We start from the raw sequence: 140417 nt of genomic DNA on the forward strand, positions 1-140417 counted from the left end.
GTCTTGTTTCTCAGTCTATATTTGGTCGGTCTCGTAAGAGGTTGAATGTAACGAATGGGTGGGAAAGAGCAAGGGGCAGCGGCTGTGTAGAACGAAAACACAAATCCTCAGGGGTGTGAGCGTTTCGAGATGAGTCGTATACATGATACAGTTGGTCGTCAGTGGCCATGTGGCCTAATGGATAAGGCGTCGGACTTCGGATCTGATGATTACAGGGTCGAATGTTGTCACGCTCGTTTTTTTTCCAGTTCTGAAAAAGAAACATACCGTTTTAATGTAGCAATTGAGCATACGAAACCCTCTGAATGTTGCTGTTGACCATTTTTTGCTTGGAAATGCTCTTGAGCTTGAAACACACACAACAAGACCGGTGTTAAATAGCGAAATGGTCGGCAGAGTGCCGACACCGCGAGTTTTGACTGGCACTTGCACATCTAAAACAGCGTCGGAAAGTAACTCGTTCGGCTTTTGAGTCACATAAAGTATGTGTGTTAATTTTGACGCCACTAGCTCTGCATGCTGTCATGCAATTTCTTTACCTCTCAGAAATGATTATGACATAAAAGTGAAGTACGTGACGAGTGTGACGTTAGGAAAACATTAGGCAGCATGGAGAGATTCTGTATGGGACCACCCAACCCAAACGAGTACTGTGTGACGTGCTATCCGGCAGGTATTCACCGAGGTAGCCGGCTAGCTCAGTCGGTAGAGCGTCAGACTCTTAATCCTAGGGTCGTGGGTTCGAGCCACACGCTGGGCGGAACGGAATTTTGTTCCGCTGCAGATGTAAATTACCGTTTTTCTGATTAACGAGATCTAATGGAAATAGCAACTTTAAACTTTGCCTACGTCTCTGTCAGTCACAAGGAAACTGTATTTGAATGTGGAGGTGATTTTGTAGACATGTGTGGAAGACATGTTCTGAAATGCAAGTGTTGTAGTTTGGAGATCACATCGGTTACGTGTCAGATGTGTAGCCAAGCAGTAATGTGTCACCATAGCTGCAAATATTAGCCGGTAATATGAAGTGTTGTCAGCTGAAGTCTGATGATGCAGACGACCGTAAGGACGAAGTACCCAAGAGTACCGCTAGGCCGCGCCTCTTTAGCTCAGTGGTAGAGCACTGCTCTAATAAACCAGGCATCGGATGTTCCATTCTCACAGGAGAAAGATGAATTTTGGAAATCAGTTGCGCGTCGTGGCCGTATAGCAAACAGTATCTGTGATGACGAACAATTAGCGACAGGCGTTTTTTTTAAGAATTACTCTCAGATGTGATTAAAGCGAATGGCGCAGATAAAGCATTTGCCAAAGCGATACAGCATAAAGTGGCACGATACAGTCTGAATTACATTTTACAGATGTATTTCTCACATATCTCAGAGCCTCTCGCGGTCGTCGTCGTCGTCGTCGTCTTCGTCGTCGCCGCCGCCGCCGCTTCTGCAGAAGTAGCAAATGGCCATCGTAGCAAATGCGGCGAGGTACGCCCTGCCTTCGATTCCGAATGCACAAAGTGTGTGGTCTTGCTTCTCAGTCTATATTTGGTCGGTCTCGTAAGAGGTTGAATGTAACGAATGGGTGGGAAAGAGCAAGGGGCAGCGGCTGTGTAGAGCGAAAACACTAATCCTCAGGGCTGTGAGCGTTTCGAGATGAGTCGTATACATGATATAGTTGGTCGTCAGTGACCATGTGGCCTAATGGATAAGGCGTCGGACTTCGGATCTGATGATTACAGGTTCGAATGTTGTCACGCTCGTTTTTTTCCAGTTCTGAAAAAGAAACATATCGTTTTAATGTAGCAATTGAGCAGTACGAAACGGTCTGAATGTTGCTGTTGACCATTTTTTGCTTGGAAATGCTCTTGAGCTTGAAACACACACAACAAGACCGGTGTTAACTAGCGAAATGGTCGGCAGAGTGCCGACACCGCGAGTTTTGACTGGCACTTGCACATCTAAAACAACGTCGGAAAGTAACTCGTTCGGCTTTTGAGTCACATAAAGTATGTGTGTTAATTTTGACGCCACTAGCTCTGCATGCTGTCATGCAATTTCTTTACCTCTCAGAAATGATTATGACATTAAAGTGAAGTACGTGACGAGTGTGACGTTAGGAAAACATTAGGCAGCATGGAGAGATTCTGTATGGGACCACCCAACCCAAACGAGTACTGTGTGACGTGCTATCCGGCATGTATTCACTGAGGTAGCCGGCTAGCTCAGTCGGTAGAGCGTCAGACTCTTAATCCTAGGGTCGTGGGTTCGAGCCACACGGAATTTGTTCCGCTGCAGATGTAAATTACCGTTTTTCTGATTAACGAGATGTAATGGAAAGAGCAACTTTAAACTTTGCCTACGTCTCTGTCAGTCACAAGGAAACTGTATTTGAATGTGAAGGTGATTTTGTAGACATGTGTGGAAGACATGTTTTGAAATGCATGTGTTGTAGTTTGGAGAGCACATCGGTTACGTGTCAGATGTGTAGCCAAGCAGTAACGGGTCGCCATAGCTGCAAATATTAGCCGGTAATATGAAGTGTTGTCAGCTGAAGTCTGATGATGCAGACGACCGTAAGGACGAAGTACCCAAGAGTACCGCTAGGCCGCGCCTCTTTAGCTCAGTGGTAGAGCACTGCTCTAATAAACCAGGCATCGGAAGTTCCATCCTCACAGGAGAAAGATGAATTTTGGAAATCAGTTGCGCGTCGTGGCCGTATAGCAAACAGTATCTGTGATGACGAACAATTAGCGACAGGCGTTTTTTTTAAGAATTACTCTCAGATGTGATTAAGTCGAATGGCGCAGATAAAGCATTTGCCAAAGCAGTACAGCATAAAGTGGGACGAGGCAGTCTGAATTATATTTTATAGATGTATTTCTCACATATCTCAGAGCCTCTCGCGGTCGTCGTCGTCGTCGTCGTCGTCTTCGTCGTCGCCGCCGCCGCCGCTTCTGCAGAAGTAGCAAATGGTCATCGTAGCAAATGCGGCGAGGGACGCCCTGCCTTCGATTCCGAATGCACAAAGTGTGTGGTCTTGTTTCTCAGTCTATATTTGGTCGGTCTCGTAAGAGGTTGAATGTAACGAATGGGTGGGAAAGAGCAAGGGGCAGCGGCTGTGTAGAACGAAAACACAAATCCTCAGGGGTGTGAGCATTTCGAGATGAGTCGTATACATGATATAGTTGGTCGTCAGTGACCATGTGGCCTAATGGATAAGGCGTCGGACTTCGGATCTGATGATTACAGGTTCGAATGTTGTCACGCTCTTTTTTTTTCCAGTTCTGAAAAAGAAACATACCGTTTTAATGTAGCAATTGAGCATACGAAACCGTCTGAATGTTGCTGTTGACCATTTTTTGCTTGGAAATGCTCTTGAGCTTGAAACACACACAACAAGACCGGTGTTAACTAGCGAAATGGTCGGCAGAGTGCCGACACCGCGAGTTTTGACTGGCACTTGCACATCTAAAACAACGTCGGAAAGTAACTCGTTCGGCTTTTGAGTCACATAAAGTATGTGTGTTAATTTTGACGCCACTAGCTCTGCATGCTGTCATGCAATTTCTTTACCTCTCAGAAATGATTATGACATAAAAGTGAAGTACGTGACGAGTGTGACGTTAGGAAAACATTAGGCAGCATGGAGAGATTCTGCATGGGACCACCCAACCAAACGAGTACTGTGTGACGTGCTATCCGGCAGGTATTCACCGAGGTAGCTGGCTAGCTCTCAGTTGCGAGTCAGCCGCCGAGCGGGACGGACGTGTGGCGGAGCTGGACGTCTGGCTGTAGTAAACACAGGCTGAGTCGCTGCGTTTGAGGTTAGTGGTGCTGCTAAGCCGCTATTCGTGTTGCACTTGTATTCATTAAGTTCTAGAATGAATAGGTCGAATTATTTGAGGAAAGACACAATCAAGTTTACTTTCGATCGAAATTTCGTTCGACCTAAAGCATTTGAAATTAAAGCATGGTTTATCGAAAAAGTATTGATTAAGGGTGATGATGTTGTCGGAGTTTATCTCTCGTTTGTGACAAATGCTGTGTATCTGAAGATGAAAAGTCCAGAATTATGTAGTTCCATTGTGGATCGTTGCGGAGGTAGCGTGAAGTTTAATCATTCTGATGGGAATGTGAGTGACGTTGCTGTTAGTCATGCTGGGTACGGGATTCGTACGATCAGAGTGTTTGAGCTCCCTTTTGAAATTCCGCCCGAAGAACTTAATGTTGCCCTTCGGCCTTATGGCAGAATTATTTCCAATGTGGCAGAAAGGTGGTCTGAAGCTCATATGTTTCCTGTCTTGAACGGCGTAAGGCAAATTAAGATTGAATTACAGAAGCATGTCCCCTCTTATCTTAATATTTGTGGGTATCGTGCTTTGATTATCTATGATGGGCAACCGCGGACTTGCGCTTTATGCAATTCCACGGAACACATTCGTGCAGAATGTTCACGGAGGCGTGTCCCGCAGTTACCGCGTGACGAGATGCCGAGTTCCGGCCCTGTTGTTGGTATGAAGTTGTCATACGCTGCCGCTGCTGACTTCCGCAGCCGAGGCGAGTCGGTGCCGCCTGTGCGCGGGGAGCCTGCTGCCTCGCGGGCGGTTGTCGATGATACTCCGGCTTCAAGCTCTAGATTTGCGGATGGTCTGCCGATCAGCTCCGCGCCCCTCGAATCTATGCCGACGCCAACTTTTTCCAACTCTCCCACTGTGGTTGCTCGTTCTTCCGCGGACTCGGCCGAAGATCCCCAAATACCCGCAACGGAGGTTTCCTTGCGTCGTCAGGATTCCCACCAACGTGAGGATATTGCCACTAGCTTCCGAGGAGTGGACGCTCCAGGCATCCACTCTGCGGAAACTATGAACGAAGATAGCAATCTGGACATTGGTTTCACGTTGGCGCCCACAGAAGACACTTGCGTCAAGGAAACCACAACGAGCGATAGTGTAGAATTGGAGACTGGGTTGCTACCAGTGGGAGCCATGGAAAAAGATGCGCCTCCTTCTGCCGTTGTGGAATGCGATACGCGGCATTTTGTCCGAAAAAAGGAACAGGCGACGTCAGACGTATCATCCGGTACTTCTCCTGACAGGTCGCAAACTTCATCTCCTGCTAGATCGCCGAAGAGATCTTCGAAGAAAGGCAAGAAGAGGAGATTGGCACACAAAGCAGCAGAGAGTTTAGCTCCTGCATTGCGGGAAAAGTTAAAACATTTAAGGGATAATGAACGACTACGAGAACAATGCCCAGTAGCACGAGTTAACGAGTGTACTGAAGCGGAGATGAGTCGTGCCGATGCAGATGATCTTCAACAACAACCTCGCGCACCGCTTGGCGTCGCAGGTTTGCAGACCGGCACTACTATGGATTTAGACCGAACTGTCTCAGGAAAAGGACTTGATTGGGCCGATGCCCAAGAAGATCGCACCGACCACGGAATGGAGATGGACCTGACACATGCTAGTGGCATTTAATTTTTTTTTTTTTAATGTCTATTTTTCTTTCTGACAGACAGAATGGAATGGTACAGACGTGACTCTGCATGGGGTATACTTCATTAGCCAATTTCTTTTACCTGCACCTATGCCAACGGAACTGACATATAATGTGACCACGATCAATATAAATCGGATTCGCAGTGAAACGAAAGTCGCTTCTTTAAAAGATTTCCTTTACCAGTCGGATACTGATATAGCCCTCCTACAGGAATTTAATGTCCACAACTTTTATGTCCCAGGTTTTCAAGAGATTTTAAATATTGCACCGGAAGCCACATGTGGGACTGCGATCCTTGTCAAAGATGGTATTGATGTGAAGGATATCTGTCTGTTAGAAAATGGGAGGGGCATCAGTTGTAAAATTTTTACTACTACTGTTTTAAATGTATATGTCCCCTCTGGTAACAACGCTAGAGATGATAGGGCTAATTTTTTTAAGAACAATATGGTCTATTTACTTAAGGGGAATCCGGCGGAAGCTTTAATCGGTGGTGACTTTAATTGTGTACTTCACAAAAAGGATCAGCGACCAAATTTTAACTTCTCCAGGGAACTGGCGGCTTTGGTGACAAACATGAAGTGGACAGACGTGTGGGAAAGCAAATACCCCACGTTAGTCAAATTTACGTACATCAGTAGTCGCTCGCAAAGCAGAATAGACAGAATATACGTCACAGCAAACCTGGAAAATAAAATCAGTAGTATCGAAGTAATTCCCACTACCTTTTCGGACCATCTCGCAGTGAAATGCAGCATTCGGTTTCAGAAGCAAGGAACGTATTGGGGTCGCCCCTTATGGAAGCTGAATACCCATATGTTGTTCGAGGGTGCCCTATCAAGAACAGTAGCGGAGGTATGGCAGGCTGCTCTACGTATGCGCCATAAATACAGCTCTCGCCTTGCGTGGTGGACCTCATGTGCTAAAAAGAAATTGAGATCATCCCTAATAGCTTACGGGAGGGAGCGAGCGATGTGGTCTCGCAATACCGTTGAATTTTACTATACATGCTTAAGGGAACTATCAGCTCAGCAGATGACTGATGAGGTTTTCATTGAAATAAAGAAGATCAAGGCTCACCTCATAAGTCTCAAGCGACAACAGCTGGAGGGTTTAAAAATTAAATCTCGTGTCCCGACAACGGTGGAGGACGAAAACGCATAGCTGTACCACTTACTCCAACATGAAAGAAATAGAAGACGAGCGTTTATTGCTTGTCTTAGAGTGGGCGATAACCGGGTGCTGACGGAACACTCTGACATTTTAAATGCAGTTTATGGATTTTATCGTACGTTATATACTGATACCCGGTATAATCTAGACTGTGCGAACGATTTGCTACGAACTACAGGTATCGACAACGTTATCAATGACGAGGACAATGTGTCCCTTACCACTGCGATCACATGTGAGGAGGTGTTTGATATACTTAAATATTCGCCTACCCGTAAGTCCCCAGGGCCTGATGGCTTGCCTGTAGAGTTTTATTGTAAATTTTGGCCTCTCATCGGTAATCAATTCACAGAAGTGATAAATGAAGTGTTGCAAGGTGTTACTGTTCCACGCGAGTTCAAAGAAAGCGTAACTGTGCTAATACCAAAGGGAAGGAACGCGACAGTTAAAGATCTCAATCAATTGAGACCAATATGTTTGATGAACTCGGATTATAAAATAATTGCACGTGTACTGAAGGAAAGACTGAGACCTCTAATGGAGAAGATCATAGGTGACCACCAAACCTGTCTCTCGGGGCGGAATATTTTTAAAACTGTTTGTGAATATAGGGATGTCTCTGCAATTTTTGCAACGTCATCCTCACCAGGAGGCCTTGCCTTTATCGACTTCTCAAAGGCTTTTGACAGGGTCAACCACTTATTTTTGTTCAGAACGTTGACCTATGTGGGTTTTAGTCAACATTTTGTGCAAGTTTTAATTAACATTGTTGAAGGCATCCAAACACAAGTGTCTGTAAATGGGCATTTCACTCCACCCATTGAAATTCGCAACGGCGTCCCGCAGGGAAGTCCTTTGTCAATGCTCCTGTATGTTGTTGCACTGGAGCCTTTACTAAGGAGACTCGATGTCGATCTTGAGGGCATCACGATATCTGGCGTTAACAACGTCACCAATGCATATGCTGATGACGTTGGAGTGGTTATTCGTAGTAACGAAGATTTAGAGAAATTAACTACGAATATTCAGATCTTTTGTGAAGCTACAGGCGCTAGGGTTAACGAGGTGAAGAGTTCGTTTTTAAATCTTAAAGGTCTTCAAGATGTCCGTTTGGAATGGGCACGCTCCGTCGATCGTCACACCGCTCTGGGTGTCACCTTTTACCGATGTCCGCTTCAGACCATGACCTACAATTGGAAGAAAGTACTGGATACAATCAGAGGAGCCACAATACTCAATCAGACCAGACATCTGAACATTAAACAACGAATCAGAATAATTAATTGGTCCATTTTATCAAAAGCTATATATATAGGTCAAATATTGCCAGTTTCGAAACCCATTGCCAAACGTATAATGAGTATCATTTGCCGATTTATATGGACAGGGAATATTTTTAGAGTAGCAGTCGGTACAGTTACGTTACCTTCCGCTGAAGGTGGCCTAGGTTTAACAGATATATGGCGGAAGACTACGGCGTTATATATAAAGAGGACCCTACAAATTATAGAAAAACATCCACATAGTATTACAGCCAAGCTGTATAGACTCCTACAGCCAGAAAATTTACGTCCACCCATAAATATAGGCGGAATTAATTATAAATTGAAATATATTCGCCAGTTCTTTTTAGAGATTAGCTACATGGACAGTATTGTCACGAATCCACAATCAAGGAATTGCAGGAAATTAATGGAACTCTTAACAACGAAAGAACATGTCAACAAAATGGAGTGCAGATATCCCGACAAAGACTGGAAAAGAATTTGGAAAAATATTAGTAATCGTGAACTGTCTTCCGACATTCAGGCAACCTGGTACCGAGTTGTTAATAACGTAGTTTCCACTAACGAAAAGTTGCACTCCATTGGTCTTAGTGACACGATTGTGTGCACCCGATGTGACGCAGTTGACACATTGATCCACCGCTTTCTCTGTGGCGGATACGCCGAAATATGGAGGGGACTCCAACGGCGGGTAGCCTTTATAACCAGAACTGTTAGTACTGAGATCAATGTTGAAAAATTACTCTTCCCCGATGGTGTTTTCTTCCCTGTCCAGAAAACCAATGCTGTGTTGTGGTTGTTTGGCAATTATGTACATTACGTTATATCTGAACACGGCAATGACCGTGTTTTAGAATACGAATTATACGAACGAGCAAAATATTATCAGATATGTACGCGCAGGGACCACAAAAAAACTTTTGGTAACATGCTACACATTCTGTTTCAGAGACAAGGGATTGGATAAACATCTTAATAGCCCTCGTCTACGAAAAATGTAGTCACAGGCCAAAGTAGGGGATCGCTGTTGAGGGTGAAGTACGGTGGGGACTTCGTGTGCCCCAGGGCCGCTACGGTAGCCGTGAAGGCCTCGGACAGAACCCCGAAACGGCACTGCGGCTTCACACTTACTGCTGGATAAACCCCATATCTCCAGCAACTACTTTCATCTATGATGATTTTCCAGGATCTCGGTAATATCAGAAGGTGGTTTCGTTGCACACAATGCAGTGGAAGCTTCTTGCACGTGTTCCTCAGTTACAATCTTTCTATTTTTGTTTAATTTTTTTCAGTATGAAGCAAGAGTGACAATTTATTAATTCCCAAGAAGCCTTAATTTTTCAATTTTCAGTTCTACGGAGGAGAAGCCTCACATGGCGAAGAAGCCAAACATCATTTCATTTCCCTAACTGTCACAGTAAATTTGAAAAAAAAATCAGTCGATATAGCATAGAAGCTCGCCGAAGAAGGCATAAAAGGAGAGCGAATGGATGGGCTGTGTGGGGAGAAGGGAGGCCCAAAAAAAGAAAAAACAAAAAAGAAAAAAAACAAAAAAAAAAAAAAGTCGGTAGAGCGTCAGACTCTTAATCCTAGGGTCGTGGGTTCGAGCCACACCCTGGGCGGAACGGAATTTGTTCCGCTGCAGATGTAAATTACCGTTTTTCTGATTAACGAGATGTAATGGAAATAGCAACTTTAAACTTTGCCTACGTCTCTGTCAGTCACAAGGAAAATGTATTTGAATGTGAAGGTGATTTTGTAGACATGTGTGGAAGACATGTTTTGAAGTGCATGTGTTGTAGTTTTGAGAGCACATCGGTTACGTGTTAGATGTGTAGCCAAGCAGTAATGGGTCGCCATAGCTGCAAATATTAGCCGGTAATATGAAGTGTTGTCAGCTGAAGTCTGATGATGCAGACGACCGTAAGGACGAAGTACCCAAGAGTACCGCTAGGCCGCGCCTCTTTAGCTCAGTGATAGAGCACTGCTCTAATAAACCAGGCATCGGAAGTTCCATCCTCACAGGAGAAAGATGAATTTTGGAAATCAGTTGCGCGTCGTGGCCGTATAGCAAACAGTATCTGTGATGACGAACAATTAGCGACAGGCGTTTTTTTTAAGAATTACTCTCAGATGTGATTAAGGCGAATGGCGCAGATAAAGCATTTGCCAAAGCAGTACAGCATAAAGTGGGACGAGGCAGTCTGAATTATATTTTATAGATGTATTTCTCACATATCTCAGAGCCTCTCGCGGTCGTCGTCGTCGTCGTCGTCGTCTTCGTCGTCGCCGCCGCCGCCGCCGATTCTGCAGAAGTAGCAAATGGCCATCGTAGCAAATGAGGCGAGGGACGCCCTGCCTTCGATTCCGAATGCACAAAGTGTGTGGTCTTGTTTCTCAGTCTATATTTGGTCGGTCTCGTAAGAGGTTGAATGTAACGAATGGGTGGGAAAGAGCAAGGGGCAGCGGCTGTGTAGAACGAAAACACAAATCCTCAGGGGTGTGAGCATTTCGAGATGAGTCGTATACATGATATAGTTGGTCGTCAGTGACCATGTGGCCTAATGGATAAGGCGTCGGACTTCGGATCTGATGATTACAGGTTCGAACGTTGTCACGCTCGTTTTTTTTTCCAGTTCTGAAAAAGAAACATACCGTTTTAATGTAGCAATTGAGCATACGAAACCGTCTGAATGTTGCTGTTGACCATTTTTTGCTTTGAAATGCTCTTGAGCTTGAAACACACACAACAAGACCGGTGTTAACTAGCGAAATGGTCGGCAGAGTGCCGACACCGCGAGTTTTGACTGGCACTTGCACATCTAAAACAACGTCGGAAAGTAACTCGTTCGGCTTTTGAGTCACATAAAGTATGTGTGTTAATTTTGACGCCACTAGCTCTGCATGCTGTCATGCAATTTCTTTACCTCTCAGAAATGATTATGACATAAAAGTGAAGTAGGTGACGAGTGTGACGTTAGGAAAACATTAGGCAGCATGGAGAGATTCTGTATGGGACCACCCAACCCAAACGAGTACTGTGTGACGTGCTATCCGGCAGGTATTCACCGAGGTAGCCGGCTAGCTCAGTCGGTAGAGCGTCAGACTCTTAATCCTAGGGTCGTTGGTTTTGAGCCACACGCTGGGCGGAACGGAATTTGTTCCGCTGCAGATGTTAATTACTGTTTTTCTGATTAACGAGATGTAATGGAAATAGCAACTTTAAACTTTGCCTACGTCTCTGTCAGTCACAAGGAAACTGTATTTGAATGTGAAGGTGATTTTGTAGACATGTGTGGAAGACATGTTTTGAAATGCATGTGTTGTAGTTTGGAGAGCACATCGGTTACGTGTCAGATGTGTAGCCAAGCAGTAATGGGTCGCCATAGCTGCAAATATTAGCCGGTAATATGAAGTGTTGTCAGCTGAAGTCTGATGATGCAGACGATCGTAAGGACGAAGTACCCAAGAATACCGCTAGGCCGCGCCTCTTTAGCTCAGTGGTAGAGCACTGCTCTAATAAACCAGGCATCGGAAGTTCCATCCTCACAGGAGAAAGATGAATTTTGGAAATCAGTTGCGCGTCGTGGCCGTATAGCAAACAGTATCTGTGATGACGAACAATTAGCGACAGGCGTTTTTTTAAGAATTACTCTCAGATGTGATTAAGGCGAATGGCGCAGATAAAGCATTTGCCAAAGCAGTACAGCATAAAGTGGGACGAGGCAGTCTGAATTATATTTTATAGATGTATTTCTCACATATCTCAGAGCCTCTCGCGGTCGTCGTCGTCGTCGTCGTCTTCGTCGTCGCCGCCGCCGCCGCTTCTGCAGAAGTAGCAAATGGTCATCGTAGCAAATGCGGCGAGGGACGCCCTGCCTTCGATTCCGAATGCACAAAGTGTGTGGTATAGTTTCTTAGTCTATATTTGGTCGGTCTCGTAAGAGGTTGAATGTAACGAATGGGTGGGAAAGAGCAAGGGGCAGCGGCTGTGTAGAACGAAAACACAAATCCTCAGGGGTGTGAGCGTTTCGAGATGAGTCGTATACATGATATAGTTGGTCGTCAGTGACCATGTGGCCTAATGGATAAGGCGTCGGACTTCGGATTTGATGATTACAGGTTCGAATGTTGTCACGCTCGTTTTTTTTCCAGTTCTGAAAAAGAAACATACCGTTTTAATGTAGCAATTGAGCTTACGAAACCGTCTGAATGTTGCTGTTGACCATTTTTTGCTTGGAAATGCTCTTGAGCTTGAAACACACACAACAAGACCGGTGTTAACTAGCGAAATGGTCGGCAGAGTGCCGACACCGCGAGTTTTGACTGGCACTTGCACATCTAAAACAACGTCGGAAAGTAACTCGTTCGGCTTTTGAGTCACATAAAGTATGTGTGTTAATTTTGACGCCACTAGCTCTGCATGCTGTCATGCAATTTCTTTACCTCTCAGAAATGATTATGACATAAAAGTGAAGTACGTGACGAGTGTGACGTTGGGAAAACATTAGGCAGCATGGAGAGATTCTGTATGGGACCACCCAACCCAAACGAGTACTGTGTGACGTGCTATCCGGCAGGTATTCACCGAGGTAGCCGGCTAGCTCAGTCGGTAGAGCGTCAGACTCTTAATCCTAGGGTCGTGGGTTCTAGCCACACGCTGGGCGGAACGGAATTTTGTTCCGCTGCAGATGTAAATTACCGTTTTTCTGATTAACGAGATGTAATGGAAATAGCAACTTTAAACTTTGCCTACGTCTCTGTCAGTCACAAGGAAACTGTATTTGAATGTGAAGGTGATTTTGTAGACATGTGTGGAAGACATGTTCTGAAATGCAAGTGTTGTAGTTTGGAGAGCACATCGGTTACGTGTCAGATGTGTAGCCAAGCAGTAATGGGTCGCCATAGCTGCAAATATTAGCCGGTAATATGAAGTGTTGTCAGCTGAAGTCTGATGATGCAGACGACCGTAAGGACGAAGTACCCAAGAGTACCGCTAGGCCGCGCCTCTTTAGCTCAGTGGTAGAGCACTGCTCTAATAAACCAGGCATCGGAAGTTCCATCCTCACAGGAGAAAGATGAATTTTGGAAATCAGTTGCACGTCGTGGCCGTATAGCAAACAGTATCTGTGATGACGAACAATTAGCGACAGGCGTTTTTTTAAAGAATTACTCTCAGATGTGATTAAGGCGAATGGCGCAGATAAAGCATTTGCCAAAGCAGTACAGCATCCACCATCCTCTACACCTACAAGTCCCTCATCCGTCCTATCCTTTGCTATGCTCATCCCGCCTGGATCTCTGCCCCTCCTACCTTCTACAAGTCCATTCAGATCCTAGAACGCCATGCGCTCCGCCTCGCCTATCGCATCCGTCTCCCTTCCCCCACGCGGATCCTCTATGACCTGATTCCCTTCCCGCACCTCCTCCTTTTCCTCGAACGGTTACGGATCCTCTACACCTCCCGCAAGCTTGATCCTCCACACCCTCTTGTCTCTCCCATCCTCTCCCACCCCAACCCGCTGCCGCGCCTGCATTCCTATATCCCACCTGCTCTCCATCTTTACACCCTCCACACCCTCTCCCTCGGTGGCTTCCGTCAACTCCCCCTCCCTGATGATGCCCTCCTCCCCTCCATCTACCCCTCCTACCAACTTTGAGCCTTACCTTCCCTCTCCTCTCCTTTTCCTGTGGGCACCCTCTCTCCCTTCTCTCCCTCCCTCCCCTCCCCTTTCTCCTTGGGCTTCCACTCCCCCTACCCTCCCCCTTCTCCTCCATCCCTCTCCTCCACTGGCATCTTCCCCTCCCCCTCTCTCTCCTCTTCCCCACACCTTTTCCCCTTGGCAGGCCACGACTCTGCTGTCTTCCATCTGTTACTTTCATCGTCCTACGCCGAAGACCATCGCATGTGTTTGTGCCTCGACTCTCCTGCAGTGTGTTTGTGTTTCGTCGTTTGTGCTCCGCTGGTTCACGTGTGGCCATCTGCCATCTGCGTTTGTGCACCGTGTTTCTCCGCTTTTATCCATTGTGCTACGCACGTGACCGACTCCGTTTTAACTCTGTTTTGTCTACTGTTTGTACCCCGCCGTCTTGATTGTTTTTATATCTCACTCATCTCTGTTCTGTGTATACTCTGAGGCCGAAGAGCGGCATACCTGGTCCGCTGCCGGCCTACCTGTTTGTCACAGGTATTAAAATCACAATAAAGGAAAAAAAAAAAAAAACAGTACAGCATAAAGTGAGACGAGGCAGTCTGAATTATATTTTATAGAAGTATTTCTCACATATCTCAGAGCCTCTCGCGGTCGTCGTCGTCGTCGTCTTCGTCGTCGCCGCCGCCGCCGCTTCTGCAGAAGTAGCAAATGGTCATCGTTGCAAATGCGGCGAGGGACGCCCTGCCTTCGATTCCGAATGCACAAAGTGTGTGGTCTTGTTTCTCAGTCTATATTTGGTCGGTCTCGTAAGAGGTTGAATGTAACGAATGGGTGGGAAAGAGCAAGGGGCAGCGGCTGTGTAGAACGAAAACACAAATCCTCAGGGGTGTGAGCATTTCGAGATGAGTCGTATACATGATATAGTTGGTCGTCAGTGACCATGTGGCCTAATGGATAAGGCGTCGGACTTCGGATCTGATGATTACAGGTTCGAACGTTGTCACGCTCGTTTTTTTTTCCAGTTCTGAAAAAGAAACATACCGTTTTAATGTAGCAATTGAGCATACGAAACCGTCTGAATGTTGCTGTTGACCATTTTTTGCTTTGAAATGCTCTTGAGCTTGAAACACACACAACAAGACCGGTGTTAACTAGCGAAATGGTCGGCAGAGTGCCGACACCGCGAGTTTTGACTGGCACTTGCACATCTAAAACAACGTCGGAAAGTAACTCGTTCGGCTTTTGAGTCACATAAAGTATGTGTGTTAATTTTGACGCCACTAGCTCTGCATGCTGTCATGCAATTTCTTTACCTCTCAGAAATGATTATGACATAAAAGTGAAGTACGTGACGAGTGTGACGTTAGGAAAACATTAGGCAGCATGGAGAGATTCTGTATGGGACCACCCAACCCAAACGAGTACTGTGTGACGTGCTATCCGGCAGGTATTCACCGAGGTAGCCGGCTAGCTCAGTCGGTAGAGCGTCAGACTCTTAATCCTAGGGTCGTTGGTTTTGAGCCACACGCTGGGCGGAACGGAATTTGTTCCGCTGCAGATGTTAATTACTGTTTTTCTGATTAACGAGATTTAATGGAAATAGCAACTTTAAACTTTGCCTACGTCTCTGTCAGTCACAAGGAAACTGTATTTGAATGTGAAGGTGATTTTGTAGACATGTGTGGAAGACATGTTTTGAAATGCATGTGTTGTAGTTTGGAGAGCACATCGGTTACGTGTCAGATGTGTAGCCAAGCAGTAATGGGTCGCCATAGCTGCAAATATTAGCCGGTAATATGAAGTGTTGTCAGCTGAAGTCTGATGATGCAGACGACCGTAAGGACGAAGTACCCAAGAATACCGCTAGGCCGCGCCTCTTTAGCTCAGTGGTAGAGCACTGCTCTAATAAACCAGGCATCGGAAGTTCCATCCTCACAGGAGAAAGATGAATTTTGGAAATCAGTTGCGCGTCGTGGCCGTATAGCAAACAGTATCTGTGATGACGAACAATTAGCGACAGGCGTTTTTTTAAGAATTACTCTCAGATGTGATTAAGGCGAATGGCGCAGATAAAGCATTTGCCAAAGCAGTACAGCATAAAGTGGGACGAGGCAGTCTGAATTATATTTTATAGATGTATTTCTCACATATCTCAGAGCCTCTCGCGCTCGTCGTCGTCGTCGTCGTCTTCGTCGTCGCCGCCGCCGCCGCTTCTGCAGAAGTAGCAAATGGTCATCGTAGCAAATGCGGCGAGGGACGCCCTGCCTTCGATTCCGAATGCACAAAGTGTGTGGTCTTGTTTCTCAGTGTATATTTGGTCGGTCTCGTAAGAGGTTGAATGTAACGAATGGGTGGGAAAGAGCAAGGGGCAGCGGCTGTGTAGAACGAAAACACAAATCCTCAGGGGTGTGAGCATTTCGAGATGAGTCGTATACATGATATAGTTGGTCGTCAGTGACCATGTGGCCTAATGGATAAGGCGTCGGACTTCGGATCTGATGATTACAGGTTCGAATGTTGTCACGCTCGTTTTTTTTCCAGTTCTGAAAAAGAAACATACCGTTTTAATGTAGCAATTGAGCATACGAAACCGTCTGAATGTTGCTGTTGACCATTTTTTGCTTGGAAATGCTCTTGAGCTTGAAACACACACAACAAGACCGGTGTTAACTAGCGAAATGGTCGGCAGAGTGCCGACACCGCGAGTTTTGACTGGCACTTGCACATCTAAAACAACGTCGGAAAGTAACTCGTTCGGCTTTTGAGTCACATAAAGTATGTGTGTTAATTTTGACGCCACTAGCTCTCCATGCTGTCATGCAATTTCTTTACCTCTCAGAAATGATTATGACATATAAGTGAAGTACGTGACGAGTGTGACGTTAGGAAAACATTAGGCAGCATGGAGAGATTCTGTATGGGACCACCCAACCCAAACGAGTACTGTGTGACGTGCTATCCGGCAGGCATTCAACGTGGTAGCCGGCTAGCTCAGTCGGTAGAGCGTCAGACTCTTAATCCTAGGGTCGTGGGTTCGAGCCACACGCTGGGCGGAACGGAATTTGTTCCGCTGCAGATGTAAATTACCGTTTTTCTGATTAACGAGATGTAATGGAAATAGCAACTTTAAACTTTGCCTACGTCTCTGTCAGTCACAAGGAAACTGTATTTGAATGTGAAGGTGATTTTGTAGACATGTGTGGAAGACATGTTCTGAAATGCAAGTGTTGTAGTTTGGAGAGCACATCGGTTACGTGTCAGATGTGTAGCCAAGCAGTAATGGGTCGCCATAGCTGCAAATATTAGCCGGTAATATGAAGTGTTGTCAGCTGAAGTCTGATGATGCAGACGACCGTAAGGACGAAGTACCTAAGAGTACCGCTAGGCCGCGCCTGTTTAGCTCAGTGGTAGAGCACTGCTCTAATAAACCAGGCATCGGAAGTTCCATCCTCACAGGAGAAAGATGAATTTTGGAAATCAGTTGCACGTCGTGGCCGTATAGCAAACAGTATCTGTGATGACGAACAATTAGCGACAGGCGTTTTTTTTAAGAATTACTCTCAGATGTGATTAAGGCAGTGGCGCAGATAAAGCATTTGCCAAAGCGGTACAGCACAAAGTGGCACGAGGCAGTCTGAATTACATTTTACAGATGTATTTCTCACATATCTCAGAGCCTCTCGCGGTCGTCGTCGTCGTCGTCGTCGTCGCCGCCGCCGCCGCTTCTGCAGAAGTAGCAAATGGCCATCGTAGCAAATGCGGCGAGGGACGCCCTGCCTTCGATTCCGAATGCACAAAGTGTGTGGTATAGTTTCTTAGTCTATATTTGGTCGGTCTCGTAAGAGGTTGAATGTAACGAATGGGTGGGAAAGAGCAAGGGGCAGCGGCTGTGTAGAACGAAAACACAAATCCTCAGGGGTGTGAGCGTTTCGAGATGAGTCGTATACATGATATAGTTGGTCGTCAGTGACCATGTGGCCTAATGGATAAGGCGTCGGACTTCGGATCTGATGATTACAGGTTCGAATGTTGTCACGCTCGTTTTTTTTCCAGTTCTGAAAAAGAAACATACCGTTTTAATGTAGCAATTGAGCATACGAAACCGTCTGAATGTTGCTGTTGACCATTTTTTGCTTGGAAATGCTCTTGAGCTTGAAACACACACAACAAGACCGGTGTTAACTAGCGAAATGGTCGGCAGAGTGCCGACACCGCGAGTTTTGACTGGCACTTGCACATCTAAAACAACGTCGGAAAGTAACTCGTTCGGCTTTTGAGTCACATAAAGTATGTGTGTTAATTTTGACGCCACTAGCTCTGCATGCTGTCATGCAATTTCTTTACCTCTCAGAAATGATTATGACATAAAAGTGAAGTACGTGACGAGTGTGACGTTAGGAAAACATTAGGCAGCATGGAGAGATTCTGTATGGGACCACCCAACCCAAACGAGTACTGTGTGACGTGCTATCCGGCAGGTATTCACCGAGGTAGCCGGCTAGCTCAGTCGGTAGAGCGTCAGACTCTTAATCCTAGGGTCGTGTGTTCTAGCCACACGCTGGGCGGAACGGAATTTTGTTCCGCTGCAGATGTAAATTACCGTTTTTCTGATTAACGAGATGTAATGGAAATAGCAACTTTAAACTTTGCCTACGTCTCTGTCAGTCGCAAGGAAACTGTATTTGAATGTGAAGGTGATTTTGTAGACATGTGTGGAAGACATGTTCTGAAATGCAAGTGTTGTAGTTTGGAGAGCACATCGGTTACGTGTCAGATGTGTAGCCAAGCAGTAATGGGTCGCCATAGCTGCAAATATTAGCCGGTAATATGAAGTGTTGTCAGCTGAAGTCTGATGATGCAGACGACCGTAAGGACGAAGTACCCAAGAGTACCGCTAGGCCGCGCCTCTTTAGCTCAGTGGTAGAGCACTGCTCTAATAAACCAGGCATCGGAAGTTCCATCCTCACAGGAGATAGATGAATTTTGGAAATCAGTTGCACGTCGTGGCCGTATAGCAAACAGTATCTGTGATGACGAACAATTAGCGACAGGCGTTTTTTTAAAGAATTACTCTCAGATGTGATTAAGGCGAATGGCGCAGATAAAGCATTTGCCAAAGCAGTACAGCATAAAGTGAGACGAGGCAGTCTGAATTATATTTTATAGAAGTATTTCTCACATATCTCAGAGCCTCTCGCGGTCGTCGTCGTCGTCGTCTTCGTCGTCGCCGCCGCCGCCGCTTCTGCAGAAGTAGCAAATGGTCATCGTTGCAAATGCGGCGAGGGACGCCCTGCCTTCGATTCCGAATGCACAAAGTGTGTGGTCTTGTTTCTCAGTGTATATTTGGTCGGTCTCGTAAGAGGTTGAATGTAACGAATGGGTGGGAAAGAGCAAGGGGCAGCGGCTGTGTAGAACGAAAACACAAATCCTCAGGGGTGTGAGCGTTTCGAGATGAGTCGTATACATGATCTAGTTGGTCGTCAGTGACGATGTGGCCTAATGGATAAGGCGTCGGACTTCGGATCTGATGATTACAGGTTCGAATGTTGTCACGCTCGTTTTTTTTCCAGTTCTGAAAAAGAAACATACCGTTTTAATGTAGCAATTGAGCATACGAAATCGTCTGAATGTTGCTGTTGACCATTTTTTGCTTGGAAATGCTCTTGAGCTTGAAACACACACAACAAGACCGGTGTTAACTAGCGAAATGGTCGGCAGAGTGCCGACACCGCGAGTTTTGACTGGCACTTGCACATCTAAAACAACGTCGGAAAGTAACTCGTTCGGCTTTTGAGTCACATAAAGTATGTGTGTTAATTTTGACGCCACTAGCTCTGCATGCTGTCATGCAATTTCTTTACCTCTCAGAAATGATTTTGACATAAAAGTGAAGTACGTGACGAGTGTGACGTTAGGAAAACATTAGGCAGCATGGAGAGATTCTGTATGGGACCACCCAACCCAAACGAGTACTGTGTGACGTGCTATCCGGCAGGTATTCACTGAGGTAGCCGGCTAGCTCAGTCGGTAGAGCGTCAGACTCTTAATCCTAGGGTCGTGGGTTCGAGCCACACGCTGGGCGGAACGGAATTTGTTCCGCTGCAGATGTAAATTACCGTTTTTCTGATTAACGAGATGTAATGGAAATAGCAACTTTAAACTTTGCCTACGTCTCTGTCAGTCACAAGGAAACTGTATTTGAATGTGAAGGTGATTTTGTAGACATGTGTGGAAGACATGTTTTGAAATGCATGTGTTGTAGTTTGGAGAGCACATCGGTTACGTGTCAGATGTGTAGCCAAGCAGTAACGGGTCGCCATAGCTGCAAATATTAGCCGGTAATATGAAGTGTTGTCAGCTGAAGTCTGATGATGCAGACGACCGTAAGGACGAAGTACCCAAGAGTACCGCTAGGCCGCGCCTCTTTAGCTCAGTGGTAGAGCACTGCTCTAATAAACCAGGCATCGGAAGTTCCATCCTCACAGGAGAAAGATGAATTTTGGAAATCAGTTGCGCGTCGTGGCCGTATAGCAAACAGTATCTGTGATGACGAACAATTAGCGACAGGCGTATTTTTTAAGAATTACTCTCAGATGTGATTAAGGCGAATGGCGCAGATAAAGCATTTGCCAAAGCAGTACAGCATAAAGTGGGACGAGGCAGTCTGAATTATATTTTATAGATGTATTTCTCACATATCTCAGAGCCTCTCGCGGTCGTCGTCGTCGTCGTCGTCTTCGTCGTCGCCGCCGCCGCCGCTTCTGCAGAAGTAGCAAATGGTCATCGTAGCAAATGCGGCGAGGGACGCCCTGCCTTCGATTCCGAATGCACAAAGTGTGTGGTCTTGTTTCTCAGTCTATATTTGGTCGGTCTCGTAAGAGGTTGAATGTAACGAATGGGTGGGAAAGAGCAAGGGGCAGCGGCTGTGTAGAACGAAAACACAAATCCTCAGGGGTGTGAGCATTTCGAGATGAGTCGTATACATGATATAGTTGGTCGTCAGTGACCATGTGACCTAATGGATAAGGCGTCGGACTTCGGATCTCATGATTACAGGTTCGAATGTTGTCACGCTCGTTTTTTTTCCAGTTCTGAAAAAGAAACATACCGTTTTAATGTAGCAATTGAGCATACGAAACCGTCTGAATGTTGCTGTTGACCATTTTTTGCTTGGAAATGCTCTTGAGCTTGAAACACACACAACAAGACCGGTGTTAACTAGCGAAATGGTCGGCAGAGTGCCGACACCGCGAGTTTTGACTGGCACTTGCACATCTAAAACAACGTCGGAAAGTAACTCGTTCGGCTTTTGAGTCACATAAAGTATGTGTGTTAATTTTGACGCCACTAGCTCTCCATGCTGTCATGCAATTTCTTTACCTCTCAGAAATGATTATGACATAAAAGTGAAGTACGTGACGAGTGTGACGTTAGGAAAACATTAGGCAGCATGGAGAGATTCTGTATGGGACCACCCAACCCAAACGAGTACTGTGTGACGTGCTATCCGGCAGGTATTCACCGAGGTAGCCGGCTAGCTCAGTCGGTAGAGCGTCAGACTCTTAATCCTAGGGTCGTGGGTTCGAGCCACACGCTGGGCGGAACGGAATTTGTTCGCTGCAGATGTAAATTACCGTTTTTCTGATTAACGAGATGTAATGGAAATAGCAACTTTAAACTTTGCCTACGTCTCTGTCAGTCACAAGGAAACTGTATTTGAATGTGAAGGTGATTTTGTAGACATGTGTGGAAGACATGTTCTGAAATGCAAGTGTTTTAGTTTGGAGAGCACATCGGTTACGTGTCAGATGTGTAGCCAAGCAGTAATGGGTCGCCATAGCTGCAAATATTAGCCGGTAATATGAAGTGTTGTCAGCTGAAGTCTGATGATGCAGACGACCGTAAGGACGAAGTACCCAAGAATACCGCTAGGCCGCGCCTGTTTAGCTCAGTGGTAGAGCACTGCTCTAATAAACCAGGCATCGGAAGTTCCATCCTCACAGGAGAAAGATGAATTTTGGAAATCAGTTGCACGTCGTGGCCGTATAGCAAACAGTATCTGTGATGACGAACAATTAGCGACAGGCGTATTTTTTAAGAATTACTCTCAGATGTGATTAAGGCGAATGGCGCAGATAAAGCATTTGCCAAAGCGGTACAGCACAAAGTGGCACGAGGCAGTCTGAATTACATTTTACAGATGTATTTCTCACATATCTCAGAGCCTCTCGCGGTCGTCGTCGTCGTCGTCGTCGTCGTCGTCGTCGTCGTCGCCGCCGCCGCTTCTGCAGAAGTAGCAAATGGCCATCGTAGCAAATGCGGCGAGGGACGCCCTGCCTTCGATTCCGAATGCACAAAGTGTGTGGTCTTGTTTCTCAGTGTATATTTGGTCGGTCTCGTAAGAGGTTGAATGTAACGAATGGTTGGGAAAGAGCAAGGGGCAGCGGCTGTGTAGAACGAAAACACAAATCCTCAGGGGTGTGAGCGTTTCGAGATGAGTCGTATACATGGTATAGTTGGTCGTCAGTGACCATGTGGCCTAATGGATAAGGCGTCGGTCTTCGGATCTGATGATTACAGGTTCGAATGTTGTCACGCTCGTTTTTTTTTCCAGATCTGAAAAAGAAACATACCGTTTTAATGTAGCAATTGAGCATACGAAACCGTTTGAATGTTGCTGTTGACCATTTTTTGCTTGGAAATGCTCTTGAGCTTGAAACACACACAACAAGACCGGTGTTAACTAGCGAAATGGTCGGCAGAGTGCCGACACCGCGAGTTTTGACTGGCACTTGCACATCTAAAACAACGTCGGAAAGTAACTCGTTCGGCTTTTGAGTCACATAAAGTATGTGTGTTAATTTTGACGCCACTAGCTCTGCATGCTGTCATGCAATTTCTTTACCTCTCAGAAATGATTATGACATAAAAGTGACGTATGTGACGAGTGTGACGTTAGGAAAACATTAGGCAGCATGGAGAGATTCTGTATGGGACCACCCAACCCAAACGAGTACTGTGTGACGTGCTATCCGGCAGGTATTCACCGAGGTAGCCGGCTAGCTCAGTCGGTAGAGCGTCAGACTCTTAATCCTAGGGTCGTGGGTTCGAGCCACACGCTGGGCGGAACGGAATTTGTTCCGCTGCAGATGTAAATTACCGTTTTTCTGATTAACGAGATGTAATGGAAATAGCAACTTTAAACTTTGCCTACGTCTCTGTCAGTCACAAGGAAACTGTATTTGAATGTGAAGGTGATTTTGTAGACATGTGTGGAAGACATGTTTTGAAATGCATGTGTTGTAGTTTGGAGAGCACATCGGTTACGTGTCAGATGTGTAGCCAAGCAGTAATGGGTCGCCATAGCTGCAAATATTAGCCGGTAATATGAAGTGTTGTCAGCTGAAGTCTGATGATGCAGACGACCGTAAGGACGAAGTACCCAAGAGTACCGCTAGGCCGCGCCTCTTTAGCTCAGTGGTAGAGCACTGCTCTAATAAACCAGGCATCGGAAGTTCCATCCTCACAGGAGAAAGATGAATTTTGGAAATCAGTTGCGCGTCGTGGCCGTATAGCAAACATTATCTGTGATGACGAACAATTAGCGACAGGCGTTTTTTTTAAGAATTACTCTCAGATGTGATTAAGGCGAATGGCGCAGATAAAGCATTTGCCAAAGCAGTACAGCATAAAGTGGGACGAGGCAGTCTGAATTATATTTTATAGATGTATTTCTCACATATCTCAGAGCCTCTCGCGGTCGTCGTCGTCGTCGTCGTCGTCTTCGTCGTCGCCGCCGCCGCCGCTTCTGCAGAAGTAGCAAATGGTCATCGTAGCAAATGCGGCGAGGGACGCCCTGCCTTCGATTCCGAATGCACAAAGTGTGTGGTCTTGTTTCTCAGTCTATATTTGGTCGGTCTCGTAAGAGGTTGAATGTAACGAATGGGTGGGAAAGAGCAAGGGGCAGCGGCTGTGTAGAACGAAAACACAAATCCTCAGGGGTGTGAGCATTTCGAGATGAGTCGTATACATGATATAGTTGGTCGTCAGTGACCATGTGGCCTAATGGATAAGGCGTCGAACTTCGGATCTCATGATTACAGGTTCGAATGTTGTCACGCTCGTTTTTTTTCCAGTTCTGAAAAAGAAACATACCGTTTTAATGTAGCAATTGAGCATACGAAACCGTCTGAATGTTGCTGTTGACCATTTTTTGCTTGGAAATGCTCTTGAGCTTGAAACACACACAACAAGACCGGTGTTAACTAGCGAAATGGTCGGCAGAGTGCCGACACCGCGAGTTTTGACTGGCACTTGCACATCTAAAACAACGTCGGAAAGTAACTCGTTCGGCTTTTGAGTCACATAAAGTATGTGTGTTAATTTTGACGCCACTAGCTCTGCATGCTGTCATGCAATTTCTTTACCTCTCAGAAATGATTATGACATAAAAGTGAAGTACGTGACGAGTGTGACGTTAGGAAAACATTAGGCAGCATGGAGAGATTCTGTATGGGACCACCCAACCCAAACGAGTACTGTGTGACGTGCTATCCGGCAGGTATTCACCGAGGTAGCCGGCTAGCTCAGTCGGTAGAGCGTCAGACTCTTAATCCTAGGGGCGTTGGTTTTGAGCCACACGCTGCTCGGAACGGAATTTGTTCCGCTGCAGATGTAAATTACTGTTTTTCTGATTAACGAGATGTAATGGAAATAGCAACTTTAAACTTTGCCTACGTCTCTGTCAGTCACAAGGAAACTGTATTTGAATGTGAAGGTGATTTTGTAGACATGTGTGGAAGACATGTTTTGAAATGCATGTGTTGTAGTTTGGAGAGCACATCGGTTACGTGTCAGATGTGTAGGCAAGCAGTAATGGGTCGCCATAGCTGCAAATATTAGCCGGTAATATGAAGTCTTGTCAGCTGAAGTCTGATGATGCAGACGACCGTAAGGACGAAGTACCCAAGAATACCGCTAGGCCGCGCCTCTTTAGCTCAGTGGTAGAGCACTGCTCTAATAAACCAGGCATCGGAAGTTCCATCCTCACAGGAGAAAGATGAATTTTGGAAATCAGTTGCGCGTCGTGGCCGTATAGCAAACAGTATCTGTGATGACGAACAATTAGCGACAGGCGTTTTTTTTAAGAATTTCTCTCAGATGTGATTAAGGCGAATGGCGCAGATAAAGCATTTGCCAAAGCAGTACAGCATAAAGTGGGACGAGGCAGTCTGAATTATATTTTATAGATGTATTTCTCACATATCTCAGAGCCTCTCGCGGTCGTCGTCGTCGTCGTCTTCGTCGTCGCCGCCGCCGCCGCTTCTGCAGAAGTAGCAAATGGTCATCGTAGCAAATGCGGCGAGGGACGCCCTGCCTTCGATTCCGAATGCACAAAGTGTGTGGTCTTGTTTCTCAGTGTATATTTGGTCGGTCTCGTAAGAGGTTGAATGTAACGAATGGGTGGGAAAGAGCAAGGGGCAGCGGCTGTGTAGAACGAAAACACAAATCCTCAGGGGTGTGAGCATTTCGAGATGAGTCGTATACATGATACAGTTGGTCGTCAGTGACCATGTGGCCTAATGGATAAGGCGTCGGTCTTCGGATCTGATGATTACAGGTTCGAATGTTGTCACGCTCGTTTTTTTTCCAGATCTGAAAAAGAAACATACCGTTTTAATGTAGCAATTGAGCATACGAAACCGTTTGAATGTTGCTGTTGACCATTTTTTACTTGGAAATGCTCTTGAGCTTGAAACACACACAACAAGACCGGTGTTAACTAGCGAAATGGTCGGCAGAGTGCCGACACCGCGAGTTTTGACTGGCACTTGCACATCTAAAACAACGTCGGAAAGTAACTCGTTCGGCTTTTGAGTCACATAAAGTATGTGTGTTAATTTTGACGCCACTAGCTCTGCATGCTGTCATGCAATTTCTTTACCTCTCAGAAATGATTATGACATAAAAGTGACGTATGTGACGAGTGTGACGTTAGGAAAACATTAGGCAGCATGGAGAGATTCTGTATGGGACCAAACAACCCAAACGAGTACTGTGTGACGTGCTATCCGGCAGGTATTCACCGAGGTAGCCGGCTAGCTCAGTCGGTAGAGCGTCAGACTCTTAATCCTAGGGTCGTGGGTTCGAGCCACACGCTGGGCGGAACGGAATTTGTTCCGCTGCAGATGTAAAGTACCGTTTTTCTGATTAACGAGATGTAATGGAAATAGCAACTTTAAACTTTGCCTACGTCTCTGTCAGTCACAAGGAAACTGTATTTGAATGTGAAGGTGATTTTGTAGACATGTGTGGAAGACATGTTTTGAAATGCATGTGTTGTAGTTTGGAGAGCACATCGGTTACGTGTCAGATGTGTAGCCAAGCAGTAATGGGTTGCCATAGCTGCAAATATTAGCCGGTAATATGAAGTGTTGTCAGCTGAAGTCTGATGATGCAGACGACCGTAAGGACGAAGTACCCAAGAGTACCGCTAGGCCGCGCCTCTTTAGCTCAGTGGTAGAGCACTGCTCTAATAAACCAGGCATCGGAAGTTCCATCCTCACAGGAGAAAGATGAATTTTGGGAATCAGTTGCGCGTCGTGGCCGTATAGCAAACAGTATCTGTGATGACGAACAATTAGCGACAGGCGTTTTTTTTAAGAATTACTCTCAGATGTGATTAAGGCGAATGGCGCAGATAAAGCATTTGCCAAAGCAGTACAGCATAAAGTGGGACGAGGCAGTCTGAATTATATTTTATAGATGTATTTCTCACATATCTCAGAGCCTCTCGCGGTCGTCGTCGTCGTCGTCGTCGTCTTCGTCGTCGCCGCCGCCGCCGCTTCTGCAGAAGTAGCAAATGGTCATCGTAGCAAATGCGGCGAGGGACGCCCTGCCTTCGATTCCGAATGCACAAAGTGTGTGGTCTTGTTTCTCAGTCTATATTTGGTCGGTCTCGTAAGAGGTTGAATGTAACGAATGGGTGGGAAAGAGCAAGGGGCAGCGGCTGTGTAGAACGAAAACACAAATCCTCAGGGGTGTGAGCATTTCGAGATGAGTCGTATACATGATCTAGTTGGTCGTCAGTGACGATGTGGCCTAATGGATAAGGCGTCGGACTTCGGATCTGATGATTACAGGTTCGAATGTTGTCACGCTCGTTTTTTTTCCAGTTCTGAAAAAGAAACATACCGTTTTAATGTAGCAATTGAGCATACGAAACCGTCTGAATGTTGCTGTTGACCATTTTTTGCTTGGAAATGCTCTTGAGCTTGAAACACACACAACAAGACCGGTGTTAACTAGCGAAATGGTCGGCAGAGTGCCGACACCGCGAGTTTTGACTGGCACTTGCACATCTAAAACAACGTCGGAAAGTAACTCGTTCGGCTTTTGAGTCACATAAAGTATGTGTGTTAATTTTGACGCCACTAGCTCTGCATGCTGTCATGCAATTTCTTTACCTCTCAGAAATGATTATGACATAAAAGTGAAGTACGTGACGAGTGTGACGTTAGGAAAACATTAGGCAGCATGGAGAGATTCTGTATGGGACCACCCAACCCAAACGAGTACTGTGTGACGTGCTATCCGGCAGGTATTCACCGAGGTAGCCGGCTAGCTCAGTCGGTAGAGCGTCAGACTCTTAATCCTAGGGGCGTTGGTTTTGAGCCACACGCTGCTCGGAACGGAATTTGTTCCGCTGCAGATGTAAATTACTGTTTTTCTGATTAACGAGATGTAATGGAAATAGCAACTTTAAACTTTGCCTACGTCTCTGTCAGTCACAAGGAAACTGTATTTGAATGTGAAGGTGATTTTGTAGACATGTGTGGAAGACATGTTTTGAAATGCATGTGTTGTAGTTTGGAGAGCACATCGGTTACGTGTCAGATGTGTAGGCAAGCAGTAATGGGTCGCCATAGCTGCAAATATTAGCCGGTAATATGAAGTCTTGTCAGCTGAAGTCTGATGATGCAGACGACCGTAAGGACGAAGTACCCAAGAATACCGCTAGGCCGCGCCTCTTTAGCTCAGTGGTAGAGCACTGCTCTAATAAACCAGGCATCGGAAGTTCCATCCTCACAGGAGAAAGATGAATTTTGGAAATCAGTTGCGCGTCGTGGCCGTATAGCAAACAGTATCTGTGATGACGAACAATTAGCGACAGGCGTTTTTTTTAAGAATTTCTCTCAGATGTGATTAAGGCGAATGGCGCAGATAAAGCATTTGCCAAAGCAGTACAGCATAAAGTGGGACGAGGCAGTCTGAATTATATTTTATAGATGTATTTCTCACATATCTCAGAGCCTCTCGCGGTCGTCGTCGTCGTCGTCTTCGTCGTCGCCGCCGCCGCCGCTTCTGCAGAAGTAGCAAATGGTCATCGTAGCAAATGCGGCGAGGGACGCCCTGCCTTCGATTCCGAATGCACAAAGTGTGTGGTCTTGTTTCTCAGTGTATATTTGGTCGGTCTCGTAAGAGGTTGAATGTAACGAATGGGTGGGAAAGAGCAAGGGGCAGCGGCTGTGTAGAACGAAAACACAAATCCTCAGGGGTGTGAGCATTTCGAGATGAGTCGTATACATGATATAGTTGATCGTCAGTGACCATGTGGCCTAATGGATAAGGCGTCGGACTTCGGATCTGATGATTACAGGTTCGAATGTTGTCACGCTCGTTTTTTTTTTCCAGTTCTGAAAAAGAAACATACCGTTTTAATGTAGCAATTGAGCATACGAAACCGTCTGAATGTTGCTGTTGACCATTTTTTGCTTGGAAATGCTCTTGAGCTTGAAACACACACAACAAGACCGGTGTTAACTAGCGAAATGGTCGGCAGAGTGCCGACACCGCGAGTTTTGACTGGCACTTGCACATCTAAAACAACGTCGGAAAGTAACTCGTTCGGCTTTTGAGTGACATAAAGTATGTTTGTTAATTTTGACGCCACTAGCTCTCCATGCTGTCATGCAATTTCTTTACCTCTCAGAAATGATTATGACATAAAAGTGAAGTACGTGACGAGTGTGACGTTAGGAAAACATTAGGCAGCATGGAGAGATTCTGTATGGGACCACCCAACCCAAACGAGTACTGTGTGACGTGCTATCCGGCAGGTATTCACCGAGGTAGCCGGCTAGCTCAGTCGGTAGAGCGTCAGACTCTTAATCCTAGGGTCGTGGGTTCGAGCCACACGCTGGGCGGAACGGAATTTGTTCCGCTGCAGATGTAAATTACCGTTTTTCTGATTAACGAGATGTAATGGAAATAGCAACTTTAAACTTTGCCTACGTCTCTGTCAGTCACTAGGAAACTGTATTTGAATGTGAAGGTGATTTTGTAGACATGTGTGGAAGACATGTTCTGAAATGCAAGTGTTGTAGTTTGGAGAGCACATCGGTTACGTGTCAGATGTGTAGCCAAGCAGTAATGGGTCGCCATAGCTGCAAATATTAGCCGGTAATATGAAGTGTTGTCAGCTGAAGTCTGATGATGCAGACGACCGTAAGGACGAAGTACCCAAGAATACCGCTAGGCCGCGCCTCTTTAGCTCAGTGGTAGAGCACTGCTCTAATAAACCAGGCATCGGAAGTTCCATCCTCACAGGAGAAAGATGAATTTTGGAAATCAGTTGCACGTCGTGGCCGTATAGCAAACAGTATCTGTGATGACGAACAATTAGCGACAGGCGTATTTTTTAAGAATTACTCTCAGATGTGATTAAGGCGAATGGCGCAGATAAAGCATTTGCCAAAGCGGTACAGCACAAAGTGGCACGAGGCAGTCTGAATTACATTTTACAGATGTATTTCTCACATATCTCAGAGCCTCTCGCGGTCGTCGTCGTCGTCGTCGTCGTCGTCGTCGTCGTCGCCGCCGCTGCTTCTGCAGAAGTAGCAAATGGCCATCGTAGCAAATGCGGCGAGGGACGCCCTGCCTTCGATTCCGAATGCACAAAGTGTGTGGTCTTGTTTCTCAGTGTATATTTGGTCGGTCTCGTAAGAGGTTGAATGTTACGAATGGGTGGGAAAGAGCAAGGGGCAGCGGCTGTGTAGAACGAAAACACAAATCCTCAGGGGTGTGAGCGTTTCGAGATGAGTCGTATACATGATATAGTTGGTCGTCAATGACCATGTGGCCTAATGGATAAGGCGTCGGACTTCGGATCTGATGATTACAGGTTCGAATGTTGTCACGCTCGTTTTTTTTCCAGTTCTGAAAAAGAAACATACCGTTTTAATGTAGCAATTGAGCATACGAAACCGTTTGAATGTTGCTGTTGACCATTTTTTGCTTGGAAATGCTCTTGAGCTTGAAACACACACAACAAGACCGGTGTTAACTAGCGAAATGGTCGGCAGAGTGCCGACACCGCGAGTTTTGACTGGCACTTGCACATCTAAAACAACGTCGGAAAGTAACTCGTTCGGATTTTGAGTCACATAAAGTATGTGTGTTAATTTTGACGCCACTAGCTCTGCATGCTGTCATGCAATTTCTTTACCTCTCAGAAATGATTATGACATAAAAGTGAAGTATTTGACGAGTGTGACGTTAGGAAAACATTAGGCAGCATGGAGAGATTCTGTATGGGACCACCCAACCCAAACGAGTACTGTGTGACGTGCTATCCGGCAGGTATTCACCGTGGTAGCCGGCTAGCTCAGTCGGTAGAGCCTCAGACTCTTAATCCTAGGGTCGTGGGTTCGAGCCACACGCAGGGCGGAACGGAATTTGTTCCGCTGCAGATGTAAATTACCGTTTTTCTGATTAACGAGATGTAATGGAAATAGCAACTTTAAACTTTGCCTACGTCTCTGTCAGTCACAAGGAAACTGTATTTGAATGTGAAGGTGATTTTGTAGACATGTGTGGAAGACATGTTCTGAAATGCAAGTGTTGTAGTTTGGAGAGCACATCGGTTACGTGTCAGATGTGTAGCCAAGCAGTAATGGGTCGCCATAGCTGCAAATATTAGCCGGTAATATGAAGTGTTGTCAGCTGAAGTCTGATGATGCAGGCGACCGTAAGGCCGAAGTACGCAAGATTACCGCTAGGCCGCGCCTCTTTAGCTCAGTGGTAGAGCATTGCTCTAATAAACGAGGTGTCGTAAGTTCCATCCTCACAGGAGAAAGATGAATTTTGGAAATCAGTTGCGGGTCGTGGCCGTATAGCAAACAGTATCTGTGATGACGAACAATTAGCGACAGGCGTTTTTTTTCAGAATTACTCTCAGATGTGATTAAGGCGAATGGCGCAGATAAAGCATTTGCCAAAGCGGTACAGCATAATGTGGCACGAGGCAGTCTGAATTACATTTTACAGATGTATTTCTCACATATCTCAGAACCTCTCGCGGTCGTCGTCGTCGTCGTCGTCGTCGTCGTCGTCGACGTCGTCGCCGCCGCCGCTTCTGCAGAAGTAGCAAATGGCCATCGTAGCAAATGCGGCGAGGGACGCCCTGCCTTCGATTCCGAATGCACAAAGTGTGTGGTCTTGTTTCTCAGTGTATATTTGGTCGGTCTCGTAAGAGGTTGAATGTAACGAATGGGAGGGAAAGAGCAAGGGGCAGCGGCTGTGTAGAACGAAAACACAAATCCTCAGGGGTGTGAGCGTTTCGAGATGAGTCGTATACATGACATATTTGGTCGTCAGTGACCATGTGGCCTAATGGATAAGGCGTTGGACTCCGGATCTGATGATTACAGGTTCGAATGTTGTCACGCTCGTTTTTTTCCAGTTCTGAAAAAGAAACATACCGTTTTAATGTAGCAATTGAGCAGTACGAAACCGTCTGAATGTTGCTGTTGACCATTTTTTGCTTGGAAATGCTCTTGAGCTTGAAACACACACAACAAGACCGGTGTTAACTAGCGAATTGGTCTGCAGAGTGCCGACACCGCGAGTTTTGACTGGCACTTGCACATCTAAAACAACGTCGGAAAGTAACTCGTTCGGCTTTTGAGTCACATAAAGTATGTGTGTTAATTTTGACGCCACTAGCTCTGCATGCTGTCATGCAATTTCTTTACCTCTCAGAAATGATTATGACATAAAAGTGAAGTATGTGACGAGTGTGACGTTAGGAAAACATTAGGCAGCATGGAGAGATTCTGTATGGGACCAAACAACCCAAACGAGTACTGTGTGACGTGCTATCCGGCAGGTATTCACCGAGGTAGCCGGCTAGCTCAGTCGGTAGAGCGTCAGACTCTTAATCCTAGGGTCGTGGGTTCGAGCCACACGCTGGGCGGAACGGAATTTGTTCCGCTGCAGATGTAAAGTACCGTTTTTCTGATTAACGAGATGTAATGGAAATAGCAACTTTAAACTTTGCCTACGTCTCTGTCAGTCACAAGGAAACTGTATTTGAATGTGAAGGTGATTTTGTAGACATGTGTGGAAGACATGTTTTGAAATGCATGTGTTGTAGTTTGGAGAGCACATCGGTTACGTGTCAGATGTGTAGCCAAGCAGTAATGGGTTGCCATAGCTGCAAATATTAGCCGGTAATATCAAGTGTTGTCAGCTGAAGTCTGATGATGCAGACGACCGTAAGGACGAAGTACCCAAGAGTACCGCTAGGCCGCGCCTCTTTAGCTCAGTGGTAGAGCACTGCTCTAATAAACCAGGCATCGGAAGTTCCATCCTCACAGGAGAAAGATGAATTTTGGGAATCAGTTGCGCGTCGTGGCCGTATAGCAAACAGTATCTTTGATGACGAACAATTAGCGACAGGCGTTTTTTTTAAGAATTACTCTCAGATGTGATTAAGGCGAATGGCGCAGATAAAGCATTTGCCAAAGCGGTACAGCATAAAGTGGCACGAGGCAGTATGAATTACACTTTACAGATGTATTTCTCACATATCTCAGAGCCTCTCGCGGTCGTCGTCGTCGTCGTCGTCGTCGTCGTCGTCGTCGCCGCCGCTGCTTCTGCAGAAGTAGCAAATGGCCATCGTAGCAAATGCGGCGAGGGACGCCCTGCCTTCGATTCCGAATGCACAAAGTGTGTGGTCTTGTTTCTCAGTGTATATTTGGTCGGTCTCGTAAGAGGTTGAATGTTACGAATGGGTGGGAAAGAGCAAGGGGCAGCGGCTGTGTAGAACGAAAACACAAATCCTCAGGGGTGTGAGCGTTTCGAGATGAGTCGTATACATGATATAGTTGGTCGTCAATGACCATGTGGCCTAATGGATAAGGCGTCGGACTTCGGATCTGATGATTACAGGTTCGAATGTTGTCACGCTCGTTTTTTTTCCAGTTCTGAAAAAGAAACATACCGTTTTAATGTAGCAATTGAGCATACGAAACCGTTTGAATGTTGCTGTTGACCATTTTTTGCTTGGAAATGCTCTTGAGCTTGAAACACACACAACAAGACCGGTGTTAACTAGCGAAATGGTCGGCAGAGTGCCGACACCGCGAGTTTTGACTGGCACTTGCACATCTAAAACAACGTCGGAAAGTAACTCGTTCGGATTTTGAGTCACATAAAGTATGTGTGTTAATTTTGACGCCACTAGCTCTGCATGCTGTCATGCAATTTCTTTACCTCTCAGAAATGATTATGACATAAAAGTGAAGTATTTGACGAGTGTGACGTTAGGAAAACATTAGGCAGCATGGAGAGATTCTGTATGGGACCACCCAACCCAAACGAGTACTGTGTGACGTGCTATCCGGCAGGTATTCACCGTGGTAGCCGGCTAGCTCAGTCGGTAGAGCCTCAGACTCTTAATCCTAGGGTCGTGGGTTCGAGCCACACGCAGGGCGGAACGGAATTTGTTCCGCTGCAGATGTAAATTACCGTTTTTCTGATTAACGAGATGTAATGGAAATAGCAACTTTAAACTTTGCCTACGTCTCTGTCAGTCACAAGGAAACTGTATTTGAATGTGAAGGTGATTTTGTAGACATGTGTGGAAGACATGTTCTGAAATGCAAGTGTTGTAGTTTGGAGAGCACATCGGTTACGTGTCAGATGTGTAGCCAAGCAGTAATGGGTCGCCATAGCTGCAAATATTAGCCGGTAATATGAAGTGTTGTCAGCTGAAGTCTGATGATGCAGGCGACCGTAAGGCCGAAGTACGCAAGATTACCGCTAGGCCGCGCCTCTTTAGCTCAGTGGTAGAGCATTGCTCTAATAAACGAGGTGTCGTAAGTTCCATCCTCACAGGAGAAAGATGAATTTTGGAAATCAGTTGCGGGTCGTGGCCGTATAGCAAACAGTATCTGTGATGACGAACAATTAGCGACAGGCGTTTTTTTTCAGAATTACTCTCAGATGTGATTAAGGCGAATGGCGCAGATAAAGCATTTGCCAAAGCGGTACAGCATAATGTGCCACGAGGCAGTCTGAATTACATTTTACAGATGTATTTCTCACATATCTCAGAACCTCTCGCGGTCGTCGTCGTCGTCGTCGTCGTCGTCGACGTCGTCGCCGCCGCCGCTTCTGCAGAAGTAGCAAATGGCCATCGTAGCAAATGCGGCGAGGGACGCCCTGCCTTCGATTCCGAATGCACAAAGTGTGTGGTCTTGTTTCTCAGTGTATATTTGGTCGGTCTCGTAAGAGGTTGAATGTAACGAATGGGAGGGAAAGAGCAAGGGGCAGCGGCTGTGTAGAACGAAAACACAAATCCTCAGGGGTGTGAGCGTTTCGAGATGAGTCGTATACATGACATATTTGGTCGTCAGTGACCATGTGGCCTAATGGATAAGGCGTTGGACTCCGGATCTGATGATTACAGGTTCGAATGTTGTCACGCTCGTTTTTTTCCAGTTCTGAAAAAGAAACATACCGTTTTAATGTAGCAATTGAGCAGTACGAAACCGTCTGAATGTTGCTGTTGACCATTTTTTGCTTGGAAATGCTCTTGAGCTTGAAACACACACAACAAGACCGGTGTTAACTAGCGAATTGGTCTGCAGAGTGCCGACACCGCGAGTTTTGACTGGCACTTGCACATCTAAAACAACGTCGGAAAGTAACTCGTTCGGCTTTTGAGTCACATAAAGTATGTGTGTTAATTTTGACGCCACTAGCTCTGCATGCTGTCATGCAATTTCTTTACCTCTCAGAAATGATTATGACATAAAAGTGAAGTATGTGACGAGTGTGACGTTAGGAAAACATTAGGCAGCATGGAGAGATTCTGTATGGGACCACCCAACCCAAACGAGTACTGTGTGACGTGCTATCCAGCAGGTATTCACCGAGGTAGCCGGCTAGCTCAGTCGGTAGAGCGTCAGACTTTTAATCCTAGGGTCGTGGGTTCGAGCCACACGCTGGGCGGAACGGAATTTGTTCCGCTGCAGATGTAAATTACCGTTTTTCTGATTAACGAGATGTAATGGAAATAGCAACTTTAAACTTTGCCTGCGTCTCTGTCAGTCACAAGGAAACTGTATTTGAATGTGAAGGTGATTTTGTAGACATGTGTGGAAGACATGTTTTGAAATGCATGTGTTGTAGTTTGGAGAGCACATCGGTTACGTGTCAGATGTGTAGCCAAGCAGTAATGGGTCGCCATAGCTGCAAATATTAGCTGGTAATATGAAGTGTTGTCAGCTGAAGTCTGATGATGCAGACGACCGTAAGGACGAAGTACCCAAGAGTACCGCTAGGCCGCGCCTCTTTAGCTCAGTGGTTGAGCACTGCTCTAATAAACCAGGCATCGGAAGTTCCATCCTCACAGGAGAAAGATGAATTTTGGAAATCAGTTGCGCGTCGTGGCCGTATAGCAAACAGTATCTGTGATGACGAACAATTAGCGACAGGCGTTTTTTTTTCAAAATTACTCTCAGATGTGATTAAGGCGAATGGCGCAGATAAAGCATTTGCCAAAGCGGTACAGCATAATGTGGCACGAGGCAGTCTGAATTACATTTTACAGATGTATTTCTCACATATCTCAGAGCCTCTCGCGGTCGTCGTCGTCGTCGTCGTCGTCGTCGTCTTCGTCGTCACCGCCGCCGCCGCTTCTGCAGAAGTAGCAAATGGCCATCGTAGCAAATGTTGCGAGGGAGGCCCTGCCTTCGATTCCGAATGCACAAAGTGTGTGGTCTTGTTTCTCAGTGTATTTTTGGTCAGTCTCGTAAGAGGTTGAATGTAACGAATGGGTGGGTAAGAGCAAGGGGCAGCGGCTGTGTAGAACGAAAACACAAATCCTCAGGGGTGTGAGCGTTTCGAGATGAGTCGTATACATGATATAGTTGGTCGTCAGTGACCATGTGGCCTAATGGATAAATCGTCGGACTCCGGATCTGATGATTACAGGTTCGAATGTTGTCACGCTCGTTTTTTTCCAGTTCTGAAAAAGAAACATACCGTTTTAATGTAGCAATTAAGCATACTAAACCGTCTGAATGTTGCTGTTGACCATTTTTTGCTTGGAAATGCTCTTGAGCTTGAAACACACACAACAAGACCGGTGTTAACTAGCGAAATGGTCGGCAGCGTGCCGACACCGCGAGTTTTGACTGGCACTTGCACATCTAAAACAACGTCGGAAAGTAACTCGTTCGGCTTTTGAGTCACATAAAGTATGTGTGTTAATTTTGACGCCACTAGCTCTGCATGCTGTCATGCAATTTCTTTACCTCTCAGAAATGATTATGACATAAAAGTGAAGTACGTGACGAGTGTGACGTTAGGAAAACATTAGGCAGCATGGAGAGATTCTGTATGGGACCACCCAACCCAAACGAGTACTGTGTGACGTGCTATCCGGCAGGTATTCACCGAGGTAGCCGGCTAGCTCAGTCGGTAGAGCGTCAGACTCTTAATCCTAGGGTCGTGGGTTCGAGCCACACGCTGGGCGGAACGGAATTTGTTCCGCTGCAGATGTAAATTACCGTTTTTCTGATTAACGAGATGTAATGGAAATAGAAACTTTAAACTTTGCCTACGTCTCTGTCAGTCACAAGGAAACTGTATTTGAATGTGAAGGTGAGTTTGTAGACATGTGTGGAAGACATGTTTTGAAATGCATGTGTTGTAGTTTGGAGAGCACATCGGTTACGTGTCAGATGTGTAGCCAAGCAGTAATGGGTCGCCATAGCTGCAAATATTAGCCGGTAATATGAAGTGTTGTCAGCTGAAGTCTGATGATGCAGACGACTGTAAGGACGAAGTACCCAAGAGTACCGCTAGGCCGCGCCTCTTTAGCTCAGTGGTAGAGCACTGCTCTAATAAACCAGGCATCGGAAGTTCCATCCTCACAGGAGAAAGATGAATTTTGGAAATCAGTTGCGCGTCGTGGCCGTGTAGCAAACAGTATCTGTGATGACGAACAATTAGCGACAGGCGTTTTTTTTAAGAATTACTCTCAGATGTGATTAAGGCGAATGGCGCAGATAAAGCATTTGCCAAAGCAGTGCAGCATAAAGTGGGACGAAACAGTCTGAATTATATTTTATAGATGTATTTCTCACATATCTCAGAGCCTCTCGCGGTCGTCGTCGTCGTCGTCGTCTTCGTCGTCGCCGCCGCCGCCGCTTCTGCAGAAGTAGCAAATGGCCATCGTAGCAAATGCGGCGAGGGACGCCCTGCCTTCGATTCCGAATGCACAAAGTGTGTGGTCTTGTTTCTCAGTGTATATTTGGTCGGTTTCGTAAGAGGTTGAATGTAACGAATGGGTGGGAAAGAGCAAGTGGCAGCGGCTGTGTAGAACGAAAATACAAATCCTCAGGGGTGTGAGCGTTTCGAGATGAGTCGTATACATGATATAGTTGGTCGTCAGTGACCATGTGGCCTAATGGATAAGGCGTCGGACTTCGGATCTGATGATTACAGGTTCGAATGTTGTCACGCTCGTTTTTTTTCCAGTTCTGAAAAAGAAACATACCGTTTTAATGTAGCAATTGAGCATACGAAACCGTCTGAATGTTGCTGTTGACCATTTTTTGCTTGGAAATGCTCTTGAGCTTGAAACACACACAACAAGACCGGTGTTAACTAGCGAAATGGTCGGCAGCGTGCCGACACCGCGAGTTTTGACTGGCACTTGCACATCTAAAACAACGTCGGAAAGTAACTCGTTCGGCTTTTGAGTCACATAAAGTATGTGTGTTAATTTTGACGCCACTAGCTCTGCATGCTGCCATGCAATTTCTTTACCTCTCAGAAATGATTATGTCATAAAAGTGAAGTACATGACGAGTGTGACGTTAGGAAAACATTAGGCAGCATGGAGAGATTCTGTATGGGACCACCCAACCCAAACGAGTACTGTGTGATGTGCTATCCGGCAGGTATTCACCGTGGTAGCCGGCTAGCTCAGTCGGTAGAGCGTCAGACTCTTAATCCTAGGGTCGTGGGTTCGAGCCACACGCTGGGCGGAACGGAATTTGTTCCGCTGCAGATCTAAATTACCGTTTTTCTGATTAACGAGATGTAATGGAAATAGCAACTTTAAACTTTGCCTACGTCTCTGTCAGTCACAAGGAAACTGTATTTGAATGTGAAGGTGATTTTGTAGACATGTGTGGAAGACATGTTTTGAAATGCATGTGTTGTAGTTTGGAGAGCACATCGGTTACGTGTCAGATGTGTAGCCAAGGAGTAATGGGTCGCCATAGCTGCAAATATTAGCCGGTAATATGAAGTGTTGTCAGCTGAAGACTGATGATGCAGATGACCGTAAGGACGAAGTACCCAAGAGTACCGCTAGGCCGCGCCTCTTTAGCTCAGTGGTAGAGCACTGCTCTAATAAACCAGGCATCGGAAGTTCCATCCTCACAGGAGAATGATGAATTTTGGAAATCAGTTGCGCGTCGTGGCCGTATAGCAAACAGTATCTGTGATGACGAACAATTAGCGACAGGCGTTTTTTTTAAGAATTACTCTCAGATGTGATTAAGGCGAATGGCGCAGATAAAGCATTTGCCAAAGCGGTACAGCATAAAGTGGCACGAGGCAGTCTGAATTACATTTTACAGATGTATTTCTCAAATATCTCAGAGCCTCCAGCGGTCGTCGTCGTCGTCGTCGTCGTCGCCGCCGATTCTGCAGAAGCAGCAAATGGCCATCGTAGCAAATGCGGCGAGGGACGCCCTGCCTTCGATTCCGAATGCACAAAGTGTGTGGTCTTGTTTCTCAGTGTATATTTGGTCGGTTTCGTAAGAGGTTGAATGTAACGAATGGGTGGGAAAGAGCAAGTGGCAGCGGCTGTGTAGAACGAAAACACAAATCCTCAGGGGTGTGAGCGTTTCGAGATGAGTCGTATACATGATATAGTTGGTCGTCAGTGACCATGTGGCCTAATGGATAAGGCGTCGGACTTCGGATCTGATGATTACAGGTTCGAATGTTGTCACGCTCGTTTTTTTTCCAGTTCTGAAAAAGAAACATACCGTTTTAATGTAGCAATTGAGCATACGAAACCGTCTGAATGTTGCTGTTGACCATTTTTTGCTTGGAAATGCTCTTGAGCTTGAAACACACACAACAAGACCGGTGTTAACTAGCGAAATGGTCGGCAGAGTGCCGACACCGCGAGTTTTGTCTGGCACTTGCACATCTAAAACAACGTCGGAAAGTAACTCGTTCGGCTTTTGAGTCACATAAAGTATGTGTGTTAATTTTGACGCCACTAGCTCTGCATGCTGCCATGCAATTTCTTTACCTCTCAGAAATGATTATGTCATAAAAGTGAAGTACATGACGAGTGTGACGTTAGGAAAACATTAGGCAGCATGGAGAGATTCTGTATGGGACCACCCAACCCAAACGAGTACTGTGTGATGTGCTATCCGGCAGGTATTCACCGTGGTAGCCGGCTAGCTCAGTCGGTAGAGCGTCAGACTCTTAATCCTAGGGTCGTGGGTTCGAGCCACACGCTGGGCGGAACGGAATTTGTTCCGCTGCAGATGTAAATTACCGTTTTTCTGATTAACGAGATGTAATGGAAATAGCAACTTTAAACTTTGCCTACGTCTCTGTCAGTCACAAGGAAACTGTATTTGAATGTGAAGGTGATTTTGTAGACATGTGTGGAAGACATGTTTTGAAATGCATGTGTTGTAGTTTGGAGAGCACATCGGTTACGTGTCAGATGTGTAGCCAAGCAGTAATGGGTCGCCATAGCTGCAAATATTAGCCGGTAATATGAAGTGTTGTCAGCTGAAGACTGATGATGCAGACGACCGTAAGGACGAAGTACCCAAGAGTACCGCTAGGCCGCGCCTCTTTAGCTCAGTGGTAGAGCACTGCTCTAATAAACCAGGCATCGGAAGTTCCATCCTCACAGGAAAAAGATGAATTTTGGAAATCAGTTGCGCGTCGTGGCCGTATAGCAAACAGTATCTGTGATGACGAACAATTAGCGACAGGCGTTTTTTTTAAGAATTACTCTCAGATGTGATTAAGGCGAATGGCGCAGATAAAGCATTTGCCAAAGCGGTACAGCATAAAGTGGCACGAGGCAGTCTGAATTACATTTTACAGATGTATTTCTCAAATATCTCAGAGCCTCCAGCGGTCGTCGTCGTCGTCGTCGTCGTCGTCGTCGCCGCTTCTGCAGAAGTAGCAAATGGCCATCGTAGCAAATGCGGCGAGGGACGCCCTGCCTTCGATTCCGAATGCACAAAGTGTGTGGTCTTGTTTCTCAGTGTATATTTGGTCGGTTTCGTAAGAGGTTGAATGTAACGAATGGGTGGGAAAGAGCAAGTGGCAGCAGCTGTGTAGAACGAAAACACAAATCCTCAGGGGTGTGAGCGTTTCGAGATGAGTCGTATACATGATATAGTTAGTCGTCAGTGACCATGTGGCCTAATGGATAAGGCGTCGGACTTCGGATCTGATGATTACAGGTTCGAATGTTGTCACGCTCGTTTTTTTTCCAGTTCTGAAAAAGAAACATACCGTTTTAATGTAGCAATTGAGCATACGAAACCGTCTGAATGTTGCTGTTGACCATTTTTTGCTTGGAAATGCTATTGAGCTTGAAACACATACAACAAGACCGGTGTTAACTAGCGAAACGGTCGGCAGAGTGCCGACACCGCGAGTTTTGACTGGCACTTGCACATCTAAAACAACGTCGGAAAGTAACTCGTTCGGCTTTTGAGTCACATAAAGTATGTGTGTTAATTTTGACGCCACTAGCTCTGCATGCTGCCATGCAATTTCTTTACCTCTCAGAAATGATTATGTCATAAAAGTGAAGTACATGACGAGTGTGACGTTAGGAAAACATTAGGCAGCATGGAGAGATTCTGTATGGGACCACCCAACCCAAACGAGTACTGTGTGATGTGCTATCCGGCAGGTATTCACCGTGGTAGCCGGCTAGCTCAGTCGGTAGAGCGTCAGACTCTTAATCCTAGGGTCGTGGGTTCGAGCCACACGCTGGGCGGAACGGAATTTGTTCCGCTGCAGATGTAAATTACCGTTTTTCTGATTAACGAGATGTAATGGAAATAGCAACTTTAAACTTTGCCTACGTCTCTGTCAGTCACAAGGAAACTGTATTTGAATGTGAAGGTGATTTTGTAGACATGTGTGGAAGACATGTTTTGAAATGCATGTGTTGTAGTTTGGAGAGCACATCGGTTACGTGTCAGATGTGTAGCCAAGCAGTAATGGGTCGCCATAGCTGCAAATATTAGCCGGTAATATGAAGTGTTGTCAGCTGAAGACTGATGATGCAGACGACCGTAAGGACGAAGTACCCAAGAGTACCGCTAGGCCGCGCCTCTTTAGCTCAGTGGTAGAGCACTGCTCTAATAAACCAGGCATCGGAAGTTCCATCCTCACAGGAAAAAGATGAATTTTGGAAATCAGTTGCGCGTCGTGGCCGTATAGCAAACAGTATCTGTGATGACGAACAATTAGCGACAGGCGTTTTTTTTAAGAATTACTCTCAGATGTGATTAAGGCGAATGGCGCAGATAAAGCATTTGCCAAAGCGGTACAGCATAAAGTGGCACGAGGCAGTCTGAATTACATTTTACAGATGTATTTCTCAAATATCTCAGAGCCTCCAGCGGTCGTCGTCGTCGTCGCCGCCGCTTCTGCAGAAGTAGCAAATGGCCATCGTAGCAAATGCGGCGAGGGACGCCCTGCCTTCGATTCCGAATGCACAAAGTGTGTGGTCTTGTTTCTCAGTGTATATTTGTTCGGTTTCGTAAGAGGTTGAATGTAACGAATGGGTGGGAAAGAGCAAGTGGCAGCGGCTGTGTAGAACGAAAACACAAATCCTCAGGGGTGTGAGCGTTTCGAGATGAGTCGTATACATGATATAGTTAGTCGTCAGTGACCATGTGGCCTAATGGATAAGGTGTCGGACTTCGGATCTGATGATTACAGGTTCGAATGTTGTCACGCTCGTTTTTTTTCCAGTTCTGAAAAAGAAACATACCGTTTTAATGTAGCAATTGAGCATACGAAACCGTCTGAATGTTGCTGTTGACCATTTTTTGCTTGGAAATGCTATTGAGCTTGAAACACATACAACAAGACCGGTGTTAACTAGCGAAACGGTCGGCAGAGTGCCGACACCGCGAGTTTTGACTGGCACTTGCACATCTAAAACAACGTCGGAAAGTAACTCGTTCGGCTTTTGAGTCACATAAAGTATGTGTGTTAATTTTGACGCCACTAGCTCTGCATGCTGCCATGCAATTTCTTTACCTCTCAGAAATGATTATGTCATAAAAGTGAAGTACATGACGAGTGTGACGTTAGGAAAACATTAGGCAGCATGGAGAGATTCTGTATGGGACCACCCAACCCAAACGAGTACTGTGTGATGTGCTATCCGGCAGGTATTCACCGTGGTAGCCGGCTAGCTCAGTCGGTAGAGCGTCAGACTCTTAATCCTAGGGTCGTGGGTTCGAGCCACACGCTGGGCGGAACGGAATTTGTTCCGCTGCAGATGTAAATTACCGTTTTTCTGATTAACGAGATGTAATGGAAATAGCAACTTTAAACTTTGCCTACGTCTCTGTCAGTCACAAGGAAACTGTATTTGAATGTGAAGGTGATTTTGTAGATATGTGTGGAAGACATGTTTTGAAATGCATGTGTTGTAGTTTGGAGAGCACATCGGTTACGTGTCAGATGTGTAGCCAAGCAGTAATGGGTCGCCATAGCTGCAAATATTAGCCGGTAATATGAAGTGTTGTCAGCTGAAGACTGATGATGCAGACGACCGTAAGGACGAAGTACCCAAGAGTACCGCTAGGCCGCGCCTCTTTAGCTCAGTGGTAGAGCACTGCTCTAATAAACCAGGCATCGGAAGTTCCATCCTCACAGGAGAAAGATGAATTTTGGAAATCAGTTGCGCGTCGTGGCCGTATAGCAAACAGTATCTGTGATGACGAACAATTAGCGACAGGCGTTTTTTTTAAGAATTACTCTCAGATGTGATTAAGGCGAATGGCGCAGATAAAGCATTTGCCAAAGCGGTACAGCATAAAGTGGCACGAGGCAGTCTGAATTACATTTTACAGATGTATTTCTCAAATATCTCAGAGCCTCCAGCGGTCGTCGTCGTCGTCGTCGTCGTCGTCGTCGCCGCCGCTTCTGCAGAAGTAGCAAATGGCCATCGTAGCAAATGCGGCGAGGGACGCCCTGCCTTCGATTCCGAATGCACAAAGTGTGTGGTCTTGTTTCTCAGTGTATATTTGGTCGGTTTCGTAAGAGGTTGAATGTAACGAATGGGTGGGAAAGAGCAAGTGGCAGCGGCTGTGTAGAACGAAAACACAAATCCTCAGGGGTGTGAGCGTTTCGAGATGAGTCGTATACATGATATAGTTGGTCGTCAGTGACCATGTGGCCTAATGGATAAGGCGTCGGACTTCGGATCTGATGATTACAGGTTCGAATGTTGTCACGCTCGTTTTTTTTCCAGTTCTGAAAAAGAAACATACCGTTTTAATGTAGCAAATTGAGCATACGAAACCGTCTGAATGTTGCTGTTGACCATTTTTTGCTTGGAAATGCTCTTGAGCTTGAAACACACACAACAAGACCGGTGTTAACTAGCGAAATGGTCGGCAGAGTGCCGACACCGCGAGTTTTGACTAGCACTTGCACATCTAAAACAACGTCGGAAAGTAACTCGTTCGGCTTTTGAGTCACATAAAGTATGAGTGTTAATTTTGACGCCACTAGCTCTGCATGCTGCCATGCAATTTCTTTACCTCTCAGAAATGATTATGACATAAAAGTGAAGTACGTGACGAGTGTGACGTTAGGAAAACATTAGGCAGCATGGAGAGATTCTGTATGGGACCACCCAACCCAAACGAGTACTGTGTGACGTGCTATCCGGCAGGTATTCACCGTGGTAGCCGGCTAGCGCAGTCGGTAGAGCGTCAGACTCTTAATCCTAGGGTCGTGGGTTCGAGCCACACGCTGGGCGGAACGGAATTTGTTCCGCTGCAGATGTAAATTACCGTTTTTCTGATTAACGAGATGTAATGGAAATAGCAACTTTAAACTTTGCCTACGTCTCTGTCAGTCACAAGGAAACTGTACTTGAATGTGAAGGTGATTTTGTAGACATGTGTGGAAGACATGTTTTGAAATGCATGTGTTGTAGTTTGGAGAGCACATCGGTTACGTGTCAGATGTGTAGCCAAGCAGTAATGGGTCGCCATAGCTGCAAATATTAGCCGGTAATATGAAGTGTTGTCAGCTGAAGACTGATGATGCAGACGACCGTAAGGACGAAGTACCCAAGAGTAATGCTAGGCCGCGCCTCTTTAGCTCAGTGGTAGAGCACTGCTCTAACAAACCAGGCATCGGAAGTTCCATCCTCACAGGAGAAAGATGAATTTTGGAAATCAGTTGCGCGTCGTGGCCGTATAGCAAACAGTATCTGTGATGACGAACAATTAGCGACAGGCGTTTTTTTTAAGAATTACTCTCAGATGTGATTAAGGCGAATGGCGCAGATAAAGCATTTGCCAAAGCGGTACAGCATAAAGTGGCACGAGGCAGTCTGAATTACATTTTACAGATGTATTTCTCAAATATCTCAGAGCCTCCCGCGGTCGTCGTCGTCGTCGTCGTCGTCGTCGTCGCCGCTTCTGCAGAAGTAGCAAATGGCCATCGTAGCAAATGCGGCGAGGGATGCCCTGCCTTCGATTCCGAATGCACAAAGTGTGTGGTCTTGTTTCTCAGTCTATATTTGGTCGGTCTCGTAAGAGGTTGAATGTAACGAATGGGTGGGAAAGAGCAAGGGGCAGCGGCTGTGTAGAACGAAAACACAAATCCTCAGGGGTGTGAGCGTTTCGAGATGAGTCGTATACATGATATAGTTGGTCGTCAGTGACCATGTGGCCTAATGGATAAGGCGTCGGACTTCGGATCTGATGATTACAGGTTCGAATGTTGTCACGCTCGTTTTTTTTCCAGTTCTGAAAAAGAAACATACCGTTTTAATGTAGCAGTTGAGCAAACGAAACCGTCTGAATGTTGCTGTTGACATTTTTTGCTTGGAAATGCTCTTGAGCTTGAAACACACACAACAAGACCGGTGTTAACTAGCGAAATGGTCGGCAGAGTGCCGACATCGCGAGTTTTGACTGGCACTTGCACATCTAAAACAACGTCGGAAAGTAACTCGTTCGGCTTTTGAGTCACATAAAGTATGTGTGTTAATTTTGACGCCACTAGCTCTGCATGCTGTCATGCAATTTCTTTACCTCTCAGAAATGATTATGACATAAAAGTGAAGTACGTGACGAGTGTGACGTTAGGAAAACATTAGGCAGCATGGAGAGATTCTGTATGGGACCACCCAACCCAAACGAGTACTGTGTGACGTGCTATCCGGCAGGTATTCACCGAGGTAGCCGGCTAGCTCAGTCGGTAGAGCGTCAGACTCTTAATCCTAGGGTCGTGGGTTCGAGCCACACGCTGGGCGGAACGGAATTTGTTCCGCTGCGGATGTAAATTACCGTTTTTCTGATTAACGAGATGTAATGGAAATAGCAACTTTAAACTTTGCCTACGTCTCTGTCAGTCACAAGGAAACTGTATTTGAATGTGAAGGTGATTTTGTAGACATGTGTGGAAGACATGTTTTGAAATGCATGTGTTGTAGTTTGGAGAGCACATCGGTTACGTGTCAGATGTGTAGCCAAGCAGTAATGGGTCGCCATAGCTGCAAATATTAGCCGGTAATATGAAGTGTTGTCAGCTGAAGTCTGATGATGCAGACGACCGTAAGGACGAAGTACCCAAGAGTACCGCTAGGCCGCGCCTCTTTAGCTCAGTGGTAGAGCACTGCTCTAATAAACCAGGCATCGGAAGTTCCATCCTCACAGGAGAAAGATGAATTTTGGAAATCAGTTGCGCGTCGTGGCCGTATAGCAAACAGTATCTGTGATGACAAACAATTAGTGACAGGCGTTTTTTTTTAAGAATTACTCTCAGATGTGATTAAGGCGAATGGCGCAGATAAAGCATTTGCCAAAGCGGTACAGCATAAAGTGGCACGAGGCAGTCTGAATTACATTTTACAGATGTATTTCTCACATATCTCAGAGCCTCTCGCGGTCGTCGTCGTCGTCGTCGTCGTCGTCGTCTTCGTCGTCGTCGTCGTCGTCGTCGCCGCCGCCGCTGCTTCTGCAGAAGTAGCAAATGGCCATCGTAGCAAATGCGGCGAGGGACGCCCTGCCTTCGATTCCGAATGCACAAAGTGTGTGGTCTTGTTTCTCAGTCTATATTTGGTCGGTCTCGTAAGAGGTTGAATGTAACGAATGGGTGGGAAAGAGCAAGGGGCAGCGGCTGTGTAGAACGAAAACACAAATCCTCAGGGGTGTGAGCGTTTCGAGATGAGTCGTATACATGATATAGTTGGTCGTCAGTGACCATGTGGCCTAATGTATAAGGCGTCGGACTTCGGATCTGATGATTACAGGTTCGAATGTTGTCACGCTCGTTTTTTTCCAGTTCTGAAAAAGAAACATACCGTTTTAATGTAGCAATTGAGCAGTACGAAACGGTCTGAATGTTGCTGTTGACCATTTTTTGCTTGGAAATGCTCTTGAGCTTGAAACACACACAACAAGACCGGTGTTAACTAGCGAAAAGGTCGGCAGAGTGCCGACACCGCGAGTTTTGACTGGCACTTGCACATCTAAAACAACGTCGGAAAGTAACTCGTTCGGCTTTTGAGTCACATAAAGTATGTGTGTTAATTTTGACGCCACTAGCTCTTCATGCTGTCATGCAATTTCTTTACCTCTCAGAAATGATTATGACATAAAAGTGAAGTACGTGACGAGTGTGACGTTAGGAAAACATTAGGCAGCATGGAGAGATTCTGTATGGGACCAGCCACCCCAAACGAGTACTGTGTGACGTGCTATCCGGCAGGTATTCACCGAGGTAGCCGGCTAGCTCAGTCGGTAGAGCGTCAGACTCTTAATCCTAGGGTCGTTGGTTCGAGCCACACGCTGGGCGGAACGGAATTTTGTTCCGCTGCAGATGTAAATTACCGTTTTTCTGATTAACGAGATGTAATGGAAATAGCAACTTTAAACTTTGCCTACGTCTCTGTCACTCACAAGGAAACTGTATTTGAATGTGAAGGTGATTTTGTAGACATGTGTGGAAGACATGTTCTGAAATGCAAGTGTTGTTGTTTGGAGAGCACATCGGTTACGTGTCAGATGTGTAGCCAAGCAGTAATGGGTCGCCATAGCTGCAAATATTAGCCGGTAATATGAAGTGTTGTCAGCTGAAGTCTGATGATGCAGACGACCGTAACTACGAAGTACCCAAGAGTACCGCTAGGCCGCGCCTCTTTAGCTCAGTGGTAGAGCACTGCTCTAATAAACCAGGCATCGGAAGTTCCATCCTCACAGGAGAAAGATGAATTTTGGAAATCAGTTGCGCGTCGTGGCCGTATAGCAAACAGTATCTGTGATGACGAACAATTAGCGACAGGCGTTTTTTTTAAGAATTACTCTCAGATGTGATTAAGGCGAATGGCGCAGATAAAGCATTTGCCAAAGTGGTACAGCATAAAGTGGGACGAGGCAGTCTGAATTACATCTTACAGATGTATTTCTCACATATCTCAGAGCCTCTCGCGGTCGTCGTCGTCGTCTTCGTCGTCGTCGTCGCCGCCGCCGCCGCTTCTGCAGAAGTAGCAAATGGCCATCGTAGCAAATGCGGCGAGGGACGCCCTGCCTTCGATTCCGAATGCACAAAGTGTGTGGTCTTGTTTCTCAGTCTATATTTGGTCGGTCTCGTAAGAGGTTGAATGTAACGAATGGGTAGGAAAGAGCAAGGGGCAGCGGCTGTGTAGAACGTAACACAAATCCTCAGGGCTGTGAGCGTTTCGAGATGAGTCGTATACATGATATAGTTGGTCGTCAGTGACCATGTGGCCTAATGGATAAGGCGTCGGACTTCGGATCTGCTGATTACAGGTTCGAATGTTGTTACGCTCGTTTTTTTCCAGTTCTGAAAAAGAAACATACCGTTTTAATGTAGCAATTGAGCATACGAAACCGTCTGAATGTTGCTGTTGACATTTTTTGCTTGGAAATGCTCTTGAGCTTGAAACACACACAACAAGACCGGTGTTAACTAGCGAAGACATCGCGAGTTTTGACTGGCACTTGCACATCTAAAACAACGTCGGAAAGTAACTCGTTCGGCTTTTGAGTCACATAAAGTATGTGTGTTAATTTTGACGCCACTAGCTCTGCATGCTGTCATGCAATTTCTTTACCTCTCAGAAATGATTATGACATAAAAGTGAAGTACGTGACGAGTGTGACGTTAGGAAAACATTAGGCAGCATGGAGAGATTCTGTATGGGACCACCCAACCCAAATGAGTACTGTGTGACGTGCTATCCGGCAGGTATTCATCGAGGTAGCCGGCTAGCTCAGTCGTAGAGCGTCAGACTCTTAATCCTAGGGTCGTGGGTTCAGGCCACACGCTGGGCGGAACGGAATTTGTTCCGCTGCGGATGTAAATTACCGTTTTTCTGATTAACGAGATGTAATGGAAATAGCAACTTTAAACTTTGCCTACGTCTCTGTCGGTCACAAGGAAACTGTATTTGAATGTGAGGGTGATTTTGTAGACATGTGTGGAAGACATGTTTTGAAATGCATGTGTTGTAGTTTGGAGAGCACATCGGTTACGTGTCAGATGTGTAGCCAAGCAGTAATGGGTCGCCATAGCTGCAAATATTAGCCGGTAATATGAAGTGTTGTCAGCTGAAGTCTGATGATGCAGACGACCGTAATGACGAAGTACCCAAGAGTACCTCTAGGCCGCGGCTCCTTACCTCAGTGGTAGAGCACTGCTCTAATAAACCAGGCATCGGAAGTTCCATCCTCACAGGAGAAAGATGAATTTTGGAAATCAGTTGCGCGTCGTGGCCGTATAGCAAACAGTATCTGTGATGACGAACAATTTGCGACAGGCGTTTTTTTTTTAAGAATTACTCTCAGATGTGATTAAGGCGAATGGCGCAGATAAAGCATTTGCCAAAGCGGTACAGCATAAAGTGGGACGAGGCAGTCTGAATTACATTTTACAGATGTATTTCTCACATATCTCAGAGCCTCTCGCGGTCGTCGTCGTCGTCGTCGTCGTCTTCGTCGTCGTCGCCGCCGCCGCTTCTGCAGAAGTAGCAAATGGCCATCGTAGCAAATGCGGCGAGGGACGCCCTGCCTTCGATTCCGAATGCACAAAGTGTGTGGTCTTGTTTCTCAGTCTATATTTGGTCGGTCTCGTAAGAGGTTGAATGTAACGAATGGGTGGGAAAGAGCAAGGGGCAGCGGCTGTGTAGAACGAAAACACAAATCCTCAGGGGTGTGAGCGTTTCGAGATGAGTCGTATACATGATATAGTTGGTCGTCAGTGACCATGTGGCCTAATGGATAAGGCGTCGGACTTCGGATCTGATGATTACAGGTTCGAATGTTGTCACGCTCGTTTTTTTCCAGTTCTGAAAAAGAAACATACCGTTTTAATGTAGCAATTGAGCAGTACGAAACGGTCTGAATGTTGCTGTTGACCATTTTTTGCTTGGAAATGCTCTTGAGCTTGAAACACACACAACAAGACCGGTGTTAACTAGCGAAATGGTCGGCAGAGTGCCGACACCGCGAGTTTTGACTGGCACTTGCACATCTAAAACAACGTCGGAAAGTAACTCGTTCGGCTTTTGAGTCACATAAAGTATGTGTGTTAATTTTGACGCCACTAGCTCTTCATGCTGTCATGCAATTTCTTTACCTCTCAGAAATGATTATGACATAAAAGTGAAGTACGTGACGAGTGTGACGTTAGGAAAACATTAGGCAGCATGGAGAGATTCTGTATGGGACCAGCCACCCCAAACGAGTACTGTGTGACGTGCTATCCGGCAGGTATTCGTCGAGGTAGCCGGCTAGCTCAGTCGGTAGAGCGTCAGACTCTTAATCCTAGGGTCGTTGGTTCGAGCCACACGCTGGGCGGAACGGAATTTTGTTCCGCTGCAGATGTAAATTACCGTTTTTCTGATTAACGAGATGTAATGGAAATAGCAACTTTAAACTTTGCCTACGTCTCTGTCACTCACAAGGAAACTGTATTTGAATGTGAAGGTGATTTTGTAGACATGTGTGGAAGACATGTTCTGAAATGCAAGTGTTGTTGTTTGGAGAGCACATCGGTTACGTGTCAGATGTGTAGCCAAGCAGTAATGGGTCGCCATAGCTGCAAATATTAGCCGGTAATATGAAGTGTTGTCAGCTGAAGTCTGATGATGCAGACGACCGTAACTACGAAGTACCCAAGAGTACCGCTAGGCCGCGCCTCTTTAGCTCAGTGGTAGAGCACTGCTCTAATAAACCAGGCATCGGAAGTTCCATCCTCACAGGAGAAAGATGAATTTTGGAAATCAGTTGCGCGTCGTGGCCGTATAGCAAACAGTATCTGTGATGACGAACAATTAGCGACAGGCGTTTTTTTTAAGAATTACTCTCAGATGTGATTAAGGCGAATGGCGCAGATAAAGCATTTGCCAAAGTGGTACAGCATAAAGTGGGACGAGGCAGTCTGAATTACATCTTACAGATGTATTTCTCACATATCTCAGGGCCTCTCGCGGTCGTCGTCGTCGTCGTCGTCGTCGTCGTCGTCGTCGTCGTCGTCGTCGTCGTCGTCGTCGTCGTCGTCGCCGCCGCCGCCGCTTCTGCAGAAGTAGCAAATGGCCATCGTAGCAAATGCGGCGAGGGACGCCCTGCCTTCGATTCCGAATGCACAAAGTGTGTGGTCTTGTTTCTCAGTCTATATTTGGTCGGTCTCGTAAGAGGTTGAATGTAACGAATGGGTAGGAAAGAGCAAGGGGCAGCGGCTGTGTAGAACGTAACACAAATCCTCAGGGCTGTGAGCGTTTCGAGATGAGTCGTATACATGATATAGTTGGTCGTCAGTGACCATGTGGCCTAATGGATAAGGCGTCGGACTTCGGATCTGCTGATTACAGGTTCGAATGTTGTTACGCTCGTTTTTTTCCAGTTCTGAAAAAGAAACATACCGTTTTAATGTAGCAATTGAGCATACGAAACCGTCTGAATGTTGCTGTTGACATTTTTTGCTTGGAAATGCTCTTGAGCTTGAAACACACACAACAAGACCGGTGTTAACTAGCGAAATGGTCGGCAGAGTGCCGACATCGCGAGTTTTGACTGGCACTTGCACATCTAAAACAACGTCGGAAAGTAACTCGTTCGGCTTTTGAGTCACATAAAGTATGTGTGTTAATTTTGACGCCACTAGCTCTGCATGCTGTCATGCAATTTCTTTACCTCTCAGAAATGATTATGACATAAAAGTGAAGTACGTGACGAGTGTGACGTTAGGAAAACATTAGGCAGCATGGAGAGATTCTGTATGGGACCACCCAACCCAAACGAGTACTGTGTGACGTGCTATCCGGCAGGTATTCATCGAGGTAGCCGGCTAGCTCAGTCGTAGAGCGTCAGACTCTTAATCCTAGGGTCGTGGGTTCGAGCCACACGCTGGGCGGAACGGAATTTGTTCCGCTGCGGATGTAAATTACCGTTTTTCTGATTAACGAGATGTAATGGAAATAGCAACTTTAAACTTTGCCTACGTCTCTGTCGGTCACAAGGAAACTGTATTTGAATGTGAGGGTGATTTTGTAGACATGTGTGGAAGACATGTTTTGAAATGCATGTGTTGTAGTTTGGAGAGCACATCGGTTACGTGTCAGATGTGTAGCCAAGCAGTAATGGGTCGCCATAGCTGCAAATATTAGCCGGTAATATGAAGTGTTGTCAGCTGAAGTCTGATGATGCAGGCGACCGTAAGGCCGAAGTACGCAAGATTACCGCTAGGCCGCGCCTCTTTAGCTCAGTGGCAGAGCATTGCTCTAATAAACGAGGTGTCGTAAGTTCCATCCTCACAGGAGAAAGATGAATTTTGGAAATCAGTTGCGCGTCGTGGCCGTATAGCAAACAGTATCTGTGATGACGAACAATTAGCGACAGGCGTTTTTTTTAAGAATTACTCTCAGATGTGATTAAGGCGAATGGCGCAGATAAAGCATTTGCCAAAGCGGTACAGCATAAAGTGGCACGAGGCAGTCTGAATTACATTTTATAGATGTATTTCTCACATATCTCAGAGCCTCTCGCGGTCGTCGTCGTCGTCGACTTCGTCGTCGTCGTCGTCGTCGTCGCCGCCGCCGCTTCAGCAGAAGTAGCCAATGGCCATCGTAGCAAATGCGGCGAGGGACGCCCTGCCTTCGATTCTGAATGCACAAAGTGTGTGGTCTTGTTTCTCAGTCTATATTTGGTCGGTCTCGTAAGAGGTTGAATGTAACGAATGGATGGGAAAGAGCAAGGGGCAGCGGCTGTGTAGAACGAAAACACAAATCCTCAGGGGTGTGAGCGTTTCGAGATGAGTCGTATACATGATATAGTTGATCGTCAGTGACCATGTGGCCTAATGGATAAGGCGTCGGACTTCGGACGTGATGATTACAGGTTCGAATGTTGTTATGCTCGTTTTTTTCCAGTTCTGAAAAAGAAACATACCGTTTTAATGTAGCAATTGAGCATACGAAACCGTCTGAATGTTGCTGTTGACCATTTTTTGCTTGAAAATGCTCTTGAGCTTGAAACACACACAACAAGACCGGTGTTAACTAGCGAAATGGTCGGCAGAGTGCCGACACCGCGAGTACTGACTGGCACTTGCACATCTAAAACAACGTCGGAAAGTAACTCGTTCGGCTTTTGAGTCACATAAAGTATGAGTGTTAATTTTGACGCCACTAGCTCTCCATGCTGTCATGCAATTTCTTTACCTCTCAGAAATGATTATGACATAAAAGTGAAGTACGTGACGAGTGTGACGTTAGGAAAACATTAGGCAGCATGGAGAGATTCTGTATGGGACCACCCAACCCAAACGAGTACTGTGTGACGTGCTATCCGGCAGGTATTCACCGACGTAGCCGTCTAGCTCAGTCGGTAGAGCGTCAGACTCTTAATCCCAGGGTCGTGGGTTCGAGCCACACGCTGGGCGGAACGGAATTTTGTTCCGCTGCAGATGTAAATTACCGTTTTTCTGATTAACGAGATGTAATGGAAATAGCAACTTTAAACTTTGCCTACGTCTCTGTCAGTAACAAGGAAACTGTATTTGAATGTGAAGGTGATTTTGTAGACATGTGTGGAAGACATGTTCTGAAATGCAAGTGTTGTAGTTTGGAGAGCACATCGGTTACGTGTCAGATGTGTAGCCAAGCAGTAATGGGTCGCCATAGCTGCAAAAATTAGCCGGTAATATGAAGTGTTGTCAGCTGAAGTCTGATGATGCAGGCGACCGTAAAGCCGAAGTACGCAAGATTACCGCTAGGCCGCGCCTCTTTAGTTCAGTGGTAGAGAATTGCTCTAATAAACGAGGTGTCGTAAGTTCCATCCTCACAGGAGAAAGATGAATTTTGGAAATCAGTTGCGCGTCGTGGCCGTATAGCAAACAGTATCTGTGATGACGAACAATTAGCGACAGGCGTTTTTTTTAAGAATTACTCTCAGATGTGATTAAGGCGAATGGCGCAGATAAAGCATTTGCCAAAGCGGTACAGCATAAAGTGGGACGAGGCAGTCTGAATTACATTTTATAGATGTATTTCTCACATATCTCAGAGCCTCTCGCGGTCGTCGTCGTCGTCGACGACGTCGTCGTCGTCGCCGCCGCCGTCGTCGTCGCCGCCGCCGCTTCTGCAGAAGTAGCCAATGGCCATCGTAGCAAATGCGGCGAGGGACGCCCTAAATTCGATTCCGAATGCACAAAGTGTGTGGTCTTGTTTCTCAGCCTATATTTGGTCGGTCTCGTAAGAGGTTGAATGTAACGAATGGGTGGGAAAGAGCAAGGGGCAGCGGCTGTGTAGAACGAAAACACAAATCCTCAGGGGTGTGAGCGTTTCGAGATGAGTCGTATACATGATATAGTTGGTCGTCAGTGACCATGTGGCCTAATGGATAAGGCGTCGGACTTCGGATCTGATGATTACACGTTCGAATGTTGTTACGCTCGTTTTTTTCCAGTTCTGAAAAAGAAACATACCGTTTTAATGTAGCAATTGAGCATACGAAACCGTCTGAATGTTGCTGTTGACCATTTTTTGCTTGGAAATGCTCTTGAGATTGAAACACACACAACAAGACCGGTGTTAACTAGCGAAATGGTCAGCAGAGTGCCGACACCGCGAGTTTTGACTGGCACTTGCACATCTAAAACAACGACGGAATGTAAGTCGTTCGGCTTTTGAGTCACATAAAGTATGTGTGTTAATTTTGACGCCACTAGCTCTGCATGCTGTCATGCAATTTCTTTACCTCTCAGAAATGATTATGACATAAAAGTGAAGTACGTGACGAGTGTGACGTTAGGAAAACATTAGGCAGCATGGAGAGATTCTGTATGGGACCACCCAATCCAAACGAGTACTGTGTGACGTGCTATCCGCCAGGTATTCACCGAGGAAGCCGGCTAGCTCAGTCGGTAGAGCGTCAGACTCTTAATCCTAGAGTCGTGGGTTCGTGCCACACGCTGGGCGGAACGGAATTTTGTTCCGCTGCAGATGTAGATTACCGTTTTTCTGATTAACGAGATGTAATGGAAATAGCAACTTTAAACTTTGCCTACGTCTCTGTCAGTCACAAGGAAACTGTATTTGAATGTGAAGGTGATTTTGTAGACATGTGTGGAAGACATGTTTTGAAATGCATGTGTTGTAGTTTGGAGAGCACATCGGTTACGTGTCAGATGTGTAGCCAAGCAGTAATGGGTCGCCATAGCTGCAAATATTAGCCGGTAATATGAAGTGTTGTCAGCTGAAGTCTGATGATGCAGGCGACCGTAAGGCCGAAGTACGCAAGATTACCGCTAGGCCGCGCCTCTTTAGCTCAGTGGTAGAGCATTGCTCTAATAAACGAGGTGTCGTAAGTTCCATCCTCACAGGAGAAACATGAATTTTGGAAATCAGTTGCGCGTCGTGGCCGTATAGCAAACAGTATCTGCGATGACGAACAATTAGCGACAGGCGTTTTTTTTAAGAATTACTCTCAGATGTGATTAAGGCGAATGGCGCAGATAAAGCATTTGCCAAAGCGGTACAGCATAAAGTGGGACGAGGCAGTCTGAATTACATTTTATAGATGTATTTCTCACATATCTCAGAGCCTCTCGCGGTCGTCGTCGTCGTCGCCGCCGCAGCCGCCGCCGCCGCCGCCGCCGCCGCCGCCGCTTCTGCAGAAGTAGCAAATGGCCATCGTAGCAAATGCGGCGAGGGACGCCCTGCCTTCGATTCCGAATGCACAAAGTGTGTGGACTTGTTTCTCAGTGTATATTTGGTCGGTCTCGTAAGAGGTTGAATGTAACGAATGGGTAGGAAAGAGCAAGGGGCAGCGGCTGTGTAGAACGAAAACACAAATCCTCAGGGCTGTGAGAGTTTCGAGATGAGTCGTATACATGATATAGTTGGTCGTCAGTGACCATGTGGCCTAATGGATAAGGCGTCGGACTTCGGATCTGATGATTACAGGTTCGAATGTTGTTACGCTCGTTTTTTTCCAGTTCTGAAAAAGAAACATACCGTTTTAATGTAGCAATTGAGCATACGAAACCGTCTGAATGTTGCTGTTGACCATTTTTTGCTTGGAAATGCTCTTGAGATTGAAACACACACAACAAGCCCGGTGTTAACTAGCGAAATGGTCAGCAGAGTGCCGACACCTCGAGTTTTGACTGGCACTTGCACATCTAAAACAACGACGGAAAGTAACTCGTTCGGCTTTTGAGTCACATAAAGTATGTGTGTTAATTTTGACGCCACTAGCTCTGCATGCTGTCATGCAATTTCTTTACCTCTCAGAAATGATTATGACATAAAAGTGAAGTACGTGACGAGTGTGACGTTAGGAAAACATTAGGCAGCATGGAGAGATTCTGTATGGGACCAGCCACCCCAAACGAGTACTGCGTGACGTGCTATCCGGCAGGTATTCGTCGAGGTAGCCGGCTAGCTCAGTCGGTAGAGCGTCAGACTATTAATCCTAGAGTCGTGGGTTCGAGCCACACGCTGTGCGGAACGGAATTTTGTTCCCCTGCAGATGTAAATTACCGTTTTTCTGATTAACGAGATGTAATGGAAATAGCAACTTTAAACTTTGCCTACGTCTCTGTCAGTCACAAGGAAACTGTATTTGAATGTGAAAGTGATTTTGTAGACATGTGTGGAAGACATGTTCTGAAATGCAAGTGTTGTAGTTTGGAGAGCACATCGGTTACGTGTCAGATGTGTAGCCAAGCAGTAATGGGTCGCCATAGCTGCAAATATTAGCCGGTAATATGAAGTGTTGTCAGCTGAAGTCTGATGATGCAGGCGACCGTAAGGCCGAAGTACGCAAGGTTACCGCTAGGCCGCGCCTCTTTAGCTCAGTGGTAGAGCATTGCTCTAATAAACGAGGTGTCGTAAGTTCCATCCTCACAGGAGAAAGATGAATTTTGGAAATCAGTTGCGCGTCGTGGCCGTATAGCAAACAGTATCTGCGATGACGAACAATTAGCGACAGGCGTCTTTTTTAAGAATTACTCTCAGATGTGATTAAGGCGAATGGCGCAGATAAAGCATTTGCCAAAGCGGTACAGCATAAAGTGGGACGAGGCAGTCTGAATTACATTTTATAGATGTATTTCTCACATATCTCAGAGCCTCTCGCGGTCGTCGTCGCCGCCGCCGCCGCTTCTGCAGAAGTAGCAAATGGCCATCGTAGCAAATGCGGCGAGGGACGCCCTGCCTTCGATTCCGAATGCACAAAGTGTGTGGTCTTGTTTCTCAGTCTATATTTGGTCGGTCTCGTAAGAGGTTGAATGTAACGAATGGGTGGGAAAGAGCAAGGGGCAGCGGCTGTGTAGAACGAAAACTTAAATCCACAGGGCTGTGAACGTTTCGAGATGAGTCGTATACATGATATAGTTGGTCGTCAGTGACCATGTGGCCTAATGGATAAGGCGTCGGACTTCGGATGTGATGATTACACGTTCGAATGTTGTTACGCTCGTTTTTTTCCAGTTCTGAAAAAGAAACATACCGTTTTAATGTAGAAATTGAGCATACGAAACCGTCTGAATGTTGCTGTTGACCATTTTTTGCTTGAAAATGCTCTTGAGCTTGAAACACACACAACAAGACCGGTGTTAACTAGCGAAATGGTCGGCAGAGTGCCGACACCGCGAGTATTGACTGGCACTTGCACATCTAAAACAACGTCGGAAAGTAACTCGTTCGGCTTTTGAGTCACATAAAGTATGTGTGTCAATTTTGACGCCACTAGCTCTCCATGCTGTCATGCAATTTCTTTACCTCTCAGAAATGATTATGACATAAAAGTGAAGTACGTGACAGGTGTGACGTTAGGAAAACATTAGGCAGCATGGAGAGATTCTGTATGGGACCACCCAATCCAAACGAGTACTGTGTGACGTGCTATCCGGCTGGTATTCATCGAGGTAGCCGGCTAGCTCAGTCGGTAGAGCGTCAGACTCTTAATCCTAGAGTCGTGGGTTCGTGCCACACGCTGGGCGGAACGGAATTTTGTTCCGCTGCAGATGTAGATTACCGTTTTTCTGATTAACGAGATGTAATGGAAATAGCAACTTTAAACTTTGCCTACGTCTCTGTCAGTCACAAGGAAACTGTATTTGAATGTGAAGGTGATTTTGTAGACATGTGTGGAAGACATGTTTTGAAATGCATGTGTTGTAGTTTGGAGAGCACATCGGTTACGTGTCAGATGTGTAGCCAAGCAGTAATGGGTCGCCATAGCTGCAAATATTAGCCGGTAATATGAAGTGTTGTCAGCTGAAGTCTGATGATGCAGGCGACCGTAAGGCCGAAGTACGCAAGATTACCGCTAGGCCGCGCCTCTTTAGCTCAGTGGTAGAGCATTGCTCTAATAAACGAGGTGTCGTAAGTTCCATCCTCACAGGAGAAACATGAATTTTGGAAATCAGTTGCGCGTCGTGGCCGTATAGCAAACAGTATCTGCGATGACGAACAATTAGCGACAGGCGTTTTTTTTAAGAATTACTCTCAGATGTGATTAAGGCGAATGGCGCAGATAAAGCATTTGCCAAAGCGGTACAGCATAAAGTGGGACGAGGCAGTCTGAATTACATTTTATAGATGTATTTCTCACATATCTCAGAGCCTCTCGCGGTCGTCGTCGTCGTCGCCGCCGCAGCCGCCGCCGCCGCCGCCGCCGCCGCCGCCGCTTCTGCAGAAGTAGCAAATGGCCATCGTAGCAAATGCGGCGAGGGACGCCCTGCCTTCGATTCCGAATGCACAAAGTGTGTGGACTTGTTTCTCAGTGTATATTTGGTCGGTCTCGTAAGAGGTTGAATGTAACGAATGGGTAGGAAAGAGCAAGGGGCAGCGGCTGTGTAGAACGAAAACACAAATCCTCAGGGCTGTGAGAGTTTCGAGATGAGTCGTATACATGATATAGTTGGTCGTCAGTGACCATGTGGCCTAATGGATAAGGCGTCGGACTTCGGATCTGATGATTACAGGTTCGAATGTTGTTACGCTCGTTTTTTTCCAGTTCTGAAAAAGAAACATACCGTTTTAATGTAGCAATTGAGCATACGAAACCGTCTGAATGTTGCTGTTGACCATTTTTTGCTTGGAAATGCTCTTGAGATTGAAACACACACAACAAGCCCGGTGTTAACTAGCGAAATGGTCAGCAGAGTGCCGACACCGCGAGTTTTGACTGGCACTTGCACATCTAAAACAACGACGGAAAGTAACTCGTTCGGCTTTTGAGTCACATAAAGTATGTGTGTTAATTTTGACGCCACTAGCTCTGCATGCTGTCATGCAATTTCTTTACCTCTCAGAAATGATTATGACATAAAAGTGAAGTACGTGACGAGTGTGACGTTAGGAAAACATTAGGCAGCATGGAGAGATTCTGTATGGGACCAGCCACCCCAAACGAGTACTGCGTGACGTGCTATCCGGCAGGTATTCGTCGAGGTAGCCGGCTAGCTCAGTCGGTAGAGCGTCAGACTATTAATCCTAGAGTCGTGGGTTCGAGCCACACGCTGTGCGGAACGGAATTTTGTTCCCCTGCAGATGTAAATTACCGTTTTTCTGATTAACGAGATGTAATGGAAATAGCAACTTTAAACTTTGCCTACGTCTCTGTCAGTCACAAGGAAACTGTATTTGAATGTGAAAGTGATTTTGTAGACATGTGTGGAAGACATGTTCTGAAATGCAAGTGTTGTAGTTTGGAGAGCACATCGGTTACGTGTCAGATGTGTAGCCAAGCAGTAATGGGTCGCCATAGCTGCAAATATTAGCCGGTAATATGAAGTGTTGTCAGCTGAAGTCTGATGATGCAGGCGACCGTAAGGCCGAATTACGCAAGGTTACCGCTAGGCCGCGCCTCTTTAGCTCAGTGGTAGAGCATTGCTCTAATAAACGAGGTGTCGTAAGTTCCATCCTCACAGGAGAAAGATGAATTTTGGAAATCAGTTGCGCGTCGTGGCCGTATAGCAAACAGTATCTGCGATGACGAACAATTAGCGACAGGCGTCTTTTTTAAGAATTACTCTCAGATGTGATTAAGGCGAATGGCGCAGATAAAGCATTTGCCAAAGCGGTACAGCATAAAGTGGGACGAGGCAGTCTGAATTACATTTTATAGATGTATTTCTCACATATCTCAGAGCCTCTCGCGGTCGTCGTCGCCGCCGCCGCCGCTTCTGCAGAAGTAGCAAATGGCCATCGTAGCAAATGCGGCGAGGGACGCCCTGCCTTCGATTCCGAATGCACAAAGTGTGTGGTCTTGTTTCTCAGTCTATATTTGGTCGGTCTCGTAAGAGGTTGAATGTAACGAATGGGTGGGAAAGAGCAAGGGGCAGCGGCTGTGTAGAACGAAAACTTAAATCCTCAGGGCTGTGAACGTTTCGAGATGAGTCGTATACATGATATAGTTGGTCGTCAGTGACCATGTGGCCTAATGGATAAGGCGTCGGACTTCGGATGTGATGATTACAGGTTCGAATGTTGTTACGCTCGTTTTTTTCCAGTTCTGAAAAAGAAACATACCGTTTTAATGTAGAAATTGAGCATACGAAACCGTCTGAATGTTGCTGTTGACCATTTTTTGCTTGAAAATGCTCTTGAGCTTGAAACACACACAACAAGACCGGTGTTAACTAGCGAAATGGTCGGCAGAGTGCCGACACCGCGAGTATTGACTGGCACTTGCACATCTAAAACAACGTCGGAAAGTAACTCGTTCGGCTTTTGAGTCACATAAAGTATGTGTGTCAATTTTGACGCCACTAGCTCTCCATGCTGTCATGCAATTTCTTTACCTCTCAGAAATGATTATGACATAAAAGTGAAGTACGTGACAGGTGTGACGTTAGGAAAACATTAGGCAGCATGGAGAGATTCTGTATGGGACCACCCAATCCAAACGAGTACTGTGTGACGTGCTATCCGGCTGGTATTCATCGAGGTAGCCGGCTAGCTCAGTCGGTAGAGCGTCAGCCTCTTAATCCTAGGGTGTGGGTTCGAGCCACACGCAGGGCGGAACGGAATTTTGTTCCGCTGCAGATGTAAATTACCGTTTTTCTTATTAACGAGATGTAATGTAAATAGCAACTTTAAACTTTGCCTACGTCTCTGTCAGACACAAGGAAACTGTATTTGAATGTGAAGGTGATTTTGTAGACATGTCTGGAAGACATGTTCTGAAATGCAAGTGTTGTAGTTTGGAGAGCAAATCGGTTACGTGTCAGATGTCTAGCCAAGCAGTAATGGATCGCCATAGCTGCAAATATTAGCCGGTAATATGAAGTGTTGTCAGCTGAAGTCTGATGATGCAGGCGACCGTAAAGCCGAAGTACGCAAGATTACCGCTAGGCCGCGCCTCTTTAGTTCAGTGGTAGAGCATTGCTCTAATAAACGAGGTGTCGTAAGTTCCATCCTCACAGGAGAAAGATGAATTTTGGAAATCAGTTGCGCGTCGTGGCCGTATAGCAAACAGTATCTGTGATGACGAACAATTAGCGACAGGCGTTTTTTTTTAAGAATTACTCTCAGATGTGATTAAGGCGAATGGCGCAGATAAAGCATTTGCCAAAGCGGTACAGCATAAAGTGGGACGAGGCAGTCTGAATTACATTTTATAGATGTATTTCTCACGTATCTCAGAGCCTCTCGCGGTCGTCGTCGTCGTCGTCGTCGTCGCCGTCGCCGCCGCCGCCGCCGCCGCCGCTTCTGCAGAAGTAGCAAATGGCCATCGTAGCAAATGCTGCGAGGGACGCCCTGCCTTCGATTCCGAATGCACAAAGTGTGTGGTCTTGTTTCTCAGTCTATATTTGGTCGGTCTCGTAAGAGGTTGAATGTAACGAATGGGTGGGAAAGAGCAAGGGGCAGCGGCTGTGTAGAACGAAAACACAAATCCTCACGGGTGTGAGCGTTTCGAGATGAGTCGTATACATGATATAGTTGGTCGTCAGTGACCATGTGGCCTAATGGATAAGGCGTCGGATTTCGGATGTGATGATTACAGGTTCGAATGTTGTTACGCTCGTTTTTTTCCAGTTCTGAAAGAGAAACATACCGTTTTAATGTAGCAATTGAGCATACGAAACCGTCTGAATGTTGCTGTTGACCAATTTTTGCTTGGAAATGCTCTTGAGCTTGAAACACACACAACAAGACCGGTGTTAACTAGCGAAATGGTCAGCAGAGTGCCGACACCGCGAGTTTTGACTGGCACTTGCACATCTAAAACAACGTCGGAAAGTAACTCGTTCGGCTTTTGAGTCACATAAAGTATGTGTGTTAATTTTGACGCCACTAGCTCTCCATGCTGTCATGCAATTTCTTTACCTCTCAGAAATGATTATGACATAAAAGTGAAGTACGTGACGAGTGTGACCTTAGGAAAACATTAGGCAGCATGGAGAGATTCTGTATGGGACCACCCAACCCAAACGAGTACTGTGTGACGTGCAATCCGGCAGGTATTCATCGAGGTAGCCGGCTAGCTCAGTCGGTAGAGCGTCAGAATCTTAATCCTAGGGTCGTGGGTTCGTGCCACACGCTGGGCGGAACGGAATTTTGTTCCGCTGCAGATGTAGATTACCGTTTTTCTGATTAACGAGATGTAATGGAAATAGCAACTTTAAACTTTGCCTACGTCTCTGTCAGTCACAAGGAAACTGTATTTGAATGTGAAGGTGATTTTGTAGACATGTGTGGAAGACATGTTCTGAAATGCAACTGTTGTAGTTTGGAGAGCACATCGGTTACGTGTCAGATGTGTAGCCAAGCAGTAATGGGTCGCCATAGCTGCAAATATTAGCCGGTAATATGAAGTGTTGTCAGCTGAAGTCTGATGATGCAGGCGACCGTAAGGCCGAAGTACGCAAGATTACCGCTAGGCCGCGCCTCTTTAGCTCAGTGGTAGAGCATTGCTCTAATAAACGAGGTGTCGTAAGTTCCATCCTCACAGGAGAAACATGAATTTTGGAAATCAGTTGCGCGTCGTGGCCGTATAGCAAACAGTATCTGCGATGACGAACAATTAGCGACAGGCGTTTTTTTTAAGAATTACTCTCAGATGTGATTAAGGCGAATGGCGCAGATAAAGCATTTGCCAAAGCGGTACAGCATAAAGTGGGACGAGGCAGTCTGAATTACATTTTATAGATGTATTTCTCACATATCTCAGAGCCTCTCGCGGTCGTCGTCGTCGTCGCCGCCGCAGCCGCCGCCGCCGCCGCCGCCGCCACTTCTGCAGAAGTAGCAAATGGCCATCGTAGCAAATGCGGCGAGGGACGCCCTGCCTTCGATTCCGAATGCACAAAGTGTGTGGACTTGTTTCTCAGTGTATATTTGGTCGGTCTCGTAAGAGGTTGAATGTAACGAATGGGTAGGAAAGAGCAAGGGGCAGCGGCTGTGTAGAACGAAAGCACAAATCCTCAGGGCTGTGAGCGTTTCGAGATAAGTCGTATACATGATATAGTTGGTCGTCAGTGACCATGTGGCCTAATGGATAAGGCGTCGGACTTCGGATCTGATGATTACAGGTTCGAATGTTGTTACGCTCGTTTTTTTCCAGTTCTGAAAAAGAAACATACCGTTTTAATGTAGCAATTGAGCATACGAAACCGTCTGAATGTTGCTGTTGACCATTTTTTGCTTGGAAATGCTCTTGAGATTGAAACACACACAACAAGACCGGTGTTAACTAGCGAAATGGTCAGCAGAGTGCCGACACCGCGAGTTTTGACTGGCACTTGCACATCTAAAACAACGACGGAAAGTAACTCGTTCGGCTTTTGAGTCACATAAAGTATGTGTGTTAATTTTGACGCCACTAGCTCTGCATGCTGTCATGCAATTTCTTTACCTCTCAGAAATGATTATGACATAAAAGTGAAGTACGTGACGAGTGTGACGTTAGGAAAACATTAGGCAGCATGGAGAGATTCTGTATGGGACCACCCAATCCAAACGAGTACTGTGTGACGTGCTATCCGCCAGGTATTCACCGAGGAAGCCGGCTAGCTCAGTCGGTAGAGCGTCAGACTCTTAATCCTAGAGTCGTGGGTTCGAGCCACACACTGGGCGGAACGGAATTTTGTTCCCCTGCAGATGTAAATTACCGTTTTTCTGATTAACGAGATGTAATGGAAATAGCAACTTTAAACTTTGCCTACGTCTCTGTCAGTCACAAGGAAACTGTATTTGAATGTGAAAGTGATTTTGTAGACATGTGTGGAAGACATGTTCTGAAATGCAAGTGTTGTAGTTTGGAGAGCACATCGGTTACGTGTCAGATGTGTAGCCAAGCAGTAATGGGTCGCCATAGCTGCAAATATTAGCCGGTAATATGAAGTGTTGTCAGCTGAAGTCTGATGATGCAGGCGACCGTAAGGCCGAAGTACGCAAGGTTACCGCTAGGCCGCGCCTCTTTAGCTCAGTGGTAGAGCATTGCTCTAATAAACGAGGTGTCGTAAGTTCCATCCTCACAGGAGAAAGATGAATTTTGGAAATCAGTTGCGCGTCGTGGCCGTATAGCAAACAGTATCTGCGATGACGAACAATTAGCGACAGGCGTCTTTTTTAAGAATTACTCTCAGATGTGATTAAGGCGAATGGCGCAGATAAAGCATTTGCCAAAGCGGTACAGCATAAAGTGGGACGAGGCAGTCTGAATTACATTTTATAGATGTATTTCTCACATATCTCAGAGCCTCTCGCGGTCGTCGTCGCCGCCGCCGCCGCCGCCGCCGCTTCTGCAGAAGTAGCAAATGGCCATCGTAGCAAATGCGGCGAGGGACGCCCTGCCTTCGATTCCGAATGCACAAAGTGTGTGGTCTTGTTTCTCAGTCTATATTTGGTCGGTCTCGTAAGAGGTTGAATGTAACGAATGGGTGGGAAAGAGCGAGGGGCAGCGGCTGTGTAGAACGAAAACACAAATCCTCACGGGTGTGAGCGTTTCGAGATGAGTCGTATACATGATATAGTTGGTCGTCAGTGACCATGTGGCCTAATGGATAAGGCGTCGGATTTCGGATGTGATGATTACAGGTTCGAATGTTGTTACGCTCGTTTTTTTCCAGTTCTGAAAAAGAAACATACCGTTTTAATGTAGCAATTGAGCATACGAAACCGTCTGAATGTTGCTGTTGACCAATTTTTGCTTGGAAATGCTCTTGAGCTTGAAACACACACAACAAGACCGGTGTTAACTAGCGAAATGGTCAGCAGAGTGCCGACACCGCGAGTTTTGACTGGCACTTGCACATCTAAAACAACGTCGGAAAGTAACTCGTTCGGCTTTTGAGTCACATAAAGTATGTGTGTTAATTTTGACGCCACTAGCTCTCCATGCTGTCATGCAATTTCTTTACCTCTCAGAAATGATTATGACATAAAAGTGAAGTACGTGACAGGTGTGACGTTAGGAAAACATTAGGCAGCATGGAGAGATTCTGTATGGGACCATCCAACCCAAACGAGTACTGTGTGACGTGCTATCCGGCAGGTATTCATCGAGGTAGCCGGCTAGCTCAGTCGGTAGAGCGTCAGAATCTTAATCCTAGGTTCGTGGGTTCGTGCCACACGCTGGGCGGAACGGAATTTTGTTCCGCTGCAGATGTAGATTACCGTTTTTCTGATTAACGAGATGTAATGGAAATAGCAACTTTAAACTTTGCCTACGTCTCTGTCAGTCACAAGGAAACTGTATTTGAATGTGAAGGTGATTTTGTAGACATGTGTGGAAGACATGTTCTGAAATGCAAGTGTTGTAGTTTGGAGAGCACATCGGTTACGTGTCAGATGTGTAGCCAAGCAGTAATGGGTCGCCATAGCTGCAAATATTAGCCGGTAATATGAAGTGTTGTCAGCTGAAGTCTGATGATGCAGGCGACCGTAACGCCGAAGTACGCAAGATTACCGCTAGGCCGCGCCTCTTTAGCTCAGTGGTAGAGCATTGCTCTAATAAACGAGGTGTCGTAAGTTCCATCCTCACAGGAGAAACATGAATTTTGGAAATCAGTTGCGCGTCGTGGCCGTATAGCAAACAGTATCTGCGATGACGAACAATTAGCAACAGGCGTTTTTTTTAAGAATTACTCTCAGATGTGATTAAGGCGAATGGCGCAGATAAAGCATTTGCCAAAGCGGTACAGCATAAAGTGGGACGAGGCAGTCTGAATTACATTTTATAGATGTATTTCTCACATATCTCAGAGCCTCTCGCGGTCGTCGTCGTCGTCGCCGTCGCCGCCGCCGCCGCCGCCGCTTCTGCAGAAGTAGCAAATGGCCATCGTAGCAAATGCGGCGAGGGACGCCCTGCCTTCGATTCCGAATGCACAAAGTGTGTGGACTTGTTTCTCAGTGTATATTTGGTCGGTCTCGTAAGAGGTTGTATGTAACGAATGGGTAGGAAAGAGCAAGGGGCAGCGGCTGTGTAGAACGAAAACACAAATCCTCAGGGCTGTGAGCGTTTCGAGATGAGTCGTATACACGATATAGTTGGTCGTCAGTGACCATGTGGCCTAATGGATAAGGCGTCGGACTTCGGATCTGATGATTACAGGTTCGAATGTTGTTACGCTCGTTTTTTTCCAGTTCTGAAAAAGAAACATACCGTTTTAATGTAGCAATTGAGCATACGAAACCGTCTGAATGTTGCTGTTGACCATTTTTTGCTTGGAAATGCTCTTGAGCTTGAAACACACACAACAAGCCCGGTGTTAACTAGCGAAATGGTCAGCAGAGTGCCGACACCGCGAGTTTTGACTGGCACTTGCACATCTAAAACAACGACGGAAAGTAACTCGTTCGGCTTTTGAGTCACATAAAGTGTGTGTGTTAATTTTGACGCCACTAGCTCTGCATGCTGTCATGCAATTTCTTTACCTCTCAGAAATGATTATGACATAAAAGTGAAGTACGTGACGAGTGTGACGTTAGGAAAACATTAGGCAGCATGGAGAGATTCTGTATGGGACCACCCAATCCAAACGAGTACTGTGTGACGTGCTATCCGCCAGGTATTCACCGAGGTAGCCGGCTAGCTCAGTCGGTAGAGCGTCAGACTCTTAATCCTAGAGTCGTGGGTTCGAGCCACACGCTGTGCGGAACGGAATTTTGTTCCCCTGCAGATGTAAATTACCGTTTTTCTGATTAACGAGATGTAATGGAAATAGCAACTTTAAACTTTGCCTACGTCTCTGTCAGTCACAAGGAAACTGTATTTGAATGTGAAGGTGATTTTGTAGACATGTGTGGAAAACATGTTCTGAAATGCAAGTGTTGTTGTTTGGAGAGCACATCGGTTACGTGTCAGATGTGTAGCCAAGCAGTAATGGGTCGCCATAGCTGCAAATATTAGCGGGTAATATGAAGTGTTGTCAGCTGAAGTCTGATGAAGGACGAAGTACCCAAGAGTACCGCTAGGCCGCGCCTCTTTAGCTCAGTGGTAGAGCACTGCTCTAATAAACCAGGCATCGGAAGTTCTATCTTCACAGGAGAAAGATGAATTTTGGAAATCAGTTGCGCGTCGTGGCCGTATAGCAAATAGTATCTGCGACGACGAACAATTAGCGACAGGCGTTTTTTTAAAAATTACTCTCAGATGTGATTAAGGCGAATGGCGCAGATAAAGCATTTGCCAAAGCGGTACAGCATAAAGTGGGACGAGGCAGTCTGAATTACATTTTATAGATGTATTTCTCACATATCTCAGAGCCTCTCGCGGTCTTCGTCGTCGCCGCCGCCGCCGCCGCCGCCGCCGCCGCCGCCGCCGCCGCTTCTGCAGAAGTAGCCAATGGCCATCGTAGCAAATGCGGCGAGGGACGCCCTGCCTTCGATTCCGAATGCACAAAGTGTGTGGTCTTGTTTCTCAGTCTATATTTGGTCGGTCTCGTAAGAGGTTGAATGTAACGAATGGGTGGGAAAGAGCAAGGGGCAGCGGCTGTGTAGAACGAAAACACAAATCCCCAGGGGTGTGAGCGTTTCGAGATGAGTCGTATACATGATATAGTTGGTCGTCAGTGACCATGTGGCCTAATAGATAAGGCGTCGGACTTCGGATCTGATGATTACAGGTTCGAATGTTGTTACGCTCGTTTTTTTCCAGTTCTGAAAAAGAAACATACCGTTTTAATGTAGCAATTGAGCATACGAAATTGTCTGAATGTTGCTGTTGACCATTTTTTGCTTGGAAATGCTCTTGAGATTGAAACACACACAACAAGCCCGGTGTTAACTAGCGAAATGGTCAGCAGAGTGCCGACACCGCGAGTTTTGACTGGCACTTGCACATCTAAAACAACGACGGAAAGTAACTCGTTCGGCTTTTGAGTCACATAAAGTATGTGTGTTAATTTTGACGCCACTAGCTCTGCATGCTGTCATGCAATTTCTTTACCTCTCAGAAATGATTATGACATAAAAGTGAAGTACGTGACGAGTGTGACGTTAGGAAAACATTAGGCAGCATGGAGAGATTCTGTATGGGACCACCCAATCCAAACGAGTACTGTGTGACGTGCTATCCGCCAGGTATTCACCGAGGAAGCCGGCTAGCTCAGTCGGTAGAGCGTCAGACTCTTAATCCTAGAGTCGTGGGTTCGAGCCACACGCTGTGCGGAACGGAATTTTGTTCCCCTGCAGATGTAAATTACCGTTTTTCTGATTAACGAGATGTAATGGAAATAGCAACTTTAAACTTTGCCTACGTCTCTGTCAGTCACAAGGAAACTGTATTTGAATGTGAAAGTGATTTTGTAGACATGTGTGGAAGACATGTTCTGAAATGCAAGTGTTGTAGTTTGGAGAGCACATCGGTTACGTGTCAGATGTGTAGCCAAGCAGTAATGGGTCGCCATAGCTGCAAATATTAGCCGGTAATATGAAGTGTTGTCAGCTGAAGTCTGATGATGCAGGCGACCGTATGGCCGAAGTACGCAAGATTACCGCTAGGCCGCGCCTCTTTAGCTCAGTGGTAGAGCATTGCTCTAATAAACGAGGTGTCGTAAGTTCCATCCTCACAGGAGAAACATGAATTTTGGAAATCAGTTGCGCGTCGTGGCCGTATAGCAAGCAGTATCTGTGATGACGAACAATTAGCGACAGGCGTTTTTTTTAAGAATTACTCTTAGATGTGATTAAGGCGAATGGCGCAGATAAAGCATTTGCCAAAGCGGTACAGCATAAAGTGGGACGAGGCAGTCTGAATTACATTTTATAGATGTATTTATCACATATCTCAGAGCCTCTCACGGTCTTCGTCGTCGCCGCCGCCGCCGCCGCTTCTGCAGAAGTAGCAAATGGCCATCGTAGCAAATGCGGCGAGGGACGCCCTGCCTTCGATTCCGAATGCACAAAGTGTGTGGACTTGTTTCTCAGTGTATATTTGGTCGGTCTCGTAAGAGGTTGAATGTAACGAATGGGTAGGAAAGAGCAAGGGGCAGCGGCTGTGTAGAACGAAAACACAAATCCTCAGGGCTGTGAGCGTTTCGAGATGAGTCGTATACATGATATAGTTGGTCGTCAGTGACCATGTGGCCTAATGGATAAGGCGTCGGACTTCGGATCTGATGATTACAGGTTCGAATGTTGTTACGCTCGTTTTTTTCCAGTTCTGAAAAAGAAACATACCGTTTTAATGTAGCAATTGAGCATACGAAACCGTCTGAATGTTGCTGTTGACCATTTTTTGCTTGGAAATGCTCTTGAGATTGAAACACACACAACAAGCCCGGTGTTAACTAGCGAAATGGTCAGCAGAGTGCCGACACCGCGAGTTTTGACTGGCACTTGCACATCTAAAACAACGACGGAAAGTAACTCGTTCGGCTTTTGAGTCACATAAAGTATGTGTGTTAATTTTGACGCCACTAGCTCTGCATGCTGTCATGCAATTTCTTTACCTCTCAGAAATGATTATGACATAAAAGTGAAGTACGTGACGAGTGTGACGTTAGGAAAACATTAGGCAGCATGGAGAGATTCTGTATGGGACCACCCAATCCAAACGAGTTCTGTGTGACGTGCTATCCGCCAGGTATTCACCGAGGAAGCTGGCTAGCTCAGTCGGTAGAGCGTCAGACTATTAATCCTAGAGTCGTGGGTTCGAGCCACACGCTGTGCGGAACGGAATTTTGTTCCCCTGCAGATGTAAATTACCGTTTTTCTGATTAACGAGATGTAATGGAAATTGCAACTTTAAACTTTGCCTACGTCTCTGTCAGTCACAAGGAAACTGTATTTGAATGTGAAAGTGATTTTGTAGACATGTGTGGAAGACATGTTCTGAAATGCAAGTGTTGTAGTTTGGAGAGCACATCGGTTACGTGTCAGATGTGTAGCCAAGCAGTAATGGGTCGCCATAGCTGCAAATATTAGCCGGTAATATGAAGTGTTGTCAGCTGAAGTCTGATGATGCAGGCGACCGTATGGCCGAAGTACGCAAGATTACCGCTAGGCCGCGCCTCTTTAGCTCAGTGGTAGAGCATTGCTCTAATAAACGAGGTGTCGTAAGTTCCATCCTCACAGGAGAAAGATAAATTTTGGAAATCAGTTGCGCGTCGTGGCCGTATAGCAAACAGTATCTGTGATGACGAACAATTAGCGACAGGCGTTTTTTTTAAGAATTACTCTCAGATGTGATTAAGGCGAATGGCGCAGATAAAGCATTTGCCAAAGCGGTACAGCATAAAGTGGGACGAGGCAGTCTGAATTACATTTTATAGATGTATTTCTCACATATCTCAGAGCCTCTCGCGGTCGTCGTCGTCGTCGTCGACGTCGTCGTCGTCGCCGCCGGCGCTTCTGCAGAAGTAGCCAATGGCCATCGTAGCAAATGCGGCGAGGGACGCCCTGCCTTCGATTCCGAATGCACAAAGTGTGTGGTCTTGTTTCTCAGTCTATATTTGGTCGGTCTCGTAAGAGGTTGAATGTAACGAATGGGTGGGAAAGAGCAAGGGGCATCGGCTGTGTGGAACGAAAACACAAATCCTCAGGGGTGTGAGCGTTTCGAGATGAGTCGTATACATGATATAGTTGGTCGTCAGTGACCATGTGCCCTAATGGATAAGGCGTCGGACTTCGGATCTGATGATTACAGGTTCGAATGTTGTTACGCTCGTTTTTTTCCAGTTCTGAAAAAGAAACATACCGTTTTAATGTAGCAATTGAGCATACGAAACCGTCTGAATGTTGCTGTTGACCATTTTTTGCTTGGAAATGCTCTTGAGATTGAAACACACACAACAAGCCCGGTGTTAACTAGCGAAATGGTCAGCAGAGTGCCGACACCGCGAGTTTTGACTGGCACTTGCACATCTAAAACAACGACGGAATGTAAGTCGTTCGGCTTTTGAGTCACATAAAGTATGTGTGTTAATTTTGACGCCACTAGCTCTCCATGCTGTCATGCAATTTCTTTACCTCTCAGAAATGATTATGACATAAAAGTGAAGTACGTGACGAGTGTGACGTTAGGAAAACATTAGGCAGCATGGAGAGATTTTGTATGGCACCACCCAATCCAAACGAGTACTGTGTGACGTGCTATCCTCCAGGTATTCACCGAGGAAGCCGGCTAGCTCAGTCGGTAGAGCGTCAGACTCTTAATGCTAGAGTCGTGGGTTCGAGCCACACGCTGTGCGGAACGGAATTTTGTTCCCCTGCAGATGTAAATTACCGTTTTTCTGATTAACGAGATGTAATGGAAATAGCAACTTTAAACTTTGCCTACGTCTCTGTCAGTCACAAGGAAACTGTATTTGAATGTGAAAGTGATTTTGTAGACATGTGTGGAAGACATGTTCTGAAATGCAAGTGTTGTAGTTTGGAGAGCACATCGGTTACGTGTCAGATGTGTAGCCAAGCAGTAATGGGTCGCCATAGCTGCAAATATTAGCCGGTAATATGAAGTGTTGTCAGCTGAAGTCTGATGATGCAGGCGACCGTAAGGCCGAAGTACGCAAGATTACCGCTAGGCCGCGCCTCTTTAGATCAGTGGTAGAGCATTGCTCTAATAAACGAGGTGTCGTAAGTTCCATCCTCACAGGGGAAAGATGAATTTTGGAAATCAGTTGCGCGTCGTGGCCGTATAGCAAACAGTATCTGTGATGACGAACAATTAGCGACAGGCGTTTTTTTTAAGAATTACTCTCAGATGTGATTAAGGCGAATGGCGCAGATAAAGCATTTGCCAAAGCGGTACAGCATAAAGTGGGACGAGGCAGTCTGAATTACATTTTATAGATGTATTTCTTACATATCTCAGAGCCTCTCGCGGTCGTCGTCGTCGTCGTCGTCGTCGTCGTCGCCGCCGGCGCTTCTGCAGAAGTAGCCAATGGCCATCGTAGCAAATGCGGCGAGGGACGCCCTGCCTTCGATTCCGAATGCACAAAGTGTGTGGTCTTGTTTCTCAGTCTATATTTGGTCGGTCTCGTAAGAGGTTGAATGTAACGAATGGGTGGGAAAGAGCAAGGGGCAGCGGCTGTGTAGAACGAAAACACAAATCCTCAGGGGTGTGAGCGTTTCGAGATGAGTCGTATACATGATATAGTTGGTCGTCAGTGACCATGTGGCCTAATGGATAAGGCGTCGGACTTCGGATCTGATGATTACACGTTCGAATGTTGTTACGCTCGTTTTTTTCCAGTTCTGAAAAAGGAACATACCGTTTTAATGTAGCAATTGAGCATACGAAACCGTCTGAATGTTGCTGTTGACCATTTTTTGCTTGGAAATGCTCTTGAGATTGAAACACACACAACAAGCCCGGTGTTAACTAGCGAAATGGTCAGCAGAGTGCCGACACCGCGAGTTTTGACTGGCACTTGCACATCTAAAACAACGACGGAAAGTAACTCGTTCGGCTTTTGAGTCACATAAAGTATGTGTGTTAATTTTGACGCCACTAGCTCTGCATGCTGTCATGCAATTTCTTTACCTCTCAGAAATGATTATGACATAAAAGTGAAGTACGTGACGAGTGTGACGTTAGGAAAACATTAGGCAGCATGGAGAGATTCTGTATGGGACCACCCAATCCAAACGAGTACTGTGTGACGTGCTATCCGCCAGGTATTCACCGAGGAAGCCGGCTAGCTCAGTCGGTAGAGCGTCAGACTCTTAATCCTAGAGTCGTGGGTTCGAGCCACACGCTGGGCGGAACGGAATTTTGTTCCCCTGCAGATGTAAATTACCGTTTTTCTGATTACCGAGATGTAATGGAAATAGCAACTTTAAACTTTGCCTACGTCTCTGTCAGTCACAAGGAAACTGTATTTGAATGTGAAAGTGATTTTGTAGACATGTGTGGAAGACATGTTCTGAAATGCAAGTGTTGTTGTTTGGAGAGCACATCGGTTACGTGTCAGATGTGTAGCCAAGCAGTAATGGGTCGCCATAGCTGCAAATATTAGCCGGTAATATGAAGTGTTGTCAGCTGAAGTCTGATGATGCAGGCGACCGTAAGGCCGAAGTACGCAAGATTACCGCTAGGCCGCGCCTCTTTAGCTCAGTGGTAGAGCATTGCTCTAATAAACGAGGTGTCGTAAGTTCCATCCTCACAGGAGAAAGATGAATTTTGGAAATCAGTTGCGCGTCGTGGCCGTATAGCAAACAGTATCTGTGATGACGAACAATTAGCGACAGGCGTTTTTTTTAAGAATTACTCTCAGATGTGATTAAGGCGAATGGCGCAGATAAAGCATTTGCCAAAGCGGTACAGCATAAAGTGGGACGAGGCAGTCTGAATTACATTTTATAGATGTATTTCTCACATATCTCAGAGCCTCTCGCGGTCTTCGTCGTCGTCGTCGTCGTCGTCGTCGTCGTCGTCGTCGCCGCCGCCGCTTCTGCAGAAGTAGCAAATGGCCATCGTAGCAAATGCGGCGAGGGACGCCCTGCCTTCGATTCCGAATGCACAAAGTGTGTGGTCTTGTTTCTCAGTCTATATTTGGTCGGTCTCGTAAGAGGTTGAATGTAACGAATGGGTGGGAAAGAGCAAGGGGCAGCGGCTGTGTAGAACGAAAACACAAATCCTCAGGGGTGTGAGCGTTTCGAGATGAGTCGTATACATGATATAGTTGGTCGTCAGTGACCATGTGCCCTAATGGATAAGGCGTCGGACTTCGGATCTGATGATTACAGGTTCGAATGTTGTTACGCTCGTTTTTTTCCAGTTCTGAAAAAGAAACATACCGTTTTAATGTAGCAATTGAGCATACGAAACCGTCTGAATGTTGCTGTTGACCATTTTTTGCTTGGAAATGCTCTTGAGATTGAAACACACACAACAAGCCCGGTGTTAACTAGCGAAATGGTCAGCAGAGTGCCGACACCGCGAGTTTTGACTGGCACTTGCACATCTAAAACAACGACGGAATGTAAGTCGTTCGGCTTTTGAGTCACATAAAGAATGTGTGTTAATTTTGACGCCACTAGCTCTCCATGCTGTCATGCAATTTCTTTACCTCTCAGAAATGATTATGACATAAAAGTGAAGTACGTGACGGGTGTGACGTTAGGAAAACATTAGGCAGCATGGAGAGATTCTGTATGGCACCACCCAATCCAAACGAGTACTGTGTGACGTGCTATCCTCCAGGTATTCACCGAGGAAGCCGGCTAGCTCAGTCGGTAGAGCGTCAGACTCTTAATCCTAGAGTCGTGGGTTCGAGCCACACGCTGTGCGGAACGGAATTTTGTTCCCCTGCAGATGTAAATTACCGTTTTTCTGATTAACGAGATGTAATGGAAATAGCAACTTTAAACTTTGCCTACGTCTCTGTCAGTCACAAGGAAACTGTATTTGAATGTGAAAGTGATTTTGTAGACATGTGTGGAAGACATGTTCTGAAATGCAAGTGTTGTAGTTTGGAGAGCACATCGGTTACGTGTCAGATGTGTAGCCAAGCAGTAATGGGTCGCCATAGCTGCAAATATTAGCCGGTAATATGAAGTGTTGTCAGCTGAAGTCTGATGATGCAGGCGACCGTAAGGCCGAAGTACGCAAGATTACCGCTAGGCCGCGCCTCTTTAGATCAGTGGTAGAGCATTGCTCTAATAAACGAGGTGTCGTAAGTTCCATCCTCACAGGGGAAAGATGAATTTTGGAAATCAGTTGCGCGTCGTGGCCGTATAGCAAACAGTATCTGTGATGACGAACAATTAGCGACAGGCGTTTTTTTTAAGAATTACTCTCAGATGTGATTAAGGCGAATGGCGCAGATAAAGCATTTGCCAAAGCGGTACAGCATAAAGTGGGACGAGGCAGTCTGAATTACATTTTATAGATGTATTTCTTACATATCTCAGAGCCTCTCGCGGTCGTCGTCGTCGTCGTCGTCGTCGTCGTCGTCGCCGCCGGCGCTTCTGCAGAAGTAGCCAATGGCCATCGTAGCAAATGCGGCGAGGGACGCCCTGCCTTCGATTCCGAATGCACAAAGTGTGTGGTCTTGTTTCTCAGTCTATATTTGGTCGGTCTCGTAAGAGGTTGAATGTAACGAATGGGTGGGAAAGAGCAAGGGGCAGCGGCTGTGTAGAACGAAAACACAAATCCTCAGGGGTGTGAGCGTTTCGAGATGAGTCGTATACATGATATAGTTGGTCGTCAGTGACCATGTGGCCTAATGGATAAGGCGTCGGACTTCGGATCTGATGATTACACGTTCGAATGTTGTTACGCTCGTTTTTTTCCAGTTCTGAAAAAGGAACATACCGTTTTAATGTAGCAATTGAGCATACGAAACCGTCTGAATGTTGCTGTTGACCATTTTTTGCTTGGAAATGCTCTTGAGATTGAAACACACACAACAAGCCCGGTGTTAACTAGCGAAATGGTCAGCAGAGTGCCGACACCGCGAGTTTTGACTGGCACTTGCACATCTAAAACAACGACGGAAAGTAACTCGTTCGGCTTTTGAGTCACATAAAGTATGTGTGTTAATTTTGACGCCACTAGCTCTGCATGCTGTCATGCAATTTCTTTACCTCTCAGAAATGATTATGACATAAAAGTGAAGTACGTGACGAGTGTGACGTTAGGAAAACATTAGGCAGCATGGAGAGATTCTGTATGGGACCACCCAATCCAAACGAGTACTGTGTGACGTGCTATCCGCCAGGTATTCACCGAGGAAGCCGGCTAGCTCAGTCGGTAGAGCGTCAGACTCTTAATCCTAGAGTCGTGGGTTCGAGCCACACGCTGGGCGGAACGGAATTTTGTTCCCCTGCAGATGTAAATTACCGTTTTTCTGATTACCGAGATGTAATGGAAATAGCAACTTTAAACTTTGCCTACGTCTCTGTCAGTCACAAGGAAACTGTATTTGAATGTGAAGGTGATTTTGTAGACATGTGTGGAAGACATGTTCTGAAATGCAAGTGTTGTTGTTTGGAGAGCACATCGGTTACGTGTCAGATGTGTAGCCAAGCAGTAATGGGTCGCCATAGCTGCAAATATTAGCCGGTAATATGAAGTGTTGTCAGCTGAAGTCTGATGATGCAGGCGACCGTAAGGCCGAAGTACGCAAGATTACCGCTAGGCCGCGCCTCTTTAGCTCAGTGGTAGAGCATTGCTCTAATAAACGAGGTGTCGTAAGTTCCATCCTCACAGGAGAAAGATGAATTTTGGAAATCAGTTGCGCGTCGTGGCCGTATAGCAAACAGTATCTGTGATGACGAACAATTAGCGACAGGCGTTTTTTTTAAGAATTACTCTCAGATGTGATTAAGGCGAATGGCGCAGATAAAGCATTTGCCAAAGCGGTACAGCATAAAGTGGGACGAGGCAGTCTGAATTACATTTTATAGATGTATTTCTCACATATCTCAGAGCCTCTCGCGGTCTTCGTCGTCGTCGTCGTCGTCGTCGTCGTCGTCGTCGTCGTCGTCGTCGTCGCCGCCGCCGCTTCTGCAGAAGTAGCAAATGGCCATCGTAGCAAATGCGGCGAGGGACGCCCTGCCTTCGATTCCGAATGCACAAAGTGTGTGGTCTTGTTTCTCAGTGTATATTTGGTCGGTCTCGTAAGAGGTTGAATGTAACGAATGGGTGGGAAAGAGCAAGGGGCAGCGGCTGTGTAGAACGAAAACACAAATCCTCAGGGGTGTGAGCGTTTCGAGATGAGTCGTATACATGATATAGTTGGTCGTCAGTGACCATGTGGCCTAATGGATAAGGCGTCGGACTTCGGATCTGATGATTACAGGTTCAAATGTTGTTACGCTCGTTTTTTTCCAGTTCTGAAAAAGAAACATACCGTTTTAATGTAGCAATTGAGCATACGAAACCGTCTGAATGTTGCTGTTGACCATTTTTTGCTTGGAAATGCTCTTGAGATTGAAACACACACAACAAGCCCGGTGTTAACTAGCGAAATGGTCAGCAGAGTGCCGACACCGCGAGTTTTGACTGGCACTTGCACATCTAAAACAACGACGGAAAGTAACTCGTTCGGCTTTTGAGTCACATAAAGTATGTGTGTTAATTTTGACGCCACTAGCTCTGCATGCTGTCATGCAATTTCTTTACCTCTCAGAAATGATTATGACATAAAAGTGAAGTACGTGACGAGTGTGACGTTAGGAAAACATTAGGCAGCATGGAGAGATTCTGCATGGGACCACCCAATCCAAACGAGTACTGTGTGACGTGCTATCCGCCAGGTATTCACCGAGGAAGCCGGCTAGCTCAGTCGGTAGAGCGTCAGACTCTTAATCCTAGAGTCGTGGGTTCGAGCCACACGCTTGGCGTAACGGAATTTTGTTCCCCTGCAGATGTAAATTACCGTTTTTCTGATTAACGAGATGTAATGGAAATAGCAACTTTAAACTTTGCCTACGTCTCTGTCAGTCACAAGGAAACTGTATTTGAATGTGAAAGTGATTTTGTAGACATGTGTGGAAGACATGTTCTGAAATGCAAGTGTTGTAGTTTGGAGAGCACATCGGTTACGTGTCAGATGTGTAGCCAAGCAGTAATGGGTCGCCATAGCTGCAAATATTAGCCGGTAATATGAAGTGTTGTCAGCTGAAGTCTGATGATGCAGGCGACCGTAAGGCCGAAGTACGCAAGATTACCGCTAGGCCGCGCCTCTTTAGCTCAGTGGTAGAGCATTGCTCTAATAAACGAGGTGTCGTAAGTTCTATCCTCACAGGAGAAAGATGAATTTTGGAAATCAGTTGCGCGTCGTGGCCGTATAGCAAACAGTATCTGTGATGACGAACAATTAGCGACAGGCGTTTTTTTTTAAGAATTACTCTCAGATGTGATTAAGGCGAATGGCGCAGATAAAGCATTTGCCAAAGCGGTGCAGCATAAAGTGGGACGAGGCAGTCTGAATTACATTTTATAGATGTATTTCTCACATATCTCAGAGCCTCTCGCGGTCTTCGTCGTCGTCGTCGTCGTCGCCGCCGCCGCTTCTGCAGAAGTAGCAAATGGCCATCGTAGCAAATGCGGCGAGGGACGCCCTGCCTTCGATTCCGAATGCACAAAGTGTGTGGTCTTGTTTCTCAGTCTATATTTGGTCGGTCTCGTAAGAGGTTGAATGTAACGAATGGGTGGGAAAGAGCAAGGGGCAGCGGCTGTGTAGAACGAAAACACAAATCCTCAGGGGTGTGAGCGTTTCGAGATGAGTCGTATACATGATATAGTTGGTCGTCAGTGACCATGTGGCCTAATGGATAAGGCGTCGGACTTCGGATCTGATGATTACAGGTTCGAATGTTGTTACGCTCGTTTTTTTCCAGTTCTGAAAAAGAAACATACCGTTTTAATGTAGCAATTGAGCATACGAAACCGTCTGAATGTTGCTGTTGACCATTTTTTGCTTGGAAATGCTCTTGAGATTGAAACACACACAACAAGCCCGGTGTTAACTAGCGAAATGGTCAGCAGAGTGCCGACACCGCGAGTTTTGACTGGCACTTGCACATCTAAAACAACGACGGAAAGTAACTCGTTCGGCTTTTGAGTCACATAAAGTATGTGTGTTAATTTTGACGCCACTAGCTCTGCATGCTGTCATGCAATTTCTTTACCTCTCAGAAATGATTATGACATAAAAGTGAAGTACGTGACGAGTGTGACGTTAGGAAAACATTAGGCAGCATGGAGAGATTCTGTATGGGACCACCCAATCCAAACGAGTACTGTGTGACGTGCTATCCGCCAGGTATTCACCGAGGAAGCCGGCTAGCTCAGTCGGTAGAGCGTCAGACTCTTAATCCTAGAGTCGTGGGTTCGAGCCACACGCTGGGCGGAACGGAATTTTGTTCCGCTGCAGATGTAGATTACCGTTTTTCTGATTAACGAGATGTAATGGAAATAGCAACTTTAAACTTTGCCTACGTCTCTGTCAGTCACAAGGAAACTGTATTTGAATGTGAAAGTGATTTTGTAGACATGTGTGGAAGACATGTTCTGAAATGCAAGTGTTGTAGTTTGGAGAGCACATCGGTTACGTGTCAGATGTGTAGCCAAGCAGTAATGGGTCGCCATAGCTGCAAATATTAGCCGGTAATATGAAGTGTTGTCAGCTGAAGTCTGATGATGCAGGCGACCGTAAGGCCGAAGTACGCAAGATTACCGCTAGGCCGCGCCTCTTTAGCTCAGTGGTAGAGCATTGCTCTAATAAACGAGGTGTCGTAAGTTCTATCCTCACAGGAGAAAGATGAATTTTGGAAATCAGTTGCGCGTCGTGGCCGTATAGCAAACAGTATCTGTGATGACGAACAATTAGCGACAGGCGTTTTTTTTAAGAATTACTCTCAGATGTGATTAAGGCGAATGGCGCAGATAAAGCATTTGCCAAAGCGGTACAGCATAAAGTGGGACGAGGCAGTCTGAATTACATTTTATAGATGTATTTCTCACATATCTCAGAGCCTCTCGCGGTCTTCGTCGTCGTCGTCGTCGTCGCCGCCGCCGCTTCTGCAGAAGTAGCAAATGGCCATCGTAGCAAATGCGGCGAGGGACGCCCTGCCTTCGATTCCGAATGCACAAAGTGTGTGGTCTTGTTTCTCAGTCTATATTTGGTCGGTCTCGTAAGAGGTTGAATGTAACGAATGGGTGGGAAAGAGCAAGGGGCAGCGGCTGTGTAGAACGAAAACACAAATCCTCAGGGGTGTGAGCGTTTCGAGATGAGTCGTATACATGATATAGTTGGTCGTCAGTGACCATGTGGCCTAATGGATAAGGCGTCGGACTTCGGATCTGATGATTACAGGTTCGAATGTTGTTACGCTCGTTTTTTTCCAGTTCTGAAAAAGAAACATACCGTTTTAATGTAGCAATTGAGCATACGAAACCGTCTGAATGTTGCTGTTGACCATTTTTTGCTTGGAAATGCTCTTGAGATTGAAACACACACAACAAGCCCGGTGTTAACTAGCGAAATGGTCAGCAGAGTGCCGACACCGCGAGTTTTGACTGGCACTTGCACATCTAAAACAACGACGGAAAGTAACTCGTTCGGCTTTTGAGTCACATAAAGTATGTGTGTTAATTTTGACGCCACTAGCTCTGCATGCTGTCATGCAATTTCTTTACCTCTCAGAAATGATTATGACATAAAAGTGAAGTACGTGACGAGTGTGACGTTAGGAAAACATTAGGCAGCATGGAGAGATTCTGTATGGGACCACCCAATCCAAACGAGTACTGTGTGACGTGCTATCCGCCAGGTATTCACCGAGGAAGCCGGCTAGCTCAGTCGGTAGAGCGTCAGACTCTTAATCCTAGAGTCGTGGGTTCGAGCCACACGCTTGGCGTAACGGAATTTTGTTCCCCTGCAGATGTAAATTACCGTTTTTCTGATTAACGAGATGTAATGGAAATAGCAACTTTAAACTTTGCCTACGTCTCTGTCAGTCACAAGGAAACTGTATTTGAATGTGAAAGTGATTTTGTAGACATGTGTGGAAGACATGTTCTGAAATGCAAGTGTTGTAGTTTGGAGAGCACATCGGTTACGTGTCAGATGTGTAGCCAAGCAGTAATGGGTCGCCATAGCTGCAAATATTAGCCGGTAATATGAAGTGTTGTCAGCTGAAGTCTGATGATGCAGGCGACCGTAAGGCCGAAGTACGCAAGATTACCGCTAGGCCGCGCCTCTTTAGCTCAGTGGTAGAGCATTGCTCTAATAAACGAGGTGTCGTAAGTTCTATCCTCACAGGAGAAAGATGAATTTTGGAAATCAGTTGCGCGTCGTGGCCGTATAGCAAACAGTATCTGTGATGACGAACAATTAGCGACAGGCGTTTTTTTTTAAGAATTACTCTCAGATGTGATTAAGGCGAATGGCGCAGATAAAGCATTTGCCAAAGCGGTGCAGCATAAAGTGGGACGAGGCAGTCTGAATTACATTTTATAGATGTATTTCTCACATATCTCAGAGCCTCTCGCGGTCTTCGTCGTCGTCGTCGTCGTCGCCGCCGCCGCTTCTGCAGAAGTAGCAAATGGCCATCGTAGCAAATGCGGCGAGGGACGCCCTGCCTTCGATTCCGAATGCACAAAGTGTGTGGTCTTGTTTCTCAGTCTATATTTGGTCGGTCTCGTAAGAGGTTGAATGTAACGAATGGGTGGGAAAGAGCAAGGGGCAGCGGCTGTGTAGAACGAAAACACAAATCCTCAGGGGTGTGAGCGTTTCGAGATGAGTCGTATACATGATATAGTTGGTCGTCAGTGACCATGTGGCCTAATGGATAAGGCGTCGGACTTCGGATCTGATGATTACAGGTTCGAATGTTGTTACGCTCGTTTTTTTCCAGTTCTGAAAAAGAAACATACCGTTTTAATGTAGCAATTGAGCATACGAAACCGTCTGAATGTTGCTGTTGACCATTTTTTGCTTGGAAATGCTCTTGAGATTGAAACACACACAACAAGCCCGGTGTTAACTAGCGAAATGGTCAGCAGAGTGCCGACACCGCGAGTTTTGACTGGCACTTGCACATCTAAAACAACGACGGAAAGTAACTCGTTCGGCTTTTGAGTCACATAAAGTATGTGTGTTAATTTTGACGCCACTAGCTCTGCATGCTGTCATGCAATTTCTTTACCTCTCAGAAATGATTATGACATAAAAGTGAAGTACGTGACGAGTGTGACGTTAGGAAAACATTAGGCAGCATGGAGAGATTCTGTATGGGACCACCCAATCCAAACGAGTACTGTGTGACGTGCTATCCGCCAGGTATTCACCGAGGAAGCCGGCTAGCTCAGTCGGTAGAGCGTCAGACTCTTAATCCTAGAGTCGTGGGTTCGAGCCACACGCTGGGCGGAACGGAATTTTGTTCCGCTGCAGATGTAGATTACCGTTTTTCTGATTAACGAGATGTAATGGAAATAGCAACTTTAAACTTTGCCTACGTCTCTGTCAGTCACAAGGAAACTGTATTTGAATGTGAAAGTGATTTTGTAGACATGTGTGGAAGACATGTTCTGAAATGCAAGTGTTGTAGTTTGGAGAGCACATCGGTTACGTGTCAGATGTGTAGCCAAGCAGTAATGGGTCGCCATAGCTGCAAATATTAGCCGGTAATATGAAGTGTTGTCAGCTGAAGTCTGATGATGCAGGCGACCGTAAGGCCGAAGTACGCAAGATTACCGCTAGGCCGCGCCTCTTTAGCTCAGTGGTAGAGCATTGCTCTAATAAACGAGGTGTCGTAAGTTCTATCCTCACAGGAGAAAGATGAATTTTGGAAATCAGTTGCGCGTCGTGGCCGTATAGCAAACAGTATCTGTGATGACGAACAATTAGCGACAGGCGTTTTTTTTAAGAATTACTCTCAGATGTGATTAAGGCGAATGGCGCAGATAAAGCATTTGCCAAAGCGGTACAGCATAAAGTGGGACGAGGCAGTCTGAATTACATTTTATAGATGTATTTCTCACATATCTCAGAGCCTCTCGCGGTCTTCGTCGTCGTCGTCGTCGTCGCCGCCGCCGCTTCTGCAGAAGTAGCAAATGGCCATCGTAGCAAATGCGGCGAGGGACGCCCTGCCTTCGATTCCGAATGCACAAAGTGTGTGGTCTTGTTTCTCAGTCTATATTTGGTCGGTCTCGTAAGAGGTTGAATGTAACGAATGGGTGGGAAAGAGCAAGGGGCAGCGGCTGTGTAGAACGAAAACACAAATCCTCAGGGGTGTGAGCGTTTCGAGATGAGTCGTATACATGATATAGTTGGTCGTCAGTGACCATGTGGCCTAATGGATAAGGCGTCGGACTTCGGATCTGATGATTACAGGTTCGAATGTTGTTACGCTCGTTTTTTTCCAGTTCTGAAAAAGAAACATACCGTTTTAATGTAGCAATTGAGCATACGAAACCGTCTGAATGTTGCTGTTGACCATTTTTTGCTTGGAAATGCTCTTGAGATTGAAACACACACAACAAGCCCGGTGTTAACTAGCGAAATGGTCAGCAGAGTGCCGACACCGCGAGTTTTGACTGGCACTTGCACATCTAAAACAACGACGGAAAGTAACTCGTTCGGCTTTTGAGTCACATAAAGTATGTGTGTTAATTTTGACGCCACTAGCTCTGCATGCTGTCATGCAATTTCTTTACCTCTCAGAAATGATTATGACATAAAAGTGAAGTACGTGACGAGTGTGACGTTAGGAAAACATTAGGCAGCATGGAGAGATTCTGTATGGGACCACCCAATCCAAACGAGTACTGTGTGACGTGCTATCCGCCAGGTATTCACCGAGGAAGCCGGCTAGCTCAGTCGGTAGAGCGTCAGACTCTTAATCCTAGAGTCGTGGGTTCGAGCCACACGCTGGGCGGAACGGAATTTTGTTCCCCTGCAGATGTAAATTACCGTTTTTCTGATTAACGAGATGTAATGGAAATAGCAACTTTAAACTTTGCCTACGTCTCTGTCAGTCACAAGGAAACTGTATTTGAATGTGAAAGTGATTTTGTAGACATGTGTGGAAGACATGTTCTGAAATGCAAGTGTTGTAGTTTGGAGAGCACATCGGTTACGTGTCAGATGTGTAGCCAAGCAGTAATGGGTCGCCATAGCTGCAAATATTAGCCGGTAATATGAAGTGTTGTCAGCTGAAGTCTGATGATGCAGGCGACCGTAAGGCCGAAGTACGCAAGATTACCGCTAGGCCGCGCCTCTTTAGCTCAGTGGTAGAGCATTGCTCTAATAAACGAGGTGTCGTAAGTTCCATCCTCACAGGAGAAAGATGAATTTTGGAAATCAGTTGCGCGTCGTGGCCGTATAGCAAACAGTATCTGTGATGACGAACAATTAGCGACAGGCGTTTTTTTGAGAATTACTCTCAGATGTGATTAAGGCGAATGGCGCAGATAAAGCATTTGCCAAAGCGGTACAGCATAAAGTGGGACGAGGCAGTCTGAATTACATTTTACAGATGTATTTCTCACATATCTCAGAGCCTCTCGCGGTCGTCGTCGTCGTCGTCGTCGTCGCCGCCGCCGCTTCTGCAGAAGTAGCAAATGGCCATCGTAGCAAATGCGGCGAGGGACGCCCTGCCTTCGATTCCGAATGCACAAAGTGTGTGGTCTTGTTTCTCAGTCTATATTTGGTCGGTCTCGTAAGAGGTTGAATGTAACGAATGGGTGGGAACGAGCAAGGGGCAGCGGCTGTGTAGAACAAAAACACAAATCCTCAGGGGTGTGAGCGTTTCGAGATGAGTCGTATACATGATATAGTTGGTCGTCAGTGACCATGTGGCCTAATACATAAGGCGTCGGACTTCGGATCTGATGATTACAGGTTCGAATGTTGTTACGCTCGTTTTTTTCCAGTTCTGAAAAAGAAACATACCGTTTTAATGTAGCAATTGAGCATACGAAACCGTCTGAATGTTGCTGTTGACCATTTTTTGCTTGGAAATGCTCTTGAGATTGAAACACACACAACAAGCCCGGTGTTAACTAGCGAAATGGTCAGCAGTGTGCCGACACCGCGAGTTTTGACTGGCACTTGCACATCTAAAACAACGACGGAAAGTAACTCGTTCGGCTTTTGAGTCACATAAAGTATGTGTGTTAATTTTGACGCCACTAGCTCTGCATGCTGTCATGCAATTTCTTTACCTCTCAGAAATGATTATGACATAAAAGTGAAGTACGTGACGAGTGTGACGTTAGGAAAACATTAGGCAGCATGGAGAGATTCTGTATGGGACCACCCAATCCAAACGAGTACTGTGTGACGTGCTATCCGCCAGGTATTCACCGAGGAAGCCGGCTAGCTCAGTCGGTAGAGCGTCAGACACTTAATCCTAGGGTCGTGGGTTCGAGCCACACGCTGGGCGGAACGGAATTTTGTTCCGCTGCAGATGTAGATTACCGTTTTTCTGATTAACGAGATGTAATGGAAATAGCAACTTTAAACTTTGCCTACGTCTCTGTCAGTCACAAGGAAACTGTATTTGAATGTGAAGGTGATTTTGTAGACATGTGTGGAAGACATGTTCCGAAATGCAAGTGTTGTTGTTTGGAGAGCACATCGGTTACGTGTCAGATGTGTAGCCAAGCAGTAATGGGTCGCCATAGCTGCAAATATTAGCCGGTAATATGAAGTGTTGTCAGCTGAAGTCTGATGATGCAGGCGACCGTAAGGACGAAGTACGCAAGAATACCGCTAGGCCGCGCCTCTTTAGCTCAGTGGTAGAGCATTGCTCTAATAAACGAGGTGTCGTAAGTTCCATCCTCACAGGAGAAAGATGAATTTTGGAAATCAGTTGCGCGTCGTGGCCGTATAGCAAACAGTATCTGTGATGACGAACAATTAGCGAGATGCGTTTTTTTTAAGAATTACTCTCAGATGTGATTAAGGCGAATGGCGCAGATAAAGCATTTGCCAAAGCGGTACAGCATAAAGTGGGACGAGGCAGTCTGAATTACATTTTACAGATGTATTTCTCACATATCTCAGAGCCTCTCGCGGTCGTCGTCGTCGTCGCCGCCGCCGCCGCCGCCGCCGCCGCCGCCGCCGCCACCGCTTCTGCAGAAGTAGCCAATGGCCATCGTAGCAAATGCGGCGAGGGACGCCCTGCCTTCGATTCCGAATGCACAAAGTGTGTGGTCTTGTTTCTCAGTCTATATTTGGTCGGTCTCGTAAGAGGTTGAATGTAACGAATGGGTGGGAAAGAGCAAGGGGCAGCGGCTGTGTAGAACGAAAACACAAATCCTCAGGGGTGTGAGCGTTTCGAGATGAGTCGTATACATGATATAGTTGGTCGTCAGTGACCATGTGGCCTAATAGATAAGGCGTCGGACTTCGGATCTGATGATTACAGGTTCGAATGTTGTTACGCTCGTTTTTTTTCCAGTTCTGAGAAAGAAACATACCGTTTTAATGTAGCAATTGAGCATACGAAATTGTCTGAATGTTGCTGTTGACCATTTTTTGCTTGGAAATGCTCTTGAGATTGAAACACACACAACAAGCCCGGTGTTAACTAGCGAAATGGTCAGCAGAGTGCCGACACCGCGAGTTTTGACTGGCACTTGCACATCTAAAACAACGACGGAAAGTAACTCGTTCGGCTTTTGAGTCACATAAAGTATGTGTGTTAATTTTGACGCCACTAGCTCTGCATGCTGTCATGCAATTTCTTTACCTCTCAGAAATGATTATGACATAAAAGTGAAGTACGTGACGAGTGTGACGTTAGGAAAACATTAGGCAGCATGGAGAGATTCTGTATGGGACCACCCAATCCAAACGAGTACTGTGTGACGTGCTATCCGCCAGGTATTCACCGAGGAAGCCGGCTAGCTCAGTCGGTAGAGCGTCAGACACTTAATCCTAGGGTCGTGGGTTCGAGCCGCACGCTGGGCGGAACGGAATTTTGTTCCGCTGCAGATGTAGATTACCGTTTTTCTGATTAACGAGATGTAATGGAAATAGCAACTTTAAACTTTGCCTACGTCTCTGTCAGTCACAAGGAAACTGTATTTGAATGTGAAAGTGATTTTGTAGACATGTGTGGAAGACATGTTCTGAAATGCAAGTGTTGTAGTTTGGAGAGCACATCGGTTACGTGTCAGATGTGTAGCCAAGCAGTAATGGGTCGCCATAGCTGCAAATATTAGCCGGTAATATGAAGTGTTGTCAGCTGAAGTCTGATGATGCAGGCGACCGTAAGGCCGAAGTACGCAAGATTACCGCTAGGCCGCGCCTCTTTAGCTCAGTGGTAGAGCATTGCTCTAATAAACGAGGTGTCGTAAGTTCTATCCTCACAGGAGAAAGATGAATTTTGGAAATCAGTTGCGCGTCGTGGCCGTATAGCAAACAGTATCTGTGATGACGAACAATTAGCGACAGGCGTTTTTTTGAGAATTACTCTCAGATGTGATTAAGGCGAATGGCGCAGATAAAGCATTTGCCAAAGCGGTACAGCATAAAGTGGGACGAGGCAGTCTGAATTACATTTTACAGATGTATTTCTCACATATCTCAGAGCCTCTCGCGGTCGTCGTCGTCGTCGTCGTCGTCGCCGCCGCCGCCGCCGCCGCCGCCGCCGCTTCTGCAGAAGTAGCCAATGGCCATCGTAGCAAATGCGGCGAGGGACGCCCTGCCTTCGATTCCGAATGCACAAAGTGTGTGGTCTTGTTTCTCAGTCTATATTTGGTCGGTCTCGTAAGAGGTTGAATGTAACGAATGGGTGGGAAAGAGCAAGGGGCAGCGGCTGTGTAGAACGAAAACACAAATCCTCAGGGGTGTGAGCGTTTCGAGATGAGTCGTATACATGATATAGTTGGTCGTCAGTGACCATGTGGCCTAATAGATAAGGCGTCGGACTTCGGATCTGATGATTACAGGTTCGAATGTTGTTACGCTCGTTTTTTTTCCAGTTCTGAGAAAGAAACATACCGTTTTAATGTAGCAATTGAGCATACGAAACCGTCTGAATGTTGCTGTTGACCATTTTTTGCTTGGAAATGCTCTTGAGATTGAAACACACACAACAAGCCCGGTGTTAACTAGCGAAATGGTCAGCAGAGTGCCGACACCGCGAGTTTTGACTGGCACTTGCACATCTAAAACAACGACGGAAAGTAACTCGTTCGGCTTTTGAGTCACATAAAGTATGTGTGTTAATTTTGACGCCACTAGCTCTGCATGCTGTCATGCAATTTCTTTACCTCTCAGAAATGATTATGACATAAAAGTGAAGTACGTGACGAGTGTGACGTTAGGAAAACATTAGGCAGCATGGAGAGATTCTGTATGGGACCACCCAATCCAAACGAGTACTGTGTGACGTGCTATCCGCCAGGTATTCACCGAGGAAGCCGGCTAGCTCAGTCGGTAGAGCGTCAGACACTTAATCCTAGGGTCGTGGGTTCGAGCCACACGCTGGGCGGAACGGAATTTTGTTCCGCTGCAGATGTAGATTACCGTTTTTCTGATTAACGAGATGTAATGGAAATAGCAACTTTAAACTTTGCCTACGTCTCTGTCAGTCACAAGGAAACTGTATTTGAATGTGAAGGTGATTTTGTAGACATGTGTGGAAGACATGTTCCGAAATGCAAGTGTTGTTGTTTGGAGAGCACATCGGTTACGTGTCAGATGTGTAGCCAAGCAGTAATGGGTCGCCATAGCTGCAAATATTAGCCGGTAATATGAAGTGTTGTCAGCTGAAGTCTGATGATGCAGGCGACCGTAAGGACGAAGTACGCAAGAATACCGCTAGGCCGCGCCTCTTTAGCTCAGTGGTAGAGCATTGCTCTAATAAACGAGGTGTCGTAAGTTCCATCCTCACAGGAGAAAGATGAATTTTGGAAATCAGTTGCGCGTCGTGGCCGTATAGCAAACAGTATCTGTGATGACGAACAATTAGCGAGATGCGTTTTTTTTAAGAATTACTCTCAGATGTGATTAAGGCGAATGGCGCAGATAAAGCATTTGCCAAAGCGGTACAGCATAAAGTGGGACGAGGCAGTCTGAATTAGATTTTATAGATGTATTTCTCACATATCTCAGAGCCTCTCGCGGTCTTCGTCGTCGTCGTCGTCGTCGTCGTCGCCGCCGCCGCCGCTTCTGCAGAAGTAGCAAATGGCCATCGTAGCAAATGCGGCGAGGGACGCCCTGCCTTCGATTCCGAATGCACAAAGTGTGTGGTCTTGTTTCTCAGTCTATATTTGGTCGGTCTCGTAAGAGGTTGAATGTAACGAATGGGTGGGAACGAGCAAGGGGCAGCGGCTGTGTAGAACGAAAACACAAATCCTCAGGGGTGTGAGCGTTTCGAGATGAGTCGTATACATGATATAGTTGGTCGTCAGTGACCATGTGGCCTAATAGATAAGGCGTCGGACTTCGGATCTGATGATTACAGGTTCGAATGTTGTTACGCTCGTTTTTTTCCAGTTCTGAAAAAGAAACATACCGTTTTAATGTAGCAATTGAGCATACGAAACCGTCTGAATGTTGCTGTTGACCATTTTTTGCTTGGAAATGCTCTTGAGATTGAAACACACACAACAAGCCCGGTGTTAACTAGCGAAATGGTCAGCAGAGTGCCGACACCGCGAGTTTTGACTGGCACTTGCACATCTAAAACAACGACGGAAAGTAACTCGTTCGGCTTTTGAGTCACATAAAGTATGTGTGTTAATTTTGACGCCACTAGCTCTGCATGCTGTCATGCAATTTCTTTACCTCTCAGAAATGATTATGACATAAAAGTGAAGTACGTGACGAGTGTGACGTTAGGAAAACATTAGGCAGCATGGAGAGATTCTGTATGGGACCACCCAATCCAAACGAGTACTGTGTGACGTGCTATCCGCCAGGTATTCACCGAGGAAGCCGGCTAGCTCAGTCGGTAGAGCGTCAGACTCTTAATCCTAGAGTCGTGGGTTCGAGCCACACGCTTGGCGGAACGGAATTTTGTTCCCCTGCAGATGTAAATTACCGTTTTTCTGATTAACGAGATGTAATGGAAATAGCAACTTTAAACTTTGCCTACGTCTCTGTCAGTCACAAGGAAACTGTATTTGAATGTGAAAGTGATTTTGTAGACATGTGTGGAAGACATGTTCTGAAATGCAAGTGTTGTAGTTTGGAGAGCACATCGGTTACGTGTCAGATGTGTAGCCAAGCAGTAATGGGTCGCCATAGCTGCAAATATTAGCCGGTAATATGAAGTGTTGTCAGCTGAAGTCTGATGATGCAGGCGACCGTAAGGCCGAAGTACGCAAGATTACCGCTAGGCCGCGCCTCTTTAGCTCAGTGGTAGAGCATTGCTCTAATAAACGAGGTGTCGTAAGTTCCATCCTCACAGGAGAAAGATGAATTTTGGAAATCAGTTGCGCGTCGTGGCCGTATAGCAAACAGTATCTGTGATGACGAACAATTAGCGACAGGCGTTTTTTTGAGAATTACTCTCAGATGTGATTAAGGCGAATGGCGCAGATAAAGCATTTGCCAAAGCGGTACAGCATAAAGTGGGACGAGGCAGTCTGAATTACATTTTACAGATGTATTTCTCACATATCTCAGAGCCTCTCGCGGTCGTCGTCGTCGTCGTCGTCGCCGTCGCCGCCGCCGCCGCCGCCACCGCTTCTGCAGAAGTAGCCAATGGCCATCGTAGCAAATGCGGCGAGGGACGCCCTGCCTTCGATTCCGAATGCACAAAGTGTGTGGTCTTGTTTCTCAGTCTATATTTGGTCGGTCTCGTAAGAGGTTGAATGTAACGAATGGGTGGGAAAGAGCAAGGGGCAGCGGCTGTGTAGAACGAAAACACAAATCCTCAGGGGTGTGAGCGTTTCGAGATGAGTCGTATACATGATATAGTTGGTCGTCAGTGACCATGTGGCCTAATAGATAAGGCGTCGGACTTCGGATCTGATGATTACAGGTTCGAATGTTGTTACGCTCGTTTTTTTTCCAGTTCTGAGAAAGAAACATACCGTTTTAATGTAGCAATTGAGCATACGAAATTGTCTGAATGTTGCTGTTGACCATTTTTTGCTTGGAAATGCTCTTGAGATTGAAACACACACAACAAGCCCGGTGTTAACTAGCGAAATGGTCAGCAGAGTGCCGACACCGCGAGTTTTGACTGGCACTTGCACATCTAAAACAACGACGGAAAGTAACTCGTTCGGCTTTTGAGTCACATAAAGTATGTGTGTTAATTTTGACGCCACTAGCTCTGCATGCTGTCATGCAATTTCTTTACCTCTCAGAAATGATTATGACATAAAAGTGAAGTACGTGACGAGTGTGACGTTAGGAAAACATTAGGCAGCATGGAGAGATTCTGTATGGGACCACCCAATCCAAACGAGTACTGTGTGACGTGCTATCCGCCAGGTATTCACCGAGGAAGCCGGCTAGCTCAGTCGGTAGAGCGTCAGACACTTAATCCTAGGGTCGTGGGTTCGAGCCACACGCTGGGCGGAACGGAATTTTGTTCCGCTGCAGATGTAGATTACCGTTTTTCTGATTAACGAGATGTAATGGAAATAGCAACTTTAAACTTTGCCTACGTCTCTGTCAGTCACAAGGAAACTGTATTTGAATGTGAAAGTGATTTTGTAGACATGTGTGGAAGACATGTTCTGAAATGCAAGTGTTGTAGTTTGGAGAGCACATCGGTTACGTGTCAGATGTGTAGCCAAGCAGTAATGGGTCGCCATAGCTGCAAATATTAGCCGGTAATATGAAGTGTTGTCAGCTGAAGTCTGATGATGCAGGCGACCGTAAGGCCGAAGTACGCAAGATTACCGCTAGGCCGTGCCTCTTTAGCTCAGTGGTAGAGCATTGCTCTAATAAACGAGGTGTCGTAAGTTCTATCCTCACAGGAGAAAGATGAATTTTGGAAATCAGTTGCGCGTCGTGGCCGTATAGCAAACAGTATCTGTGATGACGAACAATTAGCGACAGGCGTTTTTTTTAAGAATTACTCTCAGATGTGATTAAGGCGAATGGCGCAGATAAAGCATTTGCCAAAGCGGTACAGCATAAAGTGGGACGAGGCAGTCTGAATTAGATTTTATAGATGTATTTCTCACATATCTCAGAGCCTCTCGCGGTCGTCGTCGTCGTCGTCGTCGTCGCCGCCGCCGCTTCTGCAGAAGTAGCAAATGGCCATCGTAGCAAATGCGGCGAGGGACGCCCTGCCTTCGATTCCGAATGCACAAAGTGTGTGGTCTTGTTTCTCAGTCTATATTTGGTCGGTCTCGTAAGAGGTTGAATGTAACGAATGGGTGGGAAAGAGCAAGGGGCAGCGGCTGTGTAGAACGAAAACACAAATCCTCAGGGGTGTGAGCGTTTCGAGATGAGTCGTATACATGATATAGTTGGTCGTCAGTGACCATGTGGCCTAATGGATAAGGCGTCGGACTTCGGATCTGATGATTACAGGTTCGAATGTTGTTACGCTCGTTTTTTTCCAGTTCTGAAAAAGAAACATACCGTTTTAATGTAGCAATTGAGCATACGAAACCGTCTGAATGTTGCTGTTGACCATTTTTTGCTTGGAAATGCTCTTGAGATTGAAACACACACAACAAGCCCGATGTTAACTAGCGAAATGGTCAGCAGAGTGCCGACACCGCGAGTTTTGACTGGCACTTGCACATCTAAAACAACGACGGAAAGTAACTCGTTCGGCTTTTGAGTCACATAAAGTATGTGTGTTAATTTTGACGCCACTAGCTCTGCATGCTGTCATGCAATTTCTTTACCTCTCAGAAATGATTATGACATAAAAGTGAAGTACGTGACGAGTGTGACGTTAGGAAAACATTAGGCAGCATGGAGAGATTCTGTATGGGACCACCCAATCCAAACGAGTACTGTGTGACGTGCTATCCGCCAGGTATTCACCGAGGAAGCCGGCTAGCTCAGTCGGTAGAGCGTCAGACTCTTAATCCTAGAGTCGTGGGTTCGAGCCACACGCTGGGCGGAACGGAATTTTGTTCCCCTGCAGATGTAAATTACCGTTTTTCTGATTAACGAGATGTAATGGAAATAGCAACTTTAAACTTTGCCTACGTCTCTGTCAGTCACAAGGAAACTGTATTTGAATGTGAAGGTGATTTTGTAGACATGTGTGGAAGACATGTTCTGAAATGCAAGTGTTGTTGTTTGGAGAGCACATCGGTTACGTGTCAGATGTGTAGCCAAGCAGTAATGGGTCGCCATAGCTGCAAATATTAGCCGGTAATATGAAGTGATGTCAGCTGAAGTCTGATGATGCAGACGACCGTAAGGACGAAGTACCCAAGAGTACCGCTAGGCCGCGCCTCTTTTGCTCAGTGGTAGAGCACTGCTGTAATAAACCAGGCATCAGAAGTTCTATCTTCACAGGAGAAAGATGAAGTTTGGAAATCAGTTGCGCGTCGTGGCCGTATAGCAAACAGTATCTGAGATGACGAACAATTAGCGACAGGCGCTTTTTTTAAGAATTACTCTCAGATGTGATTAAGGCGAATGGCGCAGATAAAGCATTTTCTAAAGCGGTACAGCATAAAGTGGGACGAGGCAGTCTGAATTACATTTTATAGATGTATTTCTCACATATCTCAGAGCCTCTCGCGGTCGTCGTCGTCGTCGTCGTCGTCGTCGCCGCCGCCGCTTCTGCAGAAGTAGCAAATGGCCATCGTAGCAAATGCGGCGAGGGACGCCCTGCCTTCGATTCCGAATGCACAAAGTGTGTGGTCTTGTTTCTCAGTCTATATTTGGTCGGTCTCGTAAGAGGTTGAATGTAACGAATGGGTGGGAAAGAGCAAGGGGCAGCGGCTGTGTAGAACGAAAACACAAATCCTCAGGGGTGTGAGCGTTTCGAGATGAGTCGTATACATGATATAGTTGGTCGTCAGTGACCATGTGGCCTAATGGATAAGGCGTCGGACTTCGGATCTGATGATTACAGGTTCGAATGTTGTTACGCTCGTTTTTTTCCAGTTCTGAAAAGGAAACATACCGTTTTAATGTAGCAATTGAGCATACGAAACCGTCTGAATGTTGCTGTTGACCATTTTTTGCTTGGAAATGCTCTTGAGATTGAAACACACACAACAAGCCCGGTGTTAACTAGCGAAATGGTCAGCAGAGTGCCGACACCGCGAGTTTTGACTGGCACTTGCACATCTAAAACAACGACGGAAAGTAACTCGTTCGGCTTTTGAGTCACATAAAGTATGTGTGTTAATTTTGACGCCACTAGCTCTGCATGCTGTCATGCAATTTCTTTACCTCTCAGAAATGATTATGACATAAAAGTGAAGTACGTGACGAGTGTGACGTTAGGAAAACATTAGGCAGCATGGAGAGATTCTGTATGGGACCACCCAATCCAAACGAGTACTGTGTGACGTGCTATCCGCCAGGTATTCACCGAGGAAGCCGGCTAGCTCAGTCGGTAGAGCGTCAGACTCTTAATCCTAGGGTCGTGGGTTCGAGCCGCACGCTGGGCGGAACAGAATTTTGTTCCGCTGCAGATGTAAATTACCGTTTTTCTTATTAACGAGATGTAATGGAAATAGCAACTTTAAACTTTGCCTACGTCTCTGTCAGTCACAAGGAAACTGTATTTGAATGTGAAGGTGATTTTGTAGACACGTGTGGAAGACATGTTCTGAAATGCAAGTGTTGTTGTTTGGAGAGCACATCGGTTACGTGTCAGATGTGTAGCCAAGCAGTAATGGGTCGCCATAGCTGCAAATATTAGCCGGTAATATGAAGTGTTGTCAGCTGAAGTCTGATGATGCAGACGATCGTAAGGACGAAGTACCCAAGAGTACCGCTAGGCCGCGCCTCTTTAGCTCAGTGGTAGAGCACTGCTCTAATAAACCAGGCATCGGAAGTTCCATCCTCACAGCAGAAAGATGAATTTTGGAGATCAGTTGCGCGTCGTGGCCGTATAGCAAACAGTATCTGTGATGACGAACAATTAGCGACAGGCGTTTTTTTTAAGAATTACTCTCAGATGTGATTAAGGCGAATGGCGCAGATAAAGCCTTTGCCAAAGCGGTGCAACATAAAGTGGGACGAGGCAGTCTGAATTAGATTTTATAGATGTATTTCTCACATATGTCGGAGCCTCTCGTCGTCGACGTCGTCGCCGCCGCTTTTGCAGAAGTAGCAAATGGCCATCGTAGCAAATGCGGCGAGGGCCGCCCTGCCTTCGATTCCGTATGCACAAAGTGTGTGGTCTTGCTTCCCAGTCTATATTTGGTCGGTCACGTAAGAGGTTGAATGTAACGAATTGGTGGGAAAGAGCAAGGGGCAGCGGCTGTGTAGAACGAAAACACAAATCATCAGGGGTGTGAGCGTTATGAGATGAGTCATATACAAGTTGCACTTGGTCGTCAGTGACCGTGTGGCTTAATGGATGCAGTTCCGCTTGAGACGCGACAGCGATCGGACGTGCTGTGTATTCGATCCGCCGTTACCCTCGGGTTGTGAATATTTACCTTCTGTGTGTGACGTTTCTTTGTCTTCTGTTTTTCGTTGTTTCTTTGCCTTAGGTTTTGTTTTGTGTCTGGTGTTGTATTGCTGCTTTTGCCGCATTAATTAAGTGTTATGGCTTCCCGGTTGTTTCCGCGGAAGTGTACTCTCAGTTTTCAAATTAACAAGGCTACCAGGAATGTCCAACCGTCATCGTTGGAAATTCACGAATGGATTGTGGACACGATTGGCATTACATCGGACCAGGTACATACGGCGTATTTTGATACAGAATTATACTGCTTTTTTGTGAAATTGTTGAACCCGGTTTTGCTGGATAAGATATTACTTAAACATGGTGAGCATGTGTCGTTCCGTCATAGGGATGGTTCTGTTAGCAGTGTTACTGTCTCAAATGCTGAAATTACGTATACCACAGTTCGGGGTTTATAATTTACCCCCTGAAGTTGACAACAGCTATCTTAAGGAAGCTTTGCTTGGTTATGGTACTGTTCGGTCAATTCGAAATGAACGTTGGTCTGCACAACATAAGCTGCAATGTTATAATGGTGTCAGATCAGTTGAAATGCATATTAAGTCTAATATACCGTCCCATCTGATTGTATGTGGTTATCGTGTACATCTTACTTATGAGGGGCAGCTTGGTACATGTTTCCTATGTAATGAACATGGTCATGTTCGAGCTAATTGCCCTAAGCGGGTATTTGTGCTTAAAAATGGCCTAGCACAGCGCCGCAAATTAACGGTTGCCGATCTTGTGCCAGCAGCTTCCTCCACTGTTTCCTATCTGCCTCCTGCAGTAGCTTCTTCACAACAGGTGTCACCCTCCCCTGATGCAGGTTTTCCTCCGCTACCCACTCGCCCAGACGTATCGGCTGCTCCTATACCGATTCCGTCTGTTTCCAACAACAAACGCCGTCGTGCTAGTGATACCGGTAGCACTGATGACGAAGCTGCTGTTTCGCTGCCGGTTTGCGAATCTGATGAGAGAATTCCAGAATCTCCCATGCCTGTTTCGGAATCTGTTCCCGCTGTCTCTCCTGCTTTGCCTGATGACGTCAAACTTGCTGCCATGCCGTCGGCGCAAGAGCCACAACATTCGGTCGAGGTGTTGTTGACATCCCCACCGCCTCAGGCATCACAACATGTTGACGACACTTCGGTGGAGACGGCTGTTTGTCGGAAAACCGCTCCTAGAACTGCGCGCTCCGCATCAGCAGACTCCAAACCTATCTTACCACCTCCTACACTTCCAATACCTACACATTCTGAAACCGGTGCCGATGTTCCTGATGTAGTTTTCCCCTTGATGGCTCCTCCTTCTGACTCCTCTCGCCCTGCTAATCCTTCGGACGCTTTGGTTGACGTGCCTGATCTCGAACCCCCCACTCCGCCTGCTCTTGAATCTGGTGTGCATCAGATACGTCGTCGGGTGAAAGTGCCCCCCAATCTCCACGCGGTGCGGAAGAAACATAAGCATGCGAAGGACGACTCTGATTCCGTTGATTCTGAACAATCACCCTCTGCCATGTCTGATGTTGATGATATGGATGTAGTTGCTTCTAGTGTGGTGTAATTTGGGTTCATTTCCCATTTTTTGGTTGATGTTGCAGGCGTACACGTTTATTACCTTAAATATAAATGGCATTCAATCTGCTCTGAAGTTAGCGTCTCTGCAGCAGTTTATTTATGACTCTGCAGCTGATATTGTTTTCCTGCAGGAAGTCTCCGTTGCACACCTGTTTGTTCCTGGTTTTCGCACTATTATAAATTTTGCACCTGAGTTTTCTGCAGGTACTGCTTTCCTAATTCGTGACGGTATCCCCGTTAGCGAAATTGAGCTTTTAGACTCGGGACGGGGCATTGGTTGTCGGTTATTTGACACGACCTTGGTTAACATTTACGCCCCCTCTGGTTCTAGCAAGCGGCAGGAAAGGTCTCGTTTTTATAAAGAGGATCTGATTTACCTTTTACGAAAAAATCCTGCGACCTTGATATTGGGGGGCGATTTTAGTTGTGTGTTACAAGCTAAAGACCAATCCCCTCATTTTAATTATTGTTTCGAGCTACATTCTCTTGTACGTCAATTACGACTACGCGATGCGTGGGAGGTTAAACACCCCACTTTAGTTAAATTTACATTTTTTACTGCCACCTCAAGTAGTCGACTTGACCGATTGTATATTTCTGATCCCCTTAGTGTTTCTGTTTTAGATGTAGATGTTATTCCAGCCAGTTTTACGGATCATTGTGCCCTTGCTCTTATAATTAATTTGGAGCGTCAACCTCTTAAACTTTATAGGCCGCTGTGGAAATTAAATGTCTCCTTGCTCGATGACCCTGACATCGAACCTCTAATACAGACGGCGTGGGACTTTTGTTTACGTTCTCTGCGATACTATCCGTCTAAGCTTCATTGGTGGATCCACTGTGTGAAGCCAAAACTACGTCGCACTTTAATGTCCTACAGTTATAATAGAGCGCGAGATCTGAAACTGACTTTTGAATATTACTATTCGGTGCTTCGCGAACTTTATGATACTTCTAGAATGACATGTGCCCACCTTTCTGAGATTCGGAAAATTAAGGCCAAGCTACTTAGTATTAAGCGGCTTCAGATGGAAGGATTGAAGATTAAATCTAAACCACCGTCCACGTTAGCACATGAAATGACTTCTATGTACCATCTGTTTCGTCACCACAAGAACCGTCGACGTGTATTGATTGACGGCCTTATGGCAGCTGATGGTCGCCGGCTTACCTTACAGAATCAAATAAGCCATGAACTTACCTGCTACTATGAGACGTTATATACTGCGGCTGATTCTGATCCGAATGATGTTGACGAGATTTTAACTGCTATCCCATCAATTTTAACAGAGGACCATAATGCGAAATTTTTAGCTCCTTTTACTGCAGACGAAATTTCAGCTTTCATTGCTTGTTCAGCATCTCACAAATCTCCTGGTCCTGATGGCCTACCTAAGGAGTTTTTTGTTCGCTTTTGGCCTATTGTAGGGCCTGTTTTTACGGATATTGTGAATGAAATCTTGAATGGTGGCACAATTCCAGCCGATTTCAAGAGAGGTACGGTTGTCCTGATACCTAAATCAGCTGGTTTGAAGACAGCTAGTGACTTTCGTCCTTTAACCCTATTAAATTTTGACTATAAGACGGCCGCTAGGGCTGTTAATGCACGTCTATCCCTCTTGCTTACACCTGTGATACCTCCTTGTCAAAGCTGCTTTCCAGGGCGCTCTATATTGACGTCTCTGGCGGGGTATCGTGATGTCGTGTCGATTGTCGCTGTCACCAATATTCCCTGTGCGCTTTTATTTGTTGATTTTAGTAAGGCCTTTGATCGTGTGTCCCATTCGTTTTTAGAGCTTCTGCTGCGCCGGCTCGGTTTTAATGAAAAGGCGCTGCTGGTACTTAAGAATATGACGACTGGCATTTCTGCTAAGATTGACATTAATGGCCAGCTGACAAAGGTCATTGATATTCAACGTGGCTTCCCGCAAGGTAGTCCTTTATCCATGACCCTTTATGCTCTCTCCCTTCAACCAGTCCTTACACGTCTCAACTCGACACTTCGTGGTCTTACGATCTCTGGGGTTACCCAGACGGCAACAGCTTATGCTGATGATTTGGTTGTTTTGCTTCGTTCCACCGCAGAAGTGCCGCAGTTGAAAATGGAACTCGATAAATTTTCTGCGGCCTCAGGTTCTCGTATCAATCCCCGTAAAAGCAAGCTCCTGAATTTGCGGGGCTTTGAACGTGTGGTTGTTCCGTGGGTTACAGCTGTTGAACACCATACACATTTAGGTATCTATCTTGAACGTTGTCCTCTTCGGATGGCTGCAAAAAATTGGCAAGTGGCCATTTCCAAGCTGCAAGGTGTTTTATTAGAACACTCATGGCGTTCGATACCGCTACTGCAAAAAAAGCGTGTAATAGACACTTATGTTTTATGTAAAGTATATTACGTTGCTCAGCTGTTTCTGCTTCCCCGAATGCTGGGTGCAAAAATGGTCCAGCTTATTAACAGATATATTTGGCGGGGGCATATTTTTAAATTACGTTGTGATGTTCTTACGAAGCCGCGTCTTGAGGGCGGCTTGTCGTTCACCGACGTCCGTGTCAAGGCTGCTGCCCTTTATGTTAAGCGAACCCTCCATCTTTTATTATCTGAGTCCCCGACTGTTACTTCGCGATTATTCCATGTCGTTCGTCCTGCGAGCTTGTCACCGCCCATTAACGTTGGGCCTCTAAATGCGAAGCTACGGCATGTTCGGGACTTCTACATTGAGATTAGTTACCTAGATCTCCACTTACAACGTCGTCCTGTTATTACTACGCTAACCCTGCTTGACAAATGGCGACGGTCTTCTTCTTCCAACCCGATTGTTTTGCATTATCCCAGTTTTAATTGGCGTAACATATGGACGAATATTACCTTACCCGTTCATTCAGCAACTGTTGCCTCCCTATGGTATAAGGTAGTTAATCAGCTGATTCCTACGAACGAACGCCTTCATCGTATAGGTTTATGTGTCTCTCCGCTTTGTCAAACGTGTGGTTGTGTTGATACACTCCAACACCGATTTACCTGCGCTGACCGTCATCGCATGTGGCACTGGCTGCGCCGACAATTGGCTTTACTCACCAGGAGCTCCGAATCGGCATTTAAGACTGATATTCTCTGCTGGCCGGACACGGTTTTTTATCCCCGGACCAAGAACAACACCGTTATGTGGCTTCTTGGCCGTTACATTTTTGCAGTGGTTGATGATCATGGTATTACCGATTTCATTTCGTTTACTGGTTACATGCTTCATGAGTACTGGACGCAAAAGTCTTTCCCACACCTTAAGAGGGACTTTGCGAATATGCTAACTATTGTTTTCGAAAAGCAGGGAGTTGGTTAAGTTTCAATTTCTATTGATCGCTCCTGCGCCTGAATCAGTAATGGAACCGGTATAGGGGCAAACTGAGCTAACTTCATGACAGGGAAGACATTCTCGCTAGTTCTTAGGTACAATCTTGGCAGGAAGGCAAAATAACTGTTTCGATAGACAACACTTCATAAGTCCCGTGTTCACATATAAGTATCATAAGACTCCGAACCAAAGACAATTACAACGTATTGGTGACAATGTGCTTCAGTGCAGGGAGGAGGAGACGTCATGGCCAGGCCTCGGGATACGACCCCTGCCCAACGCGCCTCCACCTACCTGCCCTGGGTCATTACAAAGGAGAAACGAAAAAACAGTGTTAAAAAAATATGAATAAAGAAAAACCTAAAAAGGACATAATAAACATAAACGAAAAAACAGCGAAAAAAAATGAAAAAACAGTGGATCAGGCGTAAAAAAAAAGTGGTAGAGCACTGGTCTAAAAAAAAAAAAAAGTGGTAGAGCACTGGTCTAATAAACCAGGGGTCGTAAGTTCTATCCTCACAGGAGAAAGATGAATTTTGGAAATCAGTTGCGCGTCGTGGCCGTATCGCAAACAGTATCTGTGATGACGAACAATTAGCGACAGGCGTTATTTTTAAGAATTACTCTCAGATGTGATTAAGGCGAATGGCGCAGATAAAGCATTTGCCAAAGCGGTACAGCATAAAGTGGGACGAGGCAGTCTGAATTACATTTTATAGATGTATTTCTCACATATCTCAGAGCCTCTCGCGGTCGTCGTCGTCGTCGTCGTCGCCGCCGCCGCTTCTGCAGAAGTAGCAAATGGCCATCGTAGCAAATGCGGCGAGGGACGCCCTGCCTTCGATTCCGAATGCACAAAGTGTGTGGTCTTGTTTCTCAGTCTATATTTGGTCGGTCTCGAAAGAGGTTGAATGTAACGAATGGGTGGGAAAGAGCAAGGGGCAGCGGCTGTGTAGAACGAAAACACAAATCCTCAGGGGTGTGAGCGTTTCGAGATGAGTCGTATACATGACATACTTGGTCGTCAGTGACCATGTGGCCTAATGGATAAGGCGTCGGACTTCGGATCTGATGATTACAGGTTCGAATGTTGTCACGCTCGTTTTTTTCCAGTTCTGAAAAAGAAACATACCGTTTTAATGTAGCAATTGAGCAGTACGAAACGGTCTGAATGTTGCTGTTGACCATTTTTGCTTGGAAATGCTCTTGAGCTTGAAACACACACAACAAGACCGGTGTTAACTAGCGAAATGGTCAGCAGAGTGCCGACACCGCGAGTTTTGACTGGCACTTGCACATCTAAAACAACGCCGGAAAGTAACTCGTTCGGCTTTTGAGTCACATAAAGTATGTGTGTTAATTTTGACGACACTAGCTCTGCATGCTGTCATGCAATTTCTTTACCTCTCAGAAATTATTATGACATAAAAGTGAAGTACGTGACGAGTGTGACGTTAGGAAAACATTAGGCAGCATGGAGAGATTCGGTATGGGACCACCCAAACCAAACGAGTACTGTGTGACGTGCTATCCGGCAGGTATTCACCGAGGTAGCCGGCTAGCTCAGTCGGTAGAGCGCCAGACTCTTAATCCTAGAGTCGTGGGTTCGAGCCACACGCTGGGCGGAACGGGATTTTGTTCCGCTGCAGATGTAAATTACCGTTTTTCTGATTAACGAGATGTAATGGAAATAGCAACTTTAAACTTTTCCTACGTCTCTGTCAGTCACAAGGAAACTGTATTTGAATGTGAAGGTGATTTTGTAGACATGTGTGGAAGACATGTTTTGAAATGCAAGTGTTGTAGTTTGGAGAGCACATCGGTTACGTGTCAGATGTGTAGCCAAGCAGTAATGGGTCGCCATAGCTGCAAATATTAGCCGGTAATATGAAGTGTTGTCAGCTGAAGTCTGATGATGCAGACCACCGTAAGGACGAAGTACCCAAGAGTACCACTAGGCCGCGCCTCTTTAGCTCAGTGGTAGAGCCCTGCTCTAATAAACCAGGCATCGGAAGTTCCATCCTCACAGGAGAAAGATGAATTTTGGAAATCAGTTGCGCGTCGTAGCCGTATAGTACACAGTATCTGTGATGACGAACAATTAGCGACAGGCGTTTTTTTTTTAAGAATTACTCTCAGATGTGATTAAGGCGAATGGCGCAGATAAAGCATTTGGCAAAGCGGTACAGCATTGCTACCCTACCTATTAACTCGTCCAAATACTGGTCAGCCTTCCGCCGCCTTACTGGATCAAACCCTCCCCCCCTTACTATCCTCTCCTTCATAATGACAATCCCTTTCCTGACAACCTTAGTAAGGCCAACCATTTTGCCTCCTACCTCACCGATGTCTTTACCATCCCTGACGATCCCCAGTTCGATTATTCCCTCTTCCCCGATGTCCGCGGTCGAACTGACACCTCTATCCCTCCACTAGCTCCTGGCTTCCAGTACTTGGACAACATTACACACACTGAACTCAATAACCCTATAACTACTCAAGACATCATCGATATACTCCGCACCAAACGCAACACTGCTCCTGGTCACGACCGTGTTACTTACCGTCACCTCCGTGAAGCTCCCGCCCCCTTCCTCTCCACCCTGGCCAGGCTGTACAATGTGGTCTTGTCCACCGGATTCTACCCCGACCTGTGGAAAACCTCCCGGATCCTGATGTTCCTCAAACCCGATAAACCACCTTCCGCTGTCTCCTCCTACCGTCCTATAAGCCTTACCTCGGTCTTCAGCAAGGTCCTGGAATCCATTCTAACCCGCCGCATCCACCAGCATCTCCACCGGCACCGCTTCCTTCCCTCCACCCAATGTGGCTTTCGACCATCCTTCTCTGCCGATGACCTTCTCCTTCACCTCACTCACCTCCTCTCCGAACAACTCAACTCCTGTCGCTCCGCCATATTCCTCTCCCTTGACCTTGAACGCGCCTATGACCGAGTGTGGAATTCTTGTCTCCTCTTCAAGCTCCAAACCTTTGCTCTTCCTATTAACTACGTCCGTCTGATCGCCTCCTTCATTTCCCACCGCCCTTCCTATGTCACTATCCACAACACTGATTCCTACACCTTCTACCCCTCTGCCGGTGTGCCCCAAGGTTCCGTCCTTTCCCCTCTTCTTTACCTTCTTTATACGGCGGACATGCCTCCACCTGCACACCCCTTCACCTTCTCCAGTACGCCGATGACACCGCCTTCCTTGCCCTTGCCCCCACCCTGCAACGCTCCCAACACCTTCTCCAATCCCATCTTGACCGGTTCACCTCTTGGTGTAACCAGTGGTTGCTCAAGGTCAATCCTTCCAAGACCCAGGCAATCATCGTAGGCAAAACCACCCCTTCCTTCCGTCTCCTTGATTTCTATCTTACCATTTATGGCCGTCCTATTAACCTCACACCCACCCTCAAGTACCTTGGCGTCACCCTTGACCGTCGCCTCTCCTGGACCCCTCATCTCCGGACAATCCAAGCCAAGGCACGCTCCCGACTCCACCTCCTGAAGCTCCTTTCTGGCCGCACATGAGGTCTGGACCCCTCCACCGTCCTCCACACCTATAAATCTCTCATCCGCCCTATCCTCTGTTATGCCCATCCCGCCTGGATCTCTGCCCCGCCTACCTTTTACAAATCCCTTCAAATCCTTGAACGGCATGCACTCCGCCTCGCCTATCGCATCCGCCTCCCTTCCCCCACGCGGCTCCTCTATGACCTCATCCCCTTCCCACACCTCCTCCTCTTCCTCCAACGGATACGGATCCTCTACACCTCCCGCAAGCTTGATCCTCCCCACCCGCTTGTCTCTTCCATCCTCTCCCACCCCAACCCACTGCCGCGCCTGTACTCCTGTATCCCACCTGCTCTCAATCTTCACACTCTCCACACCCTCTCCCAAGGTGGCTTCCGCCGACTCCCCCTCCCGGATGATGCCCTCCTCCCCTCCATCTACCCGTCCTACCAACTTTGAGCCTTGCCTTCCCCTCTCCTCTCATTTTCCTGTGGGCACCCTCTCTCCCTTCTCTCCCTCCCTCTCTCCCTCCTTCCATCCTTACCTCCCCTCCCCCTCTCCCTGGGCTTCCACCCCCCTCTTTTCGTTTTCTCCCCTCCTCCTCCCTGGCATCCTATCTCCCCCTCCCTCCTTCCCTCCCCCTGTTTTTTCCCTTGGCAGGCCCCCAGCTTTTCGGTGTGGACAGTGCCCCTGCAAGCGCCGAAGCCCATCTCCGCAGTGTCCGTGTCTTTCGTCCCGTCTGTACCTCGAGTGTTTCTTCGTTCTCTGCTCCACCGTTCACCTATGCTAGTGTTCTCTGTTCCGTGCTGTGCTGCCCGTTTTTTTAAAACTGAAACAGTGCTGCGTCGGTGAACGACTTCAATTCTTTTTATTCTCTGTTGTCTTCTGATTTTTGTCCTCCATGTCTGTGTTTTGAGATTATGTCTTCCTGTTTTTATCTCTTGTCTGTTTCTTGTGGCCGAAGAGCGGCATATTAGGCCGCTGCCGGCCTACCTTTGTAGGTATAAAATGACAATAAAGGAAAAAAAAAGGTACAGCATAAAGTGGGACGAGGCAGTCTGAATTACATTTTATAGATGTATTTCTCACATATCTCAGAGCCTCTCGCGGTCGTCGTCGTCGTCGCCGCCGCCGCCGTTTCTGCAGAAGTAGCAAATGGCCATCGTAGCAAATGCGGCGAGGGACGCCCTGCCTTCGATTCCAAATGCACAAAGTGTGTGATCTTGTTTCTCAGTCTATATTTGGTCGGTCTCGTAAGAGGTTGAATGTAACGAATGGGTGGGAAAGAGCAAGGGGCAGCGGCTGTGTAGAACGAAAACACAAATCCTTGTCACGCTCGTTTTTTTCCAGTTCTGAAAAAGAAACATACCGTTTTAATGTAGAAATTGAGCAGTACGAAACGGTCTGAATGTTGCTGTTGACCATTTTTTGCTTGGAAATGCTCTTGAGCTTGAAACACACACAACAAGACCGGTGTTAACTAGCGAAATGGTCAGCAGAGTGCCGACACCGCGAGTTTTGACTGGCACTTGCACATCTAAAACAACGACGGAAAGTAACGCGTTCGGCTTTTGAGTCACATAAAGTACGTGTGTTAATTTTGACGCCACTAGCTCTGCATGCTGTCATGCAATTTCTTTACCTCTCAGAAATGATTATGACATAAAAGTGAAGTACGTGACGAGTGTGACGTTAGGAAAACATTAGGCAGCATGGAGAGATTCTGTATGGGACCACCCAACCCAAACGAGTACTGTGTGACGTGCTATCCGGCAAGTATTCACCAAGGTAGCCGGCTAGCTCAGTCGGTAGAGCGTCAGACTCTTAATAGTAGGGTCGTGGGTTCGAACCACACGCTGGTTGGAATGGAATTTTGTTCCACTGCAGATGTAAATTACCGTTTTTCTGATTAACGTGATGTAATGGAAATAGAAACTTTAAACTTTGCCTACGTCTCTGTCAGTCACAAGGAAACTGTATTTGAATGTGAAGGTGATTTTGTAGACATGTGTGGAAGACATGTTCTGAAATGCAAGTGTTGTAGTTTGGAGGGCACATCGGTTACGTGTCAGATGTGTAGCCAAGCAGTAATGGGTCGCCATAGCTGCAAATATTAGCCGGTAATATGAAGTGTTGTCAGCTGAAGTCTGATGATGCAGACGACCGTAAGGACGAAGTACCCAAGTGTACCGCTAGGCCGCGCCTCTTTAGCTCAGTGGTAGAGCACTGCTCTAATAAACCAGGCATCGGAAGTTCTATCCTCACAGGAGAAAGATGAATTTTGGAAATCAGTTGCGCGTCGTGGCCGTATAGCAAACAGTATCTGTGATGACGAACAATTAGCGACAGGCGTTTTTTTTTAAGAATTACTCTCAGATGTGATTAAGGCGAATGGCGCAGATAAAGCATTTGCCAAAGCGGTACAGCATAAAGTGGGACGAGGCAGTCTGAATTACATTTTATAGATGTATTTCTCACATATCTCAGAGCCTCTCGCGGTCGTCGTCGTCGTCGTCGTCGTCGTCGTCGCCGCCGCCGCTTCTGCAGAAGTAGCAAATGGCCATCGTAGCAAATGTGGCGAGGGACGCCCTGCCTTCGAATCCGAATGCACAAAGTGTGTGGTCTTGTTTCTCAGTCTATATCTGGTCGGTCTCGTAAGAGGTTGAATGTAACGAATGGGTGGGAAAGAGCAAGGGGCAGCGGCTGTGTAGAACGAAAACACAAAATCCTCAGGGGTGTGAGCGTTTCGAGATGAGTCGTATACCTGATATAGTCGGTCGTCAGTGACCATGTGGCATAATGGATAAGGCGTCGGACTTCGGATCTGATGATTACAGGTTCGAATGTTGTCACGCTCGTTTTTTTCCAGTTCTGAAAAAGAAACATACAGTTTTAATGTAGCAATTGAGCAGTACGAAACCGTCTGAATGTTGCTGTTGACCATTTTTTGCTTGGAAATGCTCTTGAGCTTGAAACACACACAACAAGACCGGTGTTAACTAGCGAAATGGTCGGCAGAGTGCCGACACCGCGAGTTTTGACTGGCACTTGCACATCTAAAACAACGTCGGAAAGTAACTCGTTCGGCTTTTGAGTCACATAATGTATGTGTGTTAATTTTGACGCCACTAGCTCTCATGCTGTCATGCAATTTCTTTACCTCTCAGAAATGATTATGACATAAAATTATAGTACGTGACGAGTGTGACGTTAGGAAAACATTAGGCAGCATGGAGAGATTCTGTATGGGACCACCCAACCCAAACGAGTACTGTGTGACGTGCTATCCGGCAGGTATTCACCGAGGGAGCCGGCTAGCTCAGTCGGTAGAAAGTCAGACTCTTAATCATAGAGTCGTGGGTTCGAGCCAAACGCTGGGCGGAACGGAATTTTGTTCCGCTGCAGATGTAAATTACCGTTTTTCTGATTAACGAGATGTAATGGAAATAGCAACTTTAAACTTTGCCTACGTCTCTGTCAGTCACAAGGAAACTGTGTTTGAATGTGAAGTTGATTTTGTAGACATGTGTGGAAGACATGTTCTGAAATGCAAGTGTTGTAGTTTGGAGAGCACATCGGTTACGTGTCAGATGTGTAGCCAAGCAGTAATGGGTCGCCATAGCTGCAAATATTAGCCGGTAATATGAAGTGTTGTCAGCTGAAGTCTGATGATGCAAACGACTGTAAGGACGAAGTACCCAAGAGTACCGCGAGGCCGCGCCTCTTTAGCTCAGTGGTAGAGCACTGCTCTAATAAACCAGGCATCGGAAGTTCCATTCTCACAGGAGAAAGATGAATTTTGGAAATCAGTTGCGCGTCGTGGCCGTATAGCAAACAGTATCTGTGATGACGAACAATTAGCGACAGGCGTTTTTTTAAGAATTACTCTCAGATGTGATAAAGGCGAATGGCGCAGATAAAGCATTTGCCAAAGCAGTACAGCATAAAGTGGGACGAGGCAGTCTGAATTACATTTTATAGATGTATTTCTCACATATCTCAGAGCCTCTCGCGGTCGTCGTCGTCGTCGTCGTCGTCGTCGTCGTCGTCGTCGTCGTCGTCGACGCCGCCGCCGCCGCTTCTGCAGAAGTAGCAAATGGCCATCGTAGCAAATGCGGCGAGGGACGCCCTGCCTTCGATTCCGAATGCACAAAGTGTGTGGTCTTGTTTCTCAGTCTATATTTGGTCGGTCTCGTAAGAGGTTGAATGTAACGAATGGGTGGGAAAGAGCAAGGGGCAGCGGCTGTGTAGAACGAAAACACAAATGCTCAGGGGTGTGAGCGTTTCGAGATGAGTCGTATACATGTTATAATTGGTCGTCAGTGACCGTGTGGCCTAATGGATAAGGCGTCGGACTTCGGATCTGATGATTACAGGTTCGAATGTGGCCCGCTCGTTTTTTTCCAGTTCTGAAAAAGAAACATACCGTTTTAATGTAGCAATTGAGCAGTACGAAACCGTCTGAATGTTGCTGTTGACCATTTTTTGCTTGGAAATGCTCTTGAGCTTGAAACACACACAACAAGACCGGTGTTAACTAGCGAAATGGTCGGCAGAGTGCCGACACCGCGAGTTTTGACTGGCACTTGCACATCTAAAACAACGTCGGAAAGTAACTCGTTCGGCTTTTGAGTCACATAATGTATGTGTGTTAATTTTGACGCCACTAGCTCTCATGCTGTCATGCAATTTCTTTACCTCTCAGAAATGATTATGACATAAAAGTAAAGTACGTGACGAGTGTAACGTTAGGAAAACATTAGGCAGCATGGAGAGATTCTGTATGCGACCACCCAACCCAAACGAGTACTGTGTGACGTGCTATCCGGCACGTATTCAACGAGGTATCCGGCGAGCTCAGTCGGTAGAAAGTCAGACTCTTAATCCTAGGGTCGTGGGTTCGAGCCACACTCTGGGCGGAACGGAATTTTGTTCCGCTGCAGATGTAAATTACCGTTTTTCTGATTAACGAGATGTAATGGAAATAGCAACTTTAAACTTTGCCTACGTCTCTGTCAGTCACAAGGAAACTGTATTTGAATGTGAAGGTGATTTTGTAGACATGTGTGGAAGACATGTTCTGAAATGCAAGTGTTGTAGTTTGGAGAGCACATCGGTTACGTGTCAGATGTGTAGCCAAGCAGTAATGGGTCGCCATAGCTGCAAATATTAGCCGGTAATATGAAGTGTTGTCAGCTGAAGACTGATGATGCAAACGACTGTAAGGACGAAGTACCCAAGAGTACCGCTAGGCCGCGCCTCTTTAGCTCAGTGGTAGAGCACTGCTCTAATAAACCAGGCATCGGAAGTTCCATCCTCACAGGAGAAAGATGAATTTTGGAAATCAGTTGCGCGTCGTGGCCGTATAGCAAACAGTATCTGTGATGACGAACAATTAGCGACAGGCGTTTTTTTAAGAATTACTCTCAGATGTGATTAAGGCGAATGGCGCAGATAAAGCATTTGCCAAAGCGGTACAGCATAAAGTGGGACGAGGCAGTCTGAATTACATTTTATAGATGTATTTCTCACATATCTCAGAACCTCTCGCGGTCGTCGTCGTCGTCGTCGTCGTCATCATCGCCGCCGCCGCTTCTGCAGAAGTAGCAAATGGCCATCGTAGCAAATGCGGCGAGGGACGCCCTGCCTTCGATTCCGAATGCACAAAGTGTGTGGTCTTGTTTCTCAGTCTATATCTGGTCGGTCTCGTAAGAGGTTGGATGTAACGAATGGGTGGGAAAGAGCAAGGGGCAGCGGCTGTGTAGAACGAAAAAACAAATCCTCAGGGGTGTGAGCGTTTCGAGATGAGTCGTATACCTGATATAGTCGGTCGTCAGTGACCATGTGACCTAGTGGATAAGGCGTCGGACTTCGGATCTGATTATTACAGGTTCGAATGTTGTCACGCTCGTTTTTTTCCAGTTCTGAAAAAGAAACATACCGTTTTAATGTAGCAATTGAGCAGTACGAAACCGTCTGAATGTTGCTGTTGACCATTTTTTGCTTGGAAATGCTCTTGAGCTTGAAACACACACAACAAGACCGGTGTTAACTAGCGAAATGGTCGGCAGAGTGCCGACACCGCGAGTTTTGACTGGCACTTGCACATCTAAAACAACGTCGGAAAGTAACTCGTTCGGCTTTTGAGTCACATAAAGTATGTGTGTTAATTTTGACGCCACTAGCTCTGCATGCTGTCATGCAATTTCTTTACCTCTCAGAAATGAATATGACATAAAATTGAAGTACGTGACGAGTGTGACGTTAGGAAAACATTAGGCAGCATGGAGAGATTCTGTATGGGACCACCCAACCCAAACGAGTACTGTGTGACGTGCTATCCGGCAGGTATTCAACGAGGTAGCCGGCTAGCTCAGTCGGTAGAGCGTCAGACTCTTAATCATAGAGTCGTGGGTTCGAGCCAAACGCTGGGCGGAACGGAATTTTGTTCCGCTGCAGATGTAAATTACCGTTTTTCTGATTAACGAGATGTAATGGAAATAGCAACTTTAAACTTTGCCTACGTCTCTGTCAGTCACAAGGAAACTGTATTTGAATGTGAAGGTGATTTTGTAGACATGTGTGGAAGACATGTTCTGAAATGCAAGTGTTGTTGTTTGGAGAGCACATCGGTTACGTGTCAGATGTGTAGCCAAGCAGAAATGGGTCGCCATAGCTGCAAATATTAGCCGGTAATATGAAGTGTTGTCAGCTGAAGTCTGATGATGCAGACGACCGTAAGGACGAAGTACCCAAGAGTACCGCGAGGCCGCGCCTCTTTAGCTCAGTGGTAGAGCACTGCTCTAATAAACCAGGCATCGGAAGTTCTATCCTCACAGGAGAAAGATGAATTTTGGAAATCAGTTGCGCGTCGTGGCCGTATAGCAAACAGTATCTGTGATGACGAACAATTAGCGACAGGCGTTTTTTTAAGAATTACTCTCAGATGTGATTAAGGCGAATGGCGCAGATAAAGCATTTGCCAAAGCGGTACAGCATAAAGTGGGACGAGGCAGTCTGAATTACATTTTATAGATGTATTTCTCACATATCTCAGAGCCTCTCGCGGTCGTCGTCGTCGTCGTCGTCGTCGTCGTCGTCGTCGTCGTCGCCGCCGCCGCTTCTGCAGAAGTAGCAAATGGCCATCGTAGCAAATGCGGCGAGGGTCGCCCTGTCTTCGATTCCGAATGCACAAAGTGTGTGGTCTTGTTTCTCAGTCTATATCTGGTCGGCCTCGTAAGAGGTTGAATGTAACGAATGGGTGGGAAAGAGCAAGGGGCAGCGGCTGTGTAGAACGAAAACACAAATCCTCAGGGGTGTGAGCGTTTCGAGATGAGTCGTAAACATGATATAGTCGGTCGTCAGTGACCATGTGGCATAATGGATAAGGCGTCGGACTTCGGATCTGATGATTACAGGTTCGAATGTTGTCACGCTCGTTTTTTTCCAGTTCTGAAAAAGAAACATACCGTTTTAATGTAGCAATTGAGCAGTACGAAACCGTCTGAATGTTGCTGTTGACCATTTTTTGCTTGGAAATGCTCTTGAGCTTGAAACACACACAACAAGACCGGTGTTAACTAGCGAAATGGTCGGCAGAGTGCCGACACCGCTAGTTTTGACTGGCACTTGCACATCTAAAACAACGTCGGAAAGTAACTCGTTCGGCTTTTGAGTCACATAAAGTATGTGTGTTAATTTTGACGCCACTAGCTCTGCATGCTGTCATGCAATTTCTTTACCTCTCAGAAATGATTATGACATAAAATTATAGTACGTGACGAGTGTGACGTTAGGAAAACATTAGGCAGCATGGAGAGATTCTGTATGGGACCACCCAACCCAAACGAGTACTGTGTGACGTGCTATCCGGCAGGTATTCACCGAGGGAGCCGGCTAGCTCAGTCGGTAGAAAGTCAGACTCTTAATCATAGAGTCGTGGGTTCGAGCCAAACGCTGGGCGGAACGGAATTTTGTTCCGCTGCAGATGTAAATTACCGTTTTTCTGATTAACGAGATGTAATGGAAATAGCAACTTTAAACTTTGCCTACGTCTCTGTCAGTCACAAGGAAACTGTGTTTGAATGTGAAGTTGATTTTGTAGACATGTGTGGAAGACATGTTCTGAAATGCAAGTGTTGTAGTTTGGAGAGCACATCGGTTACGTGTCAGATGTGTAGCCAAGCAGTAATGGGTCGCCATAGCTGCAAATATTAGCCGGTAATATGAAGTGTTGTCAGCTGAAGTCTGATGATGCAAACGACTGTAAGGACGAAGTACCCAAGAGTACCGCGAGGCCGCGCCTCTTTAGCTCAGTGGTAGAGCACTGCTCTAATAAACCAGGCATCGGAAGTTCCATTCTCACAGGAGAAAGATGAATTTTGGAAATCAGTTGCGCGTCGTGGCCGTATAGCAAACAGTATCTGTGATGACGAACAATTAGCGACAGGCGTTTTTTTAAGAATTACTCTCAGATGTGATAAAGGCGAATGGCGCAGATAAAGCATTTGCCAAAGCATTACAGCATAAAGTGGGACGAGGCAGTCTGAATTACATTTTATAGATGTATTTCTCACATATCTCAGAGCCTCTCGCGGTCGTCGTCGTCGTCGTCGTCGTCGTCGTCGTCGTCGCCGCCGCCGCTTCTGCAGAAGTAGCAAATGGCCATCGTAGCAAATGCGGCGAGGGACGCCCTGCCTTCGATTCCGAATGCACAAAGTGTGTGGTCTTGTTTCTCAGTCTATATTTGGTCGGTCTCGTAAGAGGTTGAATGTAACGAATGGGTGGGAAAGAGCAAGGGGCAGCGGCTGTGTAGAACGAAAACACAAATGCTCAGGGGTGTGAGCGTTTCGAGATGAGTCGTATACATGTTATAATTGGTCGTCAGTGACCGTGTGGCCTAATGGATAAGGCGTCGGACTTCGGATCTGATGATTACAGGTTCGAATGTGGCCCGCTCGTTTTTTTCCAGTTCTGAAAAAGAAACATACCGTTTTAATGTAGCAATTGAGCAGTACGAAACCGTCTGAATGTTGCTGTTGACCATTTTTTGCTTGGAAATGCTCTTGAGCTTGAAACACACACAACAAGACCGGTGTTAACTAGCGAAATGGTCGGCAGAGTGCCGACACCGCGAGTTTTGACTGGCACTTGCACATCTAAAACAACGTCGGAAAGTAACTCGTTCGGCTTTTGAGTCACATAATGTATGTGTGTTAATATTGACGCCACTAGCTCTCATGCTGTCATGCAATTTCTTTACCTCTCAGAAATGATTATGACATAAAAGTAAAGTACGTGACGAGTGTAACGTTAGGAAAACATTAGGCAGCATGGAGAGATTCTGTATGGGACCACCCAACCCAAACGAGTACTGTGTGACGTGCTATCCGGCACGTATTCAACGAGGTATCCGGCGAGCTCAGTCGGTAGAAAGTCAGACTCTTAATCCTAGGGTCGTGGGTTCGAGCCACACTCTGGGCGGAACGGAATTTTGTTCCGCTGCAGATGTAAATTACCGTTTTTCTGATTAACGAGATGTAATGGAAATAGCAACTTTAAACTTTGCCTACGTCTCTGTCAGTCACAAGGAAACTGTATTTGAATGTGAAGGTGATTTTGTAGACATGTGTGGAAGACATGTTCTGAAATGCAAGTGTTGTAGTTTGGAGAGCACATCGGTTACGTGTCAGATGTGTAGCCAAGCAGTAATGGGTCGCCATAGCTGCAAATATTAGCCGGTAATATGAAGTGTTGTCAGCTGAAGTCTGATGATGCAAACGACTGTAAGGACGAAGTACCCAAGAGTACCGCTAGGCCGCGCCTCTTTAGCTCAGTGGTAGAGCACTGCTCTAATAAACCAGGCATCGGAAGTTCCATCCTCACAGGAGAAAGATGAATTTTGGAAATCAGTTGCGCGTCGTGGCCGTATAGCAAACAGTATCTGTGATGACGAACAATTAGCGACAGGCGTTTTTTTAAGAATTACTCTCAGATGTGATTAAGGCGAATGGCGCAGATAAAGCATTTGCCAAAGCGGTACAGCATAAAGTGGGACGAGGCAGTCTGAATTACATTTTATAGATGTATTTCTCACATATCTCAGAACCTCTCGCGGTCGTCGTCGTCGTCGTCGTCGTCGTCATCATCGCCGCCGCCGCTTCTGCAGAAGTAGCAAATGGCCATCGTAGCAAATGCGGCGAGGGACGCCCTGCCTTCGATTCCGAATGCACAAAGTGTGTGGTCTTGTTTCTCAGTCTATATCTGGTCGGTCTCGTAAGAGGTTGGATGTAACGAATGGGTGGGAAAGAGCAAGGGGCAGCGGCTGTGTAGAACGAAAAAACAAATCCTCAGGGGTGTGAGCGTTTCGAGATGAGTCGTATACCTGATATAGTCGGTCGTCAGTGACCATGTGACCTAGTGGATAAGGCGTCGGACTTCGGATCTGATTATTACAGGTTCGAATGTTGTCACGCTCGTTTTTTTCCAGTTCTGAAAAAGAAACATACCGTTTTAATGTAGCAATTGAGCAGTACGAAACGGTCTGAATGTTGCTGTTGACCATTTTTTGCTTGGAAATGCTCTTGAGCTTGAAACACACACAACAAGACCGGTGTTAACTAGCGAAATGGTCGGCAGAGTGCCGACACCGCGAGTTTTGACTGGCACTTGCACATCTAAAACAACGTCGGAAAGTAACTCGTTCGGCTTTTGAGTCACATAAAGTATGTGTGTTAATTTTGACGCCACTAGCTCTGCATGCTGTCATGCAATTTCTTTACCTCTCAGAAATGAATATGACATAAAATTGAAGTACGTGACGAGTGTGACGTTAGGAAAACATTAGGCAGCATGGAGAGATTCTGTATGGGACCACCCAACCCAAAAGAGTACTGTGTGACGTGCTATCCGGCAGGTATTCACCGAGGTAGCCGGCTAGCTCAGTCGGTAGAGCGTCAGACTCTTAATCATAGAGTCGTGGGTTCGAGCCAAACGCTTAGCGTAACGGAATTTTGTTCCGCTGCAGATGTAAATTACCGTTTTTCTGATTAACGAGATGTAATGGAAATAGCAACTTTAAACTTTGCCTACGTCTCTGTCAGTCACAAGGAAACTGTATTTGAATGTGAAGGTGATTTTGTAGACATGTGTGGAAGACATGTTCTGAAATGCAAGTGTTGTTGTTTGGAGAGCACATCGGTTACGTGTCAGATGTGTAGCCAAGCAGAAATGGGTCGCCATAGCTGCAAATATTAGCCGGTAATATGAAGTGTTGTCAGCTGAAGTCTGATGATGCAGACGACCGTAAGGACGAAGTACCCAAGAGTACCGCGAGGCCGCGCCTCTTTAGCTCAGTGGTAGAGCACTGCTCTAATAAACCAGGCATCGGAAGTTCTATCCTCACAGGAGAAAGATGAATTTTGGAAATCAGTTGCGCGTCGTGGCCGTATAGCAAACAGTATCTGTGATGACGAACAATTAGCGACAGGCGTTTTTTTAAGAATTACTCTCAGATGTGATTAAGGCGAATGGCGCAGATAAAGCATTTGCCAAAGCGGTACAGCATAAAGTGGGACGAGGCAGTCTGAATTACATTTTATAGATGTATTTCTCACATATCTCAGAGCCTCTCGCGGTCGTCGTCGTCGTCGTCGTCGTCGTCGCCGTCGCCGCCGCCGCTTCTGCAGAAGTAGCAAATGGCCATCGTAGCAAATGCGGCGAGGGACGCCCTGCCTTCGATTCCGAATGCACAAAGTGTGTGGTCTTGTTTCTCAGTCTATATTTTGTCGGTCTCGTAAGAGGTTGAATGTAACGAATGGGTGGGAAAGAGCAAGGGGCAGCGGCTGTGTAGAACGAAAACACAAATCCTCAGGGGTGTGAGCGTTTCGAGATGAGTCGTAAACATGTTATAGTAGGTCGTCAGTGACCGTGTGGCCTAATGGATAAGGCGTCGGACTTCGGATCTGATGATTACAGGTTCGAATGTGGCCCGCTCGTTTTTTTCCAGTTCTGAAAAAGAAACATACCGTTTTAATGTAGCAATTGAGCAGTACGAAACCGTCTGAATGTTGCTGTTGACCATTTTTTGCTTGGAAATGCTCTTGAGCTTGAAACACACACAACAAGACCGGTGTTAACTACCGAAATGGTCGGCAGAGTGCCGACACCGCGAGTTTTGACTGGCACTTGCACATTTAAAACAACGTCGGAAAGTAACTCGTTCGGCTTTTGAGTCACATAAAGTATGTGTGTTAATTTGTACGCCAATAGGTCTGCATGCTGTCATGCAATTTCTTTACCTCTCAGAAATGATTATGACATAAAAGTGAAGTACGTGACGAGTGTCACGTTTGGAAAACATTAGGCAGCATGGAGAGATTCAGTATGGGACCACCCAACCCAAACGAGTACTGTGTGACGTGCTATCCGACAGGCATTCAACGACGTAGCCGGCTAGCTCAGTCGGTAGAACGTCAGACTCTTAATCCTAGGGTCGTGGGTTCGAGCCACACGCTGGGCGGAACGGAATTTTGTTCCACTGCAGATGTAAATTACCGTTTTTCTGATTAACGAGATGTAATGGAAATAGCAACTTTAAACTTTGCCTACGTCTCTGTCAGTCACAAGGAAACTGTATTTGAATGTGAAGGTGATTTTGTAGACATGTGTGGAAGACATGTTCTGAAATGCAAGTGTTGTTGTTTGGAGAGCACATCGGTTACGTGTCAGATGTGTAGCCAAGCAGTAATGGGTCGCCATAGCTGCAAATATTAGCCGGTAATATGAAGTTTTGTCAGCTGAAGCCTGATGATGCAGACGACCGTAAGGTCGATGTACCCAAGCGTACCGCTAAGCCGCGCCTCTTCAGCTCAGTGGTAGAGCACTGCTCTAATGAACCAGGCATCGGAAGTTCCATCCTCACAGGAGAAAGATGAATTTTGGAAATCAGTTGCGCGTGGTGGCCGGATAGCAAACAGTATCTGTGATGACGAACAATTAGCGACAGGCGTTTTTTTAAGAATTACTCTCAGATGTGATTAAGGCGAATGGCGCAGATAAAGCATTTGCCAAAGCGGTACAGCATAAAGTGGGACGAGGCAGTCTGAATTACATTTTATAGATGTATTTCTCACATATCTCAGAGCCTCTCGCGGTCGTCGTCGTCGTCGTCGTCGTCGTCGCCGCCGCCGCCGCTTCTGCAGAAGTAGCAAATGGCCATCGTAGCAAATGCGGCGAGGGACGCCCTGCCTTCGATTCCGAATGCACAAAGTGTGTGGTCTTGTTTCTCAGTCTATATTTGGTCGGTCTCGTAAGAGGTTGAATGTAACGAATGGGTGGGAAGGAGCAAATGGCAGCGGCTGTGTAGAACGAAAACACAAATGCTCATGGGTGTGAGCGTTTCGAGAAGAGTCGTATACATGACATAGTTGGTCGTCAGTGACCATGTGGCCTAATGGATAAGGCGTCGGACTTCGGATCTGATGATTACAGGTTCGAATGTTGTCATGCACGCTTTTTTCCAGTTCTGAAAAAGAAACATACCGTTTTAATGTAGCAATTGAGCAGTACGAAACGGTCTGAATGTTGCTGTTGACCATTTTTTGCTTGGAAATGCTCTTGAGCTTGAAACACACACAACAAGACCGGTGTTAACTAGCGAAATGGTCGGCAGAGTGCCGACACCGCGAGTTTTGACTGGCACTTGCACATCTAAAACAACGTCGGAAAGTAACTCGTTCGGCTTTTGAGTCACATAAAGTATGTGTGTTAATTTTGACGCCACTAGCTCTGCATGCTGTCATGCAATTTCTTTACCTCTCAGAAATGATTATGACATAAAAGTGAAGTACGTGACGAGTGTGACGTTAGGAAAACATTAGGCAGCATGGAGAGATTCTGTACGGTACCACCCAACCAAACGAGTACTGTGTGACGTGCTATCCGGCAGGTATTCAACGAGGTAGCCGGCTAGCTCAGTCGGTAGAGCGTCAGACTGTCAATCCTAGGGTCGTGGGTTCGAGCCACACGCTGGGCGGAACGGAATTTTGTTCCGCTGCAGATGTAAATTACCGTTTTTCTGATTAACGAGATGTAATGGAAATAGCAACTTTAAACTTTGCCTACGTCTCTGTCAGTCACAAGGAAACTGTATTTGAATGTGAAGGTGATTTTGTAGACATGTGTGGAAGACATGTTCTGAAATGCAAGTGTTGTTGTTTGGAGAGCACATCGGTTACGTGTCAGATGTGTAGCCAAGCAGTAATGGGTCGCCATAGCTGCAAATATTAGCTGGTAATATGAAGTGTTGTCAGCTGAAGTCTGATGATGCAGACGACCGTAAGGACGAAGTACCCAAGAGTACCGCTAGGCCGCGCCTCTTTAGTGGTAGAGCACTGCTCTAATAAACCAGGCATCGGAAGTTCCATCCTCACAGGAGGAAGATGAATTTTGGAAATCAGTTGCGCGTTGTGGCCGTATAGGAAACAGTATCTGTGATGACGAACAATTAGCGACAGGCGTTTTTTTAAGAATTACTCTCAGATGTGATTAAGGCGAATGGCGCAGATAAAGCATTTGCCAAAGCGGTACAGCATACAGTGGGACGAGGCAGTCTGAATTACATTTTATAGATGTATTTCTCACATATCTCAGAGCCTCTCGCGGTCGTCGTCGTCGTCGTCGTCGTCGTCGTCGTCGCCGCCGCCGCCGCTTCTGCAGAAGTAGCAAATGGCCATCGTAGCAAATGCGGCGAGGGACGCCCTGCCTTCGATTCCGAATGCACAAAGTGTGTGGTCTTGTTTCTCAGTCTATATTTGGTCGGTCTCGTAAGAGGTTGAATGTAACGAATGGGTGGGAAAGAGCAAAGGGCAGCGGCTGTGTAGAACGAAAACACAAATCCTCAGGGGTGTGAGCGTTTCGAGAAGAGTCGTATACATGACATAGTTGGTCGTCAGTGACCATGTGGCCTAATGGATAAGGCGTCGGACTTCGGATCTGATGATTAGAGGTTCGAATGTTGTCATGCACGCTTTTTTCCAGTTCTGAAAAAGAAACATACCGTTTTTATGTAGCAATTGAGCAGTACGAAACGGTCTGAATGTTGCTGTTGACCATTTTTTGCTTGGAAATGCTCTTGAGCTTGAAACACACACAACAAGACCGGTGTTAACTAGCGAAATGGTCGGCAGAGTGCCGACACCGCGAGTTTTGACTGGCACTAGCACATCTAAAACAACGTCGGAAAGTAACTCGTTCGGCTTTTGAGTCACATAAAGTATGTGTGTTAATTTTGACGCCACTAGCTCTGCATGCTGTCATGCAATTTCTTTACCTCTCAGAAATGATTATGACATAAAAGTGAAGTACGTGACGAGTGTGACGTTAGGAAAACATTAGGCAGCATGGAGAGATTCTGTACGGTACCACCCAACCAAACGAGTACTGTGTGACGTGCTATCCGGCAGGTATTCAACGAGGTAGCCGGCTAGCTCAGTCGGTAGAGCGTCAGACTCTTAATCCTAGGGTCGTGGGTTCGAGCCACACTCTGGGCGGAACGGAATTTTGTACCGCTGCAGATGTAAATTACCGTTTTTCTGATTAACGAGATGTAATGGAAATAGCAACTTTAAACTTTGCCTACGTCTCTGTCAGTCACAAGGAAACTGTATTTGAATGTGAAGGTGATTTTGTAGACATGTGTGGAAGACATGTTCTGAAATGCAAGTGTTGTTGTTTGGAGAGCACATCGGTTACGTGTCAGATGTGTAGCCAAGCAGTAATGGGTCGCCATAGCTGCAAATATTAGCCGGTAATATGAAGTGTTGTCAGCTGAAGTCTGATGATGCAGACGACCGTAAGGACGAAGTACCCAAGAGTACCGCTAGGCCGCGCCTCTTTAGCTCAGTGGTAGAGCACTGCTCTAATAAACCAGGCATCGGAAGTTCCATCCTCACAGAAGGAAGATGAATTTTGGAAATCAGTTGCGCGTTGTGGCCGTATAGCAAACAGTATCTGTGATGACGAACAATTAGCGACAGGCGTTTTTTTAAGAATTACTCTCAGATGTGATTAAGGCGAATGGCGCAGATAAAGCATTTGCCAAAGCGGTACAGCATAAAGTGGGACGAGGCAGTCTGAATTACATTTTATAGATGTATTTCTCACATATCTCAGAGCCTCTCGCGGTCGTCGTCGTCGTCGTCGTCGTCGTCGCCGCCGCCGCCGCTTCTGCAGAAGTAGCAAATGGCCATCGTAGCAAATGCGGCGAGGGACGCCCTGCCTTCGATTCCGAATGCACAAAGTGTGTGGTCTTGTTTCTCAGTCTATATTTGGTCGGTCTCGTAAGAGGTTGAATGTAACGAATGGGTGGGAAGGAGCAAATGGCAGCGGCTGTGTAGAACGAAAACACAAATGCTCATGGGTGTGAGCGTTTCGAGAAGAGTCGTATACATGACATAGTTGGTCGTCAGTGACCATGTGGCCTAATGGATAAGGCGTCGGACTTCGGATCTGATGATTACAGGTTCGAATGTTGTCATGCACGCTTTTTTCCAGTTCTGAAAAAGAAACATACCGTTTTAATGTAGCAATTGAGCAGTACGAAACGGTCTGAATGTTGCTGTTGACCATTTTTTGCTTGGAAATGCTCTTGAGCTTGAAACACACACAACAAGACCGGTGTTAACTAGCGAAATGGTCGGCAGAGTGCCGACACCGCGAGTTTTGACTGGCACTTGCACATCTAAAACAACGTCGGAAAGTAACTCGTTCGGCTTTTGAGTCACATAAAGTATGTGTGTTAATTTTGACGCCACTAGCTCTGCATGCTGTCATGCAATTTCTTTACCTCTCAGAAATGATTATGACATAAAAGTGAAGTACGTGACGAGTGTGACGTTAGGAAAACATTAGGCAGCATGGAGAGATTCTGTACGGTACCACCCAACCAAACGAGTACTGTGTGACGTGCTATCCGGCAGGTATTCAACGAGGTAGCCGGCTAGCTCAGTCGGTAGAGCGTCAGACTGTCAATCCTAGGGTCGTGGGTTCGAGCCACACGCTGGGCGGAACGGAATTTTGTTCCGCTGCAGATGTAAATTACCGTTTTTCTGATTAACGAGATGTAATGGAAATAGCAACTTTAAACTTTGCCTACGTCTCTGTCAGTCACAAGGAAACTGTATTTGAATGTGAAGGTGATTTTGTAGACATGTGTGGAAGACATGTTCTGAAATGCAAGTGTTGTTGTTTGGAGAGCACATCGGTTACGTGTCAGATGTGTAGCCAAGCAGTAATGGGTCGCCATAGCTGCAAATATTAGCTGGTAATATGAAGTGTTGTCAGCTGAAGTCTGATGATGCAGACGACCGTAAGGACGAAGTACCCAAGAGTACCGCTAGGCCGCGCCTCTTTAGTGGTAGAGCACTGCTCTAATAAACCAGGCATCGGAAGTTCCATCCTCACAGGAGGAAGATGAATTTTGGAAATCAGTTGCGCGTTGTGGCCGTATAGGAAACAGTATCTGTGATGACGAACAATTAGCGACAGGCGTTTTTTTAAGAATTACTCTCAGATGTGATTAAGGCGAATGGCGCAGATAAAGCATTTGCCAAAGCGGTACAGCATACAGTGGGACGAGGCAGTCTGAATTACATTTTATAGATGTATTTCTCACATATCTCAGAGCCTCTCGCGGTCGTCGTCGTCGTCGTCGTCGTCGTCGTCGCCGCCGCCGCCGCTTCTGCAGAAGTAGCAAATGGCCATCGTAGCAAATGCGGCGAGGGACGCCCTGCCTTCGATTCCGAATGCACAAAGTGTGTGGTCTTGTTTCTCAGTCTATATTTGGTCGGTCTCGTAAGAGGTTGAATGTAACGAATGGGTGGGAAAGAGCAAAGGGCAGCGGCTGTGTAGAACGAAAACACAAATCCTCAGGGGTGTGAGCGTTTCGAGAAGAGTCGTATACATGACATAGTTGGTCGTCAGTGACCATGTGGCCTAATGGATAAGGCGTCGGACTTCGGATCTGATGATTAGAGGTTCGAATGTTGTCATGCACGCTTTTTTCCAGTTCTGAAAAAGAAACATACCGTTTTTATGTAGCAATTGAGCAGTACGAAACGGTCTGAATGTTGCTGTTGACCATTTTTTGCTTGGAAATGCTCTTGAGCTTGAAACACACACAACAAGACCGGTGTTAACTAGCGAAATGGTCGGCAGAGTGCCGACACCGCGAGTTTTGACTGGCACTAGCACATCTAAAACAACGTCGGAAAGTAACTCGTTCGGCTTTTGAGTCACATAAAGTATGTGTGTTAATTTTGACGCCACTAGCTCTGCATGCTGTCATGCAATTTCTTTACCTCTCAGAAATGATTATGACATAAAAGTGAAGTACGTGACGAGTGTGACGTTAGGAAAACATTAGGCAGCATGGAGAGATTCTGTACGGTACCACCCAACCAAACGAGTACTGTGTGACGTGCTATCCGGCAGGTATTCAACGAGGTAGCCGGCTAGCTCAGTCGGTAGAGCGTCAGACTCTTAATCCTAGGGTCGTGGGTTCGAGCCACACTCTGGGCGGAACGGAATTTTGTACCGCTGCAGATGTAAATTACCGTTTTTCTGATTAACGAGATGTAATGGAAATAGCAACTTTAAACTTTGCCTACGTCTCTGTCAGTCACAAGGAAACTGTATTTGAATGTGAAGGTGATTTTGTAGACATGTGTGGAAGACATGTTCTGAAATGCAAGTGTTGTTGTTTGGAGAGCACATCGGTTACGTGTCAGATGTGTAGCCAAGCAGTAATGGGTCGCCATAGCTGCAAATATTAGCCGGTAATATGAAGTGTTGTCAGCTGAAGTCTGATGATGCAGACGACCGTAAGGACGAAGTACCCAAGAGTACCGCTAGGCCGCGCCTCTTTAGCTCAGTGGTAGGGCACTGCTCTAATAAACCAGGCATCGGAAGTTCCATCCTCACAGAAGGAAGATGAATTTTGGAAATCAGTTGCGCGTTGTGGCCGTATAGCAAACAGTATCTGTGATGACGAACAATTAGCGACAGGCGTTTTTTTAAGAATTACTCTCAGATGTGATTAAGGCGAATGGCGCAGATAAAGCATTTGCCAAAGCGGTACAGCATAAAGTGGGACGAGGCAGTCTGAATTACATTTTATAGATGTATTTCTCACATATCTCAGAGCCTCTCGCGGTCGTCGTCGTCGTCGTCGTCGTCGTCGTCGTCGCCGTCGCCGCCGCCGCTTCTGCAGAAGTAGCAAATGGCCATCGTAGCAAATGCGGCGAGGGACGCCCTGCCTTCGATTCCGAATGCACAAAGTGTGTGGTCTTGTTTCTCAGTGTATATTTGGTCGGTTTCGTAAGAGGTTGAATGTAACGAATGGGTGGGAAAGAGCAAGTGGCAGCGGCTGTGTAGAACGAAAACACAAATCCTCAGGGGTGTGAGCGTTTCGAGATGAGTCGTATACATGACATAGTTGGTCGTCAGTGACCATGTGGCCTAATGGATAAGGCGTCGGACTTCGGATCTGATGATTACAGGTTCGAATGTTGTCATGCACGCTTTTTTCCAGTTCTGAAAAAGAAACATACCGTTTTAATGTAGCAATTGAGCAGTACGAAACGGTCTGAATGTTGCTGTTGACCATTTTTTGCTTGGAAATGCTCTTGAGCTTGAAACACACACAACAAGACCGGTGTTAACTAGCGAAATGGTCGGCAGAGTGCCGACACCGCGAGTTTTGACTGGCACTTGCACATCTAAAACAACGTCGGAAAGTAACTCGTTCGGCTTTTGAGTCACATAAAGTATGTGTGTTAATTTTGACGCCACTAGCTCTGCATGCTGTCATGCAATTTCTTTACCTCTCAGAAATGATTATGACATAAAAGTGAAGTACGTGACGAGTGTGACGTTAGGAAAACATTAGGCAGCATGGAGAGATTCTGTACGGTACCACCCAACCAAACGAGTACTGTGTGACGTGCTATCCGGCAGGTATTCAACGAGGTAGCCGGCTAGCTCAGTCGGTAGAGCGTCAGACTCTTAATCCTAGGGTCGTGGGTTCGAGCCACACTCTGGGCGGAACGGAATTTTGTACCACTGCAGATGTAAATTACCGTTTTTCTGATTAACGAGATGTAATGGAAATAGCAACTTTAAACTTTGCCTACGTCTCTGTCAGTCACAAGGAAACTGTATTTGAATGTGAAGGTGATTTTGTAGACATGTGTGGAAGACATGTTCTGAAATGCAAGTGTTGTTGTTTGGAGAGCACATCGGTTACGTGTCAGATGTGTAGCCAAGCAGTAATGGGTCGCCATAGCTGCAAATATTAGCCGGTAATATGAAGTGTTGTCAGCTGAAGTCTGATGATGCAGACGACCATAAGGACGAAGTACCCAAGAGTACCGCTAGGCCGCGCCTCTTTAGCTCAGTGGTAGAGCACTGCTCTAATAAACCAGGCATCGGAAGTTCCATCCTCACAGAAGGAAGATGAATTTTGGAAATCAGTTGCGCGTTGTGGCCGTATAGCAAACAGTATCTGTGATGACGAACAATTAGCGACAGGCGTTTTTTTAAGAATTACTCTCAGATGTGATTAAGGCGAATGGCGCAGATAAAGCATTTGCCAAAGCGGTACAGCATAAAGTGGGACGAGGCAGTCTGAATTACATTTTATAGATGTATTTCTCACATATCTCAGAGCCTCTCGCGGTCGTCGTCGTCGTCGTCGTCGTCGTCGTCGTCGTCGCCGTCGCCGCCGCCGCTTCTGCAGAAGTAGCAAATGGCCATCGTAGCAAATGCGGCGAGGGACGCCCTGCCTTCGATTCCGAATGCACAAAGTGTGTGGTCTTGTTTCTCAGTGTATATTTGGTCGGTTTCGTAAGAGGTTGAATGTAACGAATGGGTGGGAAAGAGCAAGTGGCAGCGGCTGTGTAGAACGAAAACACAAATCCTCAGGGGTGTGAGCGTTTCGAGATGAGTCGTATACATGACATAGTTGGTCGTCAGTGACCATGTGGCCTAATGGATAAGGCGTCGGACTTCGGATCTGATGATTACAGGTTCGAATGTTGTCATGCACGCTTTTTTCCAGTTCTGAAAAAGAAACATACCGTTTTAATGTAGCAATTGAGCAGTACGAAACGGTCTGAATGTTGCTGTTGACCATTTTTTGCTTGGAAATGCTCTTGAGCTTGAAACACACACAACAAGACCGGTGTTAACTAGCGAAATGGTCGGCAGAGTGCCGACACTGCGAGTTTTGACTGGCACTTGCACATCTAAAACAACGTCGGAAAGTAACTCGTTCGGCTTTTGAGTCACATAAAGTATGTGTGTTAATTTTGACGCCACTAGCTCTGCATGCTGTCATGCAATTTCTTTACCTCTCAGAAATGATTATGACATAAAAGTGAAGTACGTGACGAGTGTGACGTTAGGAAAACATTAGGCAGCATGGAGAGATTCTGTACGGTACCACCCAACCAAACGAGTACTGTGTGACGTGCTATCCGGCAGGTATTCAACGAGGTAGCCGGCTAGCTCAGTCGGTAGAGCGTCAGACTCTTAATCCTAGGGTCGTGGGTTCGAGCCACACTCTGGGCGGAACGGAATTTTGTACCACTGCAGATGTAAATTACCGTTTTTCTGATTAACGAGATGTAATGGAAATAGCAACTTTAAACTTTGCCTACGTCTCTGTCAGTCACAAGGAAACTGTATTTGAATGTGAAGGTGATTTTGTAGACATGTGTGGAAGACATGTTCTGAAATGCAAGTGTTGTTGTTTGGAGAGCACATCGGTTACGTGTCAGATGTGTAGCCAAGCAGTAATGGGTCGCCATAGCTGCAAATATTAGCCGGTAATATGAAGTGTTGTCAGCTGAAGTCTGATGATGCAGACGACCATAAGGACGAAGTACCCAAGAGTACCGCTAGGCCGCGCCTCTTTAGCTCAGTGGTAGAGCACTGCTCTAATAAACCAGGCATCGGAAGTTCCATCCTCACAGAAGGAAGATGAATTTTGGAAATCAGTTGCGCGTTGTGGCCGTATAGCAAACAGTATCTGTGATGACGAACAATTAGCGACAGGCGTTTTTTTAAGAATTACTCTCAGATGTGATTAAGGCGAATGGCGCAGATAAAGCATTTGCCAAAGCGGTACAGCATAAAGTGGGACGAGGCAGTCTGAATTACATTTTATAGATGTATTTCTCACATATCTCAGAGCCTCTCGCGGTCGTCGTCGTCGTCGTCGTCGTCGTCGTCGTCGCCGTCGCCGCCGCCGCTTCTGCAGAAGTAGCAAATGGCCATCGTAGCAAATGCGGCGAGGGACGCCCTGCCTTCGATTCCGAATGCACAAAGTGTGTGGTCTTGTTTCTCAGTCTATATTTGGTCGGTCTCGTAAGAGGTTGAATGTAACGAATGGGTGGGAAAGAGCAAAGGGCAGCGGCTGTGTAGAACGAAAACACAAATGCTCATGGGTGTGAGCGTTTCGAGAAGAGTCGTATACATGACATAGTTGGTCGTCAGTGACCATGTGGCCTAATGGATAAGGCGTCGGACTTCGGATCTGATGATTACAGGTTCGAATGTTGTCACGCTCGTTCTTTTCCAGTTCTGAAAAAGAAACGTAATGTTTTAATGTAGTAATTGAGCAGTACGAAACGGTCTGAATGTTGCTGTTGACCATTTTTTGCTTGGAAATGCTCTTGAGCTTGAAACACACACAACAAGACCGGTGTTAACTACCGAAATGGTCGGCAGAGTGCCGACACCGCGAGTTTTGACTGGCACTTGCACATTTAAAACAACGTCGGAAAGTAACTCGTTCGGCTTTTGAGTCACATAAAGTATGTGTGTTAATTTGTACGCCAATAGCTCTGCATGCTGTCATGCAATTTCTTTACCTCTCAGAAATGATTATGACATAAAAGTGAAGTACGTGACGAGTGTCACGTTTGGAAAACTTTAGGCAGCATGGAGAGATTCAGTATGGGACCACCCAACCCAAACGAGTACTGTGTGACGTGCTATCCGACAGGCATTCAACGACGTAGCAGGCTAGCTCAGTCGGTAGAACGTCAGACTCTTAATCCTAGGGTCGTGGGTTCGAGCCACACGCTGGGCGGAACGGAATTTTGTTCCACTGCAGATGTAAATTACCGTTTTTCTGATTAACGAGATGTAATGGAAATAGCAACTTTAAACTTTGCCTACGTCTCTGTCAGTCACAAGGAAACTGTATTTGAATGTGAAGGTGATTTTGTGGACATGTGTGGAAGACATGTTCTGAAATGCAAGTGTTGTTGTTTGGAGAGCACATCGGTTACGTGTCAGATGTGTAGCCAAGCAGTAATGGGTCGCCATAGCTGCAAATATTAGCCGGTAACATGAAGTTTTGTCAGCTGAAGCCTGATGATGCAGACGACCGTAAGGTCGGTGTACCCAAGCGTACCGCTAGGCCGCGCCTCTTCAGCTCAGTGGTAGAGCACTGCTCTAATAAACCAGGCATCGGAAGTTCCATCCTCACAGGAGAAAGATGAATTTTGGAAATCAGTTGCGCATTGTGGCCGTATAGCAAACAGTATCTGTGATGACGAACAATTAGCGACAGGCGTTTTTTTAAGAATTACTCTCAGATGTGATTAAGGCGAATGGCGCAGATAAAGCATTTTGCCAAAGCGGTACAGCATAAAGTGGGACGAGGCAGTCTGAATTAGATTTTATAGATGTATTTCTCACATATCTCAGAGCCTCTCGCGGTCGTCGTTGTCGTCGTCGTCGTCGCCGCCGCCGCCGCTTCTCCAGAAGTAGCAAATGGCCATCGTAGCAAATGCGGCGAGGGACGCCCTGCCTTCGATTCCGAATGCACAAAGTGTGTGGTCTTGTTTCTCAGTCTATATTTGGTCGGTCTCGTAAGAGGTTGAATGTAACGAATGGGTGGGAAAGAGCAAGGGGCAGCGGCTGTGTAGAACGAAAACACAAATGCTCATGGGTGTGAGCGTTTCGAGATGAGTCGTATAATGACATAGTTGGTCGTCAGTGACCGTGTGGCCTAATGGATAAGGCGTCGGACTTCGGATCTGATGATTACAGGTTCGAATGTTGTCACGCTCGTTTTTTTCCAGTTCTGAAAAAGAAACATACCGTTTTAATGTAGCAATTGAGCAGTACGAAACGGTCTGAATGTTGCTGTTGACCATTTTTTGCTTGGAAATGCTCTTGAGCTTGAAACACACACAAGACCGGTGTTAATTAGCGAAATGGCCCTCAGAGTGCCAACACCGCGAGTTTTGACTGCACTTGCACATCTAAAACAACGTCGGAAAGTAACTCGTTCGGCTTTTGAGTCACATAAAGTATGTGTGTTAATTTTGACGCCACTAGCTCTGCACGCTGTCATGAAATTTCTTTACCTCTCAGAAATGATTATGACATAAAAGTGAAGTACGTGACGAGTGTGACGTTAGGGAAACATTAGGCAGCATGGAGAGATTCTGTATGGAACCACCCAACACAAACGAGTACTGTGTGACGTGCTATACGGCACGAATTCAACGAGGTAGCCGGCTAGCTCAGTCGGTAGACCGTCGGACTCTTAATCCTAGGGTCGTGGGTTCGAGCCACACGCTGGGCGGAACGGAATTTTGTTCCGCTGCAGATGTAAATTACCGTTTTTCTGCTTAACGAGATGTAATGGAAATAGCAACTTTAAACTTTGCCTACGTCTCTGTCAGTCACAAGGAAACTGTATTTGAATGTGAAGGTGATTTTGTAGACATGTGTGGAAGACATGTTCTGAAATGCAAGTGTTGTTGTTTGGAGAGCACATCGGTTACGTGTCAGATGTGTAGCCAAGCAGTAATGGGTCGCCATAGCTGCAAATATTAGCCGGTAATATGAAGTGTTGTCAGCTGAAGTCTGATGATGCAGACGACCTTAAGGACGAAGTACCCAAGAGTACCGCTAGGCCGCGCCTCTTTAGCTCAGTGGTAGAGCACTGCTCTAATAAACCAGGCATCGGAATTTCCATCCTCACAGGAGAAAGATGAATTTTGGAAATCAGTTGCGCGTCGTGGCCGGATAGCAAACAGTATCTGTGATGACGAACAATTAGCGACAGGCGTTTTTTTAAGAATTACTCTCAGATGTGATTAAGGCGAATGGCGCAGATAAAGCATTTGCCAAAGCGGTACAGCATAAAGTGGGACGAGGCAGTCTGAATTACATTTTATAGATGTATTTCTCACATATCTCAGAGACTCTCGCGGTCGTCGTCGTCGTCGTCGTCGTCGTCGTCGCCGACGCCGCCGCCGCCGCTTCTGCAGAAGTAGCAAATGGCCATCGTAGCAAATGCGGCGAGGGACGCCCTGCCTTCGATTCCGAATGCACAAAGTGTGTGGTCTTGTTTCTCAGTCTATATTTGGTCGGTCTCGTAAGAGGTTGAATGTAACGAATGGGTGGGAAAGAGCAAGGGGCAGCGGCTGTGTAGAACGAAAACACAAATGCTCAGGGGTGTGAGCGTTTCGAGATGAGTCGTATACATGTTATAGTTGGTCGTCAGTGACCATTGCCCTAATGGTTAAGGCGTCGGACTTCCGATGAGATGATTACAGGTTCGAATGTGGCCCGCCCGTTTTTTTCCAGTTCTGAAAAAGAAACATACCGTTTTAATGTAGCAATTGAGCAGTACGAAACGGTCTGAATGTTGCTGTTGACCATTTTTTGCTTGGAAATGCTCTTGAGCTTGAAACACACACAACAAGACCGGTGTTAACTAGCGAAATGGTCGGCAGAGTGCCGACACCGCGAGTTTTGACTGGCACTTGCACATCTAAAACAACGTCGGAAAGTAACTCGTTCGGCTTTTGAGTCACATAAAGTATGTGTGTTAATTTTGACGCCACTAGCTCTGCATGCTGTCATGCAATTTCTTTACCTCTCAGAAATGATTATGACATAAAAGTGAAGTATGTGACGAGTGTGACGTTAGGAAAACATTAGGCAGCATGGAGAGATTCTGTATGGGACCACCCAAACACAAACGAGTACTGTGTGACGTGCTATCCGGCAGGTATTCAACGAGGTAGCCGGCTAGCTCAGTCGGTAGACCGTCAGACTCTTAATCCTAGGGTCGTGGGTTCGAGCCACACGCTGGGAGGAATGGAATTTTGTTCCGCTGCAGATGTAAATTACCGTTTTTCTGATTAACGAGATGTAATGGAAATAGCAACTTTAAACTTTGCCTACGTCTCTGTCACTCACAAGGAAACTGTATTTGAATGTGAAGGTGATTTTGTAGACATGTGTGGAAGACATGTTCTGAAATGCAAGTGTTGTTGTTTGGAGAGCACATCGGTTACGTGTCAGATGTGTAGCCAAGCAGTAATGGGTCGCCATAGCTGCAAATATTAGCCGGTAATATGAAGTGTTGTCAGCTGAAGTCTGATGATGCAGACGACCGTAAGGACGAAGTACCCAAGAGTACCGCTAGGCCGTGCCTCTTTAGCTCAGTGGTAGGGCACTGCTCTAATAAACCAGGCATCGGAAGTTCCATCCTCACAGGAGAAAGATGAATTTTGGAAATCTGTTGCGCGTCGTGGCCGTATAGCAAACAGTATCTGTGATGACGAACAATTAGCGACAGGCGTTTTTTTAAGAATTACTCTCAGATGTGATTAAGGCGAATGGCGCAGATAAAGCATTTGCCATAGCGGTACAGCATAAAGTGGGACGAGGCAGTCTGAATTACATTTTATAGATGTATTTCTCACATATCTCAGAGCCTCTCGCGGTCGTCGTCGTCGTCGCCGCCGCCGCTTCTGCAGAAGTAGCAAATGGCCATCGTAGCAAATGCGGCGAGGGACGCCCTGCCTTCGATTCTGAATGCACAAAGTGTGTGGTCTTGTTTCTCAGTCTATATTTGGTCGGTCTCGTAAGAGGTTGAATGTAACGAATGGGTAGGAAAGAGCAAGGGGCAGCGGCTGTGTAGAACGAAAACACAAATCCTCAGGGGTGTGAGCGTTTGGAGATGAGTCGTATACATGATATAGTTGGTCGTCAGTGACCATGTGGCCTAATGGATAAGGCGTCGGACTTCGGATCTTATGATTACAGGTTCGAATGTTGTTACGCTCGTTTTTTTCCAGTTCTGAAAAAGAAACATACCGTTTTAATGTAGCAATTGAGCAGTACGATACGGTCTGAATGTTGCTGTTGACCATTTTTTGCTTGGAAATGCTCTTGAGCTTGAAACACACACAACAAGACCGGTGTTAACTAGCGAAATGGTCGGCAGAGTGCCGACACCGCGAGTTTTGACTGGCACTTGCACATCTAAAACAACGTCGGAAAGTAACTCGTTCGGCTTTTGAGTCACATAAAGTATGTGTGTTAATTTTGACGCCACTAGCTCTGCATGCTGTCATGCAATTTCTTTACCTCTCAGAAATGATTATGACATAAAAGTGAAGTATGTGACGAGTGTGACGTTAGGAAAACATTAGGCAGCATGGAGAGATTCAGTATGGGACCACCCAAACACAAACGAGTACTGTGTGACGTGCTATCCGGCAGGTTTTCAACGAGGTAGCCGGCTAGCTCAGTCGGTAGACCGTCAGACTCTTAATCCTAGGGTCGTGGGTTCGAGCCACACGCTGGGCGGAACGGAATTTTGTTCCGCTGCAGATGTAAATTACCGTTTTTCTGATTAACGAGATGTAATGGAAATAGCAACTTTAAACTTTGCCTACGTCTCCGTCACTCACAAGGAAACTGTATTTGAATGTGAAGGTGATTTTGTAGACATGTGTGGAAGACATGTTCTGAAATGCAAGTGTTGTTGTTTGGAGAGCACATCGGTTACGTGTCAGATGTGTAGCCAAGCAGTAATGGGTCGCCATAGCTGCAAATATTAGCCGGTAATATGAAGTGTTGTCAGCTGAAGTCTGATGATGCAGACGACCGTAAGGACGAAGTACCCAAGAGTACCGCTAGGCCGCACCTCTTTAGCCCAGTGTTAGAGCACTGCTCTAATAAACCAGGCATCGGAAGTTCCATCCTCACAGGAGAAAGATGAATTTTGGAAATCAGTTGCGCGTCGTGGCCGTATAGCAAACAGTATCTGTGATGACGAACAATTAGCGACAGGCGTTTTTTTAAGAATTACCCTCAGATGTGATTAAGGCGAATGGCGCAGATAAAGCATTTGCCAAAGCGGTACAGCATAAAGTGGGACGAGGCAGTCTGAATTACATTTTATAGATGTATTTCTCACATATCTCAGAGCCTCTCGTGGTCGTCGTCGTCGTCGTCGTCGTCGTCGTCGTCGTCGTCGTCGTCGTCGCCGCCGCCGCCGTTTCTGCAGAAGTAGCAAATGGCCATCGTAGCAAATGCGGCGAGGGACGCCCTGCCTTCGATTCCGAATGCACAAAGTGTGTGGTCTTGTTTCTCAGTCTATATTTGGTCGGTCTCGTAAGAGGTTGAATGTAACGAATGGGTGGTGAAGAGCAAGGGGCAGCGGCTGTGTAGAACGAAAACACAAATGCTCATGGGTATGAGCGTTTCGCGATGAGTCGTATACATGACATAGTTCGTCGTCAGTGACCATGTGGCCTAATGGATAAGGCGTCGGACATCGGATCTGATGATTACAGGTTCGAATGTTGTCACGCTCGTTTTTTTTCCAGTTCTGAAAAAGAAACATACCGTTTTAATGTAGCAATTGAGCAGTACGAAACGGTCTGAATGTTGCTGTTGACCATTTTTTGCTTGGAAATGCTCTTGAGCTTGAAACACACACAACAAGACCGGTGTTAACTAGCGAAATGGTCGGCAGAGTGCCGACACCGCGAGTTTTGACTGGCACTTGCACAACTAAAACAACGTCGGAAAGTAACTCGTTCGGCTTTTGAGTTACATAAAGTATGTGTGTTAATTTTGACACCACTAGCTCTGCATGCTGTCATGCAATTTCTTTACCTCTCAGAAATGATTATGACATAAAATTGAAGTACGTGACGAGTGTGACGTTAGGGAAACATTAGGCAGCATGGAGAGATTCTGTATGGAACCACCCAACACAAACGAGTACTGTGTGACGTGCTATACGGCACGAATTCAACGAGGTAGCCGGCTAGCTCAGTCGGTAGACCGTCGGACTCTTAATCCTAGGGTCGTGGGTTCGAGCCACACGCTGGGCGGAACGGAATTTTGTTCCGCTGCAGATGTAAATTACCGTTTTTCTGCTTAACGAGATGTAATGGAAATAGCAACTTTAAACTTTGCCTACGTCTCTGTCAGTCACAAGGAAACTGTATTTGAATGTGAAGGTGATTTTGTAGACATGTGTGGAAGACATGTTCTGAAATGCAAGTGTTGTTGTTTGGAGAGCACATCGGTTACGTGTCAGATGTGTAGCCAAGCAGTAATGGGTCGCCATAGCTGCAAATATTAGCCGGTAATATGAAGTGTTGTCAGCTGAAGTCTGATGATGCAGACGACCTTAAGGACGAAGTACCCAAGAGTACCGATAGGCCGCGCCTCTTTAGCTCAGTGGTAGAGCACTGCTCTAATAAACCAGGCATCGGAATTTCCATCCTCACAGGAGAAAGATGAATTTTGGAAATCAGTTGCGCGTCGTGGCCGGATAGCAAACAGTATCTGTGATGACGAACAATTAGCGACAGGCGTTTTTTTAAGAATTACTCTCAGATGTGATTAAGGCGAATGGCGCAGATAAAGCATTTGCCAAAGCGGTACAGCATAAAGTGGGACGAGGCAGTCTGAATTACATTTTATAGATGTATTTCTCACATATCTCAGAGACTCTCGCGGTCGTCGTCGTCGTCGTCGTCGTCGTCGTCGCCGACGCCGCCGCCGCCGCTTCTGCAGAAGTAGCAAATGGCCATCGTAGCAAATGCGGCGAGGGACGCCCTGCCTTCGATTCCGAATGCACAAAGTGTGTGGTCTTGTTTCTCAGTCTATATTTGGTCGGTCTCGTAAGAGGTTGAATGTAACGAATGGGTGGGAAAGAGCAAGGGGCAGCGGCTGTGTAGAACGAAAACACAAATGCTCAGGGGTGTGAGCGTTTCGAGATGAGTCGTATACATGTTATAGTTGGTCGTCAGTGACCATTGCCCTAATGGTTAAGGCGTCGGACTTCCGATGAGATGATTACAGGTTCGAATGTGGCCCGCCCGTTTTTTTCCAGTTCTGAAAAAGAAACATACCGTTTTAATGTAGCAATTGAGCAGTACGAAACGGTCTGAATGTTGCTGTTGACCATTTTTTGCTTGGAAATGCTCTTGAGCTTGAAACACACACAACAAGACCGGTGTTAACTAGCGAAATGGTCGGCAGAGTGCCGACACCGCGAGTTTTGACTGGCACTTGCACATCTAAAACAACGTCGGAAAGTAACTCGTTCGGCTTTTGAGTCACATAAAGTATGTGTGTTAATTTTGACGCCACTAGCTCTGCATGCTGTCATGCAATTTCTTTACCTCTCAGAAATGATTATGACATAAAAGTGAAGTATGTGACGAGTGTGACGTTAGGAAAACATTAGGCAGCATGGAGAGATTCTGTATGGGACCACCCAAACACAAACGAGTACTGTGTGACGTGCTATCCGGCAGGTATTCAACGAGGTAGCCGGCTAGCTCAGTCGGTAGACCGTCAGACTCTTAATCCTAGGGTCGTGGGTTCGAGCCACACGCTGGGAGGAATGGAATTTTGTTCCGCTGCAGATGTAAATTACCGTTTTTCTGATTAACGAGATGTAATGGAAATAGCAACTTTAAACTTTGCCTACGTCTCTGTCACTCACAAGGAAACTGTATTTGAATGTGAAGGTGATTTTGTAGACATGTGTGGAAGACATGTTCTGAAATGCAAGTGTTGTTGTTTGGAGAGCACATCGGTTACGTGTCAGATGTGTAGCCAAGCAGTAATGGGTCGCCATAGCTGCAAATATTAGCCGGTAATATGAAGTGTTGTCAGCTGAAGTCTGATGATGCAGACGACCGTAAGGACGAAGTACCCAAGAGTACCGCTAGGCCGTGCCTCTTTAGCTCAGTGGTAGGGCACTGCTCTAATAAACCAGGCATCGGAAGTTCCATCCTCACAGGAGAAAGATGAATTTTGGAAATCTGTTGCGCGTCGTGGCCGTATAGCAAACAGTATCTGTGATGACGAACAATTAGCGACAGGCGTTTTTTTAGGAATTACTCTCAGATGTGATTAAGGCGAATGGCGCAGATAAAGCATTTGCCATAGCGGTACAGCATAAAGTGGGACGAGGCAGTCTGAATTACATTTTATAGATGTATTTCTCACATATCTCAGAGCCTCTCGCGGTCGTCGTCGTCGTCGCCGCCGCCGCTTCTGCAGAAGTAGCAAATGGCCATCGTAGCAAATGCGGCGAGGGACGCCCTGCCTTCGATTCTGAATGCACAAAGTGTGTGGTCTTGTTTCTCAGTCTATATTTGGTCGGTCTCGTAAGAGGTTGAATGTAACGAATGGGTAGGAAAGAGCAAGGGGCAGCGGCTGTGTAGAACGAAAACACAAATCCTCAGGGGTGTGAGCGTTTGGAGATGAGTCGTATACATGATATAGTTGGTCGTCAGTGACCATGTGGCCTAATGGATAAGGCGTCGGACTTCGGATCTTATGATTACAGGTTCGAATGTTGTTACGCTCGTTTTTTTCCAGTTCTGAAAAAGAAACATACCGTTTTAATGTAGCAATTGAGCAGTACGATACGGTCTGAATGTTGCTGTTGACCATTTTTTGCTTGGAAATGCTCTTGAGCTTGAAACACACACAACAAGACCGGTGTTAACTAGCGAAATGGTCGGCAGAGTGCCGACACCGCGAGTTTTGACTGGCACTTGCACATCTAAAACAACGTCGGAAAGTAACTCGTTCGGCTTTTGAGTCACATAAAGTATGTGTGTTAATTTTGACGCCACTAGCTCTGCATGCTGTCATGCAATTTCTTTACCTCTCAGAAATGATTATGACATAAAAGTGAAGTATGTGACGAGTGTGACGTTAGGAAAACATTAGGCAGCATGGAGAGATTCAGTATGGGACCACCCAAACACAAACGAGTACTGTGTGACGTGCTATCCGGCAGGTTTTCAACGAGGTAGCCGGCTAGCTCAGTCGGTAGACCGTCAGACTCTTAATCCTAGGGTCGTGGGTTCGAGCCACACGCTGGGCGGAACGGAATTTTGTTCCGCTGCAGATGTAAATTACCGTTTTTCTGATTAACGAGATGTAATGGAAATAGCAACTTTAAACTTTGCCTACGTCTCCGTCACTCACAAGGAAACTGTATTTGAATGTGAAGGTGATTTTGTAGACATGTGTGGAAGACATGTTCTGAAATGCAAGTGTTGTTGTTTGGAGAGCACATCGGTTACGTGTCAGATGTGTAGCCAAGCAGTAATGGGTCGCCATAGCTGCAAATATTAGCCGGTAATATGAAGTGTTGTCAGCTGAAGTCTGATGATGCAGACGACCGTAAGGACGAAGTACCCAAGAGTACCGCTAGGCCGCACCTCTTTAGCCCAGTGTTAGAGCACTGCTCTAATAAACCAGGCATCGGAAGTTCCATCCTCACAGGAGAAAGATGAATTTTGGAAATCAGTTGCGCGTCGTGGCCGTATAGCAAACAGTATCTGTGATGACGAACAATTAGCGACAGGCGTTTTTTTAAGAATTACCCTCAGATGTGATTAAGGCGAATGGCGCAGATAAAGCATTTGCCAAAGCGGTACAGCATAAAGTGGGACGAGGCAGTCTGAATTACATTTTATAGATGTATTTCTCACATATCTCAGAGCCTCTCGTGGTCGTCGTCGTCGTCGTCGTCGTCGTCGTCGTCGTCGTCGTCGTCGTCGCCGCCGCCGCCGTTTCTGCAGAAGTAGCAAATGGCCATCGTAGCAAATGCGGCGAGGGACGCCCTGCCTTCGATTCCGAATGCACAAAGTGTGTGGTCTTGTTTCTCAGTCTATATTTGGTCGGTCTCGTAAGAGGTTGAATGTAACGAATGGGTGGTGAAGAGCAAGGGGCAGCGGCTGTGTAGAACGAAAACACAAATGCTCATGGGTATGAGCGTTTCGCGATGAGTCGTATACATGACATAGTTCGTCGTCAGTGACCATGTGGCCTAATGGATAAGGCGTCGGACATCGGATCTGATGATTACAGGTTCGAATGTTGTCACGCTCGTTTTTTTTCCAGTTCTGAAAAAGAAACATACCGTTTTAATGTAGCAATTGAGCAGTACGAAACGGTCTGAATGTTGCTGTTGACCATTTTTTGCTTGGAAATGCTCTTGAGCTTGAAACACACACAACAAGACCGGTGTTAACTAGCGAAATGGTCGGCAGAGTGCCGACACCGCGAGTTTTGACTGGCACTTGCACAACTAAAACAACGTCGGAAAGTAACTCGTTCGGCTTTTGAGTTACATAAAGTATGTGTGTTAATTTTGACACCACTAGCTCTGCATGCTGTCATGCAATTTCTTTACCTCTCAGAAATGATTATGACATAAAATTGAAGTACGTGACGAGTGTGACGTTAGGAAAACATTAGGCAGCATGGAGAGATTCTGTATGGGACCACCCAACCAAACAAGTACTGTGTGACGTGCTATCCGGCAGGTATTCAACGAGGTAGCCGGCTAGCTCATCCGGTGGAGCGTCGGACTCTTAATCCTAGGGTCGTGGGTTCGAGCCACACGCTGGGCGGAACGGAATTTTGTTCCGCTGCAGATGTAAATTACCGTTTTTCTGATTAACGAGATGTAATGGAAATAGCAACTTTAAACTTTGCCTACGTCTCTACCAGTCACAAGGAAACTGTATTTGAATGTGAGGTGATTTTGTAGACATGTGTGGAAGACATGTTCTGAAATGCAAGTGTTGTTGTTTGGAGAGCACATCGGTTACGTGTCAGATATGTAGCCAAGCAGTAATGGGTCGCCATAGCTGCAAATATTAGCCGGTAATATGAAGTGTTGTCAGCTGAAGTCTGATGATGCAGACGACCGTAAGGACGAAGTACCCAAGAGTACCGCTAGGCCGCGCCTCTTTAGCTCAGTGGTAGAGCACTGCTCTAATAAACCAGGCATCGGAAGTTCCATCCTCACAGGAAAAAGATGAATTTTGGAAATCAGTTGCGCGTCGTGGCCGTATAGCAAACAGTATCTGTGATGACGAACAATTAGCGACAGGCGTTTTTTTAAGAATTACTCTCAGATGTGATTAAGGCGAATGGCGCAGATAAAGCATTTTTTTTTAAATTCTTTATTTCCATAAAATAATGTTAATTTTACATCTAGCCCACTGCCTTATTTGATTAGTGGGCCAAGTTAGTTATACAAGGATAATTGGCAGCTAATTCTAAGTCCTATGTAGTAACTAGTTAGTATATAAGTGATCAGTAAGCAATGGGCAACATTAGTGTTAGTCTACTACAAACATTTAATCTTAAGACTAGTTACTAATCCTACAGCGTTATAGTTGTGTCAGCTAATTTATATAAACCTACTATAGAGCCTTGCTCATTGAGCTAATCCCAATGAGCGTGCCCCTGACACTGGGCAGGCCAAGATGGTAATCGCTGCAGGTTACTAATAATAATGTCTAAAAACTAAGTCCTACAACTTAACTAACTTATCCTAATGTCAAGTCCGGTGCGTTGTCTGGTTCGGTAAGGCTGCACCCCCCCCCCCCCCCAGAATCCTGTGGCGCGGCGGATTCAGACTGAGGAAGTCGGCCTTTCCGCGCCCAGGCGGTTTGGGAGTAGGGTATCAAACTCTATCTGTGTCCTGGTTTATCTCTTTCTTGTACTACTATAGTTCTTTCAGGTAGTCCTTTATGACTCTCTGAGATATCGATGATATCGATGATATCGAAAGTGTCGCGATGTCTGATTAGTCTATATGTGTCGTTGTGTGGTAGTTGGTCCCGCAGCACTGAGGCCACATCATTGAAAAGGGGGCAGTCGTAGACTACATGGTCAGGAGTACCCTCCGGAACACCACAGTCACACGCAGGTGTCGCCTTTTTACCAAATCGACATAGATATGTCGAGTACGGTCCATGTCCAGTGAGGAAGTGGATGAGTCCCCGGGATGGATTGAAATGTGACATTCCCATCCTTTCCCTGACATCTGGTAGGAGGTCAAAGGTTCGACGCCCTGTTTCTTCGGTTTCCCACGAAAGTTGCCATAGCAGCTCCCCTTTTTTCCTAATCTCTACTTTATTTTCAGTCCTGCTGCCCAGAATTTCCTTGGTTTTTTCCAAATTCACCTTTTTAGTCCAGTACCAAGCGGCCTGCTCCCGAATTTTGATATCCAGGGGGCAAAGCCCCATTAAAACTAACAGGGCTCCTCCCAGTGTAGTTCTGTATGCCCCCACTGATCTCAGAATCATATTTCTCTGCACTCTCCTCACTGTCATGGCGGGCACCACCCTCGTGAGCCTGTGTGCCCAGACTCCGGATCCGTAACCCACTATGGATGTTAGTATACTGTTATGATAAAGTTTGATGAGATGTGGTGGAAGATGAAACCGCTTGTGCCCAATGGAGATGAGGTTGTTGAGTACCTGTAAAGCTCTTTGAGTTACGGTTTCGATGTGTCTACCAAAAGTCCACCTTTCATCAATGATGATACCAAGGTAGCGTGTCTCACGTCGCCGGAGAACTGGTGATCCATCTATCCTAACAGTTGGGTTACGAGCTAATTGTCCCTTTAGAAGAAGGTACGTAGACTTGGCCGGTGAAATTGTCATTTTAGTCTTGCGGCACCACAGTTGAAGTGTGTTTATTGTTCTCTCGATCTTAGGCTCTATGTCTTCTCGGCTACGGCCGCCGACCAGTAGGAGGAGATCATCTGCGTAGGCTATCACCTCCAGCACTTCATCACTTTGTTGTAATGTGTCTAGTAAGGGTTCCATGTGGATGTCCCAGAACAGCAGACCCAGTACGGAACCCTGGGGACATCCCTTGGTGATAGTTTTCCTTACTCTTGTGCTAGCAGATGATAGCCAGACATCCCGATCTTCACAATAGCTCCTCAGACAGCCATATAGCGGCCCTGGACACTCCTTCTCCCTTAAGCAGGAGAAGAGCGAAGGCCACCACAGGTTGTCGAAGGCGCCACTTATATCCACCATGATGGCAACAACGTACTTGTACGGGGTAGAGCCGCAGACCTCGGCCGCCAGGGCGATTGCATCAGATGCCGATCGTCCAGGCCTGAAGCCAAACTGCCTGTTGCTCATTCCGCACAGCACTCGGTGTGCAGCCAGTCTATCAGCCAGAAGTCTCTCCAGAATCTTCCCAAGCAGATCAAGCAGGCAGATAGGTCTATAAGATTTAGTTTCTGCTGGGTCTTTGTCAGCCCCTTTCTTTATAATTACCACATTTGCCCTCTTCCATATTCGAGGGAACTTTTTCTGCCTGAGGCATTCGTTATATAAATGAGTTAGAGGGGCGACTATCTGGGGGGCCAGGAATTGCACCACTTCCGCCACAATACCGTCTGGCCCAGGAGCTTTTCCTCTCTTCAGGGAATTTATATGGGCAGCTACCTCTTCTTCTGAGAATGGGTAGACTGCCATATCATTTTCATACGCATTGTTGTTATTCTCCCACAGCTGCCGTTGTTCGTCTGTCTCATCCGCAGTATCATCAGGCAACAGGGAGTGGAGAAGGACCTCAGCAGTTTCCTGCCAAGACCCCGTCATCCGGTCCCCATGCCTGGTGGTTGAAAGCTCCATCGGAGA

At 46.3% G+C, this 140417-nt stretch overlaps 19 non-coding genes across 19 annotated transcripts; all 19 read left to right on the forward strand.

The window, feature by feature from the left end:
* The first annotated feature begins 687 nt into the window (after positions 1-687).
* Positions 688-760, forward strand: Trnak-cuu (transfer RNA lysine (anticodon CUU)). The gene has a single exon. It is a non-coding gene; the product is annotated as a tRNA-Lys (tRNA).
* A 15828-nt stretch (positions 761-16588) lies between these two features.
* Trnak-cuu (transfer RNA lysine (anticodon CUU)) lies at positions 16589-16661 on the forward strand. The gene has a single exon. It is a non-coding gene; the product is annotated as a tRNA-Lys (tRNA).
* Positions 16662-19617: 2956 nt separating this feature from the next.
* Positions 19618-19690, forward strand: Trnak-cuu (transfer RNA lysine (anticodon CUU)). Its single transcript has one exon. It is a non-coding gene; the product is annotated as a tRNA-Lys (tRNA).
* A 1446-nt stretch (positions 19691-21136) lies between these two features.
* Positions 21137-21209, forward strand: Trnak-cuu (transfer RNA lysine (anticodon CUU)). Its single transcript has one exon. It is a non-coding gene; the product is annotated as a tRNA-Lys (tRNA).
* A 1452-nt stretch (positions 21210-22661) lies between these two features.
* Positions 22662-22734, forward strand: Trnak-cuu (transfer RNA lysine (anticodon CUU)). The gene has a single exon. It is a non-coding gene; the product is annotated as a tRNA-Lys (tRNA).
* Positions 22735-25700: 2966 nt separating this feature from the next.
* Positions 25701-25773, forward strand: Trnak-cuu (transfer RNA lysine (anticodon CUU)). Its single transcript has one exon. It is a non-coding gene; the product is annotated as a tRNA-Lys (tRNA).
* A 2968-nt stretch (positions 25774-28741) lies between these two features.
* On the forward strand, positions 28742-28814 carry Trnak-cuu (transfer RNA lysine (anticodon CUU)). Its single transcript has one exon. It is a non-coding gene; the product is annotated as a tRNA-Lys (tRNA).
* A 2977-nt stretch (positions 28815-31791) lies between these two features.
* Positions 31792-31864, forward strand: Trnak-cuu (transfer RNA lysine (anticodon CUU)). Its single transcript has one exon. It is a non-coding gene; the product is annotated as a tRNA-Lys (tRNA).
* A 2971-nt stretch (positions 31865-34835) lies between these two features.
* On the forward strand, positions 34836-34908 carry Trnak-uuu (transfer RNA lysine (anticodon UUU)). Its single transcript has one exon. It is a non-coding gene; the product is annotated as a tRNA-Lys (tRNA).
* A 1455-nt stretch (positions 34909-36363) lies between these two features.
* Trnak-cuu (transfer RNA lysine (anticodon CUU)) lies at positions 36364-36436 on the forward strand. The gene has a single exon. It is a non-coding gene; the product is annotated as a tRNA-Lys (tRNA).
* A 1446-nt stretch (positions 36437-37882) lies between these two features.
* Trnak-cuu (transfer RNA lysine (anticodon CUU)) lies at positions 37883-37955 on the forward strand. Its single transcript has one exon. It is a non-coding gene; the product is annotated as a tRNA-Lys (tRNA).
* Positions 37956-39389: 1434 nt separating this feature from the next.
* On the forward strand, positions 39390-39462 carry Trnak-cuu (transfer RNA lysine (anticodon CUU)). The gene has a single exon. It is a non-coding gene; the product is annotated as a tRNA-Lys (tRNA).
* A 1437-nt stretch (positions 39463-40899) lies between these two features.
* On the forward strand, positions 40900-40972 carry Trnak-cuu (transfer RNA lysine (anticodon CUU)). The gene has a single exon. It is a non-coding gene; the product is annotated as a tRNA-Lys (tRNA).
* A 1425-nt stretch (positions 40973-42397) lies between these two features.
* On the forward strand, positions 42398-42470 carry Trnak-cuu (transfer RNA lysine (anticodon CUU)). The gene has a single exon. It is a non-coding gene; the product is annotated as a tRNA-Lys (tRNA).
* A 2950-nt stretch (positions 42471-45420) lies between these two features.
* Positions 45421-45493, forward strand: Trnak-cuu (transfer RNA lysine (anticodon CUU)). Its single transcript has one exon. It is a non-coding gene; the product is annotated as a tRNA-Lys (tRNA).
* Positions 45494-117543: 72050 nt separating this feature from the next.
* Positions 117544-117616, forward strand: Trnad-guc (transfer RNA aspartic acid (anticodon GUC)). The gene has a single exon. It is a non-coding gene; the product is annotated as a tRNA-Asp (tRNA).
* A 2958-nt stretch (positions 117617-120574) lies between these two features.
* On the forward strand, positions 120575-120647 carry Trnad-guc (transfer RNA aspartic acid (anticodon GUC)). The gene has a single exon. It is a non-coding gene; the product is annotated as a tRNA-Asp (tRNA).
* A 7525-nt stretch (positions 120648-128172) lies between these two features.
* Positions 128173-128245, forward strand: Trnak-cuu (transfer RNA lysine (anticodon CUU)). Its single transcript has one exon. It is a non-coding gene; the product is annotated as a tRNA-Lys (tRNA).
* Positions 128246-132736: 4491 nt separating this feature from the next.
* Trnak-cuu (transfer RNA lysine (anticodon CUU)) lies at positions 132737-132809 on the forward strand. The gene has a single exon. It is a non-coding gene; the product is annotated as a tRNA-Lys (tRNA).
* The last annotated feature ends 7608 nt before the right edge of the window (positions 132810-140417 follow it).

Source organism: Schistocerca gregaria, unplaced genomic scaffold, assembly GCF_023897955.1.
Source record: "Schistocerca gregaria isolate iqSchGreg1 unplaced genomic scaffold, iqSchGreg1.2 ptg000178l, whole genome shotgun sequence".
In the NCBI taxonomy this organism is placed as follows: Eukaryota; Metazoa; Arthropoda; class Insecta; order Orthoptera; family Acrididae; genus Schistocerca; species Schistocerca gregaria.